General features: G+C 42.6%; 1 protein-coding gene and 1 long non-coding RNA gene across 3 annotated transcripts in view; both read left to right on the top strand.

The window, feature by feature from the left end:
* The first annotated feature begins 5,417 nt into the window (after positions 1 to 5,417).
* LOC106579423 (actin-binding LIM protein 1) lies at positions 5,418 to 114,272 on the top strand. 2 transcript variants are annotated; one of them, XM_014159326.3, is made up of 16 exons: positions 5,418 to 5,608; positions 36,881 to 37,015; positions 58,355 to 58,538; positions 58,861 to 58,973; positions 67,530 to 67,656; positions 67,851 to 67,944; positions 99,917 to 100,004; positions 100,218 to 100,282; positions 102,393 to 102,470; positions 103,490 to 103,648; positions 104,048 to 104,092; positions 104,242 to 104,274; positions 104,412 to 104,538; positions 111,948 to 112,070; positions 113,470 to 113,574; positions 113,946 to 114,271. In XM_014159326.3, the coding sequence occupies exons 1-16, from the start codon at positions 5,470 to 5,472 to the stop codon at positions 114,050 to 114,052; spliced, it is 1,722 nt and encodes a 573-aa protein (XP_014014801.2). In that variant the 5' UTR covers positions 5,418 to 5,469; the 3' UTR covers positions 114,053 to 114,271. The 2 variants fall into 2 exon arrangements, with proteins under 2 accessions (XP_014014801.2, XP_082822056.1); XM_082965930.1 differs by lacking the exons at positions 111,948 to 112,070; positions 113,470 to 113,574 and having other exon boundaries at positions 113,946 to 114,272.
* A 29,785-nt stretch (positions 114,273 to 144,057) lies between these two features.
* The window catches only part of LOC145862329 (uncharacterized), a 7,150-nt gene continuing 7,028 nt past the window's right edge, over positions 144,058 to 144,179 (top strand). Inside the window, exon 1 of the long non-coding RNA XR_014381692.1 lies at positions 144,058 to 144,179. This exon is cut by the window's right edge and continues 5,536 nt beyond it. This is a non-coding gene — a long non-coding RNA (uncharacterized LOC145862329).

The following is a 144,179-nucleotide window of genomic DNA, read 5'->3' on the forward strand; positions in this document are numbered from 1 at the left end:
CTGTGTCTGTCAGCGTAGTGTCCAGAGCATGGAGGCGCTACCAAGAGACAGGCCAGTACATCAGGAGACGTGGAGGAGGCCGTAGGAGGGCAACAACCCAGCAGCAGGACCGCTACCTCCGCCTTTGTGCAAGGAGGAGCAGGAGGAGCACTGCCAGAGCCCTGCAAAATGACCTCCAGCAGGCCACAAATGTGCATGTGTCTGCTCAAACGGTCAGAAACAGACTCCATGAGGGTGGTATGAGGGCCCGACATCCACAGGTGGGGGTTGTGCTTACAGCCCAACACCGTGCAGGACGTTTGGCATTTGCCAGAGAACACCAAGATTGGCAAATTCGCCACTGGCGCCCTGTGCTCTTCACAGATGAAAGCAGGTTCACACTGAGCAAGTGACAGACGTGACAGAGTCTGGAGACGCCGTGGAGAACGTTCTACTGCCTGCAACATCCTCCTGCATGACCGGTTTGGCGGTGGGTCAGTCATGGTGGGGTGACATTTCTTTGGGGGGCCGCACAGCCCTCCATGTGCTCGCCAGAGGTAGCCTGACTGCCATTAGGTACCGAGATGAGATCCTCAGACCCCTTGTGAGACCATATGCTAGTGCGGTTGGCCCTGGGTTCCTCCTAATGCAAGACAATGCTAGACCTCATGTGGCTGGAGTGTGTTAGCAGTTCCTGCAAGAGGAAGGCATTGATGCTATGGACTGGCCCGCCCGTTCCCCAGGCCTGAATCCAATTGAGCATCTGGGACATCATGTCTCGCTCCATCCACCAACGCCACATTGCACCACAGACTGTCCAGGAGTTGGCGGATGCTTTAGTCCAGGTCTGGGAGGAGATCCCTCAGGAGACCATCCGCCACCTCATCAGGAGCATGCCCAGGCATTGTAGGGAGGTCATACAGGCACGTGGAGGCCACACACACTACTGAGCCTCATTTTGACTTGTTTTAAGGACATTACATCAAAGTTGGATCAGCCTGTAGTGTGGTTTTCCCTTTTAATTTTGAGTGTGACTCCATATCCAGACCTCCATGGGTTGATAAATTGGATTTCCATGGATTATTTTGGTGTGATTTTGTTGTCAGCACATTCAACTATGTAAAGAAAAAAGTATTTAATAAGATAATTTCTTTCATTCAGATCTAGGATGTGTTGTTTAAGTGTTCCCTTTATTTTTTTGAGCAGTGTATATATGTACACACTGCTCAGAAACGTATTTTCCATAGATCATGTTTGTGTACAATATACTGTACATTGACTATAACCACTTGTCTAATACTCTTCGCTGCCAGTCTCTTTCCCCCTTAAGAGAAATAGCTGACATCAGTCCTTTTTGTGTGCACTAGTAGTAATACATGAGTTTCTGGACAGAAGTAAAGCACACCTGCATGGAGAATTGTGTGTTTAGTCAACTGATTAGGGTGTTGCCTGTCTTTCATAGGCTGACAAGCAAACAAAACTCATGTCTCCCCCAGGAGTCCTTAGTCCTATGTTGTCTAGTTTGAGACTGGGATCAATAGCTGTGAATTTACTATGAGAGCACAACAAGAGAGATAAAAAGAGGCAGGCCAAGAAAGTATTTGAATGACTGAGTACTAGAGACAGCATTACTTCACAGGAGAGACATTTGAACATAAACTTGTTTTATTTTATCGAAATGTGTCTTTCATGTGCCTTAATTACAAACTTGTATGCCATCTGGAAATACAAATAAAATTGTTCAATTACGAGCCTAGTTGGTTTAACCACAGATAAAGACTGGAAACTTACCGCTAGCCATGATTGGCTGAGATAATGAGTGGGCTGGACATGCCAAGCGATGACTTTGGATTGGTCTGCCATGTAGCTGGCTTCTGTCCATAACATGAGCTGGTTCGTATGTGCAGGTAATCCTTTCTAACATGGCTTTTTTTTTAAGATATCACGTAGTAGAGCTGCATAATTGTTGCTCTCCACATTTTGGAGGATTGGGTTTTGAAATAAGTGGAATTAGATTAGGATAGTTAAGGAGATGAAGAAAATTCTGGTGTTTGATTGCAAATATGCAGAGTTGAAAAGAGCACACAGAAGGCTGTTGTAATCTTCAAACTAACGGCAACCTTGGCATCCGTGACAGAGAGGGAGAAGTGTTCATCCATGTATACAGGTAAGATAGTCTCACTTGACCTCACGAGTGGCGCAGCAGTCTAAGGCACTGCATCGCAGTGCTTGAGGCGTCACTACAGACCCAGGTTCGATCCCAGGCTGTCACAGCCGGCCGTGACCGGGAGATCCATGAGGTGGCGCACAATTGGCCCAGTGTTGTCCGCGTTTGGCTGGCTAAGATTTCCTTGTCCGATCACACTCTAGCGACTCCTTGTGGCAGACCAGGTGCCTGCAAGCTAACCTCGGTCACCAGCTGGACGGTGTTTCCTGCCACAAATTGGTGCGGCTGGCTTCCGTGATAAGCGAGCAGTGTGTCAAGAAGCAGTGCGGCTTGGCCGCGTCATGTTTCAGAGGACGCATGGCTCTCAACCTTCGCCTCTCCCGAGGCCATAGGGGAGTTGCAGTGATGGGACAAGCATGTAACTACCAATTGGATATCAAGAAAAAGGGGTAAAAGTATATTACACTATTCTAATTTTGTCAGAAAGTCTTTTTTATTTCAAGTTAAAAATATACTGTTAGCTAGCTAGCTAACGTCAGCTGTGTAGTAATATTATTCATATCTCATTTGTATTGCTAGTTATAGCCTAATGTTAGCTAACATTGAACCTGGTTGGTTAGATTGAACCTGGTTGCAGAACCTGGTTGCAGATTCATGCAGGGTAGTAACGTCATAAATTGGGATTATGGTTAATTGTTTAGCTAGCTAGCTGCAGTTGAAGTTGGAAGTTTACATACACCTTAGCCAAATACATTTAAACTCAGTTTTTCACAACTCCTGACATTTAATCCTACCAAAAAATCCCTGTTTTAGGTCAGTTAGGATCACCACTTTATTTTAAGAATGTGAAATGTCAGAATAATGGTAGAGGGAATGATTTATTTCAGCTTTTATTTCTTTCATCACATTCCCAGTGGGTCAGAAGTTTACATACACTCAATTAGTATTTGGTAGCATTGCCTTTAAATTGTTTAACTTGGGTCAAACGTTTCTTGTAGCCTTCCACAAGCTTCCCACAATAAGTTTTGTGAATTTTGGCCCATTCCTCATGACAGAGCTGGTGTAACTGAGTCAGGTTTGTAGGCCTCCTTGCTTGCACACGCTTTTTCAGTTCTGCCCACAACTTTTATATGGGATTTAGGTCAGGGCTTTGTGATGTCCACTCCAATACCTTGACTTTGTTGTCCTTAAGCCATTTTTCCACAACTCTGGAAGTATGCTTGGGGCCATTGTCCATTTGGAAGACCCATTTGCGACCAAGCTTCAACTTCCTGACTGATGTCTTGAGATGTTGCTTCAATATATACACATAATTTTCCAGCCACATGATGCCATCTATTTTGTGAAGTGCACCAGTCCCTCCTGCAGCAAAGCACACCCGCAACATGATGCTGCCACCCCTGTGCTTCACGGGTGGGATGGTGTTCTTCGGCTTGCAAGTCTCCCCCTTTTTCCTCCAAACATAACGATGGTCATTATGGCCAAACAGTTCTATTTTTGTTTCATCAGACCAGAGGAAATTTCTCCAAAAAGTATGATCTTTGTCCCCATGTGCAGTTGCAAACCGTAGTCTGGCTTTTGTATGGTGGTTTTGGAGCAGTGGTTTCTTCCTTGCTGAGCGTCCTTTCAGGTTATGTTGATATAGGACTTGTTTTACTGTGGATATTGATACTTTTGTACCTGTTTCCTCCAGCATATTCAGAAGGTGGGATGGATTTGCACTTTTCACACCAAAGTATCTCTAGGAGACAGAACACGTCTCCTTCCTGAGTGGTATGACGGCTTCGTGGTCCCATGGTGTTTATACTTGCGTACTATTGTTTGTACAGATGAACATGGTACCTACAGGCATTTGGAAATTGCTCCCAAGGATGAACCAGACATATGGAGGTCTACAATTTTTTTTCTGAGGTCTTGGCTGATATCTTTTGATTTTCCCATTATGTCAAGCAAAGAGGCACTGAGTTTGAAGGTAGGACTTGAAATACATCCACAGGTACACCTCCAATTGACTCAAATGATGTCAATTAGCCCATCAGAAGTTTCTAAAGCCATGACATAATTTTCTGGAATTTTCCACGCTGTTTAAAGGCACAGTCAACTTAGTGTATGTAAACTTCTAACCCAATGGAATTGTGATACAGTGAATTATCGTGAAATAATCTGTCTGTAAACAATTGTTGGAAAAATTACTTGTGTCATGCACAAAGTAAATGTCCTAACCAACTTGCCAAAACTATAGTTTGTTAACAAGAAATTTGTGGAGTGGTTGAAAAACGAGTTTTAATGACTCTAACCTAGGTGTATGTAAACTTCTGACTTCAACTGTATATGTATAAACAAAAGACTCCACTATGCAAGTAACCATTTCTATAGAATTTACCAGCTAGACATAGCTGGTAAATTCGCTCTGGTTATCTACTCCAATTTCAGAGCACTCTCGTCTGAGTGTGCCAGAGAGCAGAACTGCTCATCACCCGTTGAATACGGCCGGTGTCAGTAAAAGTTGGTAAAAAACAAGTGTGATTCGATTGTTACCAGCAGCATAGTTGCAGACAACAATACTATGGATAACATAAAAACAGCCTAACCAACTCTGTTAGGATGAGTAAAATGGTCAGAAGGAGCTGTTCTCTCATTTGTGTGTGGAAGTAGCTAGCAAGCTAGCCAACATTAGCCAGTTAACTTGGGTATTTGACTGCTGCTGTTAGGTTAGAACGCTCCAATCAACCTTACTCCTCGGCCAGAGCGAAATGCTCTGAATTTACAAACGGATAATCTGACAACGCTCTGAGTCTACGAACGCCCAGAAAACACTCCAGATTAAATTTATGAACACACCCATGGTATAAACCAGCCTTTAGTCTTGAAATCTTTGGTTGTTTAGTACATGGCCTCATATGTGAATCCTTAACGGGATAAGGCTAAAGCTTAAGAGGGTGTGAACGATGCTGAATGGGTGTAGACAAAGAAGACCTCTCCAGTATGTGTTGATCAACTTTTAAAGTAGAATTACTTTCCCATTGTTCCTCAAGTGTAGTGTATGATATCATTTTCTAGCTCTGTGTCTCAACTTTTATCCAATGTAAGAAACACCACTGCTGCATAGAACCGAATCGAGCCGGTCGGTCATATAATTGTAAAACGGCAGCAGCTGCCACCTAGACACTGCAATGAGGAGAGGGCTGACACAACAGAGGTGATGAGCGAGGGGAGGGGGATACAAGGGGAGTGTGGGGGGAGAGGTGGGGGTAGAAAATAGGCTGGCAGGAGGCATACCCCATGCTGCCGTATTGGTTTACGGAGAAGAGCTTTTCTCCTGCATGTTTCACCTCTGTCTAGCTTGCATAGCAAATTTTTCACTCAAGGACACACCATCTCCCTGGACACATTTTTTACATATCACCCCTCATTTTCTGATCAGTTTTACCTGGATATCAATGGTCATGGTGAAAGAAAAAGGTAACTGAATCGTATTGGAGTTGCTGTGTCTGTGCGGTTTTTGTTTGTCAGCTTTATTGTCCGCAGTCGGTTCTGATGTGGAGTGTGTTTTGTGGGTCTGTCCTGGTTTGAATTGTACATGTATATTGTACATGTATTGCTGATGTAAGTTGGGGACCAGTATTAGTGATCAGCAACCACATTTTGTAAGGATTCTTTTTTTGAAGGAGCATATCAAAGCATAACCAATCTACAATAGTTAGAACAGGGCTCTACAACCCTGTTCCTGGAGAACTACCGTCCTGTAGGTTTTCGCTCCAACCCTAATCAAGGGCACCTGTTTCTAATAATTAGCTGGTTGATAATCTGAATCAGGTTAGTTACAACTGGGGTTGGAGCAAAAACCTACAGGAGGGTAGCTCTCCAGGAACAGGGTTGGAGAGCCCTGGGTTAGAAGATCTCTTTTTGCTATCAAGGAGTTATCTGAAGCGTAGCGCTCTGCTGATACGCAATCATACAGTACAGTTCCTTATGCTGAAATATGCCTGTTGATATTTGGGTTGGACAGTGATGCTTTTCCTGGCAAAACAGTTAATTAAAGGCTTGATGGCCAGTTTGAGTGGTGAGTTTGTGGTAAGGTAATGTACATTTGTGTACAGAGTGGAAAGTGGAGCACTAGTGTAGAGGTCACAAGAGGATGCTGAGGGGAGGACAGCTCATAATAATGGATGGAATGGAATGGTGTCATTTGATGAGTTCAATACCATTCTATTTACTTTGTTCCAGCCATTACTATAAGCCTGTCCTCCCCAATTAAGGTGCCACCAACCTCCTGTGGTAGGGATCTATACTGCGCAGAGCAGCCCCAGTTGGACTGCACACACACTCATCAGTCTGCAACTGTAACCATGGCAACTGGTTAAAAGGTACACGCCATTGTTATCTGCCGTGGACTCATTCATAGAGAGCTCTTTCTTACTAAAATCAATCCATGTCCTACTATAATGTATCAAGTGTGTAAAGAAAAAAGGAAGCTTGCACTTGTCTTTTCCTACTAGCACTGACTTTGCTTCTTTATTAAGGATACATTTACTTACTATGACTGTGATATGTGGTTGTCTCACCTATCTATCTTAAGATGAATGCACTAACTGTAAGTCGCTTTGGATAAGAGTGTCTACAAAATTACTAAATGTAAATGTGTGTGCGGGTCTGTGTGCGTGCATGCTTGTATCTATGTAAATGTGTATGGTGATTGTGTGTGTGTCAGTGTAAATGCATCACAGTCATCACATTAGTCATATCAATAAATTATTTTAAATCATACACTCTTAGAAAAAAAAGTGCTGTCTAGAACCTAAAAGGGTTCTTCAGCTGTCCCCATAAGCAAACCCTTTGAAGAACCCCTTTTGGTTCCAGTTAGAACCTTTTCCACAGAGGGTAGAGCTTTGCTACCCCGAACCGAGCCCGACGGGCGCTGACATTATACGTCGGGTTAGGGCTGGGTAGGGCCTGCTTTTTCATCAATAACTATGGTACGGTCAGGGTTCGGGTATAACTAAATTGATTGCTAACATTTTGAAGCCAAGCAATTTGCGAGTGCTCTGCTGTGCAGTACAGTCATATCTAACTAAGATCATAACATGGTGTCAGAAGTGCTTCAACCTCATAAAAAATAAAACATGAGAGATTATTTCACAGAAAATAATAATGTTCCTTGAGTTTTGTCGGAGTTTAGTCTGACGAAAAGTATCAAACTGCTCTCTCATGTCTCTTTATTGAGCAGAGCAGCCCAAGCGGAGCCATTGCTATGGATACTCAGACTCAGAGAGCCGCCATGAGTAGGCATGGGTAGGGCTCGGGCTTGAAATGTATGCCTGTGCAGGGCTCTAACAGAGGGTTCTACATGGAACCAAAAGGGTTCTCCTATGGGGACAGCTGAATAACCCTTTTGGAACAATTTTTTTCTAAGAGTGTATGAACAGACAGTGACAGCTGTGTATGTGTGTGTAATAGAGACAGAAGCGTGCTACATGGCAGACCAATCCGTACTCATCTCTCGACATGAGTGCATTATCTCAGCCAATCATGGCTAGTGGGAAGGTTCCGGTATTTTTCTGTGGTTAAACCAACTAGGCTCGTAATATAACAATTTCATTTGTCTTTACAGCTGGCATACAAGTTTGTTATTTAGGCACATGAAAGTTCACATGTTCCAGGTTGCATTTCTGCCAAAAGTGCATTTTGATATAAAAAAATAACGTTCATGTTTAAATGGCTCTCCTGTGAAGTAGTGACGTGCGACATACGGCTAGTTTCCTGAAATAAGTCACTTATTTTAAGTCTTTCTAAAATCTCCTATGGCAAAAATGAATGGTGAAAAAACGATTGGAAGCATTTCCGTTTGACCGCTAGGTTTTATGGGTATAATGACTCATACTGTGGTACTAAATGGCCAGCATGTTTTTCCAAAGAGCTTGCCATGAACCACTAAATCACAGACAGGCAGACTGACAAACAGACCACATGACATGGTCTATCTGAGACCCACTGAGCTTTGGTGTCTGAGCTGAATGTGTGACACATGAAAAAATAAGCTAAACAATGACTACACTCAGAGTGATTGTACTTGTTTGTGGATTTCCCTATTAAACTAAGAATGCTCTAGATATACTTGGCAATTTACAGGGTATCCCACATACACCCGAGGAGACAGACTGATCTACTTACCTTGAGCTATTTGTCCTCTTTACCACATCACATCTTCAATGTTTGCTTCAGTTTTGTCTTTGTCAGTAGTGTGTGTCTGTGTGCGTGCACATGTGGGTGCACTGTACAGTCTCTGTGTCTAATCTTATGTTGGATCAATGATACACATAATCCCCAAGGTTATCATCACCACATTCACTTTTATATTTGTATGCCTCTCCCAGCATCTCTGATTTTGCAGAGTACTGCAGACACTGCAGTAGTGCCTCCTCTTTGGACGGTGCGCCTCTCTCCATCTGTATCTCTCTCTCTCTCTCCTAAGTGACAATCATCCTCACTATTGCCATTTGCTCTGTGCTAAAACTGAACCACTATTCTGATTATTATAGGAAATGTGACACAAAATTCTAAATAGAACAGATAGTCTAGATTTGGGTATTATTTTGGATCCTGTAATGGATTTAAATGGACTGTCTTTCAGATGGAGAGAACCATGCATTTATAAGGTAATTTTAATGAATTTCAGATACAAGGATTTGTATTGTTTGAAATAGAATAGGGGGCAAATGGTATTGGACACAGTCCTCTGTATAAAAAAAACACTATACATTACACACTTGACAAATACACATGTTTACAAGACAGGCTTTGTCTCTACATATGGTGTGTACCACCATCTGGTAAATTGAAAGTCATTCTGCGTTCATTCAGTACATGGCAGGTACCTGTTTTAGTTAGACCAGAGTTATTGTTGTTGGGTTGTTCTATGACAGCCACCCATTTAGAAACAATCATTATTCTGTGTTAGGTCCCGAGGGATTAGTTTGTCAGGGGTTGGGGGCCTGGTAGAGGGAGATACGTTCCCCCCAATGTTTAAAGTGCTTTGTCAGGGAAGATGGTGCAGGGGCTGGTGGGTGGATGGGGGTAGGGGTTGTGAATCAAATCATACATATTTATAAGAGGGAAGTTTAAGGACGTCTTGTTACGTTTGTGTGATGAAAAGTACCCCACACCATAACACACATCCACACACGCAAGCTTGCGTACCGAAGCCTCCCTCCCAGACGAGCTTAACACATTCTACGCTCGATTCAAGGCAGACAATAACGAGCCATCCTGGAAGACTCTCGCTGCTCCGGACAATCAGGTGCTTTCACTCTCTGAGGCTGATGTGAGGAAAACTCTCAAAAGAGTAAATACTCAAAAAGCCTTCGGCCCTGTAGCAATGTGAAAAAAATATATATGCATACAAATATACTGCTCATAAAAATAAAGGGAACACTTAAACAACACATCCTAGATCTGAATGAAAGAAATAATCTTATTAAATACTTTTTTCTTTACATAGTTGAATGTGCTGACAACAAAATCGCACAAAAATAATCAATGGAAATCCAATTTATCAACCCATGGAGGTCTGGATTTGGAGTCACACTCAAAATTAAAGTGGAAAAGCACACTACGGGCTGATCCAACTTTGATGTAATGTCCTTAAAACAAGTCAAAATGAGGCTCAGTAGTGTGTGTGGCCTCCACGTGCCTGTATGACCTCCCTACAACGCCTGGGCATGCTCCTGATGAGGTGGCGGATGGTCTCCTGAGGGATCTCTTCCCAGACCTGGACTAAAGCATCCGCCAACTCCTGGACAGTCTGTGATGAAACGTGGCGTTGGTGGATGGAGCGAGACATGATGTCCCAGATGTGCTCAATTGGATTCAGGTCTGGGGAACGGGCGGGCCAGTCCATAGCATCAATGCCTTCCTCTTGCAGGAACTGCTGACACACTCCAGCCACATGAGGTCTAGCATTGTCTTGCATTAGGAGGAACCCAGGGCCAACCGCACCGGCATATGGTCTCACAAGGGTCTGAGGATCTCATCTCGGTACCTAATGGCAGTAAGGCTACCTCTGGCGAGCACATGGAGGGCTGTGCGGCCCCCCAAAGAAATGCCACCCCACACCATGACTGACCCACCGCCAAACCGGTCATGCTGGAGGATGTTGCAGGCAGCAGAACGTTCTCCACGGCGTCTCCAGACTCTGTCACGTCTGTCACGTGCTCAGTGTGAACCTGCTTTCATTAGGGCGCCAGTGGCGAATTTGCCAATCTTGGTGTTCTCTGGCAAATGCCAAACGTCCTGCACGGTGTTGGGCTGTAAGCACAACCCCCACCTGTGAACGTCGGGCCCTCATACCACCCTCATGGAGTCAGTTTCTGACTATTTGAGCAGACACATGCACATTTGTGGCCTGCTGGAGGTCATTTTGCAGGGCTCTGGCAGTGCTTCTCCTGCTCCTCCTTGCACAAAGGCGGAGGTAGCGGTCCTGCTGCTGGGTTGTTGCCCTCCTACAGCCTCCTCCACATCTCCTGATGTACTGGCCTGTCTCCTGGTAGCGCCTCCATGCTCTGGACACTACGCTGACAGACACAGCAAACCTTCTTGCCATAGCTCGCCTTATGTGCCATCCTGGATGAGCTGTACTACCTGAGCCACTTGTGTGGGTTGTAGACTCCGTCTCATGCTACCACTAGAGTGAAAGCACCGCTAGCATTCAAAAGTGACCAAAACATCAGCCAGGAAGCATAGGAACTGAGAAGTGGTCTGTGGTCCCCACCTGCAGAACCACTCCTTTATTGGGGGTGTCTTGCTAATTGCCTATAATTTCCACCTGTTGTCTATTCCATTTGCACAACAGCATGTGAAATGTATTGTCAATCAGTGTTGCTTCCTAAGTGGACAGTTTGATTTCACAGAATTGTGATTGACTTGGAGTTACATTGTGTTGTTTAAGTGTTCCCTTTATTTTTTTGAGCAGTATTGATTCTTTTTGACAATATTACATCACAATATTGTTTTTGCGTTGGATGTACCTGCATCAAAACTCCAGTATTCTTCCTTCAAAGCTTATTTTCCATCTTCTTTTAACCTCTTGGGGCTAGGTGGGACGCTAGCGTGCCACCCGTGGTGCACTCCATCAACAGCAGGTGCATTTCAAGAGCGGCAAATTTGAATCCAAATAAATGTCAAAATTCAAATTTTTCAAAAATACAACTATGTTACACCATTTGAAAGATAAACATCTCCTTAATCTAACCACGTTTTACGATTTCAAAAAGGTTTTACGGCGAAAGCATAAATTTAGAGTATGTTAGGACAGTACATTTACAAGAGTTGTGTGTAATGTTTTGTCAAGTCAAAGACAGGGTCACCAAAACCATAAAACCAGCTAAAATGATACACTAACCTTTTACAATCTCCATCAGATGACACTCCTAGGACATTATGTTAGACAATGCATGCATTTTTAGTTCTATCAAGTTGATATTTATATCCAAAAACAGCGTTTTACTATGGCATTGATGTTGAGGAAATCGTTTCCCTCCAATAACCGGCAGTCAAGTCAGCGTCACAAATTAAATAATTAAAATTAGAAAACATTGGTAAAATATTATATTGTCATTTAAAGAATTATAGATTTACATCTTTTGAACGCAATCAACTTGCCAGATTTAAAAATAACCTTACTGGGAAATCACACTTTGCAATAATCTGAGCACTGTGCCCAGAAAAATACGCGTTGCGATACAGACTAGACGTCATGTTGGGGAGATCTAAAATCGAAAATACTATGTAAATAATCCATTACCTTTGATTCTCTTCATCAGATGTCACTTCCAGGTATCACAGGTCCATAACGAATGTAGTTTTGTTCAAAAAAGCTCATCATTTATGTCCAAAAATCTCCGTCTCGTTAGCACATGATGTAAGCCAGCCGGACTTCTCGTCATGAACGAGGGGAAAAAATATATTTCCGTTCGTTCAAACATGTCAAACGTTGTATAGCATAAATCATTAGGGCCTTTTTTAACCAGAACATGAATAATATTCAAGGTGGACGAATGCATAGTCTTTTATAACGTATTGGAACGAGGGTACCCAACATGAAGTAGCGCGCCAGGTGTCTAATGGGACATCACCGTTCCATGGCTCTTGTTCGGTCAGATCTCCCTCCAGAAGACTCAAAACACTTTGTAAAGGCTGGTGACATCTAGTGGAAGCAATAGGAAGTGCCAAAATATTCCTAAACCCCTGTGTTTTTCAATGGGATAGGTTTAAAGTCAATACAACACATCAGGTATCCACTTCCTGTCAGAAAATGTCTCAGGGTTTTGCCTGCCAAATGAGTTCTGTTATACTCACAGACACCATTCAAACAGTTTTGGAAACTTTAGAGTGTTTTCTATCCATATATAATAAGTATATGCATATTCTAGTTACTGGGTAGGATTAGTAACCAGATTAAATCGGGTACATTTTTTTTATCCAGACGTGCAAATGCTGCCCCCTAGACCCAACAGGTTAATATACGTAGCCAATTTGTTTTCATTACTATTATTTCCATGACTGATCAAATCTCGTTTTCTCATGGCTCTTTCTTGCCCCTTTGCAGAAAACATACTTTATCCAAGATGGCGTAGCAGTGCAGACGTGGTTTTGTCATCCTCTCGTGTGCTTTTTGTATTTTTCGTCTTTTTTGTATATATTTCAATTTATTTTCAATCTCTTTTCCATTTTTAAATTAAATATAACTTCCGGTAACCCGCCTCACCCAATGTGATACGGATCCGCTTTTTTTAATATACCTTATAGCCAGAACCTCCATCAGAAGCTAGCCATCAGAAGCTAACCAGCTAATTTAGCTACTAGCTATTTAGTCATTGTCAGCCACTGCTAGCGGCCTTTACCTTCTGCACAGACACCAGCTGTTTTTTTTAGCCTGGATATTACTTGCCAGCCTGCCAGCATCGGACTGTTTTCTCACTACGACACCGGATTCCTGCCATAAGCCCTAGACCTTTACCCCTGATCATCACAGCTAGCTAGCTGCCACCGAGTGACCCAGCCCTGAAGCTAGCCCTGAGCCAGGCCCACATCCCGGCCTACTCAGTGATCACCTCCCGGACCCTACCCCAACACGGCTTGAACTCCACCACTCCACCAGATCCTGCCATAAGCTCCGGTCCCTTACATCGGTTCATCGCTGCTAGCTAGATGCTACCGAGTGGCTATAGTGGCTAATGCCCCTGCCCTGAAGCTAGCACCAGTTAGCCGCGAGCCAGGCGCATCTCCCGGCTAGCAAACAAAATTACTACAACTACAATACCTCTTTTGCCATCTGTCCCTGACCCTTTGTCGACACGGCACCCCGCCATACCACCAAGACTGGTCAGCTATCCACTGTGCCCTCAACCGGCCTTTGCCGGACGTCAAAGCAGAAGCTACTATTAACCCCGGCCTGCTAACTTTAATCGCCGTGTTTCCCGCGTGTTAGCGCAGTAACAACTACCCCGCGGCTTCCCTGCTCCATCTATTGCTGTTCACTGGACCCTATGCTCACTTGGCTACATAGCTGATTCCTGCTGGACTGTTCATTGATCACGGTACTCCATTTTGTTCATTTTTGTTTATCGAACAGGCCCTGTGTGTAGCTAACCGACCCTCTCTGCCCATTCATCACCATTTTACCTGTTATTGTTGTCTTAGCTGATTAGCTGTTGTTGTCTTAGCTAGCTCTCCCAATCAACACCTGTGACTGCTTTATGCCTCGCTTTGTCTCTCTCAAATGTCAATATGCCTTTTATACTGTTGTTTAGGATAGTTATCATTGTTTTGGTTTACTGTGGAGCCCCTAGTCCCACTCAACATGTCTCAGACACCTCCTTTGTCCCACATCCCACACATGCGGTGACTTCACCCATAACTAGCGCGTCCGGAGATGTAACCTCTCTTATCATCACTCAGTGCTTGGGCTTACCTCCACTGTACCCGCACCCCACCATACCCCTGTCTGCATATTATGCCCTAAACCTATTCTACCACGCCGATAAATCTGCTCCTTTTATTCTCTCTCCCCAACACACAAGACGACCAGTCTTGATAGCCTTTAGCCGTACCCTCATCCTCTGTTCCTCGGGTGATGTGGAGGTTAACCCAGGCCCTGTGTGTCCCCAGGCACTCTCAGTTGTTGACTTCTGTAACCGAAAAAGCCTTGGTTTCATGCATGTTAACATGAGAAGACTCCTCCCTAAGTTTGTTTTACTCACTGCTTTAGCACACTCCGCCAACCCGGATTTCCTTGCCGTGTCTGAATCCTGGCTTAGGAAGGCCACCAAAAATTCTGAGATTTCCATACCCAACTACAACATTTTCCATCAAGATAGAACTGCCAAGGGGGGAGGAGTTGCAATCTACTCCAGAGATAGCCTGCAAAGTTCTGTCATACTTTCCAGGTCTATGCCCAAACAGTTCCAGCTTCTAATTTTTCAAATTAATCTCTCCAGAAATAAGTCTCTCACTGTTGCCGCCTGTTATAGACCCCCCTCTGCTCCCAGCTGTGCCCTGGACACCATATGTGAATTGATTGCCCCCCATCTATCTTCAGAGTTCGTTCAGTTAGGTGACCTAAGCTGGGATATGCTTAACACCCCGGCAGTCCAACAATCTAAGCTAGATGTCCTCAATCTCACACAAATTATCAAGGAACCCACCAGGTTCAACCCTAAATCCGTAAACATGGGCACCCTCATAGATATTATCCTGACCAACTTGCCCTCCAAATACTCCTCTGCTGTTTTCAATCAGGATCTCAGTGATCACTGCCTCATTGCCTGCATCCGCTATGGGTCCGCGGTCAAATGACCCCCCCTCATCACTGTCAAACGCTCCCTAAAACAATTCTGTGAGCAGGCCTTTCTAATCGACCTGGCACGGGTATCCTGGAAGGATACTGACCTCACCCCGTCAGCAGAGGGTGCCTGGTCGTTTAAAAGTAATTTCCTCACCATATTAAATAAGCATGCCCCTTTAAAAAATGTAGAACTAACAACAGATATAGCCCTTGGTTCACTCCAGACCTGACTGCCCTCGATCAGCACAAAAACATCCTGTGGCGGACTGCACTAGCATCGAATAGTCCCCGTGATATGCAACTTTTCAGGGAAGTTAGGAACCAATACACGCAGTCAGTCAGGAAAGCAAAGACCTGCTTTTTCAAACAGAAATTTGCATCCTGCATCTCTAACTCCAAAAAGTGTTGGGACACTCTAAAGTCCGTGGAGAACAAGAGCACCTCCTCCCAGCTGCCCACTGCGCTGAGGCGAGGTAACACTGTAACCACCGATAAATCCACGATAATCGAGAATTTCAATAAGCATTTCTTTATGGCTGGCCATGCTTTCCTTCTGGCTACCCCAACCCCAGCCAACAGCTCCGCAGCCCCCGCAGCTACTTGCCCAAGCCTTCCCAGCTTCTACTTCACCCAAATCCAAATCGATGTTCTGAAAGAGCTGCAAAACCTGGACCGTACAAATCAGCTGGGCTAGACAATCTGGACCCTCTCTTTCTAAAATTATCCGCCGCCATTGTTGCAACCCCTATTACCAGCCTGTTCAACCTCTCTTCCATATTGTCTGAGATCCCTAAAGATTGGAAAGCTGCCGCAGTCATCCCCCTCTTCAAAGGGAGTGACACTCTAGACTCAAACTGTTACAGACCTATATCCATCCTGCCCTGCCTTTCTAAAGTCTTCAAAAGCCAAGTCAATAAACAGATCACTGACCATTTCAAATCCCACCATACCTTCTCCGCTGTGCAATCTGGTTTCCGAGCTGGTCACGGGTGCACCTCGGCCACGCTCAAGGTACTAAACGATATCATAATCGCCATCGATAAAAGACAGTACTGTGCAGCCGTGTTCATCGACCTGGCCAAGCCTTTCGACTCTGTCAATCACCGTATTCTTATTGGCCAACTCAACAGCCTTGGTTTCTCATCACCTGGTTCACCAACTACTTCTCAGACAGAGTTCAGTGTGTCAAATCGGAGGGACCGACTCTTGTCTCTGTATATATCAATGATGTCGCTCTTGCTGCGGGTGATTCCCTGATCCACCTCTTTGCAGATGACACCATTCTGTATACATCTGGCCCTTCCTTGGACACTGTGTTAACTAACCTCCAAACGAGCTTCAAAGCCATACAACACTCCTTCCGTGGTCTCCAACTGCTCTTAAATGCTAGCAAAACTAAATGCGTGCTTTTCAAACCATTCGCTGCCCACAGCCGCCCGCCCGACCAGCATCACTACTCTGGATGGTTCTAACTTAGAACAGGTGGACAACTACAAATACCTAGGTGTCATGCTAGACTGTAAACTCTCCTTCAGGACTCATATTAAACATCTCCAATCCAAAATTAAATCTTGAATCGGCTTCCTACAAAGCCGCCTTCTCTCACGCCTCCAAACATACCCTTATAAAACTGACTATCCAACCGATCCTCGACTTCGGCGATGTCATTTACAAAATAGCTTCCAATACTCTACTCAGCAAACTGGATGCAGTCTATCACAATGCCATCCATTTTGTTACCAAAGCCCCTTATACCACCCACCACTGTGACCTCTATGCTCTAGTCGGCTGGCCCTCACTACATATTCGTCGCCAGACCCATTGGCTCCAGGTTATCTATAAGTTGATGCTAGGTAAAGCTCCGCCTTATCTCAGCTCACTGGTCACGATAACAACACCCACCCGTAGCACAAGCTCTAGCAGGTACAGTGAGGGAAAAAATTATTTGATCCCCTGCTGATTTTGTACGTTTGTCCACTGACAAAGAAATGATCAGTCTATAAATTGAATGGTAGGTTTATTTGAACAGCGAGAGACAGAATAACGCATGTCAAAAAAGTGCATTTGCATTTCAATAAGGGAAATAAGTATTTGACCCCTCAGCAAAACATGACTTAGTACTTGGTGGCAAAACCCTTGTTGGCAATCACAGAGGTCAGACATTTCTTGTAGTTGGCCACCAGGTTTGCACACATCTCAGGAGGGATTTTGTCCCACTCCTCTTTGCAGATCTTCTCCAAGTCATTAAGGTTTCGAGGCTGACGTTTGGCAACTCGAACCTTAAGCTCCCTCCACAGATTTTCTATGGGATTAAGGTCTGGAGACTGGCTAGGCCACTCAAGGACCTTAATGTGCTTCTTCTTGAGCCACTCCTTTGTTGCCTTGGCCGTGTGTTTTGGGTCATTGTCATGCTGGAATACCCATCCACGACCCATTTTCAATGCCCTGGCTGAGGGAAGGAGGTTCTCACTCCAGATTTGACGGTACATGGCCCTGTCCATCGTCCCTTTGATGCGGTGAAGTTGTCCTGTCCCCTTAGCAGAAAAACACCCCCAAAGCATAATGTTTCCACCTCCATGTTTGGCGGTGGGGATGGTGTTCTTGGGGTTATAGGCAGCATTCCTCCTCCTCCAAACACGGCGAGTTGAGTTGATGCCAAAGAGCTCCATTTTGGTCTCATCTGACCACAACATTTTCACCCAGTTGTCCTCGGAATCATTCAGATGTTCATTCGCAAACTTCAGACGGGCATGTATATGTGCTTTCTTGAGCAGGGGGACCTTGCGGGTGTTGCAGGATTTCAGTCCTTCACGGCGTAGTGTGTTACCAATTGTTTTCTTGGTGACTATGGTCACAGCTGCCTTGAGATCATTGACAAGAACCTCCCGTGTAGTTCTGGGCTGATTCCTCACCGTTCTCATGATCATTGCAACTCCACGAGGTAAGATCTTGCATGGAGCCCCAGGCCAAGGGAGATTGACAGTTATTTTGTGTTTCTTCCATTTGCGAATAATCGCACCAATTGTTGTCACCTTCTCACCAAGTTGCTTGGCGATGGTCTTGTAGCCCATTCCAGCCTTGTGTAGGTCTACAATCTTGTCCCTGACATCCTTGGAGAGCTCTTTGGTCTTGGCCATGGTGGAGAGTTTGGAATCTGATTGATTGATTGCTTCTGTGGACAGGTGTCTTTTATACAGGTAACAAGCTGCGGTTAGGAGAACTCCCTTTAAGAGTGTGCTCCTAATCTCAGCTCGTTACCTGTATAAAAGACACCTGGGAGCCAGAAATCTTTCTGATTGAGAGGGGGTCAAATACTTATTTCTGTCATTAAAATGCAAATTCATTTATAACATTTTTGACATGCGTTTCTCTGGATATTCTGTCTCTCACTGTTGAAATAAACCTACCATTAAAATTATAGACTGATCATTTCTTTATCAGTGGGCAAACGTACAAAATCAACAGGGGATCAAATACTTTTTTCCCTCACTGTATATTTCACTGGCCATCCCCAAAGCCAACACGTCTTTTGGCCGCCTTTCCTTCCAGTTCTCTGCTGCCAATGACTGGAACGAATTACAAAAATCGCTGAAGCTGGAGACTTATATTTCTCTCACTAACTTTAAACATCAGCTACAGTGGGGCAAAAAAGTATTTAGTCAGCCACCAATTGTGCAAGTTCTCCCACTTAAAAAGATGAGAGAGGCCTGTAATTTTCATCATAGGTACACGTCAACTATGACAGACAAAATGAGAAAGAAAAATCCAGAAGATCACATTGTAGGATTTTTTATGAATTTATTTGCAAATTATGGTGGAAAATAAGTATTTGGTCACCTACAAACAAGCAAGATTTCTGGCTCTCACAGACCTGTAACTTCTTCTTTAAGAGGCTCCTCTGTCCTCCACTCGTTACCTGTATTAATGGCACCTGTTTGAACTTGTTATCAGTATAAAAGACACCTGTCCACACCTCAAACAGTCACACTCCAAACTCCACTATGGCCAAGACCAAAGAGCTGTCAAAGGACACCAGAAACAAAATTGTAGACCTGCACCAGGCTGGGAAGACTGAATCTGCAATAGGTAAGCAGCTTGGTTTGAAGAAATCAACTGTGGGAGCAATTATTAGGAAATGGAAGACATACAAGACCACTGATAATCTCCCTCGATCTGGGGCTCCATGCAAGATCTCACCCCGTGGGGTCAAAATGATCACAAGAACGGTGAGCAAAAATCCCAGAACCACACGGGGGGACCTAGTGAATGACCTGCAGAGAGCTGGGACCAAAGTAACAAAGCCTACCATCAGTAACACACTACGCCGCCAGGGACTCCAATCCTGCAGTGCCAGACGTGTCCCCCTGCTTAAGCCAGTACATGTCCAGGCCCGTCTGAAGTTTGCTAGAGAGCATTTGGATGATCCAGAAGAGGATTGGGAGAATGTCATATGGTCAGATGAAACCAAAATAGAATTTTTTGGTAAAAACTCAACTCGTCGTGTTTGGAGGACAAAGAATGCTGAGTTGCATCCAAAGAACACCATACCTACTGTGAAGCATGGGGGTGGAAACATCATGCTTTGGGGCTGTTTTTCTGCAAAGGGCCCAGGACGACTGATCCGTGTAAAGGAAAGAATGAATGGGGCCATGTATCGTGAGATTTTGAGTGAAAACCTCCTTCCATCAGCAAGGGCATTGAAGATGAAACGTGGCTGGGTCTTTCAGCATGACAATGATCCCAAACACACCGCCCGGGCAACGAAGGAGTGGCTTCGTAAGAAGCATTTCAAGGTCCTGGAGTGGCCTAGCCAGTCTCCAGATCTCAACCCCATAGAAAATCTTTGGAGGGAGTTGAAAGTCCGTGTTGCCCAGCGACAGCCCCAAAACATCACTGCTCTAGAGGATATCTGCATGGAGGAATGGGCCAAAATACCAGCAACAGTGTGTGAAAACCTTGTGAAGACTTACAGAAAACGTTTGACCTGTGTCATTGCCAACAAAGGGTATATAACAAAGTATTGAGATAAACTTTTGTTATTGACCAAATACTTATTTTCCACCATAATTTGCAAATAAATTCATAAAAAATCCTACAATGTGATTTTCTGGATTTCTTTTCTCATTTTGTCTGTCATAGTTGAAGTGTACCTATGATGAAAATTACAGGCCTCTCTCATCTTTTTAAGTGGGAGAACTTGCACAATTGGTGGCTGACTAAATACTTTTTTGCCCCACTGTATCTGAGCATCTAACTGATCGCTGCAGCTGTACATAGCCCATCTGTAAATAGCCCACCCAATCAACCTACCTCATCCCATTTTGTTTTTATTTACTTTTCTGCTCTTTTGCACACCAGTATTTCTACTTGCACATCATCATCTGCTCATCTATCACTCCAGTGTTCATTTGCTAAATTGTAACTACCTCGCTACTATGGCCTATTTATTGCCTTACCTCCTCACACCATTTACACACACTGTAAATAGCCTTTTTTCCTATTGTGTTATTGACTGTACGCTTGTTTATTCCATGTGTAACTCTGTGTTGTTGTTTGTGTCGCACTGCTTTGCTTTATCTTAGCCAGGTCGCAGTTGTAAATGAGAACTTGTTCTCAACTAGCTTACCTGGTTACAGGTGAAATAAAATAAAAAAAATAAAATATGGTGAGCAATACTTTTAGAACATTGAAACACAATGAAATCACAGAATTGAATTGCAATATACAGTACCAGTCAAATGTTTGGTCACACCTACTCATTCAAGGGTTTTAATTTATTTTTATTATTTTCTACATTGTAAAATAATAGTGAAGACATCAAAACTATTAAAGAAAACATATGGAATCATGTAGTGACCAAAAAAGTGTTAAACAAATCAAAATAGATTTTATGTTTGAGATTCTTCAAAGTAGCCACCCTTTGCCTTGACTATAGCTTTGCACATTCTTGGCATTATCTCAACCAGCTTCATGAGGTAGTCACCTGGAATCCATTTAATTAATAGGTGTGCCTTGTTTAAAGTTAATTTGTGGAATTTCTTTCTTTCCTAAATGTGTTTGAGACAATCAGTTGTGTTGTGACAAGATAGGGGTGGTATACAAAAGACAGCCCTATTTGGTAAAAGACCAAGTCCATATTAAGGCAAGAACAGCTCAAATAAGCAGAGTCCATCATTACATGAAGATCAGTCAATCCAAAACATTTCAAGAACTTTGAACATTTCTTCAAGTGCAGTTGCAAAAACTATCAAGCGCTATGATGAATGTCTCTTAAGAGGACTGCCAAAGGAAAGGAAGACCCAGAGTTACCTCTGCTGCAGAGGATAAGTTAATTAGTTACCAGCCTCAAATAAATGCTTCAGAGTTCAAGTAACAGACACATCTTAGCATCAACTGTTCAGAGGAGACTGTGTGAATCAGGCCTTTATGGTCGAATTGCTGCAAAGAAACCACTACTAAAGGACACCAATAATAAGAAGAGACGTGCTTGGGCCAAGAAACACAAGCAATGGACATAAGACCGATGAAAATCTTTTCTTTGGTCTGTTGTGTCAAATTTTTTGATTTTTGGTTCCAACCTCTGTGTTTTTGTGAGACGCAGAGTAGGTGAACGGATGATCTCCGCATGTGTGGTTCCCACCGTGAAACATGGAGGAGGAGGTGTGATGGTGTGGGAGTGCTTTGCTGGTGACACTGTCTGTGATTTTATTTAGAATTCAAGGCACACTTAACGAGCATGGCTACCACAGTATTCTGCAGCGATTCACCATCCCATCTGGTTTGCACTTAGTCCCACTATCATTTGTTTTTCAACAGGACAATGACACAACAGACATCCAGGCTGTCCAAGGGCTATTTGACCAAGAAGGAGAGTGATGCATCAGATGACCTGACCTCCACAATCACCTGACCTCAACCCAATTGAGATGGTTTGGACCGCAGAGTGAAGGAAAAGCAGCCAACAAGTGCTCAGCAACTCCTTCAAGACTGTTGGAAAAGTATTCCAGGTTAAACTGGTTGAGAGAATGCCAAAAAGCTGTCATCAAGGCAAAGGGTGGCAACTTTGAAGAATCTCAAATATAAAATATATTTTTATTTTTTTAATTATGTTTTAGTGACTACGTGATTTCATATGTGTTATTTCATAATTTTGATGTCTTCACTATTATTCTACAATGTAGAAAATAGTACAAATAAAGAAAAACCCTTGAATGAGTTGGTGTGTCCAAACTTATCACTGGTACTGTATATAGAATCGTGAGAATCGCAATACTTATCGTATTGGCAATTTCCAGCCCTACGGCCCAGATGGCATCCCTGGCCGCGTCCTCAGAGTGTGTGCTGACCAGCAGGCGGGCATCTTCTCGGACATCTTCAACCTGTCTGTCCCAGGCTGTAGTCCCCACCTGCTTTAAGGAGACCATCAATGTGCCAGTGCCCAAGAAAAACGACTTTAATGCAGGGAAACTTAAATCAGTTTCACCAAGTTTCTATCAGCATATTAAATGTGCAACCAGAGGGAAAAAAACTCTAGACCACCTTTACTCCACACACAAAGATGCGTACAAAGCTCTCCCTCCATTTGGAAATCTGATCATAATTCTATCCTCCTGGTCCTGCTTACAAGCAAACATTTAAGCAGGAAGCACCAGTGACTCAGTCTATAAAGGGGTGGCAGGTAGCCTAGTGGTTAGAGGGTTGGACCAGTAACCAAAAGGTTGCTGGATGGAATCCCTGAGCTGACAAAGTAAACATTTGTCGTTTTAACCCACTGTTCCCTGGTAGGCTGTCATTGTAAATAAGAATTTGTTCTTAACTGATTTGCCTGGTTAAATAAAATAAAAAAGTGGTCAGATGAAGCAGATGCTAAACAACAGGACTGTTTTGCTAGCACAGACTGGAATATGTTCCGGGATTCTTTCAATGGCATTGAGGAGTACATCACATCAGTCACTGGCTTCATCAATAAGTGCCTTGATGACGTTGTCCCCACAGTGACTGTACGTACATACCCCAACCAGAAGCCATGGATTACAGGCAACATTCGCACTGAGCTAAGGGTAGAGCTGCTGCTTTCAAGGAGTGGGACTCTAACTCGGAAGCTTATAAGAAATTCGGCTATGCCCTCCAATGAACCATCAAACAGGCAAAGGGTCAATACAGGACTAAGATCGAATCGTACTACACCGGCTCCGATGCTCATTGGATGTGGCAGGGCTTGCAAACTATTACAGACGACAGAGGGAAGCACAGCCGAGAGCTGCCCAGTGACACAAGCCTACAGTGGTTGCTCAACTAAAAGTTTTGTGATTATGCTGCGGGACTTAGAGGTCATTTGTGGTTTAGTATGGTACACTGTGTCACTACTTCATTGCTCCAGACCAGCGCAAGGGGGATTTAGAGCACTGATTATGCTTTTGGGTCCCAAGGCACTATTGTGTATGACAGTGAATGGGCGACACAAACCAAATAGAAACTGATAATTGTGCACTTACTTACTAAAACTGTTGTTACACTAAGGTTTTTATTCTAAGAGAAACTTAGACTAAAATTAGGGTGTGGAAATGTTAGGATTATTTTGCTCTTACTGTAGTACTGTAGCCTACTCCTGACCGGTCATGTTGTACAGCTCCCGAGTGGCACCACAGTCTAAGACACTGTATTGCAGTGCAAACTGCGTTGCTACAGATGCTGGTTTAATACCTGTGCCGGCCGCGACTGGGAGACCCATGAGGCGACAGTAGGCTTTTGGTTTCTCTCCCTCTAAAAACAGAAATAAATTATTCTTAATAACAAACCGGCTTTATTTACAAATTAGTAACAATGTCTCACCCTATGTTAAAGAATGTCCTTTTTCGCGCTCACTATAGGTTATTTGAAAACAAAATCATCTCCAAAATATCGTTAATTTTTAACAAGCCATAGAAAGTTGGTTGCAATTTCAGTTTAATCCACCAGAAAAGACAGAACAAATAATACAACAAATTCTGTTGTTAAACTCAAATATACTAATTGATAAAATACCCCATAGATATTCATTTTGATTCCTCCAATCCTCTAAATGTAATTATTGGCGGAGAGTCAAGTCATTGAAAATAATATTTTTAGATATACCTGTAGGCCTACTGTAGGCGACATGACTCTCACTAGTGTTGAGTAATGTGCTATTAGAAGTGGTGTAGGTCTTATTTATTTTTAATGTGTACACAGCATTTGAGTGTTGAAGTCACTTTTAATTCTTAACTGATCTACCGTTTCTATCATAGGCCACTGTAATCAATGGGGGCTCAGGGCGGTACCATTCTGCTCATCTGATGAAGGTGCACATGGATCAGATTCAAACTTTGAAGAACGAGATCGAGTTATTGAAGGCAGACCAGCAGAAAGAGAAACATTGTCTGAGGGCAGAGATATGGGCGACAGCTGATGCGTTGGTCCAGTGCCAGGCGGTATTGGCAGAGAGTCATTCGTTATTGGCAGAGAGTCATTCGTTATTGCCAGAGAGTCAGGTGGCATTGGTGGAGAGTCAGGCGGAGAATGACACGTTGAAGAGGGCAAGGAATGAGATGGAGTCACAATCCATGCCAGGCACACCTGTGAGCTCTGGAACTTCACCTCCAACAGGCAGAGTCAACATACCTGGCGGGTTTGTCAGGTCGTCGGTTCACCCTGACATTTCCATTCCTCTTCTGACAACAGAACTTGACCAACTGTTCACCAGGCACAGCAAGGGCTGTCCGGACCGTTATGCTGTTCTGCTATTCCAAGGATGTGTAACCGAGGTGAGATACCACGAGTGGACACAGAATACCAACTGGGATGGATCCGGAGGCAAATGTGGCTTACCAGTGAACCTCTGGGTTTTCATCCTTATTCTCAGAAGTTTCTATCCATGGCTGATACAACTCGAAAAGCACTAAAGACAGAGTTAATGAGTACTTGCGTTCACCGAGAAAGTCTGGACATGGCCTGCTCTCCCTTATATAAGGAATTTGGCACTTTACCAGGTTTATTACAGTATGTACAGTCGTGGCCAAAAGTTTTGAGAATGATCAAATAATAATTTTCACAAAGTCTGCTGTCTCAGTTTGTATGATGGCAATTTGCATATACTCCAGAATGTTATGAAGAGTGATCAGATGAATTTTTTGCCAGTCCTGTCTGGTCCAGCGACTGTGGGTTTGTGCCCATAGGCGACGTTGTTGCCGGTGATGTCTGGTGAGGACCTGTCTTACAACAGGCCTACAAGCCCTCAGTCTGGGCCTCTCTCAGCCTATTGCAGACAGTCTGAGCACTGATGGAGGGAATGTACATTCCTGGTGTAACTCAGGCAGTTGTTGTTGCTGCCATCCTGTACCTGTCCCGCAGGTGTGATGTTCGGATGTACCGATCCTGTTCAGGTGTTGTTACACGTGGTCTGCCACTGCGAGGACAATCAGCTGTCCGTCCTGTCTCCCTGTAGCGCTGTCTTAGGCGTCTCACAGTACGGACATTGCAATTTATTGCCCTGGCCACATCTGCAGTCATCATGCCTCCTTGCAGCATGCCTAAGGCACGTTCACGCAGATGAGCAGGGACCCTGGGCATTTCCTTTTGGTGTTTTTCAAAGTCTGTAGAAAGGCCTATTTAGTGTCCTGAATTTTCATAACAAGGACCTTAATTGCCTACCATCTGTAAGCTGTTAGTGTCTTAACGACCTTTCCACAGGTGCATGTTCATTAATTGTTTATGGTTCATTGAACAAGCATGGGAAACAGTGTTTAAACTCTTTACAATTAAGATCTGTGAAGTTATTTGGATTTTTACGAATTATCTTTGTAAGACAGGGTCCTGAAAAAGGGATGTTTCTTTTTTTGCTGAGTTAATTTTCATAAACAATTTTATTTTACTAGGCAAGTCAGTTATGAACAAATTCTTATTTTCAATGATGGCCTAAGAACAGTGGGTTAACTGCCTTGTTCAGGGGCAGAACGACAGATTTTTTCCTTGTCAGCTCTGGGATTCGATCTTGCAACCTTTCGGTTACTAGTCCAATGCTCTACCCACTAGGCTACCCTGCAGCCCCCATTGAATGAAATAATCATTTTATGGGTGAACACATTATGTGTCTTTCTTGTATGTGCTGTATCTTCTATATCTTTTCAGTGGAGTGTCCCAGACACGGCACAAGGGTCCTGTTTTTCTGCTACGCTCCATAGGAAGCAGTCTCTTCAGTCTCAGACTTAAATTAATTACAGAAAAAAAACAGTGGAGTGAAAATACACTAATTAGAACATTTCCTTTTAATCTTTGGAGTAATCATATTCTCAATCCATTTTCAAAACACTACTACTATTTTGTGCATTTTAGAAAGAATGCACTCAGACAAAAAGGGGTGACCCAGAAAAAGGGTTCTCTGATGGATAGCCGAAGAACCCTTTATGGTGTGGGCTGTGAGTGTGAGGGGAGGCCTGGGTGATGATCAGGGCCACGTTCAGTAGGCAGACCCTGTGGAACCATGCAAATAGTACTTCCTAAATAGAGTGGCCATGACTCCATAACTCAGGGCAACATATTTATATCTGATTGTTATACAATATTCTGCCCTGCTGAACTTGCCCAGTGTACATAGTCCCATCTATCCTTTGATCTGACTCTCTCTGTCAGTAGAGCTTACAGTCACATCCTCTATAGACTAAGATATCAATGCAGTAGTTTATAGTCTGGAGGGTAGAGTGTGTGATGATAGTGGCTGCTACTGAGCAATTCCTCAGTAAGAGCATGGTATAAACAGTTAGACTTACTTTAGGGATAGCACCATCACAGTATTGGGCTTGCCCTGCATATTCACTATTACTGAGGTAATATTGTCACAGTTGGTTAAATCTCAGAACCCAGAACCAAACCTTGCAAGAGACTTCAGTTGGTTTGGAGTATTCATTACTCCTTAGTTCCAGTAAGATGCTGTTTAGTTAAATACCAGTGCTGAGTACTGAGCCCTCACCACCACTGCTGTTAGTCTCAGTTCACTGCCACTCTTGTCTAACACCTTTGTCATTTAGGGATAACCACATCTCTGTGGGAATCATATTGGGAACATGAGGGAGACAGACGCCCTCCCTCACTCTCTCTCTCTTTTGTTCTCACTTCCTCTCCCACTCGTGCTCTCTCCCTCCCTCTGCCCATGCTCAATTACTCCTTTATTTTGCCTTCATTTCTAACCTCATCTCTTAAACCATGAATGGGTGTGATCTCTCTATTGCAATGTCATGCCCACCACTTTCAATTCAGATCCAGACCAACCTTGAATAGGTTTCTGTCGAGTCACAAATATTCCTGAAGTGTGTTGTAGCATATGAAATAAAGAATTAAAGTGGCTTTGTGACATTTCATTTGGGGATGGATTGATAGCATTTGTTGAATATGTTCCTACATCAGAAACTGAAGGAAAAGTGAATGTTTGCTCAAGGTTTTCTGAAGGTGTTCCTTTGTCAGAAACAATTGAATGTGGAGGTGTGTTGTGTTTCTCTAAGTTATTCGTATCTGTTGTGATAGTAGTTCCCTGGCTTATAACACAGAGAATGCCTGGTACTTCATCCTCCAGGTATAATGGAAACAATGGACAATGCAGCATAGTTCATTTTGGACAGAACAGAGGCATTTATCCCGCTTATACCACATTTGCCAAATAAAACAATATGAAAGCACACATTTACTGGTAGAAATATACATTTGAAGATGGAAGTTTACATGCACTTAGGTTGGAGTCATTAAAACTAGTTTTTCAACCACTCCACACATTTATTGTTAACAAACTATAGTTTTGGCAAGTCGGTTAGCACATCTACTTAGCGCATTACACAAGTCATTTTCCCAACAATTGTTTACAGACAGATTATTTCACTTTTAATTCACTGTATCACAATTCCAGTGGTACAGCAGTTTACATACACTAAGTTGACTGTGCCTTTAAACAGCTTGGAAATTTCCAGAAAATGATGTAATGGCTTTAGAAGCTTCTGATAGGCTAATTGACATCATTTGAGTCAATTGGAAGTGTACCTGTGGATGTATTTCAAGTCCTACCTTCAAATTCAGTTCCTCTTTGCTTGACATCATGGGAAATCAAAAGAAATCAACCAAAACCTCAGAAAAAGAATTGTAGGCCTCCACAAATATGGTTCATCCTTAGGAACAATTTCCAAACGCCTGTAGGTACCATGTTCATCTGTACAAACAATAGTACGCAAGTATAAACAACATGGGACCACGCAGCCGTCATACCGCTCAGGAAGGAGACGCGAACTGTCTCCTAGAAATGAACGTACTTTGGTGCAAAAAGTGAAAATCAATCCCAGAACAACAGCAAAGGACCTTGTGAAGATGCTGGAGGACACAGGTACAAAAGTATCTATATCCACAGTAAATCGAGTCCTATATCGACATAACCTGAAAGGCCGCTCATCAAGGAAGAAGCCACTGCTCCAAAACCGCCATAAAAAAGCCAGACTATGGTTTGCAACTTCACATGGGGACAAATATGGTACTTTTTGGAGAAATGTCCTCTGGTCTGATGAAACAAAAATAGAACTGGTTGGCCATAATGACCATCATTATGTTTGGAGGAAAAAGGGGGACGCTTGCAAGCCGAAGAACACCATCCCAACCGTGAAGCACAGGGGTGGCAGCATCATGTTGTGGGGGTACTTTGCTGCAGGAGGGACTGGTGCACTTCACAAAATATATGGCATCATGAGGAGGGAAAATTATGTGGATATATTGAAGCAACAATCGGATTCCACGCTTCAAGATTGCTTCGATCACGTGGACTGGGATATGTTCCGCATAGCGTTGGACAATAACATTGATGAATATGCTGATTCGGTGAGCGAGTTTATTAGCAAGTGCATCGGTGATGTTGTACCCTCAGCGTCTCTTAAAACATTCCCCAACCAGAAACCATGGATTGATGGCAGGATTCGTGCAAAATTGAAAGCGCGAACCACTGCTTTTAATCAGGGCAAGGTGACCGAAAACATGACCGAATACAAACAGTGTAGCTATTCCGTCCACAAGGCAATCAAACAAGCTAAGCGTCAGTATAGAGTCAAAGTAGAGTCACAATTCAACGGCTCAGACATGAGAGGTATGTGGCAGGGTCTACAGTCAATCACGGACTACAAAAGGAAAACCAGCCCCGTCGCGGACCACGATGTCTTGCTCCCAGGCAAACTAAACAACTTCTTTGATCGCTTTGAGGACAACACAGTGCCACTGACACGGCCCGCTACCAAAACCTGCGGGCTCTCCTTCACTGCAGCCAATGTGAGTAAAACATTTAAACGTGTTAACCCTCGCAAGGCTGCCGGCCCAGACGGCATCCCCAGCCGCGTCCTCAGAGCATGTGCAGGCCAGCTGGCTGGTGTGTTTACGGACATATTTAATCAATCCTTAACCCAGTCTGCTGTTCCCACATGCTTCAAGAGGGCCACCATTGTTCCTGTTCCCAAGAAAGCGAAGGTAACTGAGCTAAATGACTATCGCCCCATAGCACTCACTTCTGTCATAATGAAGTGCTTTGAGAGTCAAGGACCATATCACCTACACCCTACCTGACACGCTAGACCCACTCCAATTTGCTTACCGCCCCAATAGGTCCACAGACGACGCGATCGCAATCACACTGCACACTGCCCTAACCCATCTGGACAAGAGGAATACCTATGTAAGAATGCTGTTCATCAACTACAGCTCAGCATTTAACACCATAGTACCCACCCTGGGTCTCGACCGCGCCCTGTGCAACTGGGTCCTGGACTTTCTGACGGGCCGCCCCCAGGTGGTGAGGGTAGGAAACAACATCTCCACCCGCTGATCCTCAACACTGGGGCCCCACAAGGGTGCGGTCTCAGCCCTCTCCTGTACTCCCTGTTCACCCATGACTGCGTGGCCATGCACACCTCCAACTCAATCATCAAGTTTGCAGATGACACTACAGTGATAGGCTTGATTAACAACAACGACGAGACGGCCTACAGGGAGGAGGTGAGGGTTCTGGGAGTTTGGTGTCAGGAAAATAACCTCACACTCAATGTCAACAAAACAAAGGAGATGATCATGGACTTCAGGAAACAGCAGAGGGATCAGCCCCCTATCCACATCGATGGGACAGTAGTGGAGAAGGTGGAAAGTTCCTCGGCGTACACATCATGGACAAACTGAAATGGTCCACCCACACAGACAGTGTGGTGAAGAAGGCGCAGCAGCGCCTCTTCAACCTCAGGAGGCTGAAGCAATTCGGCTTGTCACCAAAAACACTCACAAACTTTAACAGATCCACAATCCAGAGCATCCTGTCGGGCTGTATCATCGCCTGGTACGTCAACTGCTCCACCCACAACCGTAAGGCTCTCCAGAGGGTAGTGAGGTCTGCACAACGCATCACTGGGGACAAACTATCTGCCCTCCAGGACACCTACACCACCTGATGTCACAGGAAGGCCAAAAAGATCATCAAGGACAACAACCACCCGAGCTACTACCTGTTTACCCTGCTATCATCCAGAAGGCGACGTCAGTACAGGTGCATCAAAGCTGGGACCGAGAGACTGAAAAACAGCTTCTATCTCAAGGCCATCAGACTGTTAAATAGCCATCACTAAAATTGAGTGGCTGCTGCCAACATACTGACTCATCGCTAGCCACTTTAATAATGAAAAATGTATGTAATAAATGTATTACTAGACACTTTAAACAATGCCACTTTATACAATGTTTACATACCCTACATTACTCATCTCATATGTATATACTGTACTCTATACCATCTACTGCATCTTGCCTATGCCGTTCGGCCATCGCTCATTCATATATTTTTATGTACATATTCTTATTCATTCCTTTACATTTGTGTGTATAAGGTAGTTGTTGTGAAATTGTTAGGTTAGATTACTTGTTAGATATTACTGCATGGTCGGAACTAGAAGCACAATGTAACATGCGTCGTTGTAGGTAGACCAAAACGCAGCGGGTATATTTATCATCTTCTTAATTTATTGAAGGAAAAACACTTACACAAAACAAACGACGAAAACAGTCCCGTAAGGTACACAGACTATCCAGGAAACAAACACCCACAAACACAAGAGAAAACTAACCCACTTAAATATGGCCTCAAATTAGAGCCAATGACAACCAGCTGTCTCTAATTGGAGGTCCTACCAAAGCCCCAACATTGAAATAGAAAAACTAGATAAACACATAGAAATATAAAATGTAGAACATAAACCAAAAACCCCGAACCACACAAAACAAACACCCTCTGCCACGCTTTGACCAACCCACAATAACAAATAACCCCTTTTACTGGTCAGCACGTGACACACAAGCATTTCGCTACATTTTCATTAACATCTGCTAACCATGTGTATGTAACAAATAAAATTTGATTTGACTTGAACATCTCAAGACATCAGTCAGGAAGTTAAATATTGGTCGCAAATAGGTCTTCCAAATGGACAATGACCCAAAGCATACTTCCAAAGTTGTGACAAAATGGCTTAAGGAGAACAAAGTCAAGGTATTGGAGTGGCCATCACAAAGCCCTGACCTTTATCCTATAGAAAAGTTGTGGGCAGAACTGAAAAAGTTTGCGCGAGCTAGGAGGCCTTCAAACCTGACTCAGCTACACCAGCTTGTCAGGAGGAATGGGCCAAAATTCATCCAACTAATTGTGGAAGGCTACCTGAAACGTTTGACTCAAGTTAAACAGTTTAAAGGCACTGCCAATCAAATACTAATTGAGTGTATGTAAACTTCTGACCCACTGGGAATGTGATGAAAGAAATAAAAGCTTAAATAAATCATTCTCTCTACTATTATTCTGACATTTCACATTCTTAAAATAAAGTGGTGATTCTAACTGACCTAAGATAGGGAATTCTTACTAGGATTAAATGTCAGAAATTGTGAAGAACTTAGTTTAAATGTATTTGCCTAAGGTGCATGTAAACTTCCGACTTCAACTGTATATATTTGTCATTTTAAAAATGTTCAATTCATACTTTCTCATCTTTTGGTTGCTGGAGACACGACCCAGTCGTTCGTTCTTTATGTTCCGTTGCCATGCTCGCTGGCAACATTCTTATCCCTTGCTTGTTAACTATCCAGATAGCTACAGCTAACACAGTCACAACCTCTGCAGCCAGAATAAGTAGCTGTTTTTCTATTGACATTCATTTGGTTCCATCCATAACAATGAGCTGATAATGCCGATTTTGCCTGGCATAGCTGGAAAAGTTTGCCTTCTCGTCAGGACACTCATCAACACTGACTGTTAATTACGAGGAGATCACATTCCATATCAAACACTAGGCTAGAAGCTCGGTAAATACTTTGTTGCTACCAAACCTGCCAATATGACAACCAAATTAAAAAAGATCAGTTGCTGAAAATAGCTGATCAAACTAGAAACGTGGGAGGATTTGACAGCTTTAGCGGCAGAGGGGACCGGAGAAATTCATCTTCATCACTCACCACGTCAGGTCATCAAATGCAAAAAAAAAAAATTTCTCTGGAAAGACAAATCAATGCTAGCTAGCTAATTCAGATTTTTCTTCATTTGACCTGCGTTTACAATGTATCCAATTTCAGGTTGTGTAGCTGTTGGTTTAGCTTTCTGTAACTTTGTAGCAAGCATGTGTAGGCGCATATTGGGTCATGATTATAAGGTGTCCCAATTATCTTTTCCAACGGTCCCGTTATCTGGTTTTAATGTCCATTCTAGAATGCCCTTTTCGCCAATCAGAAACGAGTATTCAACAATGCTGTGGTATAATGCTTTTTAATTTGTTATAAGCATGTATGAGCCTTTATAAACTCTTATAATAAGGCTAATTATACGTTATGCCTCTATGTATTAACATTTCAACTGACTCAATTTGCTGTATTTTTGTCAGGATCATTATTAGATGACTAAAATACATTAAAAAGGTGACGTACATGCTTAGCAAGGCATCAAAATACATTAAACCTGCCGGCTGTAAAGGGTAACTGAATAGTTTAGTAAAAGGTATGCTCACCATATGATTTGATGGACACTGTAAAAGGAGAAGTCACACCATCTGTCGAGATAGAACAATTTCATTAACAATCCAAAGTGTCTCACTTTTGCAGCAGACGATCAATTTGTCATAATGCTATTCCTGTACCCTCAGTAATGTATTTTGTTAGTGTTTCACTCTAATGGTCCATTGCGGGGGAGACAGAGGCAAAGTGTGTGTCTGTGTGGGTTTGCGTACAGGGCTCCTTTCATGTTACTGCTGTGTGTGTGTGTGCTGTTCTTAAGGCAGTCATTGTTTCTCAGCAGTTGGTTCTTATCCATGACCCACATGGAGACACAAATACAGAGAGAGTCTCTGCCTGCCCATCTACCCACTTCAATAGTCATAGGAGGGCAAAAGCCACAGCTTACAAATGATTAACGTATTTTTATTTCATAGGGCATATTTTCCGGACATTGATTGAGCCTAGTCTAGGGCTACGTGATATTGCCTAAAAATCAGACCTAGAATTTTTCTAATTTATGGGCGATTCACCATATATAGTACCAGTCAAAAGTCTGGACACATCTACTCATCCAAAGCTGTCAGCAAGGCAAAAGGTGGCTACTTTGAAGAATCTCAAATATAAAATATGTTTTGATTGGTTATTTACATGATTCCATATGTGTTATTTCATAGTTTTGATGTCTTCACTATTATTCTACAATGTAGAAAATAGTAAAAATAAAGAAAAACCCTTAAATGAGTAAGTGTGTCCAAACTTTTGACTGGTACTGTATATCTTGGTTTCCTTTAACGTTTTCTTTAAATAAGCTTTGTTGCACAATTAAAGGTCAATACAATGCATTTCAAACAGGAATAATCGAATGAATTCAGGGCTTGTGAAATTGTCTAAGTATAAGGCTTCCACAAACATAAGACCCACTAATAATGTAATTATTTTATCAAAATAGTTTAACCTGCTTTTTTGCAATAATAACTGATCTGGCTTTCAAGTCTGTCTATGAAAATGTCATATGTGTTACATATTTAACCAAAACCATCCACAATTCACTAATAATGACCAACTTCTGGCAGCAGGCATTATAGACAATGAACACAGGCAAATAGTTAACCAAATAGCTACACGGACTAACTATTTAGTAGTCTTATGGCTTGGGGGTAGAAGCTGTTCAGGGTCCTGTTGGTTCCAGACTGCATCGGTACCACTTTCCGTGCGGTAGCAGAGGGATGGGTGGCTGGAGTCTTTGACAATTTGTAGGGCATTCCTCTGACACCGCCTGGCATTGAGGTCCTGGATGGCAGGGAGCTTGGCCCCAGTGATGTACTGCGCCGTCCGCACTACAGGTCGAATGCCAAGCAGTTGCCATACCAAGCGATGATACAGCCAGTCAAGATGCTCTCAATGGTGCAACTGTACAACTTTTTGAGGATCTGAGGGCCCATGCCAAATCTTTTCAGTCTCCTGAGGGGGGAGAGGTGTTGTCATGCCCGCTTCACAACCGTTTTGTGTTTTTCCCATGATAGATCCTTAGTGATGTAGACACTAAGGAACTTGAAGCTCTCGACCCACTCCACTACAGCCCCATAGATGGGAATGGGGGTGTGCTCAGCCTTCCGTTTCCTCTAGTCCACGATCAGCTACCTTGTCTTGCTGACGTTGAGGGAAAGGTTGATGTCCCAGCACCACACTGCCAGGTCTCTGACCTCCCTATAGGCTCTCTCATCATCGTCAGTGATCAGGCCTATCACCTTCGCATCGTCAGCAAACTTAATGATGGTGTTGGACTTGTGTGTGGACACGTAGTTGTAGGTGAATGGGTAGTACAGGAAAGAACTAAGCACGCAGCCCTGAGGGGCCCCCATGTTGAGGGTCAGCATGGCAAATGTGTTGTTGCCTACTCATCACCTGGATATTTTTAATAATATGCCTGTCAATCTCTCCTGGCTCAACGTGGAGGAGAGATTGACTTCATCAATGCTTATATTTATGAGAGGTTGTTGAATGCACCGAGCTGTCTGTTTGAACTACACAGCTCGGACCCTCATGCATAACCCACAAGACATGTCACAAGACGTCTCTTCACAGTCCCCAAGTCCAGAACAGACTATGGAAGGCGCACAGTACTAAATAGAGCCAAGACTACATGGAACTTTATTCCACATCAAGTAACTCATGCAAGCATTACAGTTAGATTTAAAAAACAGATTAAAAAACACCTTATGGAAGAGCAGGGACTGTGAAGCAACACAAACATAGCCACAGACACATGCATACACACACACACATATGCACGATAGCATACGCACTATACACACACGTACACATGGATTTTGTACTGTATATGTGGTAGTGGTGGGTAGGGGCCTGAGGACACACAGTCTGAATGTATTGTAATGTATTTAAAATTGTATAAACTTCCTTAATTTAGCTGGACCCCAGGAAGAGTAGCTAATGGGGATCCATAATAAATACAAAATACCTGGGGGCGTCCTGCCAGGAAGTCCAGGATCCTGTGGATCTGTTGGGGTGGTATGCGAATTGGGGTGGGTCCAGGGTTTCTGAGATGATGGTGTTGATGTAAGCCAAGACCGGCCTTTCAAAGCATTTCATCTACAGATGTGAGTGCTACAGGGTAATAGTCATTTAAACAAGTTACTTTGGAGTTCTTGAGCTGAAACTGCTTGTTGTCAGAGAGGAAGAAGTGATCTTTCATCTGTGTTGTGGGTCGCAGGTGGAGGGGTGTCTGAGTGAGTAGGAAGGTGCACAGTGTAAACAGCACTGAAGGAGACAAGGAGAGGAGACCAAAAAATGTAAAATCTTGATTCTTGCGATACAGGCATTTGATTCAGAGTTCATCTGTCCAGTGTTTGTGTTCTTTTGGCAATTTTAATCTTTTATTTTTATTGGCCAGTCTGAGATATGGCTTTTTCTTTTCAACTGTGCCTAGAAGGCCAGCATCCCGGAGTCATCTCTTCACTGTTGACGTTGAGACTGGTGTTTTGCGGGTACTATTTAATTAAGCTGCCAGTTAAGGACTTGTGAAGCGTCTGTTTCTAGACACTCTAATGTACTTGTCCGATTGCTCAGTTATGCACTGGGGCCTCCCACTCTTTCTATTGTGGTTAGAGCCAGTTTGCGCTGTTCTGTGAAGGGAGTAGTACACAGCGTTGTACGAGATCTTCAGTTTCTTGGCCATTTCTCGCATGGAATAGCCTTCATTTCTCAGAACAAGAATGGACTGACGAGTTTCAGAAGAAAGGTCTTTGTTTCTGGCCATTTTGAGCCTGTAATCGAACCCACAAATGCTGATGCTCCAGACACTCAACTAGTCTAAATAAGGCCAGTTTTATTGCTTCTTTAATCAGGACAACAGTTTTCAGCTGTGCTAACATATTTGCAAAAGGGTTTTCTAATGATCAATTAGCCTTTCAAAATGATAAACTTGGATTAGCTAACACACCGTGCCATTGGAACACAGGAGTGATGGTTGCTGATAATGCACCTCTGTACGCCTATGTAGATATTCCATCAAAAATCTGCCATTTCCAGCTAAAATAGTCAGTTACAATGTCTACACTGTATTTCTGATCAATTTGATAGTCCAGGGCTCGTATTCTTAAAGCATCTCATAGTAGGAGTGCTTATGTAGGATCAGTTTTGCCTTTTAGATCAAAGCACTTTTAGCACTCTGAGACGCTTCATACGTGTGGACTAAAAAGCAGTATACATGGAGAATCTACATTAGACATGCGTCTAAATCTAAGTCTAGGATTAATCTGTGTGCTGGAAACCAGACCTATAATGTGTGTGATTTATAGTGGTTCATGTCTATCTCTGTTCTATTCTAGTGGCACATGCGCAGGACACACACCATTCCAATGAGAAGCCTCTGATTCAGTGCTACAAGTGTGGGGAGCCATGTAAGGGTGAGGTGCTGCGGGTGCAGTCCAAGCACTTCCACCTGAAGTGTTTCAGCTGTAAAGGTAAGTACAGTACCAAACCTTGGAGATCAATTGAGGGTTTAAGTACAGTAACGGGGGACTCCGAATTAGCGATAATCCATATTCAAGTCATTGAGCTCTCCCAGGGTGTGTGTAGCCTTCAAACAGCATGCATAATGGCAGTTTTGTTGTTAGACAATAGTGCTGAGCGATTAGTGCTTTTTGAGTTCGGTTCGGTTTCGGTACGATTATTTTTTATGTTTTTTTTTATTTAGATTTAGAAAAAAAATGGATTTTCAATGAGAGCACAACGGTAAAGGCCGTCAGCCGCCTCAGTAGATGGAACTTCCCGCCAGAGTTCAAATAATTTAGAGTTCTATACCAGGCGGTGTCAGAGAAAGGCCCTAAAAATTGTCAAAGACTCCAGCCACCCTAGTCATCGACTGTACTCTCTGCTACCGCACGGCAAGTGGTACCGAAGCCCCAAGTCTAGGTCCAAGAGGCTTCTAAACAGCTTCTACACCCAAGCCATAGCACTCCTAAAAATCGAATCAAATGGCAACCCAAACTATTTGCATTGCCCCCCCCCCCCCCCCCTTCTACGCTGCTGCTCTCTGTTAGTCACTTTGATAACTCTACCTACCATGCACATACAGTGGGGGGAAAAAGTATTTGATCCCCCGCTGATTTTGAAAGTTTGCCCACTTACAAAGAAATGATCAGTCTATCATTTTAAAAGTAGGTTTATTTGAACAGTGAGAGACAGAACAACAACAAAAAAATCCAGAAAAACGCATGTCAAAAATTTTATAAAAAGATTTGCATTTTAATGAGGGAAATAAGTATTTGACCCCTCTGCAAAACATGACTTAGTACTTGTTGGCAATCACAGAGGTCAGACATTTCTTGTAGTTGGCCAGCAGGTTTGCACACATCTCAGGAGGGATTTTGTCCCACTCCTCTTTGCAGATCTTCTCCAAGTCATTAAGGTTTCGAGGCTGACGTTTGGCAACTCGTACCTTCAGCTCCCTCCACAGATTTTCTATGGGATTAAGGTCTGGAGACTGGCTAGGCCACTCCAGGACCTTAATGTGCTTCTTCTTGAGCCACTCCTTTGTTGCCTTGGCCGTGTGTTTTGGGTCATTGTCATGCTGGAATACCCATCCATTACCCATTTTCAATGCCCTGGCTGAGGGAAGGTTGTTCTCACCCAAGATTTGACGGTACATGGCTACGTCCATCGTCCCTTTGATGCGGTGAAGTTGTTCTGTCCCCTTAGCAGAAAAACACCCCAAAGCATAATGTTTCCACCTCAATGTTTGACGGTGGAGATGGTGTTCTTGGGGTTATAGGCAGCATTCCTCCTCCTCCAAACACGGCGAGTTGAGTTGATGTCAAAGAGCCCCATTTTGGTCTCATCTGACCACAACACTTTCACCAGTTGTCCTCTGAGTCATTCAGATGTTCATTGGCAAACTTCAGACGGGCATGTCTATGTATTCTTGAGCTGGAGGACCTTGCGGGCTCTGCAGGATTTCAGTCCTTCACAGCGTAGTGTGTTACCAATTGTTTTCTTGTTGACTATGGTCTCAGCTGCCTTGAGATCATTGACAAGATCCTCCCGTGTAGTTCTGGGCTGATTCCTCACCGTTCTCATGATCATTGCAACCCCACGAGGTGAGATCTTGCATGGAGCCCAAGGCAGAGGGATATTGACAGTTCTTTTGTGTTTCTTCCATTTGCGAATAATCACACCAAATCTTGTCACCTTCTCACCAAGCTGCTTGGCGATGGTCTTGTAGCCCATTCCAGCCTTGTGTAGGTCTACAATCTTGTCCCTGACATCCTTGGAGAGCTCTTTGGTCTTGGCCATGGTGGAGAGTTTGTAATCTGATTGATTGATTGCTTCTGTGGACAGGTGTCTTTTATACAGGTAACAAGCTGCGGTTAGGAGCACTCCCTTTAAGAGTGTGCTCCTAATCTCAGCTCGTTACCTGTATAAAAGACACCTGGGAGCCAGAAATCTTTCTGATTGAGAGGGGGTCAAATACTTATTTCTCTCATTAAAATGCAAATTCATTTATAACATTTCTGACATGTGTTTTTCTGTATATTTTTGTTGTTATTCTGTCTCTCACTGTTCAAATAAACCTACCATTAAAATTATAGACTGATCCTTTCTTTATCAGTGGGCAAACGTACAAAATCTTCAGGGGATCAAATACTTTTTTCCCCCACTGTACTACCTCAATTACCTCGACTAACCGGTGCCCCCGCACATTGACTCTGTACCGGTACCCGCTGTATATAGCCTCGCTATTGTTATTTTACTGCTGCTCTTTAATTATTTGTCACTTTTATTTCCTACTTTTTGGGGTATTTTCTTAACTGTATTGTTGGTGAAGGGCTTGTAAGTAAGCATTTCACTGTAAGGTCTACTACACCTGTTGTATGTGACAAATAAAATTAGATTTCATTTCATTTAAACTTTTGCTGTCTGCTGTAGCGTTGTTTTCTATCGGATGTTAATTTGCACTGTTCGTTTACTGAAATCCCCATAGCAATGCATATCGTTGTGCAGGCTTGGTTTTGCCATTAACCTCTTTCTTGTTTTCTTGTCCCGCTATACCAACTAGTATGAAGTGTTTTGCGTCCCTAGACTAAATGCAGCATTACTTTAATAAAATATTGAAGTTGTGTATATTACATTTGTTTTATTTGATTACTTTATTATTTAATTCCAATTCATCATCTCATCTTAATAGAGCTGCTGCCTATGCTGTCTGACAAAATCACTATTTTAGTAGTTTTTCTAAGTAAATAAGGCATACTTTTATGACTGCTGATTACCAACTATCAATCATGTAGATCAAGTATTTTCAGGTAGACATACCCCGAGCAGCAACTGATCTCTATCCCTCTTGATCCATTCATTCTTCTGTCTCTTTTATGTAGCAGGTGTGAAAGACACACAGACCAGACAAGTGTGTGCACAATGGATTATGGTTATTGTAGTTAATTACCACATTTTCTTCTCTAAACTATTTAGAATATTGGCCTGTTGGAAACCAACTCCCTACTAAATCACTGTTTGGGCTTGATCTGATTTATCTCTAGAGAAACTATGCATTGAGCTCACAAAAAAAATTGAAATCAAATAATTGAACCGATGTCGGTGAATTGCTTGTTTAAGAATCCCAAAATTATTGCTCAGCACTATTAGCCAATGTCAAAGCTAACAAGCACAAGCTTCCCTCTCCCGATCGGCTGTCGTGTGGTTGTGTTACAGAAGTGAATAATATTAGGACATTTTCAATTATGGTTGCCCTCTGTGTGTCCTTGTGTCTCCTCCTTCCATCAAAATTGTCTGGTCACTGACTACAGCCCCAAGTGTGAGCCCAGTGCAAGTGACGTCACTAAAGCCTGTTCCCAATGGATCACAGTGTGTGCTTGTTCACCCAAGGCCCAGAGGAATGCAGTGTGTGATGGCCTGTTATCCCATATTGTGTAAAGGTGTCAAGTGCCTTGATGTGAATCTCATACTAAACAGATTGATCATCCAATTAGTTACTTTTTTCCCACAACTGCTGTATCATCTCAGACTGGGGATGGAGCGCACTGAGTCCGGAAAGCGAGACTACCAATTAGTTAGTTAGCTAGCCAGGTCATCAGATTCTCCTGCCATAAGCGCTCTCCTGGCCCCTTACACTAAGTCTGAATTTGTCCTGCTAGGTGACCTAAACTGGGACATGCTTAAACCACCTGACCAAGTCCTAAAGCAATGGGACCCCCTAAGGAATGACTCCAAACACAAGAAAAGGCTACTCTTGATGTTATCCTCACAAATAATCCTGATAGGTATCAGTCTGGTGTTTTCTGTAATGACCTTAGTGATCACTGTTTTACAGCCTGTGTTCGTAATGGCTGCTCAGTGAAACGACCTGTCCTGATTTGTCATAGACGCTTGCTAAAAAAACTTTAATGAGCAAGCCGTCCTTCACGAACTGGCCTCTATAAAATGGTATAGAATCAGCTTGGTGCCCTTTGTCGAAGAGGCTTGGACCTTCTTTTTTGATATTTTCAATGGTATTGTTAACAAACACACCCCCATAAAGAAAATTAGAATTAAAAACAGGTTCAGCCCGAGGTTCGACTGTGATCTTGCAGAGTTACTCCACCTCAAGAATTGCATTTGGCAAGAGGCTCGGCACACCCATACTCAAGCAAATGAGAAATAAGTGCACTCAGGCTATCCGGAAGGCCAAAGTTATTTACTTTAAGGAGCAGTTCTCTCTGTGGGTCTAACCCCAAGAAGTTCTGGAAAACAGTTAACTTTTTAGTGACGGTGCAGTATTTGGAAATTCGGATGAATGACGTGCCCAAATTAAACTGCCTACTACTCGGGCTCAGAACGTAGGATATGCATATCATAGTAGCCATTTTCCAAGCAAGGAGAGGAGTCACAAAAACCAGAAATACAGCTAAAATTAATCACTAACCTTTGATGATCATCAGATGGCACTCATAGGACTTCATGTTACACAATACATGTATGTTTTGCTCGATAAAGTTCATATTTATATCCAAAATCCCCATTTTACATTGGCGTGTAATGTTCAGAAATGTTTTTCCTCCCAAAACTTCCGGTGAATGAGGACATCAATTTACAGAAATACTCATCATAAACGTTGATAAAATATATAACTGTTATTCAAATAATTATAGATACACTGCTCCTTAATGCAACCACTGTGTCAGATTTCAAAAAAGTTTTACGACGAAAGCACACTTTGCAATAATCTGAGTAGAACGCTCAGCAACAACAGCAACCAATACAGAAACCCGCCATATTGCGGACCCAACAAAAGACAGAAATAACACTATAAATATTCACTTACCTTTGATGATCTTCATCGGAATGCACACAATCCCAGTTCCACAATAAATGTTTTGTTTCGATAAAGTCCATATTTATGTTGAAATACCTCCTTTTTGTTTGTGCGTTCAGTCCAGCATTCCAAATGCACTGTGCTCGCGCAGTAAGTTCAGACGAAAAGTCAAAAAAGTTATATTACAGTTCGAAGAAACATGTCAAACGATGTATAGCATCAAGATTTAGGATGTTTTTATCATAAATCTTTGATAATATTCCAGCCGGACAATTCCATTGTCTTCAGAAATGAAAAGGAACAAACCTAACTCGCACGGGCGCACGCCTGTCTGAGCTCATGTCATTTTCTCAGTCATCTGATTCCAATGGCTCTTATTCTCTTCCCATTCACAGTAGAAGCATGAAACAACGTTCTAAAGACTGTTGACACCTAGTGGAAGCCTTAAGAAGTGCAAAATGACCCCACAGACACTGTATACTGGATAGGCAATCACTTGAAAAACTACAAACCTTAGATTTCCCACTTCCTGGTTGGATTTTTTTCTCTGGTTTTTGCCTGCCATCATTCAAACAGTTTTAGAAACTTCTGAGTGCTTTCTATCCAAATCTACTAATAATATGCATATCCTACCTTCTGGGCCTGAGTAGCAGGCAGTTTACTTACGGGCACGCTTTTCATCCGGACGTCAAAATACTGCCTCCTACCCCGATTAAGTTAATCACCACTTCATTAAGTCAGGATTGCTATTTGACTCAGCCATGCCTCCTTGCCCGTCCAACATTTCCTCATCTCCCACCCCTTCTAATGCGACTATCCCCGATGATTTTCCCTCATTGTCCCGTGTCCCGCAACAAAGTTGCTCCCTGCAGGCAGTCTGAGGTGCTAAATGATCTCCTGAAACTTGACCCCAAAACACATCTGGGTCAGATGGTTTAGATCCTTGCTTCTTTAAGGTTGCTGACCATATCATCGCCAAGCATGTCTCTCCTTTCTGGGGAGGTTCCTGTTGCTTGGAATGCAGCCATGGTTCATAATTTATTTAAAGGGGGAGATCAAGCTGATCCTAACTGTTATAGGCCTATTTCTATTTTGCCCTGTTTATAAAAAGTGTTGGAAAAACTTATCAATAATCAACTGACTGGCATTCTTTATGTCTATAGTATTCTCTCGGGTATGCAATCTGATTTCCGCTCAGGTTATGGATGTTTCACTGCAACCTTAAAGGTCCTCAATGATGTCACCATTTCCCTTGATTTTAAGCAATATTGTGCTGCTATTTTTATTGACTTGGCCAAAGCTTTTGATATGGTAGACCACTCCATTCCTAAGGACTATTGGTGTCTCTGAGGGTTCTTTGGCCTGGTTTGCTAACTACAGTGAGGGAAAAAAGTATTTGATCACCTGCTGATTTTGTACGTTTGCCCACTGACAAAGAAATGATCAGTCTATAATTTTAATGGTAGGTTTATTTGAACAGTGAGAGACAGAATAACAACCAAAAAAATCATAAATGTTATAAATTGATTTGCATTTTAATGAGGGAAATAAGTATTTGCGTCGTGGTTGCGAACCCGGAGTCGTCGTTGATCCTCCTTCGCTGCTTCCAAACGCTTCCCCGGCAGGCTTTCATATCTCTTATTTATAACCTTGTCAACGGTGGTTGGCGGGGCCAGGTTTCAGACCAAAGCCAATTCCCCGCACTCGCTTTAAGGAGCGTGTGACCGTTCAGGCACCATGTTATGCGATGATACGCACTGTGTCTCCAGTGCGCATTCACAGCCCGGTGTGTCATGTGCCAGCGCCCCGCACTTGCCGGGCTAAAGTGAGCATCCAGCCAGGACGGGTTGTGCCAGCTCTACGCTCCAGACCTCCAGTGCGCCTCCACGGCCCAGTATATCCTGTGCCAGCTCCGCGCACCCGGTCTCCAGTGCGTCTCCCCAGCCCGATACGACCTGTGCCTGCTCCACGTACCCGGCCTCCAGTGCATCTCCCCAGCCTGGTAAGCCCTGTGCCGGCTCCATGCACCAAGCCTCCAGTGATGATCCATGGCCGAAGCCTTCGGTGAAGATCCATGGCCCGGAGCCTCCTGTGACGGTCTGCGGTCCGGAGCCTCCAGGGACGGTCTGCAGTCCAGAGTCTCCAGCGACGGTCTGCGGTCCAGAGTCTCCAGCGACGGTCTGCGGTCCAGAGTCTCCAGCGACAGTCTGTGGTCCAGAGTCTCCAGGCGACAGTCTGCGGTCCAGAGTCTCCAGGCGACGGTCTGCGGTCCAGAGTCTCCAACGACGGTCTGCGGTCCAGAGTCTCCAGCGACGGTCTGCGGTCCAGAGTCTCCAGCGACGGTCTGCGGTCCAGAGTCTCCAGCGACGGTCGGCGGTCCAGAGCCTCCAGCGACGGTCGGCGGTCCAGAGCCTCCAGCGACGGTCGGCGGTCCAGAGCCTCCAGCGACGGTCGGCGGTCCAGAGCCTCCAGCGACGGTCGGCGGTCCAGAGCCTCCAGCGACGGTCGGCGGTCCAGAGCCTCCAGCGACGGTCGGCGGTCCAGAGCCTCCAGCGACGGTCGGCGGTCCAGAGCCTCCAGCGACGGTCGGCTGTCCAGAGCCTCCTATGACGGTTCCCAGTCCGGAGCTTCCAGTGACGGTTCCCAGTCCGGAGCCTCCAGCGGGGGTTCCCAGTCCGGAGCCTTCTGCGGCGATCTACGGTCCGGAGTCCCCGGCGGCGATCTACGGTCCAGAGTCCCCGGCGGCGATCTAAGGTCCGGAGTCTCCGGCGACGGTCTACGGTCCGGAGTCCCCGGCAATTGTCTGCAGTCCAGAGTCTCCAGCGACGGTCTGCTGTCCAGAGCCTCCGGCGACGGTCGGCGGTCCAGAGCCTCCGGCGACGGTCGGCGGTCCAGAGCCTCCGGCGACGGTCGGCGGTCCAGAGCCTCCGGCGACGGTCGGCGGTCCAGAGCCTCCGGCGACGGTCGGCTGTCCAGAGCCTCCGGCGACGGTCGGCTGTCCAGAGCCTCCGGCGACGGTCGGCGGTCCAGAGCCTCCGGCGACGGTCGGCGGTCCAGAGCCTCCGGCGACGGTCGGCGGTCCAGAGCCTCCGGCGACGGTCGGCGGTCCAGAGCTTCCAGCGGGGGTTCCCAGTCCGGAGCCTCCAGCGGGGGTTCCCAGTCTGGAGCCTGCTGCGGCGATCTATGGTCCGGAGTCCCCGGCAATGATCTACAGTCTGGAGTCTCCGGCAATGATCTACGGTCCGGAGTCCCCAGCGACGACCCACAGTCCGGTTCCTTCAGCGACGATCCAAGGTCGGGAGCTTCCGGCGACAATCCCCGCACCAGAGTCCCCCTACACCAAACGCGATCACGACACGCAGGTTAAAATATCAAAACAAACTCTGAACTAGAGGACAGGTCGAAAAACATTAAATATTAATGGCAATTTAGCTAGTTAGCTTGCATTTGCTAGCTAATTTGTCCTATTTAGCTAGCATGCTGTTGCTAGCTAATTTGTCCTGGGATATAAACATTAGGTTGTTATTTTACTTGAAATGCACAAGGTCCTCTACTCTGACAATTAATTCACACAGAAAACAGTCAATCGAATCATTTCTAGTCATCTCTCCTCCTTCCAGGCTTTTTCATCTTTGAACTTATATAGTGATTGGTATCTACATTTTCATAGTATTACCACGACAACCGGCAACACAGTTTGTCTTTCATAAGAGGCAGGACTTGCAGCGCGATCTGCGTCAGAAATAGAAAGGACTTCTATTTTAGCCCTTGGCAACGCAGACGCTCGTTGATGCGCGCGAGAAGTGTGGGTGCAGTAATTGAATAACATAGATTTCTACATTTATTTTGCAATGCTCGTTCACACGATGGGAGCGGTGTAGTCAGCGTATTAGGCCTCACTCCCCCCTATCTGAGATATCTACTGCAGCCCTCATCCTCTACATACAACACCTATTCTGCCAGTCACATTCTGTAAAAGGTCCCCAAAGCGCACACATCCCTGGGTTGCTCATCTTTTCAGTTTGCTGCAGCTAGCGACTGGAACAAGCTGGAACAAACACTCAAACTGGACAGTTTTATCTCAAGCTCTTCATTCAAAAACTCAATCATGGACACTCTTACTGACAGTTGTGGTTGCTTTGCGTGATGTATTGTCCCCACCTTCTTGCCCTTTGTGCTGTTGTCTGTGCCCAATAATGTTTGTATCATGTTTTGTGCTGCTACCATGTTGTGTTGCTACCATGTTGTTGTCATGTGTTGCTACCATGCTATGTTGTCTTAGGTCTCTCTTTATGTAGTGTTGTGTTGTCTCGTTGTAATGTGTGTTTTGTCCTATTTTTTTTGTATTAAATTTTTTTTTATAACAGCCCCCGTCCCAGCAGCCTTTTGGTAGGCCATCACTGTAAATAAGAATTTGTTCTTAACTGACTTGCCTAGTTAAATATAAAATAAAAAATACTTGAAAGCAATTACTGTGGCATTCAGAGCCACATAGCTATAATATAATTTCAACAGTATGAACTGGCAGTGGTTACAGTAAATCTGTTCATTTAGAGTTATCTTATTTCAGATGAACCTCCAGTTGGCCTTGGCCACCCACAGAGGTGCCAGCCAGCCTACAGATTGACTGTGTTGGCTGAACCTCTACTGTTGAGGTTGTTAAGGCTCATCTCTGATGCGGCAACTGTTTTAGATTTGGCTTCGCTCACCACTGCCTCAAAGTACAGTTGGTTCACACATTAGACCCTGAATCTGTCCCTGTCAAGTGTTGTTGGTGCTGCAGTCCTCACAGGCGGTGTGTGTGTGTGTGTGTGTGTGTGGGCTGGCTGGCAGCTATCAAAGCATACATTAGAGCTTTCCTCTTAAAAAGTGAAAGAGCAACTGTCATCATATAGCACTTTTGTAGATTCTGTTCTCTTTAAATGATACCCTATTCCCTTCACAGTGCACTACTTTTGACCAGAGCCCTATGAGCCTTAGCCAAAAGTAGTGTACTATATATGGAATAGGGTACCATTTGGGACACCCACTTTAACTTAATTTGCATTGTTTTTGCAACATGCTCCCTCCCTCACATATGTCAGCCAGGCATACTCATTATGCTAAAAATGTGTGCATGGTCCTATTGAAATCTCTGTGATAGAGTACTTTCTAATGTGTTGTCTCCAGAAAAATTGGTTGTAACATACTCCCACAGTGCCAATCCTGCACATACAAATACTGTTCACATGCACACGTGTACAAGTACACACAGACACAGCACACAAACCCCAGATGGTATTTGTGTGTGACTGTCTATAAAGGAACTCATTCCATGCTACGCTCAGAGAAAAGCTCATCTTGGCACTGTGCATGCATTTCACTTTCAATTACGAATGGCTTATAGCTCGCAGCTTCTCACATAGGGAGACAAATACAAGCCATGACAACACCAAACACCGTTACCTGGCATGCAAACCAGCCTGGCTTGTGTGGCCTTAACCTACTTTAGATGAGGTGGTCTGAGGACCAATAAAATATAGCTGCGTTCCAAATGGCACCATATTCCCTACATAGTGCACCACTTTTGACCAGAGCCCTATGGATTCTGGTCAAAAGTAGTGCACTAGAGAATAGGATGTCATTTGGCACACACATATACTGTATCTCTGGCTGAAATCGATTATGGTAAAGAACTAATCTTGTCACACCCGCAACTCAAAGCCTTGATCCAATTAAACATTATTCTCTCTCTCTGTCCTATTCATCCCTGGGATTGAATGTGGCTCGTTGCATAAGGACGATTAGACCTAGTTATCTCAAGCATTGAACCGTCCCAGGCTCCTAGTCCTCAATTCCCTGGCTTTTTCCAATACTGTAGGACTTTTGTTATGCTCTCTTTTGTAATTGCACAATGTATCGTACATTACTCATATGGTAATTGTATGGCTATGATTAAGTTGTCTCCGACCTGCCAAAACACTGTCTCTTTAAACTGAAAGAGTTTTATTAAACACAGAACTGTTATTCTGTCACATTTATACAACTCAACCTCTCTGCATACTAATGAAATATGCAAAACGAAGTTCAATATAAAGTGAGACAGGTGAGACTCAGACCTCTGTGGTTGGACCATTTAAAGGGGAAGTTCAGGGTTTTACAACTTGATGTTAGGTTAAGGAACCACCTAAAACAACCACTACAAACTTCAGCTAACTTCAGCCACCGCTAGCTAAAAATCTATGGGAGTGATATGGGCAATCGAACTTCCTCTTTGAAATCATCCATCCAAATCCACGGACTAAAGCCATTTAAGTATATGTGGGTATAGGTGCTGGTAGAGAGTAGCCTTGCATGCAGTCTCAGAGCGTGCTGCTTTAAGACGTCTGTTGGAAAGAGACTAGTTGGAGAGCTATGGATGATCTAGTCCCACACATTGTTTGTACCACTGACATATACAGCATTTGACGCAACTGTTTTCATACAACAGAGCTGCACACAAATAATTACATAAATGTTGTGGAGACACCACACAATGGTTGTGTAAAGATTTTTGTGCAGACCTACTCTCTATTGTATCAACAACAAAAAATCAGTTGTACATCCAATTGTGAAACCTGAGTGTGTGCGGGGCCATAGATCTTCATTCACACTATTGACTGTAGGGGTCTGGGCTGTGCTGACTGACTGAGAACTAACAAGCCATGGTAAATCCCCAGCCACAGATAGTCTATTTTGAGTCTGCAGAGCTGCTGGTCCAAGATAAATACTTTGAGGTTTAACTGTCATTCATTAAAGTGAATGGCGGCAGTTGTGACATTCCTAGTTGGAGATAACCTCGTCCCCAGGCTCAATTCCCACTGGGCACACACAGGTTGAATCAACGTTGTTTCAACATAATTTGTCAATGTATTGTGATGTGGAATCATCATGGTAAATACATTGGATTTGAAAAAGTCATCAACCAGTATTGTTTTCATGTAATTTCAACCAGTGTTGTAAACATTGAAATTAGGGTAAAACTTCAACTTAAATACATTGACTTAAATGTACATTCAGTTATATGGCATAGATGCAGAAAGTGAACAGCGTAGTGGGTACATTTCCACAACAACTAAGAGCGTTAAAGCATGAGGCTCAACTTCACTGCTGTTTTGGTCGAGTGTCTATCACGATGTGAACAGTTTGAAGTGAACCCATGCACATGCGCAGATACTGTGTGTGTGAGCGAAGTCTTGCATCTTGCTCATCTCAATATCTGCTATGGCAACGTCATTTTGCTGAGTCTTCCTTTAACTTGACTAACAGGTTGTTTCATCAATATAATTTCAACATAATCATCAGAACTATGTAACCATTGAAATTGTGTTAAATTCCAAATAGAAATATAATTCAAGTGGGTGGTTGAATTTTAGATTTAATTACAGTGGCTTGCAAAAGTATTCACCCCCTTGGCATTTTTCCTATTTTGTTGCCTTACAACCTGGAATTAAAATAGATTTTTTGGGGGGTTGTATCATTTGATTTACACAACATGTTTACTACTTTGAAGATGCTAAATATTTTTTACTGGGAAACAAACAAGAAATTAAACAATGAAAACTTGAGTGTGCATAACTATTCACCCTCCCAAATGCAATACTTTGTAGAGCCACCTTTTGCAGCAATTACAGCTGCAATGGGGTATGTCTCAATAAGTTTGGCACATCTATCCATTCTTCAAGGCAAAACTGCTCCAGCAAGTTGGATGGGTTCCGCTGGTGTACAGCAATCTTTAAGTCATACCACAGATTCTCAATTGGATTGAGGTCTGGGCTTGACTAGGCCATTCCAAGACATTTAAATGTTTCCCCTTAAACCACTTGAGTGTTGCTTAGCAATATACTTAGGGTCATTGTCCTGCTGGAAGGTGAACCTCTGTCCCAGTCTCAAATCTCTGGAAGACTGAAACAGGTTTCCCTCAAGAATTTCCCTGTATTTAGCGCCATCCATCATTCCTTCAATTCTGACCAGTTTCCCAATCCTTGCTGATGAAAAACATCCCCACAGCATGATGCTGCCCCCACCACGCTTCACTGTGGGGATGGTGTCTTGGGGTGATGAGAGGAGGTGGTTTGCGCCAGACATAGCATTTACCTTGATGGCCAAAAAGCTAAATTTTAGTTTCATCTGACCAGAGTACCTTCTTCCATATGTTTGGGGAGTCTCCTACATATTTTTTGGTGAACACCAAATGTATTTGCTTATTTTCTTCTTTAACTTCTTGCGGATCATTGGGACGCTAGCGTCCCATCTGGCCAACATCCGGTGAAATTGCAGAATATTTAAAATATTTTAATATTTAATGTTGGCACTCCAAAAGGTCCCAGTTACATTACAAATTGTAACGGCTTCTCTGTTGTGTGGCGGAAAGAAGCGCAGGAGGCAGCGAACACTGTGTGGTAATTTTAATAAACCACATGTACAAAATAAAAGGTTTCCCAACAACAGGGAAAAATACAATCGACAAGCACAGTCGAACAAAACTCAGTCGACACACAGAAAAACAATCCCGCACAATAGGGTGCGGGCCAGCTGAACTAAATAGCCCTCTTAATTGCCTAACTCAGGGCAGGTGAGAAAACATTAAAAAAGGGAAAAACAAAAAGGGAATCGGTGGTAGCTAATAGGCCGGTGACGACGACCGCCGAGCGCCACCCGAGCAGGAGGGGGCGCCACCGTCGGTAGGAATCGTGACACAAATGTTCGATAAAGTCCTTCTTCATATCCATAAAAACTCAGTTTAGCTGGCGCGCTTCAGTCAATAATCCACTCAGTTTCCCTCCTTCAAAATGCATGCAAAATGAATCCCAAACGTTACCAATAAACTTTTCCAAACAAGTCAATCAACATTTACAATCAATCCTTAGGTACCCTAATACGCAAATAAATGATAAAATTTAAGACGGAGAATCGTTATTGTCTTTACCGGAGATAAACAAAAAGAACGCTCTCCCTCGGCCATGCGCTTGGAAACACTACAGCCAAAATGGGAGCCACTTAGAAAAACTACAACTTCCCCCTCAGTTTTCCAAAAACCAGCCTGAAACTCTTTCTGAAGACTGTTGAAGCCCTAGGAACTGCAATCGAGGACGATTATAAAAGTGCCAGCCATTGAAATGAGTGGAATGCTGAATTTTTTGTTGTTGTTGATGGTTTGTCCTCGGGGTTTTGCCTGCCATTTCAGTTCTGTTATACTCACAGACATTATTTTAACAGTTTTAGAAACGTTAGAGTGTTGTCTATCAAAATATACCAATTATATGCATATCCTAGCTTCTGGGCCTGAGTAGCAGGCAGTTTACTTTGGGCATGCTTTTCATCTGGACGTCAAAATACCGCCCCCTATCCCAAAGAAGTTAACCTGTTAGGGCTAGGGGGCAGTATTGACACGGCCGGATAAAAAAATGTACCCGATTTAATCTGGTTACTACTCCTGCCCAGTAACTAGAATATGCATATAATTATTGGCTTTGGATAGAAATCACCCTAAAGTTTCTAAAACTGTTTGAATGGTGTCTGTGAGTATAACAGAACTCATATGGCAGGCAAAAACCTGAGAAGATTCCAAACAGGAAGCGCCCTCTCTGACAAGTTGTTGTTAATCTTGGCTCTTTTTATTGAAGACTGAGGATCTTTGCCGTAACGTGACACTTCCTACGGCTCCCATAGGCTCTCAGAACCCGGGAAAAAGCTGAATGATATCGAGGCAGCCTCTGGCTGAAACACATTATCGCGTTTGGATAGTGGCTGGTCAGAGTACTCTGAGACTCACGCTCGTGCACGAGGGCACGAGATATATTTATTTTCTCTCTCTTTGTACGTATACAGGCTTTCCCGGTCGGAATATTATCGCTTTTTTTACGAGAAAAATGGCATAAAAATTGATTTTAAACAGCGGTTGACATGCTTCGAAGTACGGTAATGCAATATTTAGACATTTTTTGTCACGAAATGCGCCATGCTCGTCACCCTTATTTACCCTTTCGGATAGTGTCTTGAACGCACGAACAAAACGCCGCTATTTGGATATAACAATGGATTATTTGGGACCAAACCAACATTTGTTATTGAAGTAGAAGTCCTGGGAGTGCATTCTGACGAAGAACAGCAAAGGTAATAACATTTTTCTTATAGTAAATCTGACTTTGGTGAGTGCGAAACTTGCTGGGTGTCTAAATAGCTAGCCCTGTGATGCCGGGCTATCTACTGAGAATATTGCAAAATGTGCTTTCACCGAAAAGCTATTTTAAAATCGGACATATCGAGTGCATAGAGGAGTTCTGTATCTATAATTCTTAAAATAATTGTTATGTTTTTTGTGAACGTTTATCGTGAGTAATTTAGTAAATTCACCGGCAGTGTTCGGTGGGAATGCTAGTCACATGCTAGTCACATGCTAATGTAAAAAGCTGGTTTTTGATATAAATATGAACTTGATTGAACAAAACATGCATGTATTGTATAACATAATGTCCTAGGATTATCATCTGATGAAGATCATCAAAGGTTAGTGCTGCATTTAGCTGTGGTTTGGGTTTATGTGACATTATATGCTAGCTTGAAAAATGGGTGTCTGATTATTTCTGGCTGGGTACTCTGCTGACATAGTCTAATGTTTTGCTTTCGTTGTAAAGCCTTTTTGAAATCGGACAGTGTGGTTAGATTACCGAGAGTCTTGTCTTTAAAATGGTGTAAAATAGTCATATGTTTGAGAAATTGAAGTAATAGCATTTCTAAGGTATTTGAATAACGCGCCACGGGATTACACTGGCTGTTGAGTAGGCGAGGCAAGCGTCCCACCTAGCCCATAGAAGTTAAGCAATTTTTTTTTTCTGGCCACTCTTCCGTAAAGCCCAGCTCTGTGGATTATACGGCTTAAAGTGGTTCTATGGACAGGTACTCCAATCTCCGCTGTGGAGCTTTGCAGCTCCTTCAGTGTTATCGTTGGTCTCTTTATTGCCTCTCTGAATAATGCCCTCCTTGCCTGGTCCGTGAGTTTTGGTGGGCGGCCTTCTCTTGGCAGGTTTGTTGTGGTGACGTATTCTTTCCATTTAAAAAAATTAGATCCGTGGGATGTTCAAAGTTTCGGATATTTTTTTGTAACCCAACCCTGATCTGTACTTCTCCACAACTTTGTCCCTAACCGGTTTGGAGAGCTCCTTGGTCTTCATGGTGCCCCTTGCTTAGTGGTGTTGCAGACTCTGCGGCCTTTAAGAACAGGTGTATATATACTGAGATCATGAGACAGATCATGTGACACTTAGATTGCACACAGGTTGACTTAACTAATTATGTGACTTCTGAAGGTAATTGTTTGCACCAGATCTTATTTAGGGGCGTCATAGAAAAAGGGGTGAATACATATGCACGCACCACATTTTTTTCATTTCACATCATCAATTTGGACTATTTTGTGTATGTCCATTACATGAAATCCAAATAAAAATGTTTTTGAATTACAGGTTGTAATGCAAAAAAATAGGAAAAACGCCGAAGGGGATGAATACTTTTGCAAGGCACTGTAGGCATTTTATTTGACCTTGTTCAAAAGGCACTCGCACATCTGAGCTATCTTTTTTGTAGGTGCATGGTAACAGTTTAATAAAATGAGAAAAAGCTTTACGTATCGGCCTCACGACCTTCGTCAGAGCATAAAGTGAGGCCGATACGCAAACCTTATTAAAGAGCAGTGATACTATCAAGAGCAATGTGTGGGTTTCCTCTTTTTTCTCTCCTATGTTGATAGTAAAATGGTATGTTTGAAACAACGTCATACTATCAACCTAAATAAAGAGGTATATTGAAATAGAATGTGAAGCCACAGTCCAATGATTTCTGCCTGAACAGTGAGAGATAATGAGCGATAATGTACTGTACTTCAGTGAGAACAAGTCTACCATCCAGATACCTACCTCTATGTGCCCTGCTTAGCTTTGGAAACAAGCTGTGTTCGTTTCAACTGAGATATCAGGTCAACACATTTAGACATTGATCATCGTCCATACTCATTTGCGTAGACTACCTAAATAACATTGACTAGTTGAATGTAACTAACTTTAGTTGAAAGTGACTAAGCTGTATGTGTAAGTAAATTCAGAGTGAGGATGTGTTTATGTAGGCTACATTGACATGGAACCTGGTCAAAAATAGTGCACTAAATAAGTAATGGAGGCCAATTGGAATGCAGACTTAGAGTTCTCTAATTACAAATACAATAAGCAATATCTGTAAATTGTTAGCGAAGGAACCTTGATATTCTGGAATTAACTTTCCTCATATGGGAAATATTTGGATTCAGATTATTGACACTTTGCTTTTAGTAGAGCATAGTACAATATAGGGTTGGGTGATGTCAACCATTGTCCCATTATGGTTATGTACTCAGAAAACATTGTGATATACAATGGTATTGCCCCTTATTGGCCAACCGCTCCCCACATTTTTAAGAAAATTTTATTAAAAAAACTCTGCTAAAAGCAGCGTTGAGCTATAGCGCAAAATTGCTCGCTACAACTGGACGAATCATGACGAAAGATTATTATTATTATTAAGATTATTGTTAAATTACATGTCTTTACCATTAGGCCCATAAAAAAGTGTAAGGGCCTGCACACACAGGATGTCCTGTTTAAAGCATAAAGACCCCCGAATGTCAAGGTACAGTGTATTCAGACCCCTTCACTTTTTCCACATTTTGTTAAATTACAGCCTTATTCTAAAATGGATTAAATTGTTTTCCCCTCCTTATCAATCTACACACAATAACCCATAATAACGAAGCAAAAACAGGTTTTTAGACATTTTTGCAAAACATTTTTTACATTTACATATGTATACAGACCCTTTTCTCAGTACTTTGTTGAAGCACCTTTGGCAGCAATTACAGCCTCGAGTCTTAGCTATGACGCTATAAGGTTGGCACACCTGTATTTGGGGAGTTTCTCCCATTCTTCTCTGCAGATCCTCTCAAGCTCTGTCAGGTTGGATGGGGAGCGTCGCTGCGCAGCTATTTTCAGGTCTCTACAGGGATGTTCGATCGGGTTCAAGTCTGGGCTCTGGCTGGGCCACTCGAGGACATTCAGAGACTTGTCCCGAAGCCACTCCTGTGTTGTCTTGGCTGTGTGCTTAGTCGTTATCTTGTTGGAAGGTGAACCTTCACGCCAGTCTGGAGCAGGTTTTCATCAAGGATCTCTCTGTACTTTGCTCCTTTCATCTTTCCCTCGATCCTGACTAGTCTCCCAGTCCGTGCCGCTGAAAAACATCCCCACAGCATGATGCTTCCATTTAAGAACAATGGAGGCCACTGTGTTCCTTTGGACCTTCAATGCTGCAGAATTTGTTTTGTACCCTTCCCCAGTTCTGTCCCTCAACACAATCCTGTCTCGGAGCTCTACGGACAATTCCTTCGACCTCATTGCTTGCTTTTTTTCTCTGACATCCATTGTCAACTGTGGGGCCTTATAGACAGGTGTGTGCCTTTACAAAACATATTAAATCAATTGAATTTACCATATGGTGGACTCCAATCAAGTTGTAGAAACATCTCAAGGATGATCGAAGGAAACAGGATGCACCTGAGCTCAACTGTGCCTCATGGCAAAGGATCTGAAAACGTATGTTTTTCTTATAATTAAAAAAATCTGTTTTCGCTCTGTCATTGAGGTATTGGGTGTAGATGGATTAAATATATATTTTTCTCATCAATTTTAGAATAAGGCTGTAATGTAACAAAATGTGGAAAAAGTGAAGGGGTCTGAATACTTTCCGAATGCACTGTATATTTTGCAATCTGCTTAAACTTCACAATAGATTTTTCTTTCGGCTATTGATGTTTGTTCTCTTATTATTAGTCCCCTTGCTACCTTAGGTTTTTAGGCTATTCAAACAACTTTTTGAGATGGAACTCCAGATTCATTCATTGCTTCGATGCATAAAACGATGAAAGCATATAGTCCCAAGATATAGTCAAAACCTATCGAAGGGAGAGAGAAAACAGTCTCTGTTTTTTAAACAGCTAAACACAAGATAGTTAGGAAGTGTCCGAATAAGGCCGAGAGATATAATATTTTTTGACGAGACCTTTTGCTCTGCTTTGGTGGAATTCTCCGCTCTGTCTAGACTACATTCGGTATACCATATTTATTGAAATAGGCCATAGCAAATAGAAATATTAAAATTACTCGGAATGCCACTCGTGTGCTGCCCGACTCCGTTCTTGTGTGTCATCATGTCACATCACGATGTCGTCACCATCGACGATGGCTGTCAATCATCGTCGATAGACGATAACCCACACAACACACTCCCCACCTCTCGTCATGATCAGTCCCGCCGTTACCGAGAACCACTATACTGTATTTTTTGACAGCGTCGTTAGCATTAGAGTCGTCAGACAATGCTTTGCCCGAACCAAGCTCAAATTCTAGACGTCGGATTAAAACGAGGCTACAGCGTCCATAAGGTAACAATTAGACTTGGATCCATTTGGACTGAATACGTTTGTAGGTGCAACAGTTTTTATTACATTATTCATTTATCGATCTCACATGCACATTTCCGTCCATTAAGAACCAATGATGTGCTACGTTTTCGTAGCATTTCTGACAATGCTAACATATTTTCAGCTGAATCTCAAGAGTTCTAAAACTGGACCAAAGCACTTGGGTTGCACAGCAACAGTGCTAGAACCCAGCTAACACCAGTCGGATTAGAGTCAAACTACAAGGAAAGGAAGCTAGCTTTATTTTGCTATGGAAGGTTTTTCACATGGATGAAGTCATCTGTGTAAACTGTTGGCCTTGACACTTGACACCTTTTTTTTAACCTCATTTTCTCCCTGAATTTGGTCCCTTGGCTCATCTCTACAAATCCTCAATGGGCCAATTGTGCGCCGTCCTACCCCTATGGGGCTCCAGGTCGGTTGTGACACAGCCTCGCTGTAGTAGTGCCTCTGCATTGCAGTGCAATGCTTTTGACAGCTGCCCCACCCAGGACCTCAAGGTTTTCCAGCACAAAGCTTTGACCTACTACAGTAGCTATGTTGGCCTATTGTACTTCAAACAATGTGTATCAGACCAATGCCTACATCTCACTTAACCTTTAGCTGCAGTGGACTAAATCAGGGTCACACAGAGTTTCTACAAATCTGTACTTTGAAACAAAAGTATACACCTCACACACATGGTTATGGGCTTTAAAAAAAGAACAGACCTGTACCTTGTCAGATATATAGTTGAAATGTATTACATTATTAATTAGCATCCCAATTTTACACTTTATATACATCACAGAAGACTGAAATATAACAAAACAGTTTGACATAGAAACACCAGATTTGTCAGTTAAAAAAAAAAATCTTTATTAATTATGAAAGAATGAAAAATATAAATAACAAAAGAGGGTGTATTTGGTTATTGACTGCAGGAAAGGGCTACAACAGTTTGTTATTAATAGACACTAGTGTACATCCCAAAACATACATGTGGAAAAATACATTCATTATTTACAAGTGCAAAATACAGCAGTGCCAGCAATCCCATAGGGGAAGACCTCAGGAAGGGCCATCTTAATAATTGATTTATTTGAAGGTGGAAGATATTGTTCTTGTCTCTGGAAATACAATCAATACTTAACCTTACATATCCACAGAGGTATTGGCATTTGACTTTTTTAATTGTTTTGTTGTCATACCCCTTGTCAAAGTGACATACAGTAAGTAGCCTAATCTACTGGAGACACAAACACACATTTCTGCAGTCATACACATGGAAGATCAACAAATGGATTTTCAGATTTCCTCAAAACCATCAAACTTTATTAATAATTACTGCAGTAATGGAGCGTTAACTCTACACCATTGGGTGACCGTTAAAGCCCAAATAAGCAGGGTTCGGTTACAACTCTTTATAGTCTTCCTTAGTCCTCGTAACAAAGAACATATGTGAAATTATACACAGGTACATTGTGCGCTCATACAACAGACAGCAAGATTTACATGTCGCCAAATAACCATCTCTAGGTCATTTACTACTTGAATATCCAAACATACTAATGCAACATGGGACACTAGGTCCTTCCCTTAATTTATGAAGTCCAGTATTCATTAATAACCTAGAGGGAGGGTTCTCCTCACTCTGGCAGACAGATCAGCATTTCACAGACACTACTCATCGAATGGAATGTTGTCTTCTCACCAAACCATCATAAATCGACTGTCAGTGTTAAACCTCTAAGGCTCCTCTCAGACAGTGAGAATGTAATGTAAGAATACATTTTAATATAAAAGTAATGTGCTTAACATAATGTTGTAATTCTACCACAGATGATTGGATGGATATATTTTTTTTTTCACCTTTATTTAACCAGGTAGGCCAGTTGAGAACAAGTTCTCATTTACAACTGCGAGATATATATATATGCAAGGAGGATAGATGAATAGCATGACTTACTGACTTCTGTTGCGACCCTGCAGTGTGTGGCTGTGACCTGGCTCAGGGAGGCTTCTTCATGAAAAATGAAGACTACCTGTGTACCCTGGACTACCAGCGAATGCATGGTACACGCTGCAACGGCTGTAGGGACTTTGTGGAGGGAGAGGTGGTCACTGCCCTAGGCAAGACTTACCACCCTGCCTGCTTTGTCTGCACCATCTGCAAGTAAGAATCTCTTTTTCAAATGAGCCCTGGTCAAGAGCTAGCAGAATTACTCATTATCCATCTCATTACTCTTATTGTTCACATTCATTTTCCTCTTATCATCATGCCTGCATCCTCGTCTGCATTGATTGCGTTGGTCTTGAAATGGGTCAATTGGCTCACTCCAACAATGCTGACACACATTCACCTCATCATACACTGTTAATCAATACACTGAATAATTCCCAAACTGATGTACCCTAATGTGACCTGTGCTACACATCTGTCTATATCCGTCTGGTGTCTGATCATTAGTCCATGTATCTTTCTGTCTCTCCCACAGACAACCATTTCCTGCTGGGGATAGGGTCACCTTCAATGGCAAAGACTGTCTGTGTCAGTACTGTGTCCAGCCCACGTCCCCAGGACCTGGCAAAGACCTCATGGACTCCAACTGTAAGTAGCCTCTGTCTCCACTATACTTACAGTACTGTAGTTACACTGAACTAATACTTCATCTCAAGTACCCAAAAAATTTACCAACCAATTTATTTGAGTTCATATGATGTGTGTAACCCATTGTCTGTGATAGCCACCAGAACTCTGTAAACTACTAGTAACCATTATAAAGTATTCAGTAATAAGTACAGCAATATTCCATCTATACTGCAGCTCAGCCATAGCCTGGTCCTAGATCTGTTTGTGCTGTATAGGCAAATCTGGGATCAGTTTAGCTGAGCAATATTTTCACAATCATTCTACTCTAACCTAGTTCTACAGTACGTTAACTGAGAGGGGATGAGAAAGGAGGGGAGACTACTGACTCTGAGAGGGGATGAGAAAGGAGGGGAGACTACTGACTGGCTGGAGTTTTGGTAAATTAGTTAGAGCGTTCCAAACCTCTGCCAATAACATCTCCACACTCGGACCACTCCCAGACAGTCCAAGCAAAATTCTTGTTTGAGAAATTGCTCTCTGCTAAGAAGCTATTTTTGTAAATTTTGACAGCTTTAAAATTGTCTGACTGGAACGAACTGCAAAAAAAAAATCACTGAAGCTGGAGACTCATATCTCCCTCACTAGCTTTAAGCACCAGCTGTCAGAGCAGCTCACAGATCACTGCACCTGTACTGTCACGACTTCCGCCAAAGTCAGCTCCTCTCCTTGTTCGTTCGGCGGTCGACGTCACCGGCTTTCTAGCCATCGCCGCTCCATTTTTCATTTATCCATTTGTTTTGTCTTGTTCCCTGCACACCTGGTTTTCATTCCCCAATCACACTACATGTATTTATTCCTCTGTTTCTTTGTGTGAGATTGTTTCGTGTTACGCGTCATGTTTGACTGGCTATTCTGGTGTGCGTTTATTCTGTTTTATTTCACGAAGTATGTTTATTTGTTTGTACATAATTATTGTGACAGGTTGCGCGTTTTGAACTTTAGCATATTGGTTGGAGGATTCCACACAGTGGCGTCCGTCTGTTGGTTTCTCCTGCCTAAATAAAGTGTTGCCTGTTCACAACTCTCTGCTCTCCTGCACCTGACTCCGCTCCCAGTACACACATCATAGACATGTACATAGCCCATCTGTAAATAGCCCATCCAACTACCTCATCTCCATACTGTATTTATTTATCTTGCTCCTTTCCACCCCATTATCTCTACTTGCACATTCATCTTCTGCACATCTATCATTCCATTGTTTAATTGGTATATTGTAATTACTTCGCCACCATGGCCTATTTATTGCCTTACCTCCCTTATCTTAGCTCATTTGCACACACTGTATATATACTTTTTCAACTGTATTATTGACTATGTTTGTTTATTCCATGTGTAACTGTTCCATTTGCTTTATCTTGGCCAGATTGCAGTTGTAAATGAGCACTTGTTCTCAACTAGCCTACCTGGTTAAATAAGGTGAAATAAAAATAATAAAAAAATGTAACAAAATGGAGTAAGTGAAGGGGTCTGAATACTTTCCGAATGCACTGTATACTGAAGCAGAGGCAAAAACAGGGCAATCAGTTACCAGTCTAATAGTACGGAAATTGACAGCATCACTAGTCCTTTGCCAGTGCTTAGACCAAGGGCCCATTCCGGTAGTTGACGAGGAGGCAGGCAACGGTGTAGAGCTGGTTGATGCGCCCAGTGATGAAGAGAGGGATGACCATGTCAAACAGCTTGTGCTCGTTCACTCTGCTAATCTGTCGCTCCACATGGACCCTCAGCCGAGCAATGGCTTGCGTCTCCTTGACTTCTGCTGCTGGCATCTGTACCCTCTGAGAGGAAAGACGGTTTTAAGACCTTGCAGGGCACACAGTCGTCCACGATTATGGGCATCCCTGCTTTCAGCACAGACACGATGCCAGGCTGCTTCAGGATCTCCTTGTCACTTACAGAACCTCAGTGCAAACACCTTTGTTTCAGCCCTTTACTATGTGGTGCCATGCCAATCATCGCCTTGAAAGTGCAGTGGGACTTCATTCTGAAGCAGGAGAGAAGATCGTGTTTGGCAACACAACTCTGTGCAGTCTATCACCATGTGTGTCTGGGTATTCCTTGAATTCCTCTCACAGGTGAGCCTTACTGCTTCCTCGGACATCCAGATACACACTGAACCAAGAACTGTGTAAGGAAAGTTGCCCCATGTTGTCACGATGTGTCTCACAGTCGACTGGTGGATGTTGAATCTGTGGGCCAGATCCCTACTTCAGACTTAGTGAAAGATGGGTCAGGAAAAGGAAAAACATGTATATGGACTGCAGGAAAAAAGGATTATGAAGAGAAAAAAGGAATATGATGCATGAATATGCAAAATTTTAACTAAAATGATCAACCCTCCAGAGGGCAGATAAATCATGCACCTATAACGGTGAATCATTTATCTTCCCTCCCTAACCCAGAAAGATGCATTATCATGATTGGTTTAATGGCTTAAAGTAGATTCAAGTAGAATCAAGCTTGTCAAAGTGGCATTTAGCCCTTCTGTGTTTGTCTAAGGTCAGTTGTAGCTTTGATGATTAACATTACCAGGAAATGCAAAGGTAAATTCAAGTAGTGTGACCTCATTCCTCTTTGCAGCTGCCCTTGCTATGGTCACACGTACCATGTTATGGGATGCCAGTTCGATGAGCTTCCGGGAGGCCATTAGGTGGGCATACTTCGCAAACCTACACTCAAAGGCCAGTTTATTAGGTACACCCATCTAGTACTGGGTCGGACACTCCTTTGACTCCAGAAAAGCCTGAATGATTTGGGGCATCTAAAAGGTGTCGGAAATGTTCCACTGGGATGTTGGTCCAGATTGGACGGTGGTACATTCATGCTGCAAACAGCCCGTTCTATGTCATCCCGAAAGATCCTCTATTGGGTTGAGGTCTGGGACTGTGCAGGCCACTCAAGTAAATGGAACTTGTTGTCATGCGATGCATTTTCGTGAACGGGGTGGTGTACCTAATAAACTCGCCGGTGAGTGTATGTCAGAAGTGGGAAATATGATGAATGAGGAGAATGACGTAATTGATATCTAATCCTAGGTGCTGTTACTGCCTCCAGAGGGAAGTACTACCCAGGAGTATATAACGCGTCAATAACACCTACAGCGTCATTGCGCAAAATGGTACGCAGCATCATCTGGATATGTGTACCACAAAAGTTGAACATTCACATTCTGCTACCATTTCTGTCAACTCATTGACACATACAATTTGATGCATACTGTACGTTCTATAAATCCAACGTACAGTATGCACCACACAGAACACACTGCAACGCAATGCTGCAAAGCAAACGCATTGTTCCATTGGAAATGAATGTACTTCTGGTGTACCAAAACGCAATGACACTGTCGGTGTGATTGAGGCGTAAGACACAAGACCCTTTTATTGCCACCAGGGCAACAAAATAACACCAGACAAATGCAGATAAATTAAGGAATGATGAGAAAAGAAAATATTATTGTTATTGTTATTATTGTTACCTACAACAAAGATTAAGGCAATGCTTTTGTGCAAACATTTTAAAGCCTTTATTAAACAAAGCATTTATTTTTGCTTATTTTTACACATTGTTTCTACTCAAGCCACAACACAGTTTTGGTCTCAGTCTATTTAGACCTTGTTTTAAATGACCTTTTGATACCATTTAGTATTCATTTTATAGAAGCAAAGCAGCACTCTTTATCCTCTCTATATTATTATCATTACCGTTATCATTGTTGTCTAGAACCGTGTGTCAGAAGCAGCAAAATCGTTCCAAACAGAATTTGCCGACAGACAGATATTTCCTCCACCTGTCTCCTCAGTTTCACTACCTCCTTATGAAGATCTTCGCCTGGCTCCAGTGCCAGGTCAGCAGCTGAACAATAATCATGATACAGGTGGAGGAAGTCGTTCATCCACCTGAGCCACTTCATAAGTTGGTTGCTCTCTCCTTTGCCATACCCCAGGTCTTGGCGCTGTAACAGAATAGTCATTCCACTGGAACAGGGTGGGGAGAGCTCCCTTCTTGAGCAGCCGACGTCCAGTGGGAGGTAAAGGCTCGATCTAGTCATTACTTTGGAAGTGGCAGCTGCAGACCCCTGTATGGGAGGTGTTCTTGAATCTCACATCAATTTTTCCAGTGCAGGTGTGAAAGCTCAACATGGAGTTGATCTTGGAGGAAGCCGCACACAGTGGGACACAGCAATGCTCAGCTGTACTGCTACCTTCATGTCGTAAAATTGTAAAAACCTTGCTTGAACTAATTTGAGGTTAGGCTATAATGGAACAAAAAATATAACAAAAATGTACTAATAAAAATATGATTTGTTTGACTGACAATTTATGCTTTCCCTGCTAGCTAGCTATTGTATCAAAGATGATGAGTGCGCAATACTGGTAATCAAGGGCTAGCTGTAATTTTTGCCAAAATACATAGGCTAGTGGGCATGCATAAAGCGAATTGTTACACAGAAATGATTTGATATTGAGATTAAAAAAAAGGCTGCATTGGAACTTTAAAAAGAGCTGAGTGTACCAAGTCAAGTTCCTGTTTCAGTTTGTTTTCTTCTGTTAGGTGTCAAATGAACACGACCCTGGTTTCTCTCTGTGTTGCCAGTTAGCTTATATCCTCTCTTGGGTAGGGGGCAGTATTTTGACGTCCGGATGAAAATCGTTCCCGTAGTAAACTGCCTGCTACTCAGGCCCAGAAGGTAGGATATGCATATTATTAGTAGATTTGGATAGAAAACACTCTGAAGTTTCTAAACTGTTTGAATTATGTCTGTGAGTATAACAGAACTCATATGGCAGGCAGAAATCTGAGAAGAAATCCAACCAGGAAGTGTGGAAATCTGAGGTTTGTAGTTTTTCAAGTGATTACCTATCTAATACACAGTGTATGTGGGGTCATTTTGCACTTCCTAAGGCTTCCACTAGATGTCAGAAGTCTTTAGAATGTTGTTTCATGCTTCTATTGTGAATGGGGAGAGAATAAGAGCATATGGAGTCAGATGACTGAAAAAATGACATGAGCCCAATCGCGCGCATTCCCGTGAGAGTTAGGTGTGTTCCTTTTCATTTCTGAAGACAAAGGAATCGTCCGGTTGGAATATTATGGAAGATTTATGATGATAACAAAAGATTGATTCTATACATCGTTTGACATGTTTCTACGAACTGTAATATAACTTTTTTGACTTGTGCATTTGAGTTACTCGACTGAAAGCACAAACAAAATGGAGGTATTTGGACATAAAGATGAACTTTATCGAACAAAACTAACATTTATTCTGTAACTGGGATTCCTGGGAGTGCATTCTGATGAAGATCATCAAAGGTAAGTGAATATTTATAATGTTATTTGTGACTTCTGTTGACTCCAAAATGGTGGGTATCTGTATGGCTTGTTTTGAAGTCTGAGCGCTGTACTCAGATTATTGCAAAATTTGCTTTCGCCGTAAAGCTTTTTTGAAATCTGACACAGCAGTTGCATTAAGGAGAAGTGTATCTTTATTTCTTTGAATAACAGTTGTATATTTTATCAACGTTTATGATGAGTATTTCTGTAAATTGATGTGCACATTCACCGGAAGTTTTGGGAGGCAAAACATTTCTGAACATTACACGTCAATGTAAAATGGGGTTTTTGGATATAAATATGAACTTTATCGAGCAAAACATACATGTATTGTATAACATGAAGTCCTATGAGTGCCATCTGATGAAGATCATCAAAGGTTAGTGATTAATTTTAGCTGTATTTCTGGTTTTTGTGACTCCTCTCCTTGCTTGGAAAATGGCTACTATGATATGCATATCCTCTTGACGTTACCCTAGGATAGGGGGCGCCACAGCGCATTTTGGAAAAAATTAGTGCCCATTTTCAACGGCCTACTAATCAGACTCAGAAGCTAGGATATGCATATAATTAATACCTGTGGATAGAAAACACCCTAAAGTTTTTAAAACTGTTTAAATGGTGTCTGTGAGTATAACAGAACTCATATGGCAGTCAAAACCCCGAGACCGATTGAACCAGGAAGTGGAATTCTGAATTGTGGACTCAACTTCACGTCGTCGCCTATAATTCACACCGTGAGATATCGTTTATTGAGCACTTCCTATTGCTTCCACAAGATGTCGCCAGTCTTTACAAAGTGTTTTGAGCCTTCTACTGTCGAAACTCAGTGAATGAGACGCGTTGGAAATTGGTCACAGCGGGAGGGCCATCACCATTATGATGTCTGTCTACCCCCACTTTTGGAAACGTTTTGAAACACATTGAAATCGTCCCCCTCGAATCTTATTGGCTCTCTTGTTGAAACAGGCTCTGAAGAATTATGTTATACAACGTTTGACATGTTTGAACGAACCTAAATGTGAAAAAAAGTATTATATCGAAACCACTGTGGCGCGCAAGGCAGATTAGTTGGTTACGCCCTTCGGACGCACTAACATCAGCAAGCTAATGGAACATAAAGGATGGACTTTTTCGACCGAAAATACATCTGTTGTGGACCTGGGATTCCTGGAAGTGCTTTCTGATGAAGACAACTAAAGGTAAGGGATTATTGACAATATTATACAACATTAGATGTGATATGCGATTGTTCCAAGATGGCGCCGAGCTGTATTTACTAGCTCATTTTCTGAGTATCGCATCCCCTTTAATCGCTAAGTGTGATTACCCAGTAAAGTTATTTTTAAATCTGGTATGACAGGTGCTTTCAACAGATATTCATCTATAAATCTTAGAATGACAATATTACATTTTAAACATGTTTTCGAATAGTAATTCAGTAAATTGTAGCACTGTTTCATCGGATGCTTTTGACGGGAAAATAGTTAGTCAACGTCAGACGCCGATGTAAAATGCTGTTTTCATATATAAATATGAACTTTATTGAACAAAAGAATGCATGCATTGTGTAACATGATGTCCTAGGTGTGTCATCTGATGAAGTTTGTAAAAGGTTAGTGCTGCATCTAGCTGTTTTTTGGTTATTTGTGATGCATGTGTTTGGTCGGAAAATGGCTATGTTGCTGCTTTTTACGATGGACTCCTCTAACATAATCTAATGATTTGCTTTTCCTGTTAAACCTTTTTGAAATCGGACGACGTGGGTCGATTCAGGAGAGGTGTATCTATAAAACGAAGAAAAAAAATTATTAAATTTTGTTATGCTAATGGCGATATGATTTTTCGCTGGATTTTTATCCCGCTGACGGGATGAGACGCTGAAGAGGATATCCTACGTTCTGAGCCCGAGTAGTAGGCAGTTTAATTTGGGCACGTCATTCATCCGAATTTCCGAATACTGCCCCCTGTCACTAAAAAGTTAACTGTTTTCCAGAACTTCTTGGGGTTAGACCCACAGAGAGAACTGCTCCTTAAAGTAACTAACTTTGGCCTTCCGGATAGCCTGAGTGCACTTATTTCTCATTTGCTTGAACAAGAGGCAGTCAGCCTGAGTATGGGTGTGCTGAGCCTTTTGCCAAATGCAATTCTTGAGGTGGAGTAACTCTGCAAGATCACGGTCGAACCTCGGGCTGAACCTGTTTTTAATTCTAATTTTCTTTATGGGGGTGTGTTTGTTAACAATACCATTGAAAATATAAAAAAAGAAGGTCCAAGCGTCTTCGACAAAGGGCACCAAGCTGATTCTATACCATTTTACAGAGGCCAGTTCATGAAGGAAGGCTTGCTTGCTTGGAAAATGGCTGTGTGGTTTTTCTTGTCTAGGCGCTGTCCTAACATAATCTAATGTTATGCTTTTGCCGTAAAGCCTTTTTGAAATCGGACACTGTGGTTGGATTAACGAGAAGTGTATCTTTAAAATGGGATACAATAGTTGTATGTTTGAGAAATTTGAATTATGAGATTTTTGTTGTTTTGAATTTGGCTCCCTGCTATTTCACTGGCTGTTGGCAAGTGTGTCCCACTAGCGTCCCACATACCCCAGAGAGGATATACAGGGTTAGCCATAAATAAGGGGTGCTGATTTTCCTCATGTCATCATTTCAAGCTCTTTATACTCAGTGTGTCATCACACATGTAATGGGATGACACTGGGATCCTATGACATGACTGGGAGCTTAGGAAGAGGTGATTTAATTCTTTGTAGATCGCCTGGATAAGCTTTTGGTAATTAAGTGATAATGGCGTATAATGCGCGAGAAGCCGGTGTTTGTTTGGATCTATTGGCACGGGTGTTGGTCCCGAGACGAAGTCATTGTTATATTGTTTTCCAGTAGCCTAATTAAGAGTGAACTTAGAAATAACACAAACAGGCTATGAACAACATACCTTAAACCATTCTCGTCTGTTTTTACAAGGAATGAGATGGGCTTTGGTGCCAATATATCCAACAAACACCGACTTCTAGGCATTATCACTTAAATATACCTTAACGGAAGATTAAAGCACCCACAAATAAGCCATGGCTATTGAGCCTCTGCCACCATCTAGCGTATAAGTTTTGAATAGATGTAAACTATTGTTTGTGTATGTGTGCGTGCGTGTGTTTTACAGGCTGTACGGGCTGTGGTAGAGACATTAAGAATGGTCAGGCTCTCTTAGCACTGGAGAGACAGTGGCACCTGGGCTGCTTCAAGTGTAAGGCCTGTCAAAAAGTCCTCACAGGGGAGTACATCAGCAAGTAAGTCTAACAACTATTATACACATTAAATGCTTACACACATAATGAAATACACAGTGTACTTTCAGACAAAGTAAAACCCACTATTCTATTATTTTATACACACAACATACTTGCAGACACAGTGAAATATACTATTCTATTTTATCCTTTATTAATGCAGTCTCTCTATATTCTTCTATCGCTTTGCCCAGGGATGGCGCACCCTATTGTGAGAAGGACTACCAGATCCATTTTGGGGTCCAGTGCGAGGCATGCCAGCAGTTTATCACAGGCAAAGTGCTGGAGGTAAGCCAATCACCAATCACCTAACATTCATCATGAGAGAGGAGAGAGAGGAGGAGACGTGACTGAGAAAGTTAATGGCGGACTGAACGAAGTTATGTAGAGCACCTCAAGATAAAAATATAATATTCAATATCGGCAAGTTAGACTAAATGTTAGCACTACACAATCTGGTGGGTGATAACCTTCAATCTGGATAATAACACAAAACAAATCTTAAGACATTTATCGACAAATATTACGAAAACAAGCAACACCCAAACATGACGGAGTGTAAGACAGGGGAACCGATTTCTAAACGAAAAATGTGACTCTTCTACAGATAGACGATTTAATATTTTCACCACCGGGAATGGTGAAGGTCGAAACCGATCTGTTAAAATCAATAAATGACAAACTGGGTATACTTGAATTAGTCAGTAAGGATATAAAAGAGTTGAAGGCAAGCCTCGAGATGAGTGATGAAAAAGCTGCGACATTGGAGAAGGAAACACACAACCTAAAAAGGGACAGTCAATAAGATTGAAACCGAAGTGAATTAACTTAAAAAGGAGAACACCGTTCTGAGAGAAGCCTTACTTGACATACAGACTAGATCCATGAGAGAGAATCTGGTACTTACAGGTATCCAAGAGAAAGGAGAAGTTCCTGAATCTGTAGTTAGAGAGTTCCTCCTTACACCGTTTCAGATTCCACGCGAAGCTATCGACAAAATCCAACTCGAACATGTACACCGCTTCGGACAGAGAGGGCAAAGATATGAATGCCCAATCGTTGCCAATTTTGCTTCCTTTAAAGATAAAATAAATGTTTAAAAGCCTGGGTAAAAGACTTGCTGGGACCAAAATTGGCATGAATGATCAGTTCCCGAAGGAAATTGCAGAACGGCGTAAAGTTCTGTATCCAATTTTGAAAGAAAATGGATTGAAAGTGAAACGAGTAGCTCTCATCGTCGATAAACTATATATTGATAACCAGTTGTTCAGAGACAAAGACTACTCTATGGTTATTTTAAAAATTACAAAGTTCTCATAGATGAGGAAAATAATGAAACACAATTTTAGCCCGGTTATGGATTGTAACAATACAATAAAAAAATATAGCTTTTCTATATGTCTTCAAATATAACTAATTGGAACACACAAGCACTAATTCAACATGGTGGAGATAAAAACTCAGTAAGCAGAAGGCACAGTATGTGTGGATGGTGTGGTGTGTGTTTATTTTTATTTGTTATGTTTGGGAAAGTGTGGCTTTGAGTGAGAAATGAAATGGTTGCATATCCCGGAACCAATGTATTGCTGTGAGCGGGGGTGTGAGAGAGCTTTCAATGTTGTTCAGATGATGGATATACCTTTTATAATGAATTATACACTTATTTATTTATTTATTTATTTATTGTCCTATCGTGGTGGAACAGTTTTAAAATAAATTATACATTTATTTTATTTATTGTCCTATCATGGGGAACTACATTTTTTAAATAAATGACCTAATTTATTTATTTCTGATCCTATATTGATGGAACGGTCCACAACCCTTTACCGTAGACACCCACCTGAATGATACTAAGGAGAAGTCCGTAACTGTTTTATGGGCCTGCTGTAAGCGGCCTGTATGCAGCCAAAATGCGGTCAGAGACCTAGAGCAGCACTGACCCCTCAAGATTCTGATCCTACTTGGCAGGGTTGGTCCTGCAAAGCCAAGACCCCTAAAGGGAGAGTATACTATACAAGGACATTCTCAAAGCTGCTAATGAGAACCTTGACGACCTTGTACCTAGCCGGTGGGGATTCCGGTGGGGTGCCCCCACCCAGGCAGTGGCAGTGCTGGCAACACTAGCTGCAGTAACCCATGGGGAGGGGGTCACACTCGGACATTCAGAAAGGGGGTATATTATTGTGGCCCTGGTGGCACAACACCGGGCAGGACGTTTGGCATTTGCCAACACCAAGATTGGCAAATTCGCCACTGGCGCCCTGTGCTCTTCACAGATGAAAGCAGGTTCACACTGAGCACATGTGACAGTCTGGAGACGCCGTGGAGAACGTTCTGCTGCCTGCAACATCCTCCAGCATGACCGGTTTGGCGGTGGGTCAGTCATGGTGTGGGGTGGCATTTCTTTGGGGGGCCGCATGTGCTCGCCAGAGGTAGCCTGACTGCCATTAGGTACCGAGATGAGATCCTCAGACCAACTGTGAGACCATATGCTGGTGCGGTTGGCCCTGGGTTCCTCCTAATGCAAGACAATGCTAGACCTCATGTGGCTGGAGTGTGTCAGCAGTTCCTGCAAGAGGAAGGCATTGATGCTATGGACTGGCCTGCCCGTTCCCCAGACCTGAATCCAATTGAGCACATCTGGGACATCATGTCTCGCTCCATCCACCAACGCCACGTTGCACCACAGACTGTCCAGGAGTTGGCGGATGCTTTAGTCCAGGTCTGGGAGGAGATCTCTCAGGAGACCATCCGCCACCTCATCAGGAGCATGCCCAGGCATTGTAGGGAGGTCATACAGGCACGTGGAGGCCACACACACTACTGAGCCTCATTTTGACTTGTTTTAAGGACATTACATCAAAGTTGGATCAGCCTGTAGTGTGGTTTTCCACTTTAATTTTGAGTGTGACTCCAAATCCAAACCTCCATGGGTTGATAAATTGGATTTCCATTTATTATTTTTGTGTGATTTTGTTGTCAGCACATTCAACTATGTAAAGAAAAAAGTATTTAACCTCTTACATCTAGACGTTCCGCTAGCGGAACACCTGCTCCAATATCCAATGATAGGCGTGGCGCGAATTACAAATTCCTAAAAAATACAAAAACTTCAATTTTTCAAACATATGACTATTTCACAGCATTTTAAAGACAAGACTCTCCTTTATCTAACCACACTGTCCGATTTCAAAAAGGCTTTACAGCGAAAGCAAAACATTAGATTATGTCAGCAGAGTACCCAGCCAGAAATAATCAGACACCCATTTTTCAAGCTAGCATATAATGTCACAAAAACCCAGATGACAGCTAAATGCAGCACTAACCTTTGATGATCTTCATCAGATGACACACCTAGGATATTATGTTATACAATACATGCATGTTTTGTTCAATCAAGTTCATATTTATATCAAAAAACAGCTTTTTACATTAGCATGTGACGTTCAGAACTAGCATACCGCAACTTCCGGGGAATTTGCTAACAATTTACTAAATTACTCACGATAAACATTCACAAAAAGCATAACAATTATTTTAAGAATTATAGATACAGAACTCCTCTATGCACTCTATGTCCGATTTTAAAATAGCTTTTTGGTGAAAGCACATTTTGCAATATTCTAAGTACATGACAAAAAATTTCTAAATATTCCATTACCGTACTTCGAAGCATGTCAACCACTGTTTAAAATCAATTTTTATGCAATTTATCTCGTAAAAAAGCGATAATATTCCGACCGGGAATCTCCTTTTCGGGTAAACAGAGGAAAAATCACAAAGACGGGGGCAGCCAGGGCACGCGCCTAAGCCCACAGTCCCTTGATCGGCCACTTGAGAAAGGCGATAATGTGTTTCAGCCTGGGGCTGGGATGACGACATTCAGGTTTTTCCCGGGCTCTGAGCACCCATGGAAGACGTAGGAAGTGTCACGTTAGAGCAGAGATCCTTTGTAAAAGATAGAGATGGCAAAGAAGTTCAAGAAATGGTCAGACAGGCCACTTCCTGTAAAGGAATCTTCTCAGGTTTTGACGTGCCATTTGAGTTCTGTTATACTCACAGACACCATTCAAACAGTTTTAGAAACTTTGGAGTGTTTTCTATCCAAAGCCAATAATTATATGCATATTCTAGTTACTTGGCAGGAGTAGTAACCAGATTAAATCGGGTACGTTTTTTATCTAGCCGTGAAAATACTGCCCCCTAGCCATAACAGGTTAATAAGAATATTTCATTCATTCAGATCTAGGATGTGTTATTTTAGTGTTCCCTTTATTTTTTTGAGCAGTGTATATTTCTCCCATGGGCAAAGAAATTCAAAAGGGGTGTCATGACGTTGGCCTGTTGGGGGAGGTTTATGACCCCCATAAAAATCCACCCCCTTTTTCCTCTCTCTACCGATGTGACTATTGAAAATCGCTCTGTCCTTTCCAATGCTGCTGATAGTTTTTGTTAAAATCATTACAAGAATGCATTGTACACAAAGCAATAACTGCCAAAGTGTTTGGTTGACTGTCTAAAGAAAGACATTGTTGACATAGAGCGTCTGGTAACATCAAAAGGTGGGAAATGGAACCATATTTCAGTAATTCAACCAGTTGGAAATATGCGTTGGTACTTAATGAATATGATGTCAGATCAGTTGGCGTCTGAGACATTATTACTGATGATAGGATGACAAACTGTATCTTGGAAAGTCTACACATTCTAGTTATCAGATACACATGGAATTGTTGTGCAATTTAAATGTTTAAATATGAAACTATTTGTGAAAAGATTAAAACTAATTATAGCTTCTAAAGGAGAGAATTGTTTGTCATAGAGTAAACTCTGCTCACTCAGAGGCCCCGCCCAAGTGAACAGACATTGTTTGTAAACTATGAAACACGCCCTTCTTTCACCACTATATAATCCTGTTGACGAAAATTCAACTTTCTGTTCCAAGGACGTGAGGACTTGCGGGCCCTGCGTTAAAAGGACAAGATCACCTACAGAACTAAGCCAACCTCAGCATGAGCTCTGGTTGAACGACAAGAACCTAACGAAATTAGCATCGAATTTCAATGTGAAGATGACGATCAACACGCCGAAAGGATGAATTTTGACTATACCAGACAGAATATAGCATGAGCTTACCCTCTCTGGTATCATTGGGACGCTAGCGTCCCACCTCGACAACAGCCAGTGAAATTGCAGGGCGCCAAATTCAAACAGAAATCCCATAATTAAAATTCCTCAAACATACAAGTGTTATACACCATTTTAAAGATAAACTTCTTGTTAATCTAACCACAGTGTCCGATTTCAAAAAGGCTTTACGGCGAAAGCACACCATGCGATTATGTTCGGACAGCGCCTAGCCACAAAACACCATACAGACATTTTCTAGCAAAGGTGAGGACTCACAAAAGTCAGAAATAGCGATTAAATGAATCACTTACCTTTGATCTTCATCTGGTGGCACTCCCAGGACTCCATGTTACACAATAAATGTTCGTATTGTTTGATAATGTCCCTCTTTATGTCCAAAAACCTCAGTTTTGTTGGTGCGTTTAGTTCAGTAATCCAAAGGCACAAAGCACGCTCTCAACATCCAGACGAAAAGTCAAAAAAGTACAATAAAAGTTTGTAGAAACATGTCAAACGTTGTTTAAAATCAATCCTCAGGTTGTTTTTGTCATAAATAATCAATAATATTTCAACCGGACAAAAACTTCTTCAATAGAAAAGGAGAAACAAGAAAGGTGTGCTCCCGATAACACGCTGGACTCATGTCTGGAAATGTCCACTGTCCACTCATTGAAAGTGCTGTATCTCCCTAATTTTTCAGAGTAAAAGCCTGAAACAATGCCTAAAGACTGGCCACATGTAGAAGAAGCCATAGAGATCGTGAACTGGGTCCTAAGTCTTTGTATGGTGGATAGGCTTTCAATGGAAAAACAGCCTTTCAAAATAATAGTACTTCCTAGATGGATTTTCCTCATGTTTTTGCCTGCCATATCAGTTCTGTTATACTCACAGACATTATTTTAACAGTTTCGGAAACTTTATAGTGTTTTCTATCCAAATCCACCAATTATATGCATATCCTAGCTTCTGGGCCTGAGTAGCAGGCAGTTTAATTTGGGCACGCTTTTCATCCAAAATTCAGAATGCTGCCCCCTACCCTAGTGAAGTTAAAGTAAGGCAACTTGGTATGAACTTTGAACTCTTATTCACTAAAGAAGTGATACCTCCTAGCCGATTGAGTTAGCCGCAGCAACTGTAAACGTGGGCTAGGAGAGGACGGACAGAGTATCCATTCTACCACGCTCCAGTTTACCACTAGACATTCGTCAGAGGACAACAGATCCATGCTGGACAACCCGGCCTTCTATCTATGGCCAATCTACCAAAGCGAAGTTCAGAGTAAATATTTCTTGCATTTTCCTTTTTCAAATGGGCGGTTATTTAGAATGCATTAGATACTGTATTTACAATAGAGACACAAAATCTTTTTGTTCCTCAGTCTTCCCGCTCTTTCATTCAAAACCCAACCCCCTTTCTTTGTGTAACCAGCCATCATATCGGCTCCGTCCACCAGGGACGTTTTTCATGTATGACATAATTAGTATTCAATGTATATCCCATCCTGCGTATGTGTAATTCTGTGTGATTGTTTAGGTATTTAGTAAATAAATAATTAAACCAAATTTTGCATTGCTGATTCAACTTGTTAGCCAGGGTTCGTGAAGATAACCAAGAATTTACAACTTTCAGATGAGACTAAATAAAGTGACGATTAAATATTGACTGCTATTGAGGTAAAATATTACTAGGTCTTTATTTGGAAGATAACAGCTCTATAAACATTCTTTTGTGGTGCCCCGAATTTCTAGTTAATTACATTTACATGATTAGTTCAGTCAGGTAATATTAATTACAGAGAAATTATTTTATAGAATAGCATGTCATATGACTTAATCCGGCATAGCCAAAGACACGACAGGGGTGATGGTTTTAATTAACAGTAATTTTGATCCAAATGTGCAAATTGTCCAAACACATCAAGGTAGATGGATTATTTTAAATATGTTATTGGACAATAAACAGATATGGCTTATTAACCTATACGATCCTAATAATGATGATCCGAGCTTCTTTGAAAATATATAAGAATTTATTAACTCTACAAGCAAGACTAGACTCTATTATGGTGGGAGATTTTAATACGGTCTTAAATACCTCTACGGACCAGAAAGGAAAATCACCCTCAGGCACTTAAGGAAATCATGAATGTCATGGATATATTGGAATTAGTGGATATGTGGAGACTTAAATACCCTGACTTAGTGAGATATACATGGCGGAGGCTTAATCAAGCTAGTCGTCTTGACTACTTTCTTATGCCATTCTCTCTGGCACCAAAAGTTTTAAAAAGTGTTGATGGGGACAGAATGCAGTCGATTCATCACATAATTGGCATATATATTACTCTTACAGAAATTCCACGTGGGCGAGGATATTGGAAATTTAATCAAAGCCTACTACATGATAAATTGTTTAGAACTAGGACAGAATAATTTATAACTGACTTTTTCAGACATAACATAGGTACAGCAGATCCCCATATTGTATGGGACACTTTTAAGTGTGCCTTTAGAGGCCATGCAATTCAGTACTCATCTATAAAACAAAAGCAATTTAGATCAAAAGAGTCCATATTAATAAAAGGAAATTGAAGGACTAACAGTACAGTTAGATAGCAATAAAAAAAACTGTACCAGAGGCACAGAATAAGTTAGAGGAAAAACAAAAAGAAATGGAGGAACTTATTCAAGAAAGATCCAGTGTAATATATTATAAAAATAAAGCGAACTGGATGGAATATGGGGGAAAATGCACCAAATTCTTTTTCAATCTTCAATATAGAAATGCTACCAAAAAAATGTATTAAAACTTGTTACAAATGATGGAGTCACGCATGATTCACCGAATGATATTTTGAAAGAGGAAGTACTTTAAGAATATGTTTTCATTTCAGTCTCCTCCATCTCCACTAACTGAAATTAATTGTATTTTGTAAAATAATGTACAATTAACATCTGTACAGAAAGACTCATGTGAAGGCCAAATGACAGAGGAACTTCTTGATGCAATTGGGGCCTTTAAGGATGGGAAATCTCCAGGGCTGGATGGCATACCAGTGGAATTATACAAAACTTTTTTTGATATACTCAAAGGACCATTATTAGCATGTTTTAGCCACTCCTATATAAATGTTAGATTATCAGACACACAACAAGACGGTCTGATATCATTATTACTGAAACAGGACCCAAATGGTACATATAAAGATAAAGTCCATTTAAAAAATTGGAGACCTCTTACTCTTCAGTGTTGTGAAGCAAAAATCCTAGCAAAATGCTTGGCGCATAGAATTAATAAAGTATTGTCAGATATTATTCATCCTAATCAGACAGGTTTTTTACATGGACGATACATTGGAGATAATATAAGACAAGTACTGGAAACAATGGAATACTATGAAATATCGGGGACACCAGGCCTGGTTTTCATAGCTGATTTTGAAAAGGCTTTTGATAAAGTACGACTGGAGTTTATATATAAATGCCTAGAATATTTCAATTTCTGGGGAATCTCTTATGAAATGGGTTAAAATTATGTATAGTAACCCTAGATGTAAATAATGGCTACATCTCAGAAAGTTTTCAACTATCTAGAGGAGTAAAACAAGGTTGTCCACTATTGGCATATCTATTTATTATTGCCATCGAAATGTTAGCTGTTAAAATTAGATCAAACAATAATATTAAGGGATTAGACATCCGTGGCTTAAAAACTAAGGTATCATTGTACGCTGATGATTGATGTTTTCTTTTAAAACCACAATTAGAATCTCTCCACAGCCTCAGAGGATCTAGATACTTTTGCTATCCTCTCTGGATTAAAACCAAATTATGATAAATGTTCTTTATTACTTATTAGAGGTCGACCGATTAATCGGAATGGCCGATTTCAAGTTTTCATAACAATCGGACATCGGTATTTTTGGACACCGATTTGGCCGATTTAAAAAATATATATATTTTAAATGTACACCTTTATTTAACTAGGCAAGTCAGTTAAGAACACATTCTTATTTTCAATGACAGCCTAGGAACGGTGGGTTAACTGCCTTGTTCAGGGGCAGAACGACAGATTTTTACCTTGTCAGCTCGGGGATTCAAACTTGCAACCTTACGGTTAACTAGTCCAACGCTCTAACCACCTTGTCACAGCTGTCTGAAGAATGGGACCAAAGTGCAGCATGTGTATCGTTCCACATATTTTATTGAACTGTGAAACTATGCAAGATACACAAATAAACTAAAGAACAAAAACAACAAACCGTGACGAAGAGGTGCAACATACACTAACTCAAAAACAATCTCCCACAAACCCAGGTGGGAAAAACAACTACTTAAGTATGATCTCCAATTAGAGACAACGTTGACCAGCTGCCTCTAATTGGAGATCATCCCAAAAAAGCCCAACATAGAAATACAAAAACTAGAACATAGAAAATCTAAACTACAAAAACCCCCTGTCACACCCTGACCTACTCTACCATAGAAAATAACAGCTTTCTATGGTCAGGACGTGACACACCTGCCTTACATTGCACTCCACGAGGAGCCTGCCTGTTACGCGAATGCAGTAAGAAGCCAAGGTAAGTTGCTAGCTAGCATTAAACTTATCTTATAAAAAACAATCAATCAATCAATCAAAATCACTACACATGGTTGATGATATTACTAGTTTATCTAGTAACTGTCATTGCTCTAACGTGTACCTAACCATAAACACCAATGCCTTTCTTAAAATCAAGACACAAGTATATATTTTTAAACCTGCATATTTAATTAACATTGCCTGCTAACATGAATTTCTTTTAACTAGGAAAATTGTGTCACTTCTCTTGCAACAGAGTCAGGGTATATGCAGCAGTTAGGGCCGCCTGGCTCGTTGCGAACTGTGTAAAGACTATTTCTTCCTACAAAGACAGCCAACTTCGCCAAACGGTGAATGATTTAACAAAAGTGCATTTGCGAAAAAAGCACAATCGTTGCAGGACTGTACCTAATAATAAACATCAATGCCTTTCTTAAAATCAATACACGGAAGTATATATTTTTAAACCTGCATATTTAGCTAAAAGAAATCCAGGTTAGCAGGCAATATTAACCAAGTGAAATTGTGTCACTTCTCTTGCGCTCATTGCACGCAGAGTCAGGGTATACAGTGAGGGTAAAAAGTATTTGATCCCCTGCTGATTTTGTACATTTGCCCACTGACAAAGAAATGATCAGTCTATAATTTTAAAGGTAGGTTTATTTGAACAGTGAGAGACAGAATAACAACAACAAAATCCAGAAAAACGCATGTCAAAAATGTTATAAATTGATTTGCATTTTAATGAGGGAAATAAGTAATGATCTGAGGATCATTAGCTTCTTTAAAAATGTTTTGCTGTAGATTGTTTCAAAATCAGAAGTGTGTAAGCCTATGCCTATTTGGGAAGCCTGCAATTTGGGTAGTGCACCTGGCAATAGGTCTAGCTGATTGAGTTGTGGTTGTCAGTGAAACGCGTCTATAATATGTGCGAAGATAATGTGTCTCGAGTATAACTTATAATGTTGCATCAAGAAGAGTGATGTGTGGCAAAGATATGGTGCGTCTCTCCAGAATACATGCATATGTAGGAAAGTGGACATTTGACAATGTCTGATTTCTGATTGTCTTAACTCACCACGTACACCACTAATAACCTGAGCTTCTCAGTCATGTTATCTTCCCCTCACACAAGTCAACGAAGTCTGTTTTTTTAACATCCATTGCGATTGATAGTTCCTCAGTATTTCAAAAACCTTTCCAGAACTCCCGGCCTCGATAGTCACCTAGAGCAAAATACCCTGATCTGATGATATCATATATCCAGTGGAAACATCTAAAAACTGTCCCAAACTCATTAGCGCAGAAATTTCGGAAGGCCCGGAATAGGCTAGTTGATTCAATGTGGCAAGTTCGCTACCGACCTGCTTTGTGCTGGACCCAGGGATTATGTGATACGTTGCACTTCACTAGCAATAGCTAAAGTCAAGACAGAGAAAGGGAGGCACAGAGATGAATGTGATTGAAAGAAGCCGAATTTTAAAATTAGGATATTTTCTGGTTTTATTTTTTGGCTTTAGGCCTATGTATTTTCCTTAGTTGACAATGGAAGTTATAGGCCCACTGCTGCCTTTGCCTATAGGCAATCTCTGAGTTCTATGCTCTCGTTTTTTTTGCCGCCAATGGATCACAGTGTATCACCGTGTCCATATGGCAGATGCTGATGAATTTTTACTTTTAGATTCATCATTGTACTTCAGATTTTAATGATTAACCACGTGACAATGATTTTGACAAACAAAAACATAATTAAAATGAAACTGTTCCACGGAAATGCGCATATAAAAATAGTCATAACTGGCACTCAGATCGGGACAAATTGTAAGCTTCCCCAATCTTGAAAAACTCACCAGCTGCCTATGGTCTTTACTATTACACACCTTAAAGTTGTGAAAGCGCCATCCCATGCACAAAGGAGGTTTCATGAAAAAAACGTGCCCGCCTATGGAAATCAAAGGCCTGTCCAACTGATTTGTTCTGGTGCCGGCCCTGGGTTTCAAGCGAATATGTGGTTTGTTGAATTTGGCTCTAGCGTTTAAACGCTTTAAGCTACAAAATATTATGACCCCATTCCTGAAAGCTATGACTGTCAGGAACACTTCCGTGCCTTCTGTTTTCCTCTCTGATGCTCACAAGGACCTAATGACTGAGGGAAATTAATTCAAAACATACTTTCTTCATACTGGAATTTGGCATTACCTGATTTTACATATCTTTGTATTATTTACTGAGATGCTTAGTTTTTTGATGATTTAAAATCACCCAATTACTGTTAAGAAGCTTTTAAATAGATAGAGCTTTTAAATAGAGCATTTTCCTTTTCAATGATTATCAAATTTGTTTGACTCATGTTGGTTTCCTAATTACTTTTAGCAGCATTTAACTTTAATAAAAGTGCTTTATTGGTGTGTGTGCGCGCGCTGCTTTTTTTATACAGTTCTTCCGAAGAATAATCACACGTAGAAAATGTTTGTCCTCCCTGCAATTAACCTTGTTTACATCTGGCCTCTGTAAGAATATAGTTGAAAAGGCCTGGTGTACAGAGTGTATGGTTGATGAAACCATGAAGCATGTGTTGATGTGTTGTTATAAGTACCGATATGTGGAAGAGAGAGTTTGTTAGAGAAAGTAAGTAGGGCTCTTTTTAAAAAGGTAGTAGTACAGGATTAGGTAGGTGGGTAGCTTTTCTTAATGCTTGTTTTTTTATTAATTTAGTCTGTATGGTGTGATTGACTACAGTACAGTAGGTGGCGGCATTTTGAGGAGTGGAATTGTTTAGATTTCTTTGTCTATCCGACTCCGAGGAAACGTGTGCTTCGAGTCACGCGGCCCGGGGTCAACCTGTGGTGTGCTTTGTGAGGTAGCGTTGAGTGTAGTGGTGGATCAAATGAAAAGGAATATTTGTTTGTGAAGCCTGCCATTTGGTGAGACGTAAACCTAGTGGCAATGGCGAGACTGTCTTGTTGAGCTTTGACACAGAGTTTTGTCCTGATAAGGTCGGGTTAGGTAATATTTGTTATTCTGTTAGGGCCTATGTTCCGAACCCGCTTCGGTGCTTTAGGTGCTAAGGAATCGGACATGTTGCAGCAGTGTGTAGAAGGGAGGTCCCACAACGTCAGAAATGTGTAGGAGGGCATAGTTAAAGGAAGTATAGAGTTGGAATAGAGAAAGCACTGTGTTAACTGTGGGATGCCCATGCAGCTGGGGATCCGAAGTACCTTGAAAGAGACAAGTTGAGATTGCCAGAATTCGAGTGGGGCAGGAAGTGGCCTATGCTGAGGCAGTGAAGTAGAGAATAGCCCAAGGGTGAGTGAGTCGATTGGGAGGCCCCCACTGAGTAGGCCTGAAAAGAAAGGAGCCAGAGAGGATGATTTTAGTAAGGTTGGATTTCTTGCGTTTATAGCCATGGTGATCAACTGCACTGCACTAATGGAGCGGAAACCAAAGAAGATAGATGTGGTTGTTGCAGCAGCACAGAAATATTTGGGTGTGAGAGATTTTTGTGCAGAAGATCTACAGGAAGGTTTGAGAGAAGGGGTTCCATCCTCTCAGTGGATTTTGGGGCATAGTGTACAGGTGTAGGGTTAAATGGTGGTGCAATTTTAAGTTTTTCCCTTTCCCCTTTTTTTGGGGTGACCAAAATGTACAATCCGAACTGCGAAAGGCAGCAATACGCAACAGTGTCTAGGCTGCTGAAAAGCCACACGAAGGAGGCACACTGCTTCGAAGTTAGCTGCTTAGTGATTTCAACGCATGCCTAGGAGTTCCAGTATCAAATGTAACATCACTACTAACTAGCTATTCTGTTAAGGTAAGAATTATCTAAGGTAAAAAGGTGTTGCTTTGTTTCTTGAAACTGTCTCTGGGAGGTGACTGTTGTTAACGTTAGCTTGCTAGCTAGACTAATGGGGGTTAGTCAGCTAATAGACCTTGCTTGGTTGACTTTTTGTGCAGATCATTCTATGCATCGTTCTGTTTGTTTAACTAACAACGTTAAACGTTGAATTTAGCGGTAGTAAGTAGCCACCTAGCTAGCTAACATTAGCTACATAGCTAGCTAGGTTAGGTAATGTTTGAACATTGATAGCTAGCAAGCAAACTATTTCATAAAATATAACTATACCAATTCGACCTTGCAGTCCTTCTAAACAACGCAATAAAAAAAAAAAAACATGGGCAAAACTTATTGCGCTGTGTTCGTAACAGACTCTAGTTTTAGGAAGAATGTATTGAGATCAGATGTTTCATCAATGAGAACATTTTCAGAATGCCAGCCCAGTTTCAACTAGTTACATCCTGGTGAGAACATTCTAAATGGATGCTTTATAGCCCTTGTGACGTGCCTGGGTTACCTCTTCTGTCTGTGGTGCTATTGTATCACCAATATTAGCAGACACTACATTTAGCTAGATAGCTGGCTAGTTTGATGTATGTGACCTAATGCGAGCTAAGTTCTCGCTACCTGGCTAGCTAGCTACAGACTTGCGACACCGTTAACTAGCTACAGGCTTGCTATTTAGCGTTACATTCCTCTGCTACAAGCCTCTTTGATCCGGGAGACCTGTACACAATGGATACACCAATGTGCAACTTACAGGTCTCCCGGAGAAAAGAGGCTATCCTGTTGGCTGATGTTACCAATAATATTTTTTTATGTCAGCTAACACTCCTAGATCCTAAAAGTTATGTCAGCTACCTAGCCAGTTATTTAGATAGATATTATTTGTTGCTAGGCCAGAAATACATTGCTTTGACATATCAGCTAGTTAACGTTATCAACCAGAGAGACATTCAAGTCTTAGACAACTAGCTAGGGATCGTAGCTAATGCTAGCTGTAGACATCCGAGTTGATGTCTTATTTTAAAAAGGCCTAGGTGAGTAAAATAACTAGCTAGCTAATTAAAGTGAATGTTTGAAACCATCCAGGCCTATGAGTAAATGTCTAATTTACAACGCGTTATTTGTTTCAGTGTAGACCTGAGTTTTTTTACCACATTTTCTAGATCAAGGATATATCCAGCTGTAATCCGCCAACATATTTGAAAGTACAGTACAACCCCAATCAAGGTAAGTACATTTACCCTTTTCACAATATTGTAATAACACGGTGTTCTACTGGAAGCCTTCCATTATCCATGTATGTGGGTGTGTTTAATAATGTGTACATCTCCCTCCAATGTGATACCCCTAGGTGCGAGTCCGCACCTAATTGGTTTGTTAATTATTTGTAGACAGAGTTAGTGTATGGTTGATTTACAGGTGTGTGTGTGTGGGGATGCATTCACAGACACAGCAATCAGCTTGTTGGGGGTGAACTGGGAGCACAGTGCTGTATCGGTGTGACAGAGGAGACGACAACAGAGAGGGCTTCGTCCTGAGCCCTATACTACGAATCAGGTTTGAAGAGTTAGCAAGTTAACTTTAGTTAACTCTGGGATCAACTTTGCCTGGAAACCTGACGTTGAATTGCATTGATTTCTACGTTGGGCAGAAATTAGCGTTTGAATCAGGAAAGTTTCTTCTCACAACCTCTACAAGCCAGAATGTTAAATAAAATTACATTAACATTTCCGGTTGGTCCTTTTGCAGGTAGGAATGTGAGACAATATACAGTATCCACAGGGAAGTATAATTACATCAACCTTTCAAAGTGCGATCAGATTTCTATACCCTGAAGCATGCGCACAAGATAAAAATTCATCTTGATTCAAACGCAAATTTCTGCCCGACGCAGAAATCAATGCAATTCAACGTCGGGTTTCCAGGCAAAGTTGAACTAGCATGAAAGGGCTCACCTTTTAGCTAGGTCAATTTCTATGGCAACGAATCCTTCAGGACTAACCTGCTCCGGGGCAGGCTAACTAAGGGCTGACTGTCACGGTTGTCGTTGGGTAGAGAGGACCAAGGCACAGCGGGTTGCGTGCTCATCATTATAATTTATTAAATAAATGTGAACATGGAAAACAAACAACGACAAACCGACAGTTTTACAGGCTGAATACTAGCAGTGCAAAAATCAACTACCCACAAACAAACAGGTGAACACAAGCTCTTAAATATGGCTCTCAATCAGGAACAACGATGAACAGCTGTTCCTGATCGAGAGCCACACGGACCAACAAAGAAATACACACACTAGAAAAACCTAGAATACAAAAACCAGAACATACACCAAAACCCCGGAATACATAAATAAAACACCCCTCTACAATACACATAACCCCCGAACCACATAAAACAAATACCCTCTGCCACGTCCTGACCAACCTACAAATACAAATAACCCCCATACTGGTCAGGACGTGACACTGACTTAATTTATCCTGAATGAAATGTCTGAGCCACGAGTTGAGGACCAATGAAATCAGATACCTTCCCTCTCGCTAAGATTGAGTCACCATCCCTTCATTTGAGGAAGACAACTGATTCAAAATGTAACTAATCAAATGTTTCTTTGTGTAAAAATGTTTGTTGAAATACCTATCACATTAAACATTTAGTAAGGACAGCATTTGCTTTCTAAACTGTGTGTTTTTGAGAGATTGTGTTTTGAAATTTGCAAAAGGAAAACTGACAGCTGCAACCAATCAGACATACAGTATAATCCATAGATGGCAGGTCCCATTCAAGTCAAGACTGGCAGCTATTGCTGGTGTACCCATGAGTTTAATAGTCAAATTGCCAGGGTTAAAGATTCCAAAACCCTTGTATGGATTATATGTCAATAGTCACAACGCAACAAGCAGTTCTACAGATAGGAGCAATCAGAGTGGGGAAAGGTGATAGAGTATTAATAACCACACCAAAGACTGCATTAAAAATAAATAAGATAAAGATGTCACTTCTAAAAGCCTATTTCACACCATAGCCTGCTGAATTTGCAAGATAACTTTTCTTTCAATAAGATTTTTTGACAAATAAAAATGTGGCGCTGACTCGCCCATGGATTGAGGATTCAATGAAGAAGAGTTTGTCATCCGACTAGCCATGTGCGACATGCATACGCAGTTACAAGCCTGCTAGAGTTAACGGCAGGCGGGCAAGCAATATCCACTGTCGTAGAATGGATGAAGCCTGACCTGGAATGTGACATTAACAAGCTCGATTAGCTTTATAAAAGCCTGAGTAGTATACCACTCTGGTGACACACACACATAATTACCACCATTCCCTTGTATCTCTCTGTTAGTCTAATGGCTTGTGTTAGTCTAATGGCTGGGATGCCAGTGATATGTTCAACTCGGAGACGTACGGGGTCAACTCCACCTATGGCTTCCTCTCCATGTAGACATGAAAATCCTCCCATCAGCTCCTCAATGTCCTCAAAGGTTTAGTTTTGCATTCTTTGCTTCGACAAGCACCCCATTTCAAAACAGAATACCTGTATTTATACTGGTATGCCTTACTGATAAGACCATGCAAATTAGGGGTTGACCGATTTATGATTTTTCAACACCGATACCGATTATTGGAGGACCAAAAAAAGACAATACCGATTAAATCAGTCAATTTTATATTCATGTAATAATGACATTTACAACAATACTGAAAGAACACTTATTTTAACTTAATATAATACATAATCAATTTAGTCTCAAATAAATAATGAAACATGTTCAATTTGGTTTAACTTCTTTGGGATAGGGGGCGGTATTTTGATGTCCGGATGAAAAGCATACCCCAAATAAACTGCCTGCTACTCAGGCCCAGAAGCTAGGATATGCATATAATTGGAAAACACTCTAAAGTTTCTAAAACTGTTAAAATAATGAGTATAACAGAACTGAAATGCAGGCAAAACCCCGAGGACAAACCATCCCCCTCCCAAAACAAATCATCCTACCACTGATTTCAATGGCTGGCACTTTTATAAAACTCGTTGCAGTTCCTAGGGCTTCCACTAGATGTCAACAGTCTTTAGAAAGAGTTTCAGGCTGGTTTTTGGAAAAATGAGCCAGAAATTGGCTCCCATTTTGGCTGTAGTGTTTCCAAGTGTGTGAATGAGAGCGCGTTCTTTGGTATTTTTCTCCGATAAAGACAATAACGATTCTCCGTCTTACATTTGTATCATTTATTTGCGTATTAGGGTACCTAAGGTTTGATTATAAACTTAGATTGACTTGTTTGGAAAAGTTTATTTGGTAACGTTTGGGATACATTTTGAAAGCATTTTGAAGGAGGGAAACTGCGTGGATTATTGACTGAAGCGCGCCAGCTAAACTGAGTTTTTATGGATATAAAGAAGGACTTTATCGAACAAAAGGACAATTTGTAATGTAACTGGGACCTTTTGGACTGCCAACAGAAGATCTTCAAAGGGAAGGCATATATTATATCGCTATTTCTGACTTTTGGGTCACAACTCCCTGGTTGAAAATGATTTGTTATGCATTTGTGTGCTGGGCGCTGTCCTCAGATAATCGTATGGTTTGCTTTTGCCGTAAAGCCTTTTTGAAATCTGACATGGCGGCTGGATTAACAACAAGTTAAGCTTTATTTTGATGTATTGCACTTGTGATTTCATGAAAGTTTAATATTTATAGTAATATAATTTGAATTTGGCGCTCTGCAATTTGACCGGAAGTTTTCGAAATGGGAAGCTAGCATCCCACTGATCCGCAAGAAGTTAAACAATGCAAAAACAGTGTTGTAAAAGTTGTAGCGGTATTTATTACCGAGGGAGCGCGCTGCGTTCTTTTCATTTTCTATTGAAAATAGTTTGCTCCGTATGAAATATTATCATTTATTTAGATATTAGAGTACCTAATAATGAATTCGAAACATTGATTGATTTGTTTGGATAAACTTAACTGGTAACTTTTGGAACTCCTATGTCTGCATTCTGAACGGGTGGATTACTGAACTCAATGACGCCTACTAAACGGACTATTTGGGATATAAAGAAGGAATTTATCGAACAAAACGACCATTCATTGTGTTCCTGGGACTCTTGTGATTGCGATCAGAGGAAGATCTTCAAAGGTAAGTCACTTATTTTATTGCTATTTGGGATTTTGTGACGCCTGTGCTTGTTTGAATAATATGCTGTTGTGGGGCGCTGACCTCAGATAATCGAATGCTGTGCTTTTGCCGTAAAGCCTTTTTGAAATCTGACGATGCGGTTAGATTGCCAAGATTCTAAGCTAAATAATCATGTATGACACTTGTATTATCATGAAGGTTTAATATTACGTTTTCTGTATTTTGAATTTGGTGCTCAGCAATTTCACCGGATGTTGTCGAGGTGGGTCACCTGCGGGACCCCTGCGCCAGAAAGGTTATTAAGTTCCTTGCTCAGAACATGAGAACATATGAAAGCTGGTGGTTCCTTTTAACATGAGTCTTCAATATTCCCATTTAAAAAGTTTTAGGTTGTAGTTATTATCGGAATTATAGGACTATTTCTCTTTATACCATTTGTATTTCATATACCTTTGACTATTGGATGTTCTTATAGGCACTATAGTATTGCCAGCCTAATCTTGGGAGTTGATAGGCTTGAAGTCATAAACAGCGCTGTGCATCAAGCATTGCGAAGAGCTGCTGGCAAATGCAAGAAAGTGATGGTTGAATGAATGCTTATGAGCCTGCTGCTGCCTACCACCGCTCAGTCAGACTGCTCTATTTAATATCAAATTATAGACTTAATTATAATATAATAAACACACAGAAATACGAGCCTTAGGTCATTAATATGGTCAAATCTGGAAACTATAATTTCGAAAACAAAACGTTTATTCTTTCAGTGAAATACTGCATCCATAAGTCTAAATATTGCTGTTACATTGTACAACCTTCAATGTTATGTCATAATAATGTCAAATTCGGGCAAATTATTTACGGTCTTTGTTAGGAAGAAATGGTCTTCACACAGTTTGCAAAGAGCCAGGTGGCCCAAACTGGAGTTTCCTCGTCTCGGCGTGGAGTGCAGTGTAATTGGCCATAATCGGCATCCAAAAATGCCGATTACCGGTTGTTATGAAAACTTGAAATCTGCCCTAATTAATCGGCCATGCCGATTAATCGGTCGACCTCTAATGTCAATTTATCCCTCTCTCCCCCCTCACTTTTCCTCTGGAGAGGCCTGCCTTGGATGAATAGGTCCAAGGGCAAGAAGGCAAGACTGAGTACAAGTACAGTACCATGGTCTAAGAGAGAGGCGACATGAATGAGTAGTGCCGAGGGCAGATGGGTCACGAGAGGAATTGCAGACTTACACTAATACGTGATCACATACAAACGTGTAACAGTGTTAAGAATGTGCTGTAAGCTCACTCCGCAGCTGGCTTGAAATGTTGCGGATGAAGCCATCCAATTTGTGGCTCAAACCGTTGGTACATTGTCAAGGAGGACAGTTGTGTGTTTGCGAGCAGAGGATCACTGGTTTGTGCCCAGTGTGGGACAGTGGAGGAAGATGTACTGTTTTTGCATTAGCACTACACACCTGATTCAAATCATCAACACATGATAATAAGTGGATCATTTGAATCGGCAGTGTAGGTGCACTTGATTCAGAAGACAAAGCAACCAGGTAGGCAAAGTTTTCCCATTTTAAACCATTTAATTTGTCTGAAAAGACACTTCACCTACCCGGCAGACCGGGAGATCTGTGGCTAAATTGAGTGCGCTTAATGCTCTGGCCAATCGGATAGCTCAATTCATAGAACATAAAACACACTTTCCTTACTTCCACTCGCGCTGCAGCTGCAATGAATGATTAGCGAAGTGTATCGATAGACCTGTGTTTTTATTATTATTAGCAGCTGACTGGAAAAAATCGTTTTGAAGGGTCATCCGACTCGGAATTCCAAGCCTGAAACTCTGGAATCTTTCTAGAGCTCTGACTTTCCGACCTGATGATCACTGACTTCATGATTTTACCTTTATCCCAGAGTTCCCAGCACCATGAAAGCACCATGACCATCAGATGCAGGTACCACCAGTCCAGTAAAATAAAACAGATAATTATTTGCAAATTATTAAAATGTATGCTTAGCTGTGCCTCGCAAGTGCTACACCATCTGATAAATTTTGTTATCAAAGCTAGAGTTTTGAAATATATTATGGTCTGAGAAGAACAATATTGGTAGGCCAGGCATATAGCCAATATGCTGTGATAATTTATTAGGGCTACTGCACAAACCTCATTCCTACATAAGTTTTTATTAGGTTAATGTAAAAAAAATAAGTCATGTTTAAATAAATTATGGTCTCGGCTTGCTTTTTGATTGCGAAAGTGATCTTGACTAAGAAAAGGTTGGAGACAACTGATCTAGACTAATCACATTATCCGCCTCACCTCTCCCTGGCTACCATATGTAAAAATGATCCAACTCTGTGAACACATTGACTATACTTCAAAGGATGTTTGTACCTGTTTGCTTTATTTACCGGTTTTAAAAAAGTTTCAGTGTTGCTACAGTTTGCAAACGAAGTAATTGTGACAATATTTTTGTTTTTCAAGTGATCATGGTGATGGTCTACTAGAGATGGGTAACTCTAGTTCTCGGAATGCAATTTGTTTAATCAGATGTGTTAGCTGGGGAAAAAGTGTGACACCAATCAGGCCCCTGAGTACCATGATGAGGATGACCAGAAGAAGATGGAATCAACAGACTCGACATAAGATCCAGCATAATCAGATACAGATTACCGTCTTGTAGGTTTTCTCCAACCCTAATGTAGTGCACCTGATTCTAATAACTAGTGGGTGGATAAGCTACATGAGGGTAACTCTCCAAGAGATCTGAAACTCCACCTAGTCCCACCCACCCTTTTTTTGTAACTTATCTCCCTCTTCTATAGCCATCTTTGGTAATGTAGCCTTTATTTAACTAGGCAAGACAGTTAAGAACAAATTATTATTTACATTGACGGCCTACACCGGCCAAACCCGGACGACGCTGGGCCAATTGTGAGCTGCCCTATGGACTGAGAGGGATGTAAACACAGACAGCTTGTAGCTACCACATAAACAATGTGTGATTCATTCACCATTACATGATCATTTAAAATAAAGTGAGAGAAAAAAATTACTTGTTTGTGTTAAAACCTGTTGGGGCTAGGGGGCAGTATTGAGAATTTTGAAAAAAATATGTGCCCATTTTTAACTGCCTCCTACACCAACTCAGAAGCTAGGATATGCATATTATTAACAGATTTGGATAGAAAACACTCTGAATTTTCTAAAACTGTTTGAATGGTGTCTGTAAGTATAACAAAACTCATATGGCAGGCAAAAACCTGAGAAAAATACAAGCAGGAAATGAGAATTTTGTGGCTGTACTATATTCGAGTCATTGCTAATAGATCACACAGTGACAAAGGATTAATTTCGCACTTCCTACGGCTTCCACTAGATGTCAACGATCTTTATAAAGTTGTTTGAAGTGTCTATGATGAACAGAGACCGGATGACAAGGAAGAGAAGTTGACGTCCCTGGGATGTCGTCACTTCATTATTGTGCGCACCTGCGCATGCATGTGAGGCGAGACATTTATCAAAAACGGTTTTCAAGACATAGGAGAGGTCGGGTTGAAATATTACTGATGTTTCACGTTAAAAATTGCCCTAAAGATTGATGCTAAACAACGTTTGACATGTTTGAACGAACGTAAATAGATATTTTTTTTTTTTACTTTTCGTTTTGACTTCCCCCCCCGCCCTACTTTTGAGGAGCCTACTGAACGCCTAACAACATGGAACAATTTGGAGTTATTTGGACATAAATTATGAACTTTGTCAAAAGAAACCATATTTGTTGTGGACCTGGGATGCCTGGAAGTGCCTTCTGATGTAGATAATCAAAGGTAAGGGATTATTAACAATAGTATTTTTGATATTAGATGGTGCTAACCTGTATATCCTAGCCTATTGTTCTTAGCATGTTCTTAGCATAGGACCCTGTTTATTGCAAAGTCTGATTTCCCAGTAAAGTTATTTTGAAATCTGGCAATGCGGTAGCATTTACGAGATGTTAATCTATAATTCTTTGAATGACAATATTATAATTTACCAATGTTTTCGAATAGTACTTTTATAAATTGTAACCTGATTTACCGGAAGCATTTGAGGGAGAAAAAAAATTCTGCCACTGTAAAATGCTGTTTTTGGATATAAATATGAACTTGATGGAACAAAAATGCATGTATTGTATAACATAATGTCCTAGGAGTGTCATCTGAGGAAGATTGTCAAAGGTTAGTGCATCATTTTAGCTGGTTTTCTGCTTTTGGTGACGCCTGTCCTTGAATTGAAAATGGATGTTTGTACTTTTTTGGCTATGTACTGTCCTAACGTAATCTAACTTTATGCTTTCGCCGTAAAGCCTCTTTGAAAATCGAACAATGTGGTTAGATTAAGGAGATGTTTATCTTTTAAATGGTGTAAAATAGTTGATTGTTTGAGAAATTGAAATTATTAGATTTTTGATGTTTTGAATTTATGCCTTGCTAGCAATCCCAACTGGGGGATTAAGGCTACCCCCTAGCCCCAACAGGCTAAGGAGGTCCATTAGGTTAATATGAATAGTGCTGATGACCTCGGCAAGACGGAGCTGCTCTTCCTCCCGGGGAAGGACTGCCCGTTCCATGATCTCGCCATCACGGTTGACAACTCCCTTGTGTCCTCCTCCCAGAGTGCTAAGAACCTTGGCGTGACCCTGGACAACACCCTGTCGTTCTCCACTAACATCAAGGCGGTGACCCGATCCTGTAGGTTCATGCTCTACAACATTCGCAGAGTACGACCCTGCCTCACACAGGAAGCGGCGCAGGTCCTAATCCAGGCACTTGTCATCTCCCGTCTGGATTACTGCAACTCGCTGTTGGCTGGGCTCCCTGCCTGTGCCATTAAACCCCTACAACTCATCCAGAACGCCGCAGCCCGTCTGGTGTTCAACCTTCCCAAGTTCTCTCACGTCACCCCGCTCCTCCGCTCTCTCCACTGGCTTCCAGTTGAAGCTCGCATCCGCTACAAGACCATGGTGCTTGCCTACGGAGCTGTGAGGGGAACGGCACCTCCGTACCTTCAGGCTCTGATCAGGCCCTACACCCAAACAAGGGCATTGCGTTCATCCACCTCTGGCCTGCTCGCCTCCCTACCTCTGAGGAAGCACAGTTCCCGCTTAGCCCAGTCAAAACTGTTCGCTGCTCTGGCACCCCAATGGTGGAACAAGCTCCCTCACGACGCCAGGACAGCGGAGTCAATCACCACCTTCCGGAGACACCTGAAACCCCACCTCTTTAAGGAATACCTAGGATAGGATAAAGTAATCCTTCTAACCCCCCCCCCCCTTAAAAGATTTAGATGCACTATTGTAAAGTGGTTGTTCCACTGGATATCATAAGGTGAATGCACCAATTTGTAAGTCGCTCTGGATAAGAGCGTCTGCTAAATGACTTAAATGTAAATGTATTACAATCATGTTGGTAAGGTTGACTTAAGTGAAATATTGTTATGTTATTTATGTTTTGGTATTGTAATACTTCCTGTAACTGGTCTCATCTGTTGCTTGCATTTCAATAGTGAAGTTGTTTATTAATTACACAATTGTCAGAAAGTGAGCCTAAATCAGGCAACATCAGTCAACAGCCATCTTAGTGCAGACCAACATTGCATAGATACTTGTATGATTTTGTGATGAGACTCCTAATAATATTGAAGATATGGCCAAGGAGTAGGTAATACCGACAATCAAGGTAAGAATAGACATAGCTATAACATTCTACTTCTGTTTGATGAACATGTTGCGGCATTATGCTATTGTATGTCATTTGAGGCATCATTGGTTTGATTAGTTAACGTAACTAACATTAGCTAGCTATGGTGGAGAGGTCGATTTGATGCAACTAAATGAATGTAGCTGATCTGTGCTCATGCCTTCATGTTAAATAGTTCATGTCTTGAATTTAATTGTGAATATGTCTGAGATAATAGAACAAAAGAAGTATGTTGAGGGCCAATGTTGTCACAACGAGTTAGTTAGCTAGCCAGCTAACGTTAACAGTTAGCCAACTTGTGCAATAGCTGGGCTGGTCGGACGAGACGTGAACACAGGAGCCTGGCTAGCTAGCAAGTAATGTTACAACGTCAACTAACGAAACAAATAACAAAGAGTGGGTGAATTCTACATTTCTAGCGAGTGGATCACAGAGCCATCTGCTAACCATTTAGGGAATTGAGTTCTCAACCGGTGTGCCAAATTTTGTTCTGTAATATGGAGTGTTGACGGAGAAATGACGAGGGGAAAAACGCCCCTTAACATTGCTGGCTCATAACCTAATATAGACTTGACGATAATAAAGGTAGTTCTGGAAGTATTCTTAGGGTGATTATTAGGTTGCAAAAAAAAGAGCTTTCCCCTCACAATTTTGGCCTTCACATTTGTTTTCTAAACATAAATAAGGAAGATAGGTTGCTGCTGCTGGTCAGTCTGTGAGACAGGCAGGCTACCTCTGACTGGGAAAGAGAAACAGGCTTGTTTAAGCCTATTGCCTGAGGTTCAGATTAACATACCTTCTCTAATTCTGTAGCCTACTATAAACCAGTTGTTCCAATATTTATAATACTACTAAAGTTCTCTTTGAACTCACAAATATGAGCCCAATATAACCGTTACCAATTATTACTTGTTTTTCGCGCTCACAAGCTAGATGCGACCTGAGAGAGACGTTTTTCTCTGTTTAGTTAGGTCAGGGTGTGATATGGGGTGGGCATTCTATGTATTTTGTTTCTGTGTTTTGGCCAGGTATGGTTTCCAATCAGAGGCAGCTGTCTATTGTTGTCTCTGATTGGGAACCATACTTAGGCAGCTTTTTTCCCCTCCTTGTGTTGTGGTATCTTGTTTTTGTGTAGCTGCCTTTGAGCAGCCCCAGAACGACACATTTCTTTCTGTTTTCACCTGTTTCTTGTTTTGTTCGGGTTCACAAATAAAGTATGTAGAATTACCAGCACGCTGCGCCTTGGCTGATCTATGACAGGGAGTTCGAGGACAGTGATCGTGACAGCGCATCTCGTCACAGAAACCTCAATTTGAAAAATAGGCTATCCTTTTCTATGTAATTCTTATTTGTGCTCATGAATTGACCGTGTTAAATATGAACATATTTATTTATTTGTTACAAGTTATCTCACAGAATTAAGGGTTTTGTTAAAAAAGAGAGGAGTGAGAAAAGAAGCTTTATTATTGCGGGTGGTCAAATTGACCTGTTTCTAAAATTGAGGGAACCCCCGCAAGTTACTGAACCCCCGCAAGTTGCATGAACCCCCACAAGTTACTGTATGCACCTGCAATATGTTAATGGAAATTTAAACTCCTTATACTTACATTATACGGTATACTACACATTATACAGTATACTACATCGAAGGTTACGTTTGTAACCCTGGTTATGTGTGCCATTCAGAGCACTCCAAAATGGTAACCTTCCACGCAGCACGAGACATTCCGAGTAAGATTAGTCCCTTGTTAAATAGCTGCCGTTGCACTACTTCAAGGTTCCAGCTTGGCATGGAACAGGCCTTCCCTGGACGCAGGCATCGAACTCCCTTCATAAAGAGCTAAGGGTGGCCATCGTCATGCCATGCCGAGATTGCAGCTAAATAAACTCTCAAAGTGGATGCTGCTTGCCCACATCAAGCAGTGATTGTAAAGAATGTCAAACTGTTTGTACATCACATGACTCGAGGGCAACATTATGACCCTCACACCAAGTACAGAATATGCCCACTGCATTTGATATGACGCATTGGTGGAGGAAGCCCTGGCATTCTGCAACGTGTTCACCACATTGTCCTGAATGCCTAGATTGGTCAATTTATACCTCTCAGAGGCCAAGTCCTGATCAGGGGAAATGGTGGGAACTCAGTCTCATTGCCTGCCAATCGTGAGAGAGGGCGTCCAGACCCAGGAGCCTGAGGGTCCAACATCAAGAACCAACTGGGGCAATGAGTGTTCTCCTGAGATGCAAACAGATCCAACTGAGGGTGTAGACTTCAGTCCCCCTCCAGTGGGGCATCTCTCGAGAGCATGTCTGCCACATGTTTCAGGACCCGGGGATGTGTACTGCTCACAGTGATGCTAAGTGGGTCTGGGCCCACAGCCAGAGCTCCCGAGCCATTTCATGGAGGTGCCGTGATCTTAGTCCCCCTGGTGATTGATATACACCACTACTGTGGTGTTGTCTGATCTAACCAGGACATACTTCCTCTCCAAGTAGGGCGGTAACTGTTGGAAGGCCAGGCCAACCGCCCTGAGCTCCAGCACATTGATGTGCTAGCCACTCTATGGGGGGCTCCTGCGTCCACTTGCTGTCATGCCTCTGAACACTGCCCCCCAACCCGCTACCGAGGCATCGGTGCACACTAACTCCCTGCGGTGGACTGTTCAGTATCACTCCCTCTGACAGGAAGGAGTGGGAGTGTCGCTTCAACAGAGTCCTCACACATGCATTCGTCACCGACAGATGACAATATATGTCGTCTCTGGTGCAGATGGTGAGAGTTGAACCGTAGCTGGGTTGGCCTGAGCTGGAGAAGGTCTAGTGGAATTAACAGAGATGCCGAAGTGAGTAGGACGAGTAACTTCTGGCACGCTAACACAGACACGGCTCGTCCGAACCGGAAACGGTTGGGGTTGGTCTGTATCTTTTCTACTCTCACCTGAGGGAGTCGTGCTCTCATAAGAGTTGAGTCGATCAACATTCACAGGAAGACCACCGTTTGTGAGGGAGTCAAGTTGCTCTTCTCCCTGTTTAGGGTGAGGCCCAGGTCTTAAATGTGCTTCAAGATTATCCTTGTCTGTTGTGGCTTGCTCTCTTGATTGAGCACACACCAGCCAGTCATCCAAGTAGTTCAGCACTAGAATTCCCTGGGACGCGGGAGGCGCTAGAACTGCGTCCATGCACTTTGTGAATGTGAACGGGAATTCGTAAGCCTCTCCTTCTAAGGCCAATCTGAGGTACTTCCAGTGATTTCAGTGAACAGGAACATGGAAGTACGCATCCTTCAGGTTGAGCGTGGTGAACCATAGGCCGCTCGAGATGGCCTGCATCACCCGCGCTGGTGAGAGCATCTTGAACCTGTGCTCCTTTAAACATTTGCTGGTCCAGGATCGGCCGGAAACTTCCACCCTTTTCGGAATTATGAAATACGTGGAGCAGAACCCACTTAGCCGTTCTAACGCCTCTACTTTTCTGATTGCGTCCATGTTCAGAAGTGAGGCCGGAACGCCTCCTTCCTCACTCCGTCTGTCACAGAGACACCCCTGTATGGCGGCTGTCAGCATCGGAACTGGAGTTTGTACCCATCCAGGACTGTGTCTGGTACCCAGGGGGACTCGACCCACTTCTCCCAGTTTGCCCTTTGGGCCTGGGAGAGACGGCTGAGGCCGACCGCCAGCACATCAAAAGAGCTGCTGAGGCGCACCCCTTTTAGCAATGTCTACTGCTTGTAAATGTGGTCATGGCCCCTGTCCTTGCGCTGTCGGGGTGTAAAACGTTGGCTCCCATTTCCCTGCCCCTGCTGTTTCGGCGGGGGAAGAGGAGGGCCAAGATGTTGCTGGAGAGCTTTCGAGACATGCGGCCTTGTCTTTCAGTTCCTCCGAGGCGCGGCGTTAGGGCTGGCAGTTTTGTAGTCTGCTGTATGATGTTGACAACCCCTGGCCCAAAGGGTGAACCTGGTGTGAGGGGGAGCTCCAAGAATGTTTCCTGAACTGGCGGTGGCAGTTTAGACTGTGCCAGCCAGAGATGGCGGTGTGAGATCACCACTGAAGCCAAAAGTGGCCAAAGGGGTGCCACTGCGACGACGCACCACACCCAGAGGGGGGAATGCAATCATCAGTGGAGGAGGACTGTACTGTGGCCCTCATCCCCTCCAGGCGTGCTATGTGCATGCATTCTCCAAAAGCGATGCAGGCCAGATAACTGTTGGGTTCTCTAACCGCTCTCTGCGCGTGATCCAAAGTTAGAAATGTTAAGCCAACAGTGTAATATACTATGTCTATAGGACACACTGCGCAATATTGTATAATAGTGAAAATTACTACGTACCTACAGTATCTGCCTTGAGTCATACACTATCAGAAGCATAGGAGATGTAAATGGAGTGTGAACTGCCTGACAGTGCGGGGAGAGCATGGGAACTCGCACACGTTTATAGCTTAGTCCTATCTTTATATGTGTGGGTCGGCTGTAACTCACACCACGTATAAGCTTATTCTTGCTTATTTGTTGGGGTTTAAGTTGGCAGGATGTAAGGGAAGTGTGTTTAGCAACTTAGTACTTAGTCCTGCAATGGTCAACTCTCATTAAGTTAGTTACTTTGCATAGCTTGTTCACCGTGGAACACATAAGATTCTAGACACAATGGCTGCGCCCTGTTAGAGATAAACGTGGTGCGCCTTGCGTCACGTTGCTCACTCTCAAGGGGAGAACTGCAAGTCCGCCAGAGGGAAACATACAAAGGCTCCCGATCTTGGCAAGGGTAGGCGTGGAGCCCGAGGGCTAAATGAAAACCGGGAGAGTACCGGTGGACAAACCAAGACAAAGACAACTAGAACAAGCCCTCCACACCGCAATACGAGTATCACCCAGGTTGGTACACTGTCATTAAAGCCAAACAAGATGCCACATACCAAACCGAGTGGAGGGACAGCAGAGCACCCAGATAGAGAGGCTAGCTAGCAAGGTTCTCTATGCTATTGATATCTGGGTATACATCTGCACGTATACACTCTAACATAGAGCTTTTACCAAGAGAATCCTCTCAGGAATGCGCAGATAAAAAGAAGAGGTATCCCAAGCAAGTCTCTTCTTATTGGTGTCCTTTAGTAGTGGTTTCTTTGCAGCAACTCGATCATGAAGGCCTGGTTCACGCAGTTGAGATGTCGGTTACTTGAACTCTGTGAAGCATTTATTTGGGCTACAATCTGAGGTGCAGTTAACTCTAATGAACTTATCCTCTGCTGCAGAGGTAACTCTGGGTCTTCCTTTCCTATGGAGGTCCTTATGAGAACCAGTTTCATTATAGTGCTTTATGGTTTTTGTGACTGCTCTTGAAGAAACTTTAAAAGTTCTTGAAGTTTTCCGTATTGACTGAACTTCATGTCCTAACGTAATGAGAGACTGTCATTTCTCTTTGCTTATTTGAGCTGTTCTTGCAATAATATGGACTTGGTCTTTTACCAAATAGGGCTATCTTCTGTATACCAACCCTACCTTGTCACAACACAACTGATTGGCTCAAATGCATTAAGAAGGAAAGAAATTCCACAAATGAACTTTTAACAAGGCACACCTGTTAATTGAAATGCATTCCAGATGACTACCTCATGAAACTGGTTGAGAGAATGCCAAGTGTGCAATGCTGTCATGAAGGCAAAGGGTGGCTACTTTGAAGAATCTCAAATATATAATATAATAACACTTTTTTTGGTTACTACATGATTCCATATGTGTTATTTCATAGTTTTGATGTCTTCACTATTATTCTACAATGTAGAAAATAGTAAAACATTTAGAAAAATCATGGAAGGAGTAGGTGTGTCCAAACTTTTGACTGGTACTATAAGTACTAGAAATACATGTTTATACAGTTGAAGTCAGAAGTTTTTTATACACCATAGCCAAATACATTTAAACTCAGTTTTTCACAATTCCTGACATGTTATCGTAGTAAAAATTCCCACAATAAGTTGGGTGAATTTTGGCCGATTCCTCCTGACAGAGCTGGTGTAACTGAGTCAGGTTTGTAGGCCTCCTTGCTCGCACACGCTTTTTCAGTTCTGCCCACAAATTTTCTATAGGGTTGAGGTCAGGGCTTTGTGATGGCCACTCCAAAAGCTTGACTTTGGAAGTATGCTTGAGGTCATTGTCCATTTGGAAGACCCATTTGCGACCACGCTTTAACTTCCTGACTGATGTCTTGAGATGTTGCTTCAATATATCCACATCATTTTCCTACCTCAAGATGCCATCTATTTTGTGATGTGCACCATTACCTCCTGCAGCAAAGCACCGACACAACATGATGCAGCCACTCCCGTGCTTAACGGATGGGATGATGTTCTTCGGCTTGCAAACTTCCCCCTTTTTCCACCAAACATAACGATGGTCATTATGGCCAAACAGTTCTATTTTTGTTTCATCAGACCAGAGGACATTTCTCCAAAAAGTACGATCGTTGTCCCCATGTGCAGTTGCAAACCGTAGTCTGGCTTTTTTATGGCGGTTTTGGAGCAGTGGCTTCTTCTTTGTTGAGCGGCCTTTCAGGTTATGCCGATATAGGACTCATTTTACTGTGGATATGTAATGGCTGTCGTTATGTAGATAGGACCAAGGCGCAGCGGGTTGCATGTTCATCATTATATTTTATTAAATAGATGTGAACACAGAAAAACAAGAAAACAAAGAATGACAGACCGACAGTTTCACAGGCTAATACTCACAGCAGTGCGAAATACAACTACCCACAAACTACAAACAAAACACATACCTATATATAGGACTCTCAATCAGAGGCAATAAAAACACCTGCCTCCAATTGAGAGTCCAACACCCAATTACCTAGACATAGAAATACAAAGAACTAGAATGAACCTAGAAATACAAAACATAGAACATAAACCAAAACCCGGAAATAATAAATCAAACACCCCTACAAAATTCACACTCAACCTAAACCATACAAAACAAATACCCTTCTGCCACATCCTGACCAAATACTAATACAATTACTCCCTCTGCTGGTCAGGACGTGACAGGATATAGATACTTTTGTACCTCCCAAGGATGAGTCAGACTTGTGATCTACATATTTTTATCTGAGGTGTTTCTTTTGATTTTCCCTTGATGTCAAGCAAAGAGGCACTGAGTTTGAAGGTAGGCCTTGAAATACATCCACAGGTACACCTCCAATTGATTCAAATGATGTCAATTAGCCTATCAGAAGCTTCTAAAGCCATGACATCATTTTCTGGAATTTTTCAAGCTGTTTAAAGGCAGAGTCAACTTTGTGTATGTAAACTTCTGACCCACTGGAATTGTGATACAGTGAATTGTAAGTGAAATAATCTGTCTGTAAACAATTGTTGGAAAAATGACTTGTGTCATGCACAACAAAGTAGATGTCCTAACCGACTTGCCAAAACTATAGTTTGTTAACAATAAATTTGTGGAGTGGTTGAAAAATGAGTTTTATTGACTCCAACCTAAGTGTATGTAAACTTCCGACTTCAACTGTATATGATTTTGTGTTCAGTAACTTATTTCCAGATTTTATTGTATTTCATTATTTATGTGGTGAGTGAACTATGTAGTTTGTGATTCTCTGGGCATAGATATTTGAAAGTAAGTTGCATTCTGAATATTGTTTTCTTTATTTTTGAATTAATATTTTGGGCATTGGTCTGGTCTTATTGTTTGATATACTTTTCACTATGTTCTGTTCTCTCTGTGTGTCCTTAACTATTTTTCCAATACCTACTTTTACCTGAAGTCCTTAATGATATCTGAGCGTGTGTTTTGTGTGTGTGTTGTTTCTAGGCAGGGGACAAACACTACCATCCCAGCTGTGCACGATGCAGCAGGTGCAACCAGATGTTCACAGAAGGGGAAGAGATGTACCTGCAAGGTAAGTAGCTAGATGGGCTGACGTTATGATTGAAGCATTTTGAGGGTTATTACAGTATAGCTGGGTTGGTTTAGCCTGGTCCCAGATCTGCTGTATTGCCAACTCTTAGGTTTGAACATACATGTTGGCATGATAGCACAAACATATCTGGGACCAGGTTAGGTTTGGATGTCTTTGTTCTCTAAGACCATCTGTCTCTGTTCTGTTCCACAGGATCAACCGTATGGCACCCTGGCTGTAAGAACACAACCAGAACAGAGGAGCAACAGAGGGAACAGGTAGGAATCTATCTGGACATGAATGACCTCTTGTACCTTTACCTTGTTTGCATTGTGCAAGTGTCTCTTCTGTGTCAGCCAGTCCCAATTTGCTCCCCATACCCCTTCCCATTGGACCTAAACCTTCGATGTGTGCAGATGTGTAAGTAATACATCAAAACGTTGAAGTTGATTGGTCGCTTACACAGATTTGTAGGTCTTATAGCAGGTGCAGCGAAATGCTTATGTTACTAGCTCCAAAAGTACAGTAGAATGTCTCGCAAATACACACAAAAATAAAAAATCCAAACAAAAAAATCAAGAAATAACAATCCAAAGTAGATATATTAGAGTGAGCATGTTTGAGAATATAAATACGTGGTGGCTATAGACAGTATATAATTTTGAAAAGAAAATGGTATGTACAGTATATTAGGATGAGATATGTCGAGAATACAGTATATACAGACACAGTGAGTAAACAACAGTATATAAAAAGAATGAGGTGACCAGTATTCAATGACTTTATACATGGGACATTATTCTCAATGTGCAGGACTGAGTACCAGACAGGCTAGTGATGGTTGTTCAATAGTCTGATGGCCTGGTCATGAAAGCTGTTTCTCAGTCTCTGTCCCAGCTGACGCGCCTCTACCGTCTCTGTCTGCTAGATGGTAGTAGGGTGAACAGACTGTGGCTTGGGTGCCTGAGGTATTTAAAGATCTGCTTGGCCTTCCTTCAACACGGAGTGCTGTAAATGTCCTGGAGGGCAGGCAGCGTGCCCCCGGTGATGCACCACCCTCTGGAGAGCCATGTGGTTGATGGCGATGCAGTTGCCATAACAGGTGGTGATGCAGCCCTACAGAAGAGTATGGTGGAAGCTCCACCACTACACGGCCTATACCTACCAGACCTCTCAGATCTGCAAACATCAAAGAGTTGGGGCTAAAAAGAAGGGGTAGGGAGCAAACCGAGATTGGCTGTGTCTGTGTTACTGGTTTTTAGGCGGCTAAAATGTATCTTTAGGCTGCACAGACACCTACAGACACCTCCCCTTTAACCTTTGTCTTTCTTATGTCTACCTCTGTATGTAGTGTGTGTCCCACACTCTGTGGTGGTTGTGTGCGTGTGAGCTGCAGGTTTGGGGTCAATTACATTTCATTTCAGTCAATTCATGAGGTATTGAATTAACTGAAATTCCAAATGAAAAATTCTAATTTTTATTGGAATTAAAATGTCAGTTCACTTCCGTAATTGATTGAATTGAAATGGAATTGACCCCATCCCTGGTGAGCTGAGACTTGGACCGCTGAATGGGCTCCATCTAAGTCAGGTTGGAGAGGAGGCAAAGCACAGCCCCCTCTCTGACACACTCATGTGGAAGGAGTAAGGGCTAAAGACAAGGACATATTTGAGAAGTAGACATAAAAATGGTTCAAATTATACATTTACTTTTGGGGATCCCCAATGTCTCTTGAGGACACCCAATTTGTTATGGGGGCACCCAGCCACCCCTGTAATTTGAGCCATGAAGATAAATATCAAACGATATAAAGTGATGGTTGTTTTCACCCTAAAACTCTTTACAAAGCCCCCATTTATAGTAACCATGTGGTTGTGAAAACATGATTCATGTCAATCAATACATTAATTCAGGACTGTTGTTTTCATCTGAAATTAATTTCCCATGGGAATGCATGTGGTATTTACAGTGTTAAGGACATTACTAAGTCACAATGCAAATGCCCTCAATCACTTTGCAAGAGGCAAATGAATGACATCATTGCAAGATAATGTGTTTGTATTTTATTTAAAGATTGAATCTACTTGTCATGTGACAATGTGGTGGAATTTCAAAAACAAAGTTAGGTGTTAAACTGTCTTTTCTTTATTGAACCTTTATTTATCCAGGCGAGTCAATTAAGACATTTTTTTCTTTAAAATGACGGCCTGATGAATTCTTATTTTCCCCTCCTTTTGACGAAGCAGTGATTGAGTGGACAAATTTCATTCCTCATTTGCAAATTGAGGCGAACACAATACTGTAGCAACTTTGATCCAACACCTATAAAACTCATCAAGAGGTTGTTGGGATGTTGTCTTGACTTCCTTTTCTGTTCTCCTTTTGCAGCCTTCAAGGTCGTCATCTGAGAGTATCTGTTCCAGACCTGGTTCAAGCATACATGGCTCACCAGGTCATACCATATATGTGAGTTCTGTCTACCATACAACTACCCTCACACACATACTGGGCTGGATGTACTGCTTATATTTTTTTATAGGCCACATCTTCCCTAGGGAAGCTTAAGATAAATCGTCATTCCATGTGTAAACTTTGTCTAACATGCTGACCAGATCGCGTGTGGCATTGCGCGCATGTTGATTTTGTCCCCCCACACCAGACGCCATCAGGACACGCAGGTTGAATTATTAAAACAAACTCTGAACCAATTATATTAATTTGAGGACAGGTTGAAAAGCATTAAACATTTATGGCAAATTTGCTAGCTAATTTGTCCTGGAATATAAACATTGGGTTGTTATTTTACCAGAAAAGCACAGACTAATCCACAGAATAAAGGGTTAACGTTTGTTTTCTAGTAATTGCTCCTCCTTCAGGCTTCTTCTTCTTTGGACATTAAAAGGTGCATTACCACAACCGACTGGAGTGTGGACCTCAGTTCATCTTGCAATCACCCACGTGGGTATATGCTCCTAAAAACCAATGAGGAGATGGCACGTGGGTATATGTTCCTAAAAACCAATGAGGAGATGGGAGAGGCAGGACTTGCAGCGGTCCAGTGTCACAAATAGAACCAAGTTCTATTTTAGCGCCTTACCACGCAGACGCTCGCGAGCAGTGTGAGTGCAATGATTGAATAACATGTATACATTTATTTTGCAACGCTCGCGCACGCGACGCGTCCGGTCTGGTCAGCATGTTAGTCGTAGACTTTATTCTTACCGATACATACATTTTCTGTTCAGCCTTACATCTAAAGTAAAGTAATAATAATAAATAAATATAAAATAATAAATAATATTATAAATAATAAAGTAATCCTTCTAACCCTATAGACCCAGTGGTCAGGGTCTATAGAGGAACTTTTTAGCTGCCCTAATACTGGCTAGTGTTAACTCTTTGCAGTAGATGTGTGCTTTTAGTTGTGTATAACCTCTCTCGCTCTGTCTCTATGTATGTGTCGGTCTGTCTGTCTGTGTCCCTAGGCAAAAGTAGACAATGAGATCCTTGAATACAGGGACCTAGCCGCCATTCCCAAAGTCAAAGCCATTTATGACATAGACCGCCCTGATCTGATTACCTATGAGCCTTTGTACACCTTGTCCCTTGATGAGAGGGAGGAGAGGAGGGAGAGTGTGGGAGAGGTAATTTGCATGAACGTGTATGTGCGTGTGTGACGTGTCATGTTGAAATGAACAAGGCCTCATTCTGAAGTTGCAAGCTGTGCCGGGTAAGTATTGGTTTGAGAGAAAACAGCTGTGATGCATAAATTATATTATCCTAAATCATATCAATTTTCTCCATCTCTCCCCCCCAGAGAGTCATGTGTCAGGCAATAAATATGTCTGTTGTTGCAGGGTGGAAGGCTAACACTTTGTGTACATTCCGTATTTAGTAATAATAATACATTATAATTATACAGTGCTTTTTCAAGGATCCAAAGTCTAGTGTTAATGTCACACTCAGGTTCATGGCAAACTCACCCTTATAAAGGAAACCTATTATTGACACGAGAGTGCTCAGTCATTTTTCTGTGTCTACAGCTCCATACTGCGAGAAGGGAGCGTTCCCCCATGCCAGATGACAAGGTAAGACAGCCACCAACTATTCTCATTGATGATAACATGGTGTTGGTGTGTGCTTAAAGTATGTTGTATGGTGTTTCTTTGCTTACAGTATGGTCAGGATTGTTAGCTAAGTTAGCTTGAAATAAAGACAAAACATTTTTTTCTTTCAGTCCTCAAGAAACATGTCACCTACATCATCCGCTGTAGGTGGTACTGCATTACACAGTAATACACTGTACATGTTTAGCTGCAAACGTTCAGATCGAATTACAATGAAAGGAAGCTCTTGACTATGGGTTGATAGTGATTGACAGGTGATGTAACTGTGTTGTCCCTGTAGAGCTGCTATGACATGAGGGAACACATCCTTCAGAGGTCTACCAGTCAGGGCTCCATCGGCTCGCCTGTCTACAATCGTCATAGTTACACCCCGTTGTCACGCTCACCACAGCATTTTCACAGACCAGGTGAGAGGTGTGTGTGCAAACGCATGTTTGTGTGCGTGCGCGCATGCATGCATGTATGGTTTGTATTGTTAGTCTTTACAGGTTACACAGGTGAAATAATTTAAAATAGTCTGAGATGTACAGTAGGCACTGCCTCAACACTCTTCCTTGACTATTTTAACAAGAACATAATACCACTTGTTCACATCTCACAGGAGTATCATTCATGCCTGTCACTCTTTCTTAACCCCACCTTAATCTTAACTCCCCACTGCAGCTGCTCTGTTGCTGTCCTCCTATATCTTTACTCTTCACTGACCACTCTGGTAACACTTTATAATAACTGTCATGAATAAGCCATTATATTTATTTTATTATTTTTATTTTATCTAACCTTTATTTAACTAGGCAAGTCATTTAAAAACAAATTCGTATTTTTAATGACAGCCTACCTGTCACGGTCGTCGTAATGGATGGACCAAGGCGCAGCGGGTATGTGAATGCTCATTTTATTTAACACGAAACAAAAAACAAGAAAACGAATAACGGACGACAAACAGTCTTGTAGGCTCACACAGCAATAGAAAGAACAATCTCCCACAATCCCCAAAACAAACAAACTCCTAATTATAGGACCTTCAATCAGAGGCAACGATAACCAGCTGCCTCCAATTGAAGGCCCCAATCCCAAATACTAAACATAGAAATAAACACCCTAGAAACAGACATAGAACTGTACAACATAGAACTAAACCAAAAACCCCGGAAACATAAATAAAACGCCCCTCTACATAAACACACACTCAAAACCATATAAAACAAATATAGACTAGGGACACGCACCCCAAGGCTAGTGCGAGGAGCGGGAACAGGACGTACTGGACTGGGCTGACGCACTGGAAGCCTAGTGTGTGGGGCTGGTACTGGAGGTGTCAGACTAGGGACACGCACCACAAGGCTAGTGCGAGGAGCGGGAACAGGACGTACTGGACTGGCCTGACGCACTGGAAGCCTAGTGCGTGGTGCTGGTACCGGAGGTATCAGACTGGAGACACGCACTTCAAGGCTAGTGCGAGGAACGGGAACAGGACGTACTGGACTGGGCTGACGCACTGGAAGCCTAGTGTGTGGGGCTGGTACTGGAGGTGTCAGACTAGGGACACGCACCACAAGGCTAGTGCGAGGAGCGGGAACAGGACGTACTGGACTGGCCTGACGCACTGGAAGCCTAGTGCGTGGTGCTGGTACCGGAGGTATCAGACTGGAGACACGCACTTCAAGGCTAGTGCGAGGAACGGGAACAGGACGTACTGGACTGGGCTGACGCACTGGAAGCCTAGTGTGTGGGGCTGGTACTGGAGGTGTCAGACTAGGGACACGCACCACAAGGCTAGTGCGAGGAGCGGGAACAGGACGTACTGGACTGGCCTGACGCACTGGAAGCCTAGTGCGTGGTGCTGGTACCGGAGGTATCAGACTGGAGACACGCACTTCAAGGCTAGTGCGAGGAACGGGAACAGGACATACTGGACTGGGCTGATGCACTGGCGGACTCGAGCGCAGCACTGGCTCCACCCTTACTGGCTGGATGCCCGCTTCCCCCTGGCAAATGCGGGGCGCTGGCACCGCGCACACCGGCCTGTAAATACTTGGCCTCGACGCAGTGCGCATTACTCCGAAGCACGGGACCTGTCCAGTAATAGGTTGCCTCCAAAAAGCACAGGGATTTAGCTTGGGGCTTAATCCTGGCCCCGCCAAACTACCCGTGTGCCCCCCCAAAAATAATTATTGGGGCTGCCTCTCAGGTTTAAACGCCAACCGTGTACCCCAGTAACATTCCCGGTCCTCTTTAACCTTCCTCCATGGGCCCCCTCCGGCTATAATCTGCTCCCAGGTCCACGACTCCCGATAGTCCACCTGCTGCTCCTTCCTCCGCTGCTTGGTCCGTGGTTGGTGGGAGATTCTGTCACGGTCGTCGTAATGGATGGACCAAGGCGCAGCGGGTATGTGAATGCTCATGTTATTTAACACGAAACAAAAAACAAGAAAACTAATAACGGACGACAAACAGTCTTGTAGGCTCACACAGCAATACAAAGAAATCACAGCTGTCCTGGTACATTGTTTGCTGCCTCTAGCCATTCGGGATACACTGTTTCAGTTTCAATGACTCAATATTTTGGACAAAATCTGACAAATGTAAAGAAGACTGAGAATGTCAATACAATCAAACTAGCAAGGGCAATTTGTTTATTTTTATTTTTTTTATTTCACCTTTATTTAACCAGGTACGCTAGTTGAGAACAAGTTCTCATTTACAACTGCGACCTGGCCAAGATAAAGCAAAGCAGTGCGACACAAACAACAACAGAGTTACACATGGAATAAACAAGCGTCAATAACACAACAGAGAAAAAGAGTTTATATACAGCGTGAGGAGGTAGGCAATAAATAGGCCATAGTAGCGGAATAATTACAATTTAGCAGATTAACACTGGAGTGATAAATTAGCAGATGATGATGTGCAAGTAGAGATACTGGTGTGCAAAAGAGCAGAATGTCACAGCTGTCTTCAGAAATGGACCAAAATGCAGCAGCGTTAGTATTCCTCCTTCAATTTAATTAGAAAGAACACTATACAAAAACAAAAACAAGGAAACTGACAGCCAACAGTCCTGTCAGGTGCAACCACACTAAACAAGAAACAATTACCCACAACCCCAAAGAAAAACACACACTACTATATAGGACTCCCAATCAAAGGCAACTCAACACACCTGCCTTCAATTGGGAGTCCAATCACCAACACAACACTTAACACACAACCCTGCCACGTCCTGACCAAAACTAATACAATTGCTCCCTCTGCTGGTCAGGACGTGACACAGAAAAGTAAATAAAAACAATATGGGGATGAGGTAGGTAGATTGGGTGGGCTATTTAGAGATGGACTATGTACAGCTGTAGCGATCGGTTAGCTGATGTTTAAAGTTAGTGAGGGAAATATAAGTCTCCAGCTTAAGCAATTTTTGCAATTCGTTCCAGTCACTGGCAGCAGAGAACTGGAAGGAAAGGCGGCCAAAGGAGGTGTTGGCTTTGGGGATGACCAGTGAGATATACCTGCTGGAGCGCGTGCTACAGGTGGGTGTTGTTATCATGACCAGTGACCTGAGATAAGGCGGAGCTTTACCTAGCATAGACTTATAGATGACCTGTAGCCAGTGGGTCTGGTGACGAATATGTAGCGAGGGCCAGCCAACTAGCGCATACAGGTCGCAGTGGTGGGTGGTATAAGGGGCTTTGGTAACAAAACGGATGGCACTGTTATAGACTGCATCCAGTTTGCTGAGTAGAGTATTGGAAGCTATTTTGTAAATTACATCGCCAAAGTCGAGGATCGGTAGGATAATCAGTTTTACTAGGGTAAGTTTGGCGGCGTGAGTGAAGGAGGCTTTGTTGCAATGATCATAAGCCAGTCATAACGTGGCTAATAGGCTAGCTTTTATTTAGCAAGCTGAAAACACAGAGCCTAACGTTAGCAAGCTAGCTGCTGGGAGGATGTCATGTCATTGGACGAGTGGGTGAGTGCCCACCCCATATTGTTTTTTGTTGGCTACAGCTAGAGATGCAGGTGTCAATTGGTTAGCTTGCAAGAAATGTGAATCACTTTGTTAGGTAGCTATGCTGAACTTGAACAACTGTCATCCACAGTTAGCATATCTCTTAGTTGTCAGTCAAATGTATTTGGCATTGATCAAATGGGCGGGCAGGAAATTTCCCACCTAGTTGTCAAAATGTGAGTTGGGACAAGCATGCATTGGCAGGCAAGCTGCAGAAGGGCGAGCAGGCTGCAATTCTCATCATTTATCGGTCAGCATGCCGTAAAGGTTTGAGAGAGTTTATCTACTCTTCCCTTGTTGGATTTGAGCGAATCTCACTCTTGCTAGCATTAGTTGTTGATCTTGCTGTTGTTGATGTGCATAGGTAACAGAGATAGATAGCCTACCTGTTCATGGTTGTTTGATCAATAGGACTGTAAAGTTTCCAAGGACTCCTGTGGTATTTACATATTTGCAGAAATCTATGTGTATGTAATCCTCTCACCAGGCTCAAACTTGACTCTCACGATATTACCTTACATAGAATATCTCAACCGCATGGGATGTTAGGTGAGAAGGACATCTCCAATAAGAATCCCTATTGTAAACTATCTAGGGTGATGACAACTAGGGTATTAACTTCAGATAGAATGATTATAGATTTTTGTTATTGTATAAGGATATGCTTTCCCATGCATTAAATGTAATTTAAACAGGAAATTACTCCACCAAGGCAACATTCATAAGGTTCAAGATGTGTATTTTTACATTTTCAAAGCACCACATCAAAATAAAAAAAATTAATAAAACCCCAATGAGTCGTGCACAACCCATGCCCAAATTATTTTGAACTTGCTTAACCCATTTGTCACGTCCTGACCATAGTAAGTTGTTATTTTCTATGGTAGAGTGGGTCAGGGCGTGACAGGGGGTGTTTGTCTGTTTTTGTATTTCTATGTTTAGTTTCTAGTTTTTTATTTCTAGGTTAGTTTTTGTTTGGCATGACCTCCAATTAGAGGCAGCCGGTTGTCGTTGTCTCTAATTGGAGGCCATATTTAAGTTGATGTTTGTCCCACTGGTATTTTGTGGGTGATTAATTTTGTGAGTAGTGTATGCCTGCTCTGCGTCACAGTTTTCTTGTTTTTGTAGTTCAAGTTTATTGTTTATTGCATTAGTTTCACGATTTAATAAAAGATGTGGGACTACGATCACGCTGCGTATTGTTCCGATCCTTCTGAAAGCCCTGACACCATTGGCGAGCGTTGGAGCTAAAAAAAAAAATTACGACACGCATAAAGTCCCAAAGCAACCGTTGTGGTTACTCACTACTCGTAGATATTCCCTCAGCGAAGTATGGCAGTTCCGTGAAGGTTTCCTCACAAGATCCACAGCAAGCACAGCTATCAATGCAGACAGTACTCCTTAGCAGTAACTGATATCCCATGGGAACATGAACTTGTTAACTTTCCCAAGCAATTCTCTCTCGGTGTCACATGATGCTAGGCTAACCTCGAGGCTGTCAAATACCTCCACGGTGAGACGGTAGCTTCAGTCTTTACTAAGTCTTTCTTAACAAAATTATAACAACTCTCTTATAAAATAAAATCGGTATTTCCCTTCAAAACTCGGTAGGTATGGGTTTTGTTCTATTTTTCTTATTTTATAATTTTTCTTCACCAACGGTCATAATGTAATGCCCATCCTTTTCAACGTCTCCCTCCCTCTCTTTTTTCCCCAGGCCTTCCGTTAACCAGGTCAACTCCCATTGACCACATCTTAACAAGCGACCTCATTGGTCAAAACTTAAACTTAAAAGTAAACCAACCTATTCACTTATACATTACCAATGAATTATAACAAATAAACAAAATACTTGGTTCTAACAAGGGTATTACCGTAATTTCCGGACTATTAAGCTCACTTGAATATAAGCCGCACCCACTGAATGTAATTTTTCTTTATTTTGAACATTAATAAGCCGCACATGTCTATAAGCCGCAGGTGCCTACCGGTACATTGAAACAAATGAACTTTACACAGTGTCACAGGCCGGCTCATAGCCTGTGGCAAAAATGAGGGGACATCAACAACAGGTATAGGCCAATTCAAAAGGTTCTTTATTGTAAAACAAAACTATTAACTCTAAACAAAGAAGAAGGAATGAGGTGTGGAAATGTCATAATGTAAGGTGTATGTAAGGTGCATGGATGCGTGAATATGTGTGTGTGGACATGACTGAGTGGAAACTAAATAAACCTACAAAGGAACAAACAAAACAGGATCATACAGGGAGTGAGAGAGAGAGGGAGAGAGGGAGAGAGGTGGCGGCGCAGTTTTATACCCTGAGCCCGGGTGGCTCCAATCACTAATGACTCTCCTCTGCCTGCATGAGGAACCGCCCCTGCACTGCAGAGGAGGAGCCGTGACAACAGGCTTTAACGAAACACGGCTTGTAACAAAAATAAATAGGCTTTAACGAAACACGGCTTGTAACTAAAAATTAGCAGTAAGCTTTAGTTGTCTTTTTGCACTGAGTCAATTCCTCACGCTGCTGTTTCCAACGTCTTATCATCGACTCATTAAGACCAAGCTCCCGTGCAGCAGCTCTATTTCCTTTTCCAACAGCCAGATCAATCGCCTTCAACTTGAAAGCTGCATCATATGCATTTCTCCGTGTCTTTTCCATGATAAGGGTGACAAAATGACTACCGTAATCAGAATGATGGTAAGTTTGAGAGCGCTCGATTTAATCTAAACAGTAAACAAAAAAGTTCTTTGACCTTAACCCGTTCAGCAATTTCATTGGTCTAATTAAAGCTTCATGCCGCCCAAAAACTGAGCACGTCACAGAATGTGTTTTTTTGGAAGAAAAAAAATTGAAAGCGGGAAAAATCCATATATTAGCCGCGTCATTGTTTAAGCCGCGAGGTTCAAAGCTGGGAAAAAAGTTGCGGCTTATAGTCCGGAATTTACAGTAAATTTATTTTGTGGCTTTTGGCGAATGCTTTCTAATTATCTAAAGTCACGCTGTTGCTACTGCCTGTGAACACACAGTCCAGTTCAAAGTGATTGATGGCAGCCCCATGTGGGAAATGGCTTATTTGCATATAGGCCTACTGTAGCTCTGATTGGCTATGGTGCACCGGTCTGAGTCCGGTCCTAGACAAGACAGATGTTTTTATTAGCTTTTATTTACTGCAATGTCTGTTAATTGTCCAAACACACGTCTGCTTTCCCACTCTATATTGCTATCAAATTTTCTCAAATGACTTACTCTGTCATTACCAAACATTCTATGAAAGTATGAAAATGTGAAAATGACCATGTAAGTGTTCGCTTGTCATTTTTTTTTAAAGAAAAATGTGTCATTCTTCCTGGACAGATTTTTAATAAGATTTCATGTTGCTAAAATGCTGTCAGTTCCACTTTAATGTAGCGATAATACAAATTTGTCCATTATTCCTTATCCCCATCTCACTCAAATGGTCCTTCCTCCTCATTTCAAGTTTCTTAATTTCTAGTTTTGACATGATTCCGATTTTCTCCCTTATCCCCTTCTTTTCTTCACCCTCTTTCACCTCCTCTCCCTCCCTAACTGTGGTGGTGTGTATCCACTGGCTCTGTCTCCTCTCTTACCTATCCTTTAACTCTTCCCCCCTATGTTCCTCCCTCCCTGCCTCCTTGTGTCTATCTGTGATGGTGTGTCTACCGACTGTCTCACTCCCTTTTCACATCCACACCTCCGTCTTCCTCCTCCAACTCCCCTCCACATCATCTGTAATGATGTCTTCCTAACAGCTCTGTCCCACCTGCCCTCCCTCTCCCCTGCAGAAGCTTTGACAGGCATGCAGAAGCTCTGCTCCGCCCTGTGCAGTAACAGTGTGGGCTCCTCCAGCCATAGTGACTCCCGTCCCACCTCACCTTTCAGACACCACTTCTTTCCCCATAGCCAAGGTAAGACATGGCCTTAGACCCCATCGTCGCTCCACTGTCCCCACTCCCCAGGCAAGCTATGTCACCTCATTCAAGTCTTACTGCCTCAGACTATGGCTTAACTCATGTCTCTACCCTCATCTCCAGCCCCTATATACTTTAGTCATGCACATTTGATGTAAAACGGCTGTCAGAAGCTGAGTACCCTTGTCCAAAATCTGTTTGTGCTTTTCTTGCCAACTGACCATAGGCTGGCAAAGAGATCTGGGACCAAGCTAGAGACGTCTCATCTGCTGTCAAAGTCATAAGATGACATAGACATGCAGCCCAGCTCACTTACACCAATCAAATGTCCAGAGACCTTTACTGGACCTCTGGACATTTTGGCCCATGTAATATTCTATTTTTGTTCTGAGTGTTTGTATTTGGCAGTAGTGATGGCCATGCATGCACCTAAATGTCACCCAAGTCACATTACTGGCATTCTGCCGGTTTAATGATCAATGTCCATTATGTCTGGCTGCATACTTTGGATAGGTCTCATATTACCTCATGGCTACAGGATGTAACTAGGGCTGTCATTACATTTCATCAGCCGGTGATTGTCATGCAAATAACTGCTGGTCTCACTGTATTTAAAAAAAGATATATATTTTTTTTGTTTAACCTTTATTTAACTATGCAAGTCAGTTAAGAACAAATTCTTATTTACAATGACAGCCTAATGGGGAATAGCGGGTTAACTGCATTGTTCAGGGGCAAAATGACATATTTTTACCTTGTTAGCTCAGGGATTCGATCCAGCAACCTTTCGGTTATTGGCCCAACACTCTAACCACTAGGCTACCTGCCGTGGATACACTAGGCTATGGTAATTGCCCATTAATTAACATAAACACATTTAGCATCTCCTGGCTTCCACACTAGCCACAGATGCGGACCTTTGGTAATAAAATCCCTTGTGCCTTATTGCTTAAATAGAGTGCTGAGTACCAGGCCATTAGCGACTTGCAGTTAGAAAGTTTGGTAGGCTATTAATGACCATCAGTGGCATCAGAGCACAGATTTGGAGAAGCCTAGTTACCGTGACTAAACGGTCACATGGAATTTGACTGTCGTCATGACTCGTGACCACCGGTGTGGCGGTAATACGGTCACCGTAACAGCTCTAGATGTAACTGACCTCTATAGTGTGACTAACTGATTTGCTAACACAGGATTATTCAATAATTCTCCAAATTAGATTACTCTTTCAATCCCCTTGCGTCCATTTTTATGCTTTATCCTAATCTCACATGCCAGACTTTACAGCTATATGCAATAGTCCCTCGTCTGGCTCTGCGAGATTAGCTTTTTCCAAACTTATGTTTTCCGTATCGTTGCCCTGCTTATGTTTTGTTCTTGGTTCTTCTCATTGGAGGCACTGATCCACATAGCGGGCGGAGCTCCCCGATACCCCAAAGGCCAGACAGCCGGCCTGTCACACCGCCTCTCTCTCTGACCCCTAAACATTTCCACCTCCCAGGTAGGAGACACACGGAGCGTACCCTGTCACTGTCACTGCTATAGGTCACCTGAGATCTTTTATATCTCTCTCTCTCTTATCGCTTTCTCACTTCACTTCTGTCTACCACTTTTTCCATTTCAATAATGCTTTTGATTCAGACATCACGAATATAAGACTCTCTGTATAAAATAATAATTGATTTTAATGTCAATTTTAATGTAAATGCTGATGTTTATTGGTTTACAGTGTGTGATTGTGAAGACACCCTCCCTCTGTGGTATTTTTCATTAGTCATTTCACAATGCCCTCTGTGTCACAGGAAAAGTGTTTGATACGTATACAAGAAATGCAAAAGACTGAGTTTTGTCTTTCTCCCTTTATCCTTTCAGATCAGGGGATCAACATTTACAGGAAACCACCCATCTACAAACAACACGGTACATTCACTCTCCGCGACCTGGTTTCACCAGTATTAACAGCATCATTATTGTTATGAATACTTATACTGATACTATTATTCCCAAATAGTGTCATGAGCCTCATTGGCTATAACAAATCGATAAGCTTAGCTTATTGATGCGCGGGTTGACTCATAACCCTCAGTCCCCGTGGTTATATCTGCGGGGCGGGTTTAGGGTCATGAAATACTGTGTGGATCAGCTGTTTGTTTCACCCGCCCGCAACTATTGCACAAATATGTGATAAAGTTAAAATCTGAGGCCCACACCCAACCCTTACCCGCTAATATAGAAAATGTGGCTAAATGTAGGCTAAAAGCTGATAGTATCAACCACATAAAATATGTATCCAAGCCAAACTGACATTTTATCAAAAACATGTTGGGTCATTTTAACAGCTTTGACTTTCCTTAAAACTGGTCAAACTGTTGTAATTTTGAAATTTAGCACGAAAGATCTTTCCCATTGTTTTTTTTTGTTGTGCATTTTCTCTTCAGTACCTATAAACATCTTTGCAGAGATGAAAGAGAAAACAAACTTTACCGATGTCAACTAGATTGAAGCATTCATTCTAGCAATTTTTGACGTAGGGTTTATTTAGTCTTCTAGGGCAAAAACTAATGACCGAAGAGAAGCTGCACGTATCTAATTATAGACAAGTTGACTGACAAATAGCCAACCAAAATGTTTGAAATTATAAGCAGAAACATGGGCCTCTCTAAAAATGCCTGTCAAAAAAAAGTAAAGACATCTCTGACTGTACAATGCATTTTCTATATTTACGGGTTAGGGTTGGGTGCAGGCCTCAGATTTTCACTTTATCACACATAGTCGGGCGGTTGCGAATGTGTTATTAACAATTTGCGGGCGGGTGTGGGTGAACAAACACCTGACTAAGCTATACAAAGCAGCACCTAAACTTTTAAAGGTATAGGGTCCTTTCAATTATGGTTTATTTGTTTGGATTGAAATCGTGTGATCACCACGTTGATCTCTGATTGTACACCACCTTACTGTAACCACCTCCAATGTCAATGTGTTAATACTGTTTGAAGTCTCTCTCTGACCAAACAATTTCTGAACACTTTCTGAGCATCTAATGCCTAAGCAAAATATCAAGGCATGTGACTACAGCATATCCAAAAATCTAAAAAGAAGTTTCAGGATGGCAACTTAATTCCCTTCAATAATACTTAATCCTGACATGTTTTGAAGCCTGCTCCTTCCCCACTAGTGGTGCTTTGACAAAGGAGAATGCTCCGAAACATGTCACTAATAAATATTTAATGGAAATAAGGTCTAGATTTTATCAGATCCGCGCTAGCCGACCTCTGCATGGAGGTTGTTTTAATGGTGGCTGAGGTGGAACTGCGTTAGAGCTGTCAAATCAACAAACGGCTCCTTGCATTACCTTATCATTGAATGCAGCGAAACCACATCCAACTTTATATCAGACAAATCCCATGCAGCCGTGTTACAAGTTCAAACACTCAAATACGTGATCTTCTATTGTCTACACCTCGATTACACTGATAAGTTATAAATCCCCCTATCATTATTTCTATCATCAATAGAGCCTACACTTTATATTGCCCTTTAGAACTTCTAACACAGTAGGGATAATAAGGAAGGGAGTGGTTGATGACACACAAGAGCAGCCGCTCACTAACACCGCCAAAACATCCGCAATTCAGATGTCAGCCAACACAGGTTAACGCTCAATCTGATTGCCATCCTGAACCATGTTTCAAGATTTCATTTTAACATTCCTAGGACGGAGCACCCCTTCAGCGGTGCACACTACAACTATCTACAGTGCATTTGGAAAGTATTCAGACCCCTTGACTTTATCCACATTTTGTTATGTTACAGCGAAAACAGAAAACATTTTTGGAAATGTATTAAAAATAAAAATCAGAATTACATTATTTACATAATTATTCATCTTGTTTCCATTGATCATCCTTTAGATGTTTCTACAACTTGATTGGAGTCCACCTGTGGTAAATGCAATTGATTGGACATGATTTGGAAAGGCACACACCTGTCTATATAAGGCCCCACAGTTGACAGTGCATGTCAGAGCAAAAACAAAGCTATGAGGGCAAAGGAATTGTCCATAGAGCTCAGAGACAGAATTGTGTTGAGGCACAGATCTGTTGAAGGGTACCAAAAAATGTCTGCAGCATTGAAGGTACCCAAGAACACAATGTCCTCCATCATTCTTAAATGGAAGAAATTTGGAACCACCAAGACTCTTCCGAGAGCTGGCCTCCCAGCCTAACTGAGCAATCTGGGGAGAAGGGCCTTAGTCAGGGAGGTGACCAAGAACCCGACGGTCACTCTGATAGCGCTCCAGAGTTCCTCTGTGGAGATGGGAGAAACTTCCAGAAGGACAACCATCTCTGCAGCACTCCACCAATCAGGCCCAATCAGTGGCCAGACAGAAGCCACTCCTCAGTAAAAGGCACATGACATCCCACTTGGAGGTTGCCAAAAGGCACCCAAATGACTCTCAGACCATGAGAAACAAAATTCTCTGGTTTGATGAAACCAAGATTGAACTCTTTGGCCTGAATGTCAAGCTTCACGTCTGGAGGAAACCTGTCACCATCCCTATGGTGAAGCATTGTGGTGGCATCATCATGCTGTGGGGATGTTTTTAAGTGGAAGGGACTGGGAGAATATTCAGGATCGAGGGAAAGATGAACAGAGCAAAGTACAGAGAGATCCTTGATGAAAACCTGCTCCAGAACGCTCAGGACCGCAGACTGGGGTGAATGTTCACCTTCCAACAGGAGAACGACCCTAACCACACAGCCAAGACAATGCAGGAGTGGCTTTGGTCCAAGTCTCTGAATGTGCGTGAGTGGCCCAGCCAGAGCCTGGACTTGAACCTGATCTAACATCTCTGGAGAGACCTGAAAATAGCTGTGCAGCAAAGCTCCCCATCCAATCTTACAGAGTTTGAGAGGATCTGCAGAGAAGAATTAGAAAAACTCCCCAAATACAGGTGTGCCAAGCTTCTAGCATCATATCCAAGATGACTCGAGGCTGTAAACGCTGCCAAAGGTGCTTCAACAAAGTACTGAATAAAGGGTCTGAATACTTATGTAAATGTGTTATATTGTTTTATTTTTTATTATAAATCAGCAAAATGTATAAAAAACAGTTTTTGCTTTGTCATTATGGGGTATTGTGTGTAGATTGATGAGGGGGAAAAACTATTTAATCCATTTTAAAATAAGTCTGTAACGTAACAAAATATGGAAAAAGTCAAGAGGTCTGACTCCTTTCCGAATGCGCTGTATATAATCTATGTACAATTCTGAGTAATAGGTGTAAGTGTAAGGTTGCGGGATTATTTTGATCTTTACCATGTAGAAATCGTCACACAACATTTCAGACAGATGTTGAAATGTTCAGCTGTGTTTCAAAGGACTTACTCAGACACTGATAGTCCAGTTCCCCTGGTTACCAACCTAGATTCACCCGCACCAAAAAGAAAGTCTGCTGATGAAATCATCAGATCCGCTACGTTTCCTGCTGCCCATGACACATCACCGAGCCAGAGCGTCCACTGGCCCCCCTGCGCTTTCTCACTGGCCCTGGTTACCTTAGGTACAGTAGGCTCCCTATGAGCATGCTTGCACTGCCCTACCTCCCACCGCTTAGAGGCTCACAACCCCCTAGACATTTGTGGAGAACCAAGAGGATTTGATAGGTTTGAGTAATATGCCAATAGCTCACTCTGATAGAATAGGTGTAATTTCTGCCATGTTCTCTCAGATTTCAACAAGTGTCTAGGATGTAGTGGTTGGGGTTCTTTATGAATAGGGCAGAATATCACTTTTATGCACTTGTAGCTTAACCCCACCACTAAGTTTTATTGCATCCCTGTTCTTACTAGAATTTGACTCTGGAACACAGACTTTTACAATTATTTTTGCTGATGCTGAATAGTGTCTCCTTGAAAGGCTGTTGTTGTTGGCGTCATGTCACTTTTTGCTTACTAGATCTTCAGTTTTACTTTCGTTTACAGCTACCTATACAATCAATCAATTGATTGATATACAGGTAATTACCAAAATAATGGAACCACTTTTAGTTTACTGATAGCAGGTGCTTCCACACAGGTGTGGTTCCTGAGTTAATTAAGAAATTAGCATCCCATCATGCTTAGGGTCATGTATAAAAATACCCAGTTGCACATTATCAGTTTTGTATTTTTTTGTTGTTGAAGGGGCTGTGTTTGTCTCAGTCCCCAGATCTCAACCCAATTGAATACTTATGGTAAATTCTGGGGCGGCGCCTGCATTTTCCACCACCATCAACCATCAACCAAACACCAAATTATGGAATTTCTCATGGGAAAATGGTGTAGCATCCCTCCAATAGAGTTCCTGACACTTGTAGAATCTATGCCAAGGCGCATTACAACTGTTTTGGCAGTTCGTGGTGCCCCAACGCCCTATTAAGGCACTTTATATTGGTGTTTCCTTTATTTTGGCAGTTACCTGTATCTACACCATTCACAAATGACTTGGACAGAGCTACTGTGACTGAGACTGGCCTCAAACTGACCTGTTTTCCTACACTGTGTTTTTCTGTGTATTAAACTAATAGTACAAAGCTCATCTTGTGAACACTGTTGTAATGTCTGCATTAACATTCAGTGCAGCTGAGTAGTTGTACTGCCCTGGTGTTGTCTGTGTGTATGTCTAGTCAACTATGTCTCTCATTTGTGTTCTCCCACACCCCTGTTCTTCAATTCCACTGAAATGGCTGGAAAGATAAATCCTCCAGTACTTTTGTAAATCCATTTTAAAATCCTGGACAGTACTTTTGTGACTGTGATGACCAGAGATGGAAGCATTATATTATGCATTCTGTTATAGTTTTGGACAGTCTCATTTTACTGTTTCTAGCACTGCTCCTCGGTCAAGATGTCCGTAGTTCACATACAGTGATAAGTGTCACGCCCTGATCTGTTTCACCTGTCCTTGTGATTGTCTCCACCCCCTCCAGGCGTCGCTGATTTTCCTTAGTGTATTTATCCCTGTGTTTCCTGTCTCTCTGTGCCAGTTCCTCTTGTATGTTTCCAAGTCAACCAGCGGTTTTCCCGGTCTCCTGCTTTTTGCATTCTCCTTTATTTAGTCCTCCCGGTTTTGACCCTTGCCTGTTTCTAGACTTTGTACCCGCCTGCCTGACCTTTCTGCCTGCCTTGACCATGAGCCTATCTGCCACTCTGTACCTCCTGGATTCTGATCTGGTTTTGACCTTTTGCCTGTCCACGACCATTCTCTTGCCTACCCCTTTGGATTAATAAACATTGTAAGACTCCAACCATCTGCCTCATGTGTCTGCATCTGGGTCTCGCCTTGATAGAAGAACTGGCCATGACAGACCCAGCAGACTTGGACCAGCTCCACCACGCGGTCTCCCTGCAGGAAGCCACCATTAGGAGAAATGAGGAGTTGGTACAGCGCCTTTTGGAAGGGCTCAAGTCCTTGACGGAACGCCACGACCATGGGTTAAAAGCTATTATGGAGCAAATCGGGGAGTTAGCTCAGAGGTTGACTGCCAACTCTGGAAAAACCTCAATCACCCAGTAATTTTTTCTCTTATCTGTGGTGAGTTTGTACAGCCTATCCCGGCTCCCCGGGAACCCCGCTTACCATCTCCGGAGCGATATTCGGGGAATCTTGGTACCTACCAGGGTTTTCTTTTTCAGTGCTCGCTTATTTTTGCGCTACAGCCATCTTCGATTCCTTCAGACCGATCGAAGATGGCGTATATTATTACGCTAATGTCGGGAAGGGCACTCTTCTGGGCTACGGCAGTTTGGGAGCAACAATCTGCCATTTGTGGTCATCTGGAGGAATTTATGGCAGAAGTGAGAAAGGTATTTGAATCTCCGGTTTCCGGGAGAAAGGCGGCCAGTAAACTCCTTGACTTATGTCAAAACTCTAGTAGAGTGGCAGACTACGCAGTTGATTTTCGCACGTTGACCACCAAGAGTGCCTGGAATCCAGAGTCTCTTTTTCAATACTTTTTTTGCACGGATTATCTGAGGTAAAGGATGAGCTAGCTGCTCGGTTAATTGCCGATCGATCTCGACTCCATTATCGCCCTAACCATTAAAATTGATGGACGCCTAAGGGAACGCAAGAGTGAGAGGAGGTCTGGTCTCGGGCACACTCGTGCATCCGCTATAGTGCATTCACCTCCAAGGGAATCCTTAAGTTTCCAAAGGCAGCTCTTCCGAGAGGATTCGAAGCCACCCGAGACCTCTCGTCTGGGTGAGTTGGATACTCCTGAGCCTATGCAGTTGGGAAGAGCTAGGTTATCAGTTGGGGAACGCTCACGGAGGATGAACAGTAACTGTTGTCTGTACTGTGGAGGGGCAGGACATTTTATAGCTACCCTATTAGGAAACCCTTGTCTCTAATGGGTACCAGCACCATGGTGAATCAGACTAGGATTTCCCTAATTCCCATCACCTGCACACCTTTTTTGTGCTTGTACTGTGGGGAGACCAATCTAAGTCTGAGTGCTCATTGACTCTGGGGTTGATGGAAGTTTTATGGATGCCACTATTGCTTCGGAGCTTGGTATTCCCACTCAGCCTCTCGCTGTTCACATGGATGCTAGGGCACTGGATGGCCGCTCTCTAGGGGGAGTCACCCATAGTACTGTGCCCGTTCAATTACGGGTTTCTAGTAACCAGAGTGAGACCATACAGTTCCTCCTCATTGCATCTCCCCATGTTCTGGTTGTTTTGGGATTTTCCTGGCTACAAAAGCACAAACCTGTGATTGACTGGACCACAAGCTCCATCCTGGGTTGGAGTCCCCAACGTCCAGGGTTCTGTTGCAATGGTTTCTTGGTTTTGCAGACTTCTACTGCCGTTTCATTCAGGACTACAGCACCCTGGCGGCCCCCCTCTCGGCACTCACCTCTCCCAAGGTTCCGTTTACATGGTCTCCAGCTGTCGACAAAGCCTTTGTGGATCTGAAGCATCGGTTCACAACAGCACCCATCCTCATCCATCCAGAACCCTCGCGTCAATTTCTGGTGGAAGTGGATGCTTCAGAAGTTGGAGTGGGGGCCATCCTGTCCCAGCGATCTGCCCAGTACCAGAAGCTTCATCCCTGTACCTTCCTGTCCCATCGTCTCAATCCTGCTGAAAGGAACTACGATGTTGGCAACCATGAACTCCTGGCGGTGAAGATGGCGTTGGAAGAGTGGAGGCACTGGTTGGAAGGAGCAGAACAGCCATTCCTGGTCTGGACCAACCATAAAAACCTGGAATATCTCCGTACAGACAAGTGCCTCAACTCCAGGCAGGCCCGGTGGCCCTCATGTTCACCGGATTTAACTTCACCATTTCCTACCGTCCAGGGTCATAGAATGTGAAGCCTGAAGCCCTCTTAACTTCTTGGGGCTATGTGGGACGCTAGCGTGCCACCCGTTGTGCACCCTATCAACAGCAGGTGCATTTCAAGAGCGGCAAATTTGAAACCAAATAAATGTCAAAATTCAAATTTTTCAAACATACAACTACCTTACACCCTTTGAAAGATAAACATCTCCTTAATCTAACCACGTTGTCCGATTTCAAAAAGGTTTTACGGCGAAAGCATAAAGTTAGATTATGTTAGGAGAGTACATTGACAATAGCTGTGTGTAATGTTTTGTCAATTCAAAGACAGGGTCACCAAAACCATAAAACCAGCTAAAATGATGCACTAACCTTTTACAATCTCCATCAGATGACACTCCTAGGACATTATGTTAGACAATGCATGCATTTTTAGTTCTATCAAGTTCATATTTATATCCAAAAACAGCGTTTTACTATGGCATTGATGTTGAGCAAATCGTTTCCCTCCAATAACCGGCAGTCAAGTCAGCACCACAAATTAAATAATTAAAATTAGAAAACATTGGTAAAATATTATATTGTCATTTAAAGAATTATAGATTTACATCTCTTGAACGCAATCAACTTGCCAGATTTAAAAATAACCTTACTGGGAAATCACACTTTGCAATAATCTGAGCACTGCGCCCAGAAAAATATGCTTTGCTATACAGACAAACGGCCATGTTGGAGAGATCGAAAATACTATGTAAATAATCCATTACCTTTGATTCTCTTCATCAGATGTCACTTCCCGGGATCCCAGGTCCATAACGAATGTAGTTTTGTTCAAAAAAGCTCATCATTTATATCCAAAAAGATCCGTGTTGTTAGCACATGATCTAAGCCAGCCGGACTTCTCGTCATGAACGAGGGGAAAAAATATATTTACATTCGTTCAAACATGTCAAATGTTGTATAGCATAAATCATTAGTGCCTTTTTTAACCAGAACATGAATAATATTCAAGGTGGACGAATGCATTCTCTTTTATAACGTATTGGAACGAGGGTACCCAACATGAACTCGCGCGCCAGAGTCTAATCGGCCATCACCGTTCCATGGCTCTTGTTCGGTCAGATCTCACAGTAAAAGACTCAAAACACTTTGTAAAGGCTGGTGACATCTAGTGGAAGCAATAGGAAGTGCCAAAACATTAATCAACCCCTGTGTGTTTCAATGGCATAGGCTTAAAGGTAATTCAACACATCAGGTATCCACTTCCTGTCAGAAAATGTCTCAGGGTTTTGCCTGCCAAATGAGTTCTGTTATACTCACAGACACCATTCAAACAGTTTTAGAAACGTTAGGGTGTTTTCTATCCATATATAATAAGTATATGCATATTCTAGTTACTGGGTAGGATTAGTAACCAGATTAAATCGGGTACGTTTTTTTATCCAGCCGTGAAAATACTCCCCCCTAGCCCCAACAGGTTAAACCATTCTCCCTACCTCATGCCTTGCTGCCACTGGATTTGGGTATTGAGAACCTGGTCCGTGAGGCACAACGCTCCCAGCCTGGACCTGAAGGGGGGCCCAGCAAACCAGCTGTTTGTCCCTAATCCAGTCCGGTCCTGGAATGGGCTCATTCCTTCAGGCTGACCTGTCATCCAGGGTCCCGTTGAACACTAGCCTTCCTTCGACAATGCTTCTGGTGGCCCACAATGGTTCCTGACATCTCTGCCTTCATCGCCGCATGCCCAGTGTGTGCACAAAACAAGACTCCATGGCAAGCTCCTTCTGGCCTCCTGCATCCACTACCGTTCCCTAATCGTCCCTGGTCTCATATCTCTGGACTTTGTCACTGGGCTTCCTCCGTCTGATGGCAACACTGTCATTCTGACAGTAGTCGACCGGTTTTCCAAGGCTGCCCATTTCATCCCTCTCCCCAAACTACCTTCTGCCAAGGAGATGGTCCAGCTTATGGTGCAGCATGTCTTCTGGATCCATGGACTCCCAGTAGACATGGTCTCTGATCGGGGTCCTCAGTTCTCATCTCAGCTCTAGAAGGCATTCTGCACCCTTATTGGGTCATCGGCCAGCCTGTCATCTGGATTCCATCCCCAAACCAACTGTCAGTCTGAGCGAGCGAGCCAACCAAGACCTGGAAACCACACTTAGATGCCTAGTCTCAAACAATCCCACTACCTGGAGCCAACTGGTCTGGGTGGCGTATGTCCGGAACACCCTTCCCAGCTTCCACTCTTCCCAGAACAAGAGCAGGAGGTCAGCATACCCCTGGCCCAGATGTTTGTCCGACACTGTCGACGTACCTGGAGAAGAGCCAGGGCGGCTATTCTCAAGACCAACTCCAGCTATCGTCGACAAGCGGACCGTCGCCGGACCCCAGCTCCCCGCTACCACATTGGGCAGAGGGTATGGCTTTCCACTCGGAACCTGCCCCTGCGGGTAGAGTCCCGCAAATTGTCTCCCCGGTTCATTGGTCCTTTTCCCATCTCCACTGTCCTGATTTCCACTGCTGTCCGTCTTGTTACCCCGTACCCTCCATATCCACCCTACCTTCCATTTGTCCAGAATTAAGCCCGTCTCACTGTCCTTTGTCTTCTGTTTCCAGGCCCATCCCGCCCCCCTGGGTAATCCTAACAGAAGAAAAGAAAGAGAAAATCAGGACAGAAGAAAAAGGATATCAAAGTGAAACAGTTCTCTAAAGACACAGGAGACAATAATACAAGAAACAACACTTCTTTAGCTTGTCAACTATGTGTCTGTCTATCCCTGTTCTCTCCTCTCTGCACAGGCCATACAAACGCTTCACACCGCGTGGCCGCTGCCACTCTAACCTGGTGGTCCCAGCGCGCACGACCCACGTGGAGTTCCAGGTCTCCGGCAGCCTCTGGAACTGCCGGTCTGCAGCCAACAAGGCTGAGTTCATCTCAGCCTATGCTACCCTCCAGTCCCTAGACTTCCTGGCGCTGACGGAAACATGGATTACCACAGATAACACTGCTACTCCTACTGCTCTCTCTTCGTCTGCCCACGTTTTCTCGCATACCCCTAGAGCATGGAGCCAGCGGGGTGGTGGCACTGGAATCCTCATCTCTCCCAAGTGGACATTCTCTCTTTCTCCCCTGACCCATCTGTCTATCTCCTCATTTGAATTCCATGCTGTCACAGTTACCAGCCCTTTCAAGCTTAACATCCTTATCATTTATCGCCCTCCAGGTTCCCTTGGAGAGTTCATCAATGAGCTTGACGCCTTGATAAGTTCCTTTCCTGAGGATGGCTCACCTCTCACAGTTCTGGGTGACTTTAACCTCCCCACGTCTACCTTTGACTCATTCCTCTCTGCCTCCTTCTTTCCACTCCTCTCCTCTTTTGACCTCACCCTCTCACCTTCCCCCCCTACTCACAAGGCAGGCAATACGCTTGACCTCATCTTTACTAGATGCTGTTCTTCCACTAATCTCATTGCAACTCCCCTCCAAATCTCCGACCACTACCTTGTATCCTTTTCCCTCTTGCTCTCATCCAACACTTCTCACTCTGCCCCTACTCGGATGGTATTGCGCCGTCCCAACCTTCGCTCTCTCTCTCCCGCTACTCTCTCCTCTTCCATCCTATCATCTCTTCCCTCTGCTCAAACCTTCTCCAACCTATCTCCTGATTCTGCCTCCTCAACCCTCCTCTCCTCCCTTTCTGCATCCTTTGATTTTCTCTGTCCCCTATCCTCCAGGCCGGCTCGGTCCTCCCCTCCTGCTCCGTGGCTCGACGACTCACTACGAGCTCACAGAACAAGGCTCCGGGCAGCCGAGCGGAAATGGAGGAAAACTCGCCTCCCTGCGGACCTGGCATCCTTTCACTCACTCCTCTCTACATTCTCCTCTTCTGTCTCTGCTGCTAAAGCCACTTTCTACCACTCTAAATTCCAAGCATCTGCCTCTAACCCTAGGAAGCTCTTTGCTACCTTCTCCTCCCTCCTGAATCCTCCTCCCCCCCCCCCCTCCCTCTCTGCGGATGACTTCGTCAACCATTTTGAAAAGAAGGTTGACGATATCCGATCCTCGTTTGCTAAGTCAAACGACACCGCTGGTCCTGCTCACACTGCCCTACCCTGTGCTTTGACCTCTTTCTCCCCTCTCTCTCCAGATGAAATCTCGCGTCTTGTGACGGCCGGCCGCCCAACAACCTGCCCACTTGACCCTATCCCCTCCTCTCTTCTCCAGACCATTTCCGGAGACCTTCTCCCCTTCCTCACCTCGCTCATCAACTCATCCTTGACCGCTGGCTACGTCCCTTCCGTCTTCAAGAGAGCGAGAGTTGCACCCCTTCTGAAAAAACCGACACTCGATCCCTCCGATGTCAACAACTACAGACCAGTATCCCTTCTTTCTTTTCTCTCCAAAACTCTTGAACGTGCCGTCCTTGGCCAGCTCTCCTGCTATCTCTCTCAGAATGACCTTCTTGATCCTAATCAGTCAGGTTTCAAGACTGGGCATTCAACTGAGACTGCTCTTCTCTGTGTCACGGAGGCTCTCCGCACTGCTAAAGCTAACTCTCTCTCCTCTGCTCTCATCCTTCTAGACCTATCTGCTGCCTTTGACACTGTGAACCATCAGATCCTCCTCTCCACCCTCTCCGAGTTGGGCATCTCCGGCGCGGCCCACGCTTGGATTGCGTCCTACCTGACAGGTCGCTCCTACCAGGTGGCGTGGCGAGAATCTGTCTCCGCACCATGCGCTCTCACCACTGGTGTCCCCCAGGGCTCTGTTCTAGGCCCTCTCCTATTCTCGCTATACACCAAGTCACTTGGCTCTGTCATATCCTCACATGGTCTCTCCTATCATTGCTATGCAGATGACACACAATTAATCTTCTCCTTTCCCCCTTCTGATAACCAGGCGGCGAATCGCATCTCTGCATGTCTGTCAGACATATCAGTGTGGATGACGGATCACCAGCTCAAGCTGAACCTCGGCAAGACGGAGCTGCTCTTCCTCCCGGGGAAGGACTGCCCGTTCCATGACCTCGCCATCACGGTTGACAACTCCCTTGTGTCCTCCTCCCAGAGTGCTAAGAACCTTGGCGTGATCCTGGACAACACCCTGTCGTTCTCCACTAACATCAAGGCGGTGACCCGATCCTGTAGGTTCATGCTCTACAACATTCGCAGAGTACGACCCTGCCTCACACAGGAAGCGGCGCAGGTCCTAATCCAGGCACTTGTCATCTCCCGTCTGGATTACTGCAACTCGCTGTTGGCTGGGCTCCCTGCCTGTGCCATTAAACCCCTACAACTCATCCAGAACGCCGCAGCCCGTCTGGTGTTCAACCTTCCCAAGTTCTCTCACGTCACCCCGCTCCTCCGCTCTCTCCACTGGCTTCCAGTTGAAGCTCGCATCCGCTACAAGACCATGGTGATTGCCTACGGAGCTGTGAAGGGAACGGCACCTCCATACCTTCAGGCTCTGATCAGGCCCTACACCCAAACAAGGGCACTGCGTTCATCCACCACTGGCCTGCTGGCCCCCCTACCTCTGAGGAAGCACAGTTCCCGCTCAGCCCAGTCAAAACTGTTCGCTGCTCTGGCACCCCAATGGTGGAACAAGCTCCCTCACGACGCCAGGACAGCGGAGTCAATCACCACCTTCCGGAGACACCTGAAACCCCACCTCTTTAAGGAATACCTAGGATAGGATAAAGTAATCCTTCTAACCCCCCCCCCCCCCCCCCCTTAAAAGATTTAGATGCACTATTGTAAAGTGGTTGTTCCACTGGATATCATAAGGTGAATGCACCATTTTGTAAGTCGCTCTGGTTAAGAGCGTCTGCTAAATGACTTAAATGTAAATGTAATGTAAATGTAATCGATGGCCAGCCAGTGTATACGGTGAGACGCCTCCTGAAGGTTCGACCTCGGGGCAGGGGTTTCCAGTACCTGGTTGACTGGGAGGGTTATGGCCTGGAGGAGAGGTGCTGGGTTCCTGCTAAAGAGATCTTGGACCCGGCCCTCATCGCCGATTTCCACCCCGGTCAGCCAGGTATGCGCCCAGGTAGGACGCCTGGTGGCGTCCCTGGGGGGGGGGGGGGGGGAGGAGGTGCTGTCACTCCCTGATCGGTTTCACCTGTCCTTGTGATTGTCTCCACCCCCACCAGGTGTTGCTGATTTTGCCTAGTGTAATTATCCCTGTTTCCTATCTCTCGGTGCCAGTTCCTCTTGTATGTTTCCAAGTCAACCAGCGTTTTTCCTGTTCTCCTGCTTTTTGCATTCTCCTTTTTCTAGTCCTCCAGGTTTTGACCCTTGCCTGTTTCTGGACTTTGTACCCGCCTGCCTGACCTTTCTGCCTGCCTAGACCACGAGCCTGTATGCCCCTCTGTACCTCCTGGATTCTGATCTGGTTTTGACCTTTTGCCTGTCCACGACCATTCTCTTGCCTACCCCTTTGGATTAATAAACATTGTAAAACTCCAACCATCTGCCTCCTGTGTCTGCATCTGGGTCTCACCTTGTGCCTTGATAGATATGGACCTGTGAGTCTGGGTGTGTGTGCATGTTTTTCTGTTGGCTTATTTGTGGGTTGTGTACGCTGTCCTAGGATCAGAAGGAGGAAGGAGACGGTCTAGGGAAGAGGAGGAAGAGGAGGCCCTGAAGAGAAAGCTGCTCCAGGAGGAGCATATCAACAAGGTTAGAGAAGGCACATTAATACACCTGTTCCCACAAACACACACTGGCCCAGATAGGCAGCTCTGCTCTACTATTGTACAGTATGTTTGTAAAATTGTATTCCTGCAGGTATAATGCTTAGAAGCATGATCAAGCCTTCATACTGTCTCATAATAATGTTTACACTACATTATGTTTCAACATTTTAACTGACTCAAAATAGCTGGTATTTAGTAAGGATCAAAAAACATAAGATGGTCATACATGCTCAGGACCAGTGTTACAGTGCGTTATAACTTGATCATAATGCATTATACCTACAGGCTTTAAAAAGGCACTGAACACGCCGTTTGGCATGTGTATTTTTCTGTTGCTCATTTGAAAATCGATATTTCAGTCTTGGAGGTGTGTTTCCTGACCGATTCCGCGTCTGGTTAATGATCTTTCTCCCCCATGAGGCACTGTAGACACAGAAGCTTATTTCACTTACTCAAAATCCAGAATGGACATCTAACTAAGGTGTTTGGTGCAGTATTTCTCAAGTACAAAATGTGCGACGATGTGTTGTCTTGTGTAAACAAAGTCAGGCTGCTGGGCAGGTCTGTCTCTCTATCTATGCTATTGGATAGAGAGCAATCACCGCAGCTGTTCATCCCATCTTAGTGGGCAAATATAAATGTACGTCAAATCAAAACCCAACCTTCATTTACCTTACCTGTTGTGACACACGGATGTTCCAAACTCCATTTTAGACAAGACTGACTGTATGACCCAAATTATCCTATTTACACTTTAGTACATTGTACATACTAGAATAACTCTCTCTGACTCATATTGATGCCACGTAGGCTGTTTTCAAAAGGATTCATTGCTTTTTATAGACAGTTGCTCTTTAAGTTACATTTTACCATAATGTTCTGTGGGTCCACAGATCCAGTCTGGTTTGGGGAAGCTGATAATGAAGGAGGAGAATGAGAAGGAGCAGATCAGGGAACGCAGCCAATCAGCTCAGCGCTATGACCCCCAGCAGACCAACTGTGATGGAGGTATGTTCTAACCAACCTCATCATATAGTAACTAGCACATTGTTTATAAGAACCACATCAAATGAGCTGCTAATTATGGTAAATTGAAAGAAAGCGAATTGAAATAGTATCTCTATCTATAGAGTAGAGTCTTTATTATCCCTGAGGTGCAATTCATTTTGCAGCACGTAGTTAACAAAACACAATGAACACATGACAATAAATTTCCACAAACAAAACCAGTATATACAGCCATATGTACACAGCACACAATACTACTACAGCTTGTTTGAGGAAGCTGACAGCAGCTGGGATGACAGAGTTTAGACCTGTTCGTTTTAAACTTAGGGAGCCTGTATCTGCGCTCTGAGCATTGTAAATTCATCAAATAAGGCATGCTGGGAGTTTCTCCGAATGGATTGCACCTTGAGTCTGACTTGTGCCTAACATACTGACCATAATGCCCACGTTAATTAGTTTGCACACTTTAACGAGCGTCTGCGTAGCCAGGCACTAAAATAGAACTAGGTTCTATTTTTGATATTTGACTCACTGAAAGTCCCATCTCCTAATTGTTTTTTTAGGAGCATAAACTCATGTGGGTGATTGAAAGATGAAACAAGGTCCACAGTCCAGTTAGTACCGGTAATGCACCTTAAAGTTGGTTGCAAACCACCATATAAAGTCCACAAGAGGAGAAGACCAAAGGAGAGATTACTAGAAACTAACTTGGTGTCCCTTTTAATCTGTGGATCAATCTTCGGAGAAGAGAACATACAATTTTGTGTGACGCAAAATAGGTCCAAATTCAACAACGATCCAGAAAAAAAACACTTTGTGCATTTCGGGTAAAATAACAAGCTAGCTAGCTATATGTCCATGAATGTTTCAACCTGTCCCCAAATTAATATAATTGTTTCAGAGTTCAGTCATACCAATGATCCTGCTACTTTATTTCACAACGCCACTTCCAAGATGGAGTAACAGTCAGACGTGTGTCTGTCTTGTCCTGTCCCATGTATATATTGTTTTCTTCGTATATATATTTTAATCTCACTTTCCATCTACGGACTGAATATACTCTCCTGCAACCCGCCTTACCCAATGTGGTATGGATCTGCTATTTTTATACTTTAGAACCCGGAACCCCCTTCAGAAGCTAGCCAGCTAACTAGCCACTAGCTAGTAGTCAGTTAGCCACTGCTAGTGGTCCTCACCGTTAACTCGGACATCAGCCAGCCTCAACCCGGTCAATTCCTGCCAGTCTGCACAGCGCAATATCAGCCCAGAGCAAATCGGACTGCTTTTTCTCTACCACATCGCCGGATTCCTACCACAAGCTCTGAACCTTTACACCGGCTCATCGCAGCTAGCTAGCTGCTATCAGAGTGGCTACTCCTGGCTAACGTCTCTCTCTAACCAGTTAGCTTGGAGCTAGCCTCGAGCTAGGCCCATCTCCCATCTCTCTGAATCGCCATGTCTCCAGCTCGCCTAGCGTAGCAGCGACTACGAAATCTGTCTCCCTGACTCATCTAGTGCTACTCATTGGACCCTATGATCACTCGGTTACACACGTCTCTCCCTAATGTCAAAATGCCTTGTCTATTGCTGTTTTGGTTAGTGATTATAATCTTATTTCACTGTAGAGCCGCTAGCCTTGCCCAATGTGACTTAGACCTTTTGTTCCACCCCCCACACATGCGGTGACCTCACCTGGCTTAACTGGTGCCCCTAGAGACAACCTCTCATCGTCAATCAATACCTAGGTTTACCAACACTGCACTCACATCCTACCATACCCTTGTCTGTACATTATGCCTTGAATCTACTCTTCCATGCCCAGAAACCTGCTCCTTTTACTCAATGTTCCGAACACACTAGACGACCAGTTCTTATAGCCTTTAGCCGTACCCTTATCCTACTCCTCCTCTGTTCCTCTGCTGATGTATAGGTTAACCCAGGCCCTGCAGCCCCCAGCATCACTCCCATTCCCCAGGCGCTCTCATTTCTTGACTTCTGTAACCGTAAAAGCCTTGGTTTCATGCATGTTAACAAAAATCCAGAAATGTCCATCCCTAACTATAACATCTTCCGACAAGATAGAAATGCCAAAGGGGGCAGAGTTGCAATCGACTGCAGAGAACTCTGCAAGCTGTCATACTATCCAGGTCTATGCCCAAACAATTCGAGCTTCTGCTTTAATAAATTCCACCTTTCCAAAAACAAGTCTCTCACCGTTGCTGCTTGTTATAGGCCCCGTTCAGCCCCCAACTGTCTTGGACACCAAATGTGAATTGATCGACCCCATCTATCTTCAGTTTCAATAAGCGTTTTTCTACGGCTGGCCATGCTTCCACCTGGCTACCCCTACCCGGGCCAACAGCTCGGCACCCCCTGCAGAAAGTTGTCCAAGCCGCCCGCTTCTCCTTCACCCAAATCCAGACAGCTGAAGTTCTGGAAGAGCTGCAAAATTTGGACCGCTACAAATCAGCTGGGCTAGACAATCTGGACCCTCTCTTTCTAAAATGATCCGCCAAAATTGTTGCAACCCCTATTACTAGCCTGTTCAACCTCTCCTTCATATCGTATGAGATCCCCAAAGATTGGAAAGCTGCCACGGTCACCCCCCTCTTCAAAGGGGGAGACACTATAGACCCAAACTGTTAGACCTACAGTTGAAGTCGGAAGTTTACATACACCTTAGCCAAATGCATTTAAACTCAGTTTTTCACAATTCCTGACATTTAATCCTAGTAAAAATTCCCAGTTTTAGGTCAGTTAGGATCACCACTTTATTTTAAAAATGTGAAATGTCAGTATAATCAGAGTGATTTATTTCAGCTTTTATTTCTTTCATCACATTCCCAGTGGGTCAGTTTACATACACTCAATTAGTATTTGGTAGCATTGCCTTTAAATTGTTTAACTTGGGTCAAATGCTTTGGGCAGCCTTCTACAAGCTTCCCAGAATAAGTTGGGTAAATTATGGCCCATTCCTCCTGACAGAGCTGGTGTAACTGAGTCAGATTTGTAGGCCTTCTTGCTCTCACACACTTCCAGTTCTGCCCACAAATTTTCTATGGGATTGAGGTCAGGGCTTTGTGATGGCCACTCCAATACCTTGACTTTCTTGTCCTTAAGCCGTTTTGCCACAAATTTGGAAGTATGCTTGGGGTCATTGTCCATTTGCAACCAAGCTTTAACTTCCTGACTAATGTCTTGAGATGTTGCTTCAATATATCCACATAATTATCCTACGTCATGATGCCATCTATTTTGTGATGTGCACCAGTCCCTCTTGCAGCAAAGCACCCCCACAACATGATGCTGCCACCCCCTTGCTTCATGGTTGGGATGGTGTTCTTCGGCTTGCAAGCCTCCCCCTTTTTCCTCCAAACATAACGATGGTCATTATGGCCAAACATTATGGCCAAACAGCAATTTCCTCAAGTACAATCTTTGTCCCCATGTGCAGTTGCAAACCGTAGTCTGGCTTTTTTATGGCGGTTTTGGAGCAGTGGCTGCTTCCTTGCTGAGTGGCCTTTCAGGTTGCTGAGTATGTCGATATAGGACTAGTTTTACTGTGGATATAGATACCTTTGTACCTGTTTCCTCCAGCATCTTCACAAGGTCCTTTGCTGTTCTGGGAGGGATTTGCACTTTTCACACCAAAGTACGTTTATCTCTAGGATACTGAACGTGTCTCCTTCCTGAGCGGTATGACGGCTGCGTGGTCCCATGGTGTTTATACTTGTGTACTATTGTTTGTACAGATGAGCGTGGTACCTTCAGGCATTTGGAAATTGCTCCAAAGGATGAACCAGACTTGTGGAGGTCTACATTTTTTTTTCTGAGGTCTTGGCAGTTTTATTTTGATTTTCCCATGATGTCAAGCAAAGATGCACTGAGTTTGAAAGTAGGCATTGAAATTCATCCACAGGTACACCTCCAATTGACTCAGGCTAATTGACACGATTTATCAGAAGCTTCTAAAGCCATGACATTTTCTGGAATTTTCCAAGCTGTTTAAAGGCACAGTCAACTTAGTGTATGTGAATTGTGATCCAGTGAAATTATGTGTCTGGAAATTTTTTTGGTAAAAATTACTTGTGTCATGCACAAATTAGATGTCCTAACCGACTTACCAAACTATAGTTTTGTTAACTTGTTATGGATAGGGGGCAGTATTTTCACGGCCGGATAAAATACGTACCCGATTTAATCTGATTATTACTCCTGCCCAGAAACTAGAATATGCATATAATTATTAGCTTTGGATAGAAAACACTCCAAAGTTTCTAAAACTGTTTGAATGGTGTCTGTGAGTATAACAGAACTCATTTGGCAGGCCAAAACCTGAGAAGATTGCGTAAAGGAAGTACCCTATCTGACCATTTTTTGGCCTTCTTGATCATCTCTATCCAAAACAGGGGATCTCTGCTGTAACGTGACATTTTCTAACGCTCCCATAGGCTCTCAGAAGGCGCCAGAACGTTGAATGATGACTTTGCAGGCCATGGCTGAAAAACAATAGCGCATTTGGTAAGTGGTCGATCTGAGAACAATGAGACTGGCGCGCGTGTGCACGAGACGACTCCATGTTTTTATTTTCAGTTTTTGAACGAAAACACGGTTTCCCGGTCGGAATATTATCGCTTTTTTACGAGAAAAATCGCATAAAAATTGATTTTAAACAGCGTTTGACATGCTTCAAAGTACGGTAATGGAATATTTTTACATTTTTTGTCATGAAACGCGCCGGGCGCGTCAACCTTCTTTACCCTTCGGATAGTGTCTTGAACGCACAACAAAACGCTGCTATTTGGATATAACTATGGATTATTTGGAACCAAACCAACATTTGTTATTGAAGTAGAAGTCCTGGGAGTGCATTCTGACGAAGAACAGCAAAGGTAATCCAATTTTTCTTATAGTAAATCTGAGTTTGGTGAGTACCAAACTTGGTGGGTGTCAAAATAGCTAGCCAAGATGGCCGGGCTATCTACTCAGAATATTGCAAAATGTGCTTTCACCGAAAAGCTATTTTAAAATCGGACACCGCGATTGCATAAAGGAGTTCTGTATCTATAATTCTTAAAATAATTGTTATGTTTTTTGTGAACGTTTATCGTGAGTAATTTAGTAAATTCACCGGAAGTTTTCGGTATGTTTGCTAGTTCTGAACGTCACATGCTAATGTAAAAAGCTGGTTTTTGATATAAATATGAACTTGATTGAACAAAACATGGATGTATTGTATAACATAATGTCCTAGGAGTGTCATCTGATGAAGATCATCAAAGGTTAGTGCTGCATTTAGCTGTGGTATTGGTTTTTGTGACATTATATGCTAGCTTGAAAAATGGGTGTGTGATTATTTCTGGCTGGGTACTCTCCTGACATAATCTAATGTTTTGCTTTCGTTGTAAAGCCTTTTTGAAATCGGAATGTGTGGTTAGATAAAGGAGAGTCTTGTCTTTAAAATGGTGAAAAATAGTCATATGTTTGAAAAATTGAAGTTTTCGGATTTTCGAGGAGTTTGTAATTCGCGCCAGCGGAACGTCTAGATGTAAGAGGTTTTAACAAGAAATTTGTGGAGTGGATGAAAAACGAGTTTTAATGACTCCAACCTAAGTGTATGTAAACTTCTGACTTCAACTGTATATCCATCCTGCCCTGCCTTTCTAAAATCTTCGAAAGCCAAGTTAATAAACAGATCACCAACCATTTCGAATCCCACTGGACCTTCTCTACTATGCAATCTGGTTTCAGAGCTGGCCATGGGTGCACCTCAGCCGTGCTCAAGGTCCTAAATGATATAACTGCCATTGATAAAAGACAGTACTGAGCAGCAGTCTTCATCGACCTGGCCAAGGCTCTCGACTCTGTCAATCACTGCATTCTTATCGGCAGACTAAATAGCTTTGATTTCTATAATGAGTGCCTCGCCTGGTTCACCAACTACTTCTCAGACAGAGTTCAGTGTGTCAAATCGGAGGGCCTGTTCTCCAGACCTCTGTCAGTCTCTATGGGGGTGCCACAGGGTTCAATTCTCGGGCCGACTCTTTTCTCTGTATATATTAATGATGTCGCTCTTGCTGCTGGTGATTCTCTGATCCACATCTACGCAGATGAGACCATTCTGTATACATCTGGTCCTTCTTTGGACACTGTTAACAAACCTCCAAACAAGCTTCAATGCCATACAACACCTCTTCCGTGGCCTCCAACTGCTTTTAAATGCTAGTAAAACTAAGTGCATGCTCTTCAACCGATTGTTGCCCGACTAGCATCACTACTCTGGACGGTTCTGACCTATAATGTGGACAACTACAAATACCTAGGTGTCTGGTTAGACTGAACTCTCCTTCCAGACTCACATTAAGCATCTCCAATCCAAAATTAAATCTAGAATCGGCTTCCTATTTTGCCAACAAAGCCTCCTTCACTCATGCTGCCCAACATACCCTCGTAAACTGACTGTTCTACCGATCCTTGACTTAGGCAATGTCATCTTTAAAAATAGCCTCCAACACTCTACTAAACAAACTGGATGCAATCTATCACAGTGTCATTCGTTTTATAACCAAAGCCCCATATACAGTGGGGGAAACAAGTATTTGATCCCCTGCTGATTTTGTACGTTTGCCCACTTACAAAGAAATTAGCGGTCTATAATTTTAATAGTAGGTTTATTTGAACAGTGAGAGACAGAATAACAACAATAAAATCCAGAAAAATGCATGTCAAAAATGTTATAAAATGATTTGCTTTTTAATGAGGCAAATAAGTATTTGACCCCTCTGCAAAACATGACTTAGTACTTGGTGGCAAAACCCTTGTTGGCAATCACAGAGGTCAGACGTTTCTTGTAGTTGGCCACCAGGTTTGCATACATCTCAGGAGGGATTTTGTCCCACTCCTCTTTGCAGATTTTCTCCAAGTCATTAAGGTTTCTAGGCTGACGTTTGGCAACTCGAATCTTCAGCTCCCTCCACAGATTTTCTATGGGATTAAGGTCTGGAGACTGGCTAGACCATTCCAGGACCTTAATGTGCTTCTTCTTGAGCCACTCCTTCGTTGCCTTGGCCGTGTGTTTTGGGTCATTGTCATGCTGGAATACCCACCACGACCCATTTTCAATGCCCTGGCTGAGGAAAGGAGGTTCTCACCCAAGATTTGACAGTACATGGCCCCGTCAAATGATGTGGTGAAGTTGTCCTGGCCCCTTAGCAGAAAAACACCCCCAAAGCATAATGTTTCCACCTCCATGTTTGATGGTGGAGATGGTGTTCTTGGTGTCATAGGCAGCATTCCTCCTCCTCCAAACACGGCGAGTTGAGTTGATGTCAAAGAGCTCCATTTTGGTCTCATCTGACCACAACACTTTCACCAGTTGTCCTCTGAATCATTCAGATGTTCATTGGCAAAATTCAGATGGGCATGTATATGTATTCTTGAGCAGGGGGACCTTGCAGGCGCTGCAGGATTTCAGTTCTTTTGTGTTTCTTCCATTTGCGAATAATCGCACCAAATGTTGTCACCTTCTCACCAAGCTGCTTGGCGATGGTCTTGTAGCCCATTCCAGCCTTGTGTAGGTCTACAATCTTGTCCCTGACATCCTTGGAGAGCTCTTTGGTCTTGGCCATGGTGGAGAGTTTGGAATCTGATTGATTGCTTCTGTGGACAGGTGTCTTTTTTACAGGTAACAAGCTGTGGTTAGGAGCACTCCCTTTAACCTTTTAGTGACAGACGTTCCACTAGCGGAACGCCTCACCAACATCCAATGGTAGAGCGTGGCGTGAAATACAAATACCTCAAAAATGCTATAACTTCAATTTCTCAAACATATGACTATTTTACACCATTTTAAAGACAAGACTCTCGTTCATCTAACCACATTGTCCGTTTTTAAAAAGGCTTTACAGCGAAAGCAGAACATTAGATTATGACAGGAGAGTACCCTGCCAAAAATAATCACACAGCCATTTCCAAAGCAAGCATATATGTCACAAAAACCAAAACCACAGCTAAATGCAGCACTAACCTTTGATCTTCATCAGATGACACTCCTAGGACATTATGTTATACAATACATGCATGTTTTGTTCAATCAAGTTCATATTTATATCAAAAAACAGCTTTTTACATTAGCATGTGATGTTCAGAACTAGCATACCCACCGCAAACTTCCGGTGAATTTACTAAATTACTCATGATAAACGTTCACAAAATACAGAACAATTATTTTAAGAATTAAAGATACAGAACTCCTTTATGCAATCGCGGTGTCCGATTTTAAAATAGCTTTTCGGCGAAAGCACATTTTGCAATATTCTGAGTAGATAGCTCGGCCATCACAGGCTAGCTAATTTGACACCCACCAAGTTTGGTGCTCACTAAACTCAGAATTACTATTAGAAAAATTGGATTACCTTTGCTGTTCTTCGTCAGAATGCACTCCCAGGACTTCTACTTCAACAACAAATGTTGTTTTGGTTCCAAATAATCCATAGTTATATTCAAATAGCTCCGTTTTGTTTGTGCGTTCAGGTCACTATCCGAAGGGTGACGCTCGAGCGCAGTTCGTGACAAAAAAATTCAAAATATTCCATTATCGTACTTCGAAGCATGACAAACGCTGTTTAAAATCCATTTTTGTGCTATTTTTCTTGTAAGATAGCAATAATATTCCAACCGGGCGACGTTGTATACATTCAAAGGCTGAAAGAAAAAAAATTGAGAATTCTCGTGAACGCGCCTCTCAGTCTCACTGTTCCCAGGCTGACCACTAACAAATTCTCCTGCTGTTCTTCACCCAGAGACAGCAGACACCCCATTACACTTTCTGGCGCCTTCTGAGAGCCAATGGAAGCCTTAGAAAATGTCACGTTACAGCACAGATGCTGTATTTTTGATAGAGATGCTACAGAAGGACAACACATTTTCAGACAGGGCACTTCCTGTATGGAATCTTCTCAGGTTTTGGCCTGCCATATGAGTTCTGTTATATTATATGTATATTTTAGTTTCTGGGCAGGAGTAATAATCAGATTAAATCGGATACGTTTTTTAGCCGGCCGTGAAAATACTGCCCCCTATCCCAAACAGGTTAACCTGTTATGGCTAGGGGGCAGTATTTTCACAGCCGGATAAAAAACGTACCCGATTTAATCTGATTATTACTCCTGCCCAGAAACTAGAATATGCATATAATTATTAGCTTTGGATAGAAAACACGCCAAAGTTTCTAAAACTGTTTGAATGGTGTCTGTGAGTATAACAGAACTCATTTGGCAGGCCAAAACCTGAGAAGATTCCATGCAGGAAGTGCCCTGTCTGACAATTTCTTGCCCTTCTTGATTATCTCTATCCATTACAGAGGATCTCTGCTGTTACGTGACACTTCCTACGGCTGCCATAGGCTCTCAGAAGGCGGCAAAAAGCTGAATCGTGGCTTTGCAGGCTCTGGCTGAAAAAAAGTAGCGCGTTTGGGTAGTGGCTGGTCACAGTACTGTGAGACTCAGGCTCGTGCCCGCGTCGACCCCATGCTTTGTTTTCTTTCGTCTGTTTACCTAAATGCAGATTCCCGGTCGTAATATTATCGCTTTTTTATGAGAAAAATGGCATAAAAATTGATTTTAAACAGCGGTTGACATGCTTCGAAGTACGGTAATGGAATATTTCTAAATCTTTTGTCACGAAATGCGCCATGCTCGTGACCCTTATTTACACTTCGGATAGTGTCTTGAACGCACGAACAAAACGCCGCTGTTTGAACATAACTATGGATTATTTTGAACCAAACCAACATTTGTTATTGAATTATTAGTCCTGGGAGTGCATTCTGACGAAGAACACCAAAGGTAATCAAACTTTTGTAATAGTAAATCGGAGTTTGGTCAGGGCTAAACTTGGTCGGTGTCTAAATGGCTAGCCGTGATGGCTGGGCTATCTACTGAGAATATTGCAAAATGTGATTTCACCGAAAAGCTATTTTAAAATCGGACATATCGAGTGCATAGAGGAGTTCTGTATCTATAATTCTTAAAATAATTGTTATGCTTTTTGTGAACGTTTATCGTGAGTAATTTAGTAAATTCACCGGATGTTTGCGGGGGGTATGCTAGTTCTGAACGTCACATGCTAATGTAAAAAAGCTGGTTTTTGATATAAATATGAACTTGATTGAACAAAACATGCATGCATTGTATAACATAATATCCTAGGGTTGTCATCTGATGAAGATCATCAAAGGTTAGTGCTGCATTTAGCTGTGGTTTTGTTTTTTGTGACATTATATGCTAGCTTGAAAAATGTGTGTCTGATTATTTCTGGCTGGGTAGTCTGCTGACATAATCTAATGTTTTGCTTTCGCTGTAAAGCCTTTTTGAAATCGGACAGTGTGGTTAGATTAACGAGAGTCTTGTCTTTAAAATGCTGTAAAATAGTCATATGTTTGAAAAATGGAAGTTTTCGGATTTTAGAGGAGTTTGTATTTCGCGCCACGCCCATCATTGGATATTGGAGCAGGTGTTCCGCTAGCGGAACGTCTAGATGTAAGAGGTTAAGAGTGTGCTCCTAATCTCAGCTCGTTACCTGTCAAATACTTATTTCCCTCATTAAAATGCAAATCAATTTGTAACATTTTTGACATGCGTTTTTCTGGATCTTTTTGTTGTTATTCTGTCTCTCACTGTTCAAATAAACCTACCATTAAAATGATTGACTGATCCTTTCTTTGTCAGTGGGCAAACGTACAAAATCAGCAGGGGATCAAATACTTTTTTCCCCCACTGTACTACCCACCACTGCGACCTGTATGCTCTCGTTGGCTGGCCCTCACTACATATTCGTCACCAAACCCACTGGCTCCAGGTCATCTAAGTCTTTGTTAGGTAAAGCCCCGCTTATCTCAGCTCACTGGTCACCATAGCAACACCCACCCTTAGCACTCGCTCCAGCAGGTATATTTCACAGGTCATCCCCAAAGCCAACACTTACTTTGGCCGCCTTTCCTTCCAGTTCTCTGCTGCCAATGACTGAAACTAATTGCAAAAATCTCTGAAGCTTGAGTCTTATATCTCCCTCTCTAACTTTAAGCATCAGCTGTCGGAGCAGCTTACCGATCACTATACCTGTACACAGCCAATCTGTAAATAGCACTCCCGACTACCTCATCCCCATATTATTTATCCTCTTGCTCTTTTGCACCCCAGTATCTCTACTTGCACATCTCACTCCAGTGTTAATGCTAAATTGTAATTATTTCACCTCTATGGCCTATTTATTGCCTTACCTCCCTACTCTTCTACATTTGAACACACTGTACATCGATTTTTCTATTGTGTTATTGACTGTGTTTGTTGTTTTTGCCGCTTTGCTTTATCTTCGCCAGGTCGCAGTTGTAAATGAGAACTTGTTCTCAACTGGCCTACCTGGTTAAATAAAGGTGAAATATATAAAAAAAAGTTATCCAGCCTATTATCCTAAGATTACCAAAACAGCAGGTCATATTGGATGTTAAAATGGATTCAATGAACAATCTGTAAAAGATGGTCATCAGCTTCCTATCCACCCTGAAACTGCTGAGTTTCCTCAGGAAGAACAGGTGCTGATTTCCCGTCGCACAGATAGCGTCCACATTGGCCTCAACTCTGTTTGCTGTCAAGGGAAGTGCCAAAGTATTTGTATTGATCAACAATCTCCACTGGTTCACCATCAATCAGTCTGCATTAGTGTCAGGGAGCTCCTAGCCGTATCGTTGGTTTTCTTGACATTAAGTTCTTAAAAGGAGCAGTCACCCCATCCAACATAGTCCTCCACCACTGGGCCATGGCTCACCTCTTCATCCTGTAAAAGACTCCCGATAACCAAGTCATCTGCAAACATAATGATATGTCTAGAGTCATGATTACTCTGAAAATCATACGTGCACAATACAAACAACAGAGGGAAAAGACACCCCCAGGAGGATACTGTGGCAGATGGGAACCGTTGACTCTCACCCTTTGAGTTTGGTTGGTTAAAGTCAATCAACCAGCTGACTACTGTACTGTATTTTAAAATCAAGCCTCTCTGCTTAGAGGTTGTATACAATTAACTTCAGAAGAGAAGTCAACAGATCGTAGTCTGGCATGGGTCTTACTTCCCTCAAGATGTTTAAAGACGTAGTTAAGAGTGATGGTTGCATCTTCCACCCCTCTCAATACCCACCCCTATCAACATAACAAACAAATGTTTTTGTTTTCCACCATAAACCGTTTTGAAACCTTTTGATATTGCGTGAACCAATAAATACCATCCTGGTCAGATCCAACCTCAAAAGCAACCCTATCAAATAAACAGCATGAACCATTCAAACTATAGGACAGCCAAATCGATCTTAGATGTTTCATCGAAATTATGCTTACTGTAATTTCAACTTTTCAGATGATTCCAAAACCTCATCGCTGCCTGGTTATGGACGGAATGGATTACGTAGGGTAAGATGAGATGCTTCAGATATCACAACTATTGATTCACTCCAACAATAAAATCTAACTTATTGATTAATGTGGATGGTTTCCCCTTATAGGCTTTGATTGACAAAGTGTTGTTGATCATATTGTTCATAGACACGTGTGATCGTTGTTACAATACTGTCTCTGCCCCTACAGCCTCAGTCCACAGATTTCACTCCGTACAACAGCCATGGCAACATGTGTGGGGGAGGAAGAGGTGAGTGTTGCTCAACAAATACAGCTGTGGTTGTGTTCACAGCTACTTCTACATCTACATACAATTTCAATATTCTTAAAGCTACAATCTAGAAATTCGTTTTTCAGCAAAATGACAGCCCTGACACTACTTTTGGTATACAGTTGAGGAATGGGGCTTGGGAAATGTAACCCCTCCCAGATTGTACCTTTAACTGATAATACATTGTAAATAAGCAACCCAATTATTGAGCAGTCAGACTTGGAAATAATGTAGTATTTCTTTCAGATTTAAATAGTACAGGAAAAACTAACTGAGTCGTTTTCTGTCCCATGTTGTCTTGCAGAGTTTCAGGTATGTCACTCATTTGCTTATCCACAAATATCTTTCATTATGCGATTTCATTTTGCATGCGTTTGCTCACTCTATACCCAGGATCGCAAACTCCATGTTATCCTGAATGTCAACCCACTCCTGCTAAATGCCTGCATCACGATTAGATATCCCAAACTGTAGTGAATGCATTGCAGTGACCCTGCATGCTCTTGTCAAGGAACACATACAACATTGCTCAGACATGTTCAGTCTCACTGTGACTAGATCGAACCACTGTACTGTACATGCAATGTAGAATGATCTTTGTATCATTGCCTGTTTTTATTGTTGCGAAATGTCTCCAGTTGTCACTAAATGTCTCATTTATTTACATATTCAATTTTAAACTGTCACAGTCCTCTTGACTGTGAGGTCAAGGTGTCACAAGTGTAGGTAACCTAAGATGCTATTGATAGTAATTGTATTAAAATAATGCCAATCTTTGAGTGCCATGACCTATTACCGACAGACAAAAGTACTGCAGTGACCATAAGTACTAGTATGCTGCTCTATATGATAGGAATAAGATATAGTAACTGGGGTAGTAGTAGATAGCGATGGTAGATATATATCAGTTCCATACCACTATATTACATGTGTGTGTGTACTGTATGTTCTATCCTGTAGCACATAAGGGATGGCAGTGTTGCAGTAACAAGAATGGACAGGGGAGTATCTATGCCTAATATGTTGGAAACAAAAGCAAGTATTTATTATTATTATTTTCTTTTTTATATCATTTCTTTAAAAAGATTTCAAATTTACCTGATGTATTAGTATATTTGACTGACATTCCAAGTTTTTTTATAGCTTATACTTTACTACAAAAATGTGTATGCTACAAAAACAAATATGCTGAGTCAGTAGAGAGAGCTTCAAGTGAGCTTGGCACATCGGAACCACCGCACACATTGGGTGATATTAAAGAAGGAATAGTGAGGTAAACCTCAGCACCTATAACAGGAGGTACAGTTGAAGTCAGAAGTTTACATACACCTTAGCCAAATACATTTAAACTCAGTTTTTCACACAATTCCTGACATTTAATCCTAGTAAAAAAATCCCTGTTTTAGGTCAGTTAGGATCACCACTTTATATTAAGAATGTGAAATGTCAGAATAATAGTGGAGAATGATTTATTTCAGCTTTTATTTCTTTCACCACATTCCCAGTGGGTCAGAAGTTTACATACACTCAATTAGTAGTTCATAGCATTGCTAAACTTGGGTCAAACATTTCGGGTACCTTCTACAAGCTTCCCACAATAAGTTGGGTGAATTTTGGCTCATTCCTCCTGACAGAGCTGGTGTAACTGAGTCAGGTTTGTAGGCCTCCTTGCTCGCACATGCTTTTTCAGTTCTTCCCACAAATTGTGATGGCTTTGATGGCTACTCCAATACCTTGACTTTGTTGTCCTTAAGCCATTTTGCCACAACTTTGGAAGCTTGCTTGGGGTCATTGTCCATTTGGAAGACCCATTTGCGACCAAGCTTTAACCCTTTCACACGTACCATCACACGGGGTGTGATCGTTCTACAGTGGTCCCTGAAGCGTACGATCACACCCCATGTGATTAGAACACTCATTTAGAACGCTCATCTTCGAATGACGCAACAATCAACATTTGAGCTGGCCACACTTTTTTCTGAAACTATTTACACAAACACAGTCCTTACAAAGTTAAGTCCAGAATGTGAGCAGTTTATTTTTGGATGCAATGTTCAGATATTCACAGAAGTATCTATAGCATAACACAATCATCCTAACCGGAAAAATGTAGGCTACATTTGTCCTAGCGCTGAGGAAAGATTGACGCAACACAAGCGGTCATATTTTCTAACTCTCGGCTGACATAAACTACACTATGAATTAGCTAATAGCAATTACTATGTACAATTAATCACATCACGGGTGAGCTCACCGTTGATCAAAATAATTGAGTAAAACACTTTCTAGAAATCGAAAGTAATCCGACGATTAGTTTCAGCGTGCAGCCATGCTTTTTTACCTCACAGA

The sequence above is a fragment of the Salmo salar genome, chromosome 19, assembly GCF_965601325.2.
Source record: "Salmo salar chromosome 19, fSalSal1, whole genome shotgun sequence".
In the NCBI taxonomy this organism is placed as follows: Eukaryota; Metazoa; Chordata; class Actinopteri; order Salmoniformes; family Salmonidae; genus Salmo; species Salmo salar.

Bases quoted from the DNA above. Each gene is read 5' to 3' on its own strand.
- LOC106579423 (XM_014159326.3), top strand. From the start codon at position 5,470: ATGTTTCACCTCTGTCTAGCTTGCATAGCAAATTTTTCACTCAAGGAC. The intron at 100,005-100,217 runs GTAAGTAGCTAG...TCTGTTCCACAG, and splicing joins GGAAGAGATGTACCTGCAAG to GATCAACCGTATGGCACCCT. The intron at 103,649-104,047 runs GTAATTTGCATG...CTGTGTCTACAG, and splicing joins GGAGGGAGAGTGTGGGAGAG to CTCCATACTGCGAGAAGGGA.